Source organism: Lepus europaeus, chromosome 17 (genome assembly GCF_033115175.1).
Source record: "Lepus europaeus isolate LE1 chromosome 17, mLepTim1.pri, whole genome shotgun sequence".
Taxonomy (NCBI): Eukaryota; Metazoa; Chordata; class Mammalia; order Lagomorpha; family Leporidae; genus Lepus; species Lepus europaeus.
Window position 1 is genome coordinate 8,426,760 of NC_084843.1, and position 143,092 is coordinate 8,569,851.

The 143,092-nt window shown below is 51.4% G+C and overlaps 2 protein-coding genes across 7 annotated transcripts in view; both read right to left on the minus strand.

Moving 5' to 3' along the window:
• Window positions 1-9,000: 9,000 nt before the first annotated feature.
• HTRA1 (HtrA serine peptidase 1) lies at window positions 9,001-60,439 on the minus strand. Its single transcript, XM_062215152.1, has 9 exons — window positions 59,938-60,439; window positions 35,362-35,461; window positions 34,122-34,326; window positions 15,533-15,727; window positions 14,561-14,593; window positions 13,712-13,826; window positions 12,599-12,656; window positions 11,151-11,246; window positions 9,001-9,676 (listed from the first exon to the last, which is right to left on the minus strand). Exons 1-9 carry the CDS (start codon window positions 60,422-60,424, stop codon window positions 9,508-9,510), a joined length of 1,458 nt encoding a protein of 485 aa, XP_062071136.1. The 5' UTR covers window positions 60,425-60,439; the 3' UTR covers window positions 9,001-9,507.
• A 32,750-nt stretch (window positions 60,440-93,189) lies between these two features.
• PLEKHA1 (pleckstrin homology domain containing A1) overlaps window positions 93,190-143,092 on the minus strand; it is a 60,672-nt gene continuing 10,769 nt past the window's right edge. For 2 of the 6 annotated variants that reach the window (XM_062214165.1, XM_062214166.1), the window contains exons 2-13: window positions 135,690-135,850; window positions 131,890-131,946; window positions 128,945-128,990; window positions 121,638-121,735; window positions 113,967-114,092; window positions 108,805-108,948; window positions 107,022-107,090; window positions 101,639-101,703; window positions 100,611-100,674; window positions 98,055-98,144; window positions 96,731-96,878; window positions 95,241-95,546 (exon numbers count right to left, since the gene is read on the minus strand). In XM_062214165.1, coding sequence (XP_062070149.1) covers window positions 95,332-95,546; window positions 96,731-96,878; window positions 98,055-98,144; window positions 100,611-100,674; window positions 101,639-101,703; window positions 107,022-107,090; window positions 108,805-108,948; window positions 113,967-114,092; window positions 121,638-121,735; window positions 128,945-128,990; window positions 131,890-131,946; window positions 135,690-135,830 — 1,263 coding nt within the window. In that variant the 5' untranslated portion in view covers window positions 135,831-135,850 and the 3' untranslated portion in view covers window positions 95,241-95,331. Of the gene's footprint in view, window positions 95,547-96,730; window positions 96,879-98,054; window positions 98,145-100,610; window positions 100,675-101,638; window positions 101,704-107,021; window positions 107,091-108,804; window positions 108,949-113,966; window positions 114,093-121,637; window positions 121,736-128,944; window positions 128,991-131,889; window positions 131,947-135,689; window positions 135,851-143,092 lie in introns of those variants that run through there. The other 4 variants (XM_062214168.1, XM_062214170.1, XM_062214167.1 and 1 more) reach the window with 4 other exon arrangements.

The following is a 143,092-nucleotide window of genomic DNA, read 5'->3' on the forward strand; positions in this document are numbered from 1 at the left end:
GAGATGGGGGTTCCATCCCTAGAGGTGCCCCTCAGGCCGGGCAGCCCTCATGGAGGAGATTGGCCTAGATGACTCCCCAGTTTCCCTCTGATCCTGGAGTGGAGCCCCAAGTGCTGACCCATTCACTTCACAGGGCCACGTGAAAAGCTGATGTCCCTGGCCCATGGGACATCAGGGAAGACAGTGGGTACCAGAGGCGCACAACAGCACTCATCCTGGGTCTGGAAACCACTTCTTCTAGTAGGTAGGTTCTGAGAAGGTTCTGTGGCCCATTGCCATCGGAGGTGCCTGCACCCGTGCCCCTGACTTGGGCTCCACAATGACATACGAGGCAGGCACCCGGACTCCCATTCTGCAGGTCAGCACATAGAGCCCATCACTCAGCATGGAGAAAGATGAACCAGGGCGTATTCCTTGGATAGAATACTATGTAGAAGCAAAATGGAATGAGACACATGATATGGAAATGCACACCTATGTACATCAACACGTATGCAAACCAGACCTCAACACACAAGGCTGTGACAAAACAAGGCTGTAGAATAACACGACACCATTTATAAAATTCTTTTTTTTTTTTAATGGATTTTTTTTTTTTTTTTTTTTTTTTTTGGACAGGCAGAGTGGATAGTGAGAGAGAGACAGAGAGAAAGGTCTTCCTTTTTGCCGTTGGTTCACCCTCCAATGGCTGCTGCGGCTGGCGCATCTTGCTGATCCGAAGCCAGGAGCCAGGTGCTTCTCCTGGTCTCCCATGCAGGTGCAGGGCCCAAACACTTGGGCCATCCTCCACTGCCTTCCCAGGCCATAGCAGAGAGCTGGCCTGGAAGAGAGGCAACCGGGATAGAATCCGGCGCCCCGACCGGGACTAGAACCCGGGGTGCCGGCACCGCAAGGAGGAGGATTAGCCTGTTAAGCCACAGCGCCGGCCCATTTATAAAATTCTTAAAGCCTGTGTAAAACAATACCTATTGCCCATGGCTGTATTTGCAACATATAAGCACAGGCCAAATTAATAACCATGGCTGGAGGCAGCAGGAAGATTGGGGCTGAGTGGAGGTGATCAAAGGACATCTCTTTTTTACACATGAAAAAGCAAATAAAGGGGCCAGCACTGTGGCATGATGGATAAAGCCGCCGCCTATAGTGCTGGTATCCCATAAGATCACTGATTCCAGTCCCGGCTGCTCCACATCTGATCCAGCTCTCTGCTATGGCCTGGGAAAGTAGTAGAAGATTGCCCAAGTCCTTGGGCCCCACACCCACTTGGGAGACCCAGAAGGAGCTCCTGGATCCTGGCTCTCCAGATTGGCCCATCTGTTGTGGCCATTGAGAAGTGAACCAGCAGATGAAAGACCTCTACTTCCCCCCCCCCCCCCCCGCCTCTCTGTAACTCTGCTTTTCAAATAAAAGTAAATATTTTAAAAAATAAAGCAAATAGGGGCCGGTGCTGTGGCTTAGCAGGTAAAGCTGCACCTGCAGTGCCAGCATCCCATATGGGCACCGGTTTAAGTCCTGGCTGCTCCACTTCCGATTCAGCTCTCTGCTATGGCCTTGGAAAGCAGTAGAAGATGGCCCAAGTCCTTGGGTCCCTGCAACCACGCAGAAGACTTGGAAGAAGCTCCTGGATCCTGGCTTCGGATCGGTGCAGTTCCGGCTATTGCGGCCATCTGGGGAGTGAACCAGCTGGTGGAAGTCCTCTCTCTCTCTGCCTCTGCCTCTCTCTAACTCTGCCTTTCAAATAAATAAATAAATCTTAAAAAAAAAGTATGAATTGTTGATGCCATTATATGCAAAATACGTATTCTCTAAACTGAGAGAAGCAAAATAAGGCCCCAAGAGACCAAATAGCTCTCCCAACATTGCCTGGGATGTGTGGTGGAATGCAGCAGCGGGTTCCGACCCAAACCTGCTCAGCAGTGGCCTCTACCTCCTGCTGGACTGGACCCTGCATACTTGACTGCCCCTCCCTCTCCCCTGCCTCCCATTTCTCTCCCAAGTCACTGCCCCCGGAGACCCCATCCCCACCCCATAGTCTCCATCTTCAATAACAGGGAGGGCTCGGGATGTCCAGGGCAGATGAACAGCTTGTTCAGCATCCCCATAAGAAGTAAGAGTTTTGCATCAAAGCCCAAGACCACAGCTGGTGATGGAGAGTCAGGGGTGGGAACAGCGGGAGCCAGAGAGGGCTATAAATAATTGTTTTATAGGGCCCAGCAGGAGAGGGAGACAGGGCTGACCTCCTGGGCATGGTTCCCAGGCCGAAGTGCCTCAGTCGCTCAGATGCCTGTTAGTTCCCAGGTTCTGCCGTAGGGAAGGGTCAGGTAGGTCAGGAACCTTGAGAGAGAGGATGTTCTGACCAGCACGTCCCTGCGAACAAACCACACAGCTCATGCCACTGGTGAGAGGACGTCCTACTGATCTTCAAAAGTGCGAGAGGAGCTCAGCGGGAAAGAGAACCACGTGGGAAGACAGAAGCAGTGGGAGAGACCACCACCACCCAAGCGAAGGGTCAAGCGGTGCTCTGGAGAGACGCCCCCTGCCCCGCAGGTCCTCACAACGGTCCCGCATTTCACATCGCAGGGGCCAGAGGCAGCAGGGGCTTCCCACAGAAGAAGCTGGGTGTCTGCAGACATTTCTCCACGGCCACTCAGTTGTCAGTTGTGTCCGACTGCGCGCCCCATGAGGCAGGGCCTGGAGAGTGTGCACAGTGCCTCTGCTCCCACCAAGCTCTAACTGTAGCCGAAGAAACAGGCAACAAGCAAATAAGCAGGTCAGGGAGGTGTGTGTCCAGAAGGGACGGGTGTGGCTGGAGCAGAGAAGGGCGGGGGCCCTGAACCCCCTCCTGGGAGCTGACAGCCGTCCATGGTCAGCTGGGCAGAGGGCGCTGTCCCCTCCTTCCATGTCCCCTGTCGCTTCCTCTAGGTGTGCTTCCCTTTCACCCGCAGCCGCCCTCCCCGGAGTTACCTGAGGTCAGCTCACCCTCTAGTGGACACACCTTGGCCCACAGCACAGCCACAGTTTTTAGTGGGATTTCTGTCTCTCCTAGCCCAGCACATATCTCTAGCGTGCTAGGCCTGCACTGCCACGTGCCCACTGCACTGTGTACTGCAGGCTTCCACAGAGACACAGCTGCAATGGGACACGAGGAGACAGGGAGAGAGGTGTGTCATGAAGGACTGGCTTGTGACGCGATGGAGGCTGAGAAGTCACGTGGTCAGTGGTTTGCAAGCTGGAGGTCCCGGAGAGCTGGAGGGGGGTTCTAGGCCCAGGAGAGCTGGTGGGGTGGTTCCAAGCCTGGGAGAGCTGGTGGGGTGGTTCCGGGCCTGAGAGAGCTGGTGGGGGATTCCAGGCCCACGAGAGCTGGTGAGGGGTTCCAGGCTCAGGAGAGCCAGTAGGGGGTTCCAGGCCTGGGAGAGCTGGTGAACGAAGCTGCTGTCAACAGCCGAGGGCAGGTTCTGATGTGGACCTACATTGTCTGTCCAGCTTTTAAGGGTTTTTATTCTTTGTGGACTTCCAACTCAAGGCCTTGTAAGTAATAGTTACAGATGAGAAATCCCTGCTTGATGAGTGATTGCCCCCTTCTCCACTCAAGCCCAGGGTGGGGACTGCAGTCCAGGGCTGAGAGTGAGCAGAAGGTGGCCAGGACAGGCTCCAGGCTGTGTTTGAGGAGTGGAAGGAGGTCTCACCTTACAGAAGCAGCAAGGGTAGGAAGAGAGGAGACGGAAGGGCAGGCTGGGACTGAGCCAGGAAGGGGAAGGCACTGAGACTCGCTCTGAGGACCTGGGCCCCACTGTCCCCACTCTGCTCCCCGCCTCCAGGCTTCCCACCAAGACACGTCCCCTCCCCGGATGACTCTCTGGTGATCCCAGTCAAGCTACCAAATCACCCCATCCTTAATTTGCTCGTCTGCAAGATGGGATAGTAACCTGCCCATTGAGACAGGGTTAACAGCGTGGTTTCTGCATCACTTTTGCATTTTTTAAGACTAAAAGTGCTGGGGCTGGTGCCGTGGCTCACTTGGTTAATCCTCCGCCTGTAGCACCGGCATCCCATATGGGTGCCGGGTTCTAGTCCCGGTTGCTCCTCTTCCAGTCCAGCTCTCTGCTGTGGCCCAGGAGGGCAGTGGAGGATGGCCCAAGTCCTTGGGACCCTGCAACCGTGTGGGAGACCAAGAGGAAGCTCCTGGCTTCGGATCGGTGCAGCTCCAGCCATATCAGCCATTTAGGGGGTGAACCAACAGAAAGAAGACCTTTCTTTCTGTCTCTCTGTCTCACCATCTAGCTCTGTCGGAAAAAAAAAAAAAAAAGACGAAAAGTGCATTTTTGAGCATTCATTTGCTCTTTGCTGATTCTTGCCAGGGCCCTACCCTGTGGCAATCACTCTCAACAATGCTAAATCAAACAGCTGGCTAAGGCCTGGCTGTGCAGGCCAGCAGGTGGGCACTCCACCCACACTTCCATGGAAGCACCTGAGGGAGCCACAAGGACAGGGGTGAGTCAGCCGAGGACCAGACAGGGTGGGCAGCCCAGGCTGGCTCCCCAGAAGCAGGCCCCATGCCTTGAAAAGCCAGAGGCTTTCTGATGTGTTGCCAGCACACGGGTGTGGCTGGATTGCCAACTCTGGCATCCTGCTTGGCAGCCAGATTCCTTGCTGTGAGCCAGGCCGAGTGACGTCACCCCACCCCTACCTCAGGCATTTCCCGTGGCCGTGAGAGGCAAGAGGAGTCTGCCCACCTGCTGCACGGCCAAGAGGGAGGTGCTCGGCGAGCCACAGAGCGTGCAGGTCCAACACACACAGGCTCGCCTGGGGAACTTCTCAGGGACGCCTCTGCTGGGAAGGCGGCCTTGTGGCCTCAGACCATGCCTGGGAGGACCTGAGAAAGGGAGGGAGGGGCAGAGATGGAGCTCAGAGAGCTGTGCGGGCGCACTCAAGTTGGCCGTTGTAAACCTCAAATCACCATCACCTCCATGGCTTTGCAGAGTAACAGAACCAGCTAATAAATACCGGGACAGCAGAGTGGACGAGGTAAGAGCGGGCTGGTGCCTGGCCCTGCCTCGTGTCATTCCTGGGCACCGTTTCCCCACGTGCTAAACCGAGCGCTGACAGAGCGGAAGTGCCACTCGCCAGACAAGGGGGCGCTCGTGTGCAGCGCCTCCCGCTCCTCAGACCCCAGCCGCCTTTACAGTGGGAAATCGAAGACTTGCCCCTCGTCTCACAGGGAGTGAAAGCCAGAGCTGGGATTTGAACCTGTGATTTTGGGAGGCCTGAATGAGGCTCGCCCGAGCCCAGCCCCAGCCTCCGTGGACACTGGGGCGGTGAATAAGCAGATGGGAGCTCTCTGTCTCTCGGTCTGCTCTCACATAAGCAGCAACAACAAAGGATGACAGAGCCTGTGCCGACTGAGTCTTCCCAGAAGTCACGGAAGGTCTGACTGTGCACGGTGGTGCCAGCCGGCTCCCCCACTGCCTGATCCCCACACACTGTCACCCACGTTGTGGGCTGTGTCCAGCGTGTGGCACGTCTCACCGAGCAGAAGCCGGGACTGTCTCGGCTCTGAGTCCCTGTCTGCTCTGAGTCTTCACCCTGCTCCTCTGCCTCTCCTGAAACAGGGGAGTCGTCTCTGAAGTTCCTGATTAGGAAGGCGGCCCCTTCCTAGAAGGTGTGCGGTTATTGTGGCATCGCACCGGCGCTAATCAGGAAAGATTAACAGCTGAGAAGAGAGGAGCAGTCACCGCCACACCAGAGCACCTGGGAGCCTTTATCTGCAGAATGAGACCCCTGCACCTGCACCCGGAACAGGAGGAACTTTGAGCCCTGCCACTGTCTGCTCCTGGAACCCATTCATTTCTCCTAAGATCATTTACTTTTCAGAAATTATCACTGCTTCCCTCTTCCCCAGCAGGAGAGATTTCAAGCTTCAGCCATCAGTGTCTCGTCTGAGTTTCCTATTTGATGCGGTTGCCATGCACTCAAGCACACTGGCAGATCTGCGCCCTTCTCTTCCCTGCTCTGTCTGTTGCCCGTCCCTCTGAGCAAAGCTGCGGCTCCTGCAGAAGAGTGGAGAGACCCAGAGGAGCCTCTGGACAGGGGGAGGGGGCCGAGCTGCTTCTGGTCTGGCGACAAGAGAACGCGGTGTTTGGGGAGTGGAAGGGGGTCCCACCTTACAGAAGCAGCGAGGGCAGGCTGGGGCTGTTAGGAAGGGGAGGTCCCAGGAAGGCACTGAGACTCACTCTGAGGACCTGGGGCCCACTGTCCCCACTCTGCTCCCCGCCTCCAGGCTTCCCACCAAGACACGTCCCCTCCCCGCTGGTGCCTTCGGGCAAGTTACTTAATTGCTCCTATTCTATCTGCCCATCTGTGAAATGGGACAGTAACAGCAATCCTGAGGGGATGCACGGAGACCTGTGTGCACCTGGGATGCGCTAGGCACACTCTTGCTGCAGTGCTGGTTGGTCCGCCGGAGATGCTGCCTTCTACGTCCTCAGTGTTAACTGTTGCACTGCAGCCCTGCCCTGCAGCCACTCCCACGCACGCAGCCCCTCACTCCCTGCTTCCCCCTTCACTGGCAGCCTGCAGGGCCGACCTGCTAGGGCCCCAGAATGTCTGTCAGCACAGACACCTGCCCTGCCCAGGCCAGGGCAACAGCGAGCAGGTGCACAGGATAGAAGGCTCAGAACTGCAGCCAACAGCCAGTGTCTCAAAATGGGATCTGGTGCCTCTGAGGTTGGGAGTGGCAAAGTCTCCTCCCTCGAGCCAGTCCTGACCTGGCCATGGGAGTCAGGAAGCCAACAGCCAGGGTGAGAACAGGCTCACTTGCTTCTGCCTGCCCTGCACTGGACAAGTCCTAGAGCATGGCTGCTCTCTGGACTCACCCAGAACCATGGCATCATCAGAGTGGCTGGGCCCCAGCTGGACTCTCCTGGCAGACGGTGAGACCTCTGAGCCCCTCTGGTGTGGTCAGATCTCCGGCCTCACTGATAGCCACTGCAGACGGGAAGGCCACTTCCAGAGCAACCTTGAACCTGGACTGCCTCACCCAGCAGGCACACAGCCCTGCACACCAGCTCTGTGGGTTGGCCCTGACTGCCAGGATGGGCCAGGAACCCTTGCTAGCCAAGGCTGGGCCCCAGGTGTTTGCCAGGCATAGACACACACTGTGCAAGTTCTACTGCAGACACCACACCTTCCAGGCGGGAGCATCTTCCCAAATTTCAGATGGGGAAAGGGATTCACAAAAAAGGACCCTCCCTGTACAGGGCTGCCCTGCTCAGACATTCATCTGGGCTTGGAAGGCACCCACAGAGACCCCAGCCGCTCGGGCCCCTCTGCTGCTGCGGTTGGCATCGCCCACAGTTTGACAACAGTGGAAAGCAGAGGACTGGAGGAGAGGCCAGGCTGACCCTTCCAGCAGAGCCCCCCGTGACCTCCAGATGCCCGACAGGCTGAAGAAAGACCGGCTCGAGCTGTGGCTGGTCCTGACCTCAATGCCAACCCAGCACATCGTCCCACCTGTGGCAGCACCTCTGGGGACGTCCCTGAAGCCAAGGCCACTCTGAGTCACCACCTTTAACGGGGAGGGAAGGGAATGCAAAACACTCTGAGAGCCCGAGGTCCCCCTGGCTCCTCCCTGGCTCTACAAGGCCATGGGTGCCAGGCATGCAGGGCTGCCCCAGGGCTGCCGGGGCCCCAAGGTGCTCGGATGCCCATCACCATCACCTGGAGGCCCGGTCCTGGCCCTGATACTAACGCGGGCTTGGCCTCACGGGGTGACTCCACTCTCACTCAGTCCTTTGGCCCTCCCCTGCCTCTGCACTTCCAAACCAGACCTCACCCATCCATGGGCTCTCAGCTGGGAGCACTGGGGCCCCGCCCTGTGCGAGGCCCTCCTCCTTCGGACGTCTGACACTGATGAAGTCTTTGGCCTTTGCTCTTGGCAAACACTGCCTCCTCCCTGCTCTGTACTCCCCCATGGGGACCAAGGCCTTTGCAGACTTCTGAGCCAAAGTGTGTGTGTTTGGTTTCCCCCAAGCTAAAGTTCTGAAGCGGTCTTCTTGGGTGCAGCTCCCCAAACTCTTGGAAGGCCTTCGTGGACATAAAGGTGCCCTCCAGCTGCTTAAGGCTGCACCTGTTCAAGCATATGTCGAGGGGAGCCCTGCACAAGGCTCCGGGTCCGGTTCTTCTGTCAGAACCCAGGCCCATCAAGATTAGCAGTGGCCTTGCATCCTGGACCCCCAGAAGGGGCCAGCCCTTGGGTTGCACCCTGGCCTTGGGAACTGTGCCGCTAACAGAGGGAGACCCAGCTCCTTGACTGAGGCTCAGGGGAAGGCCTGTATCTGTCCTGATCTTGGCACCACGCCTGGCACACAGCAGAGGCTCGGGAAATCCTGCTTGACCACACGATGCAGAAGCTCCAGATGTTAAGTGCAACTGTCTTCAAATCCCACCGCATAAAGCCAGGGTGGCCACCCAGAGCATCCTCGTACTTGTAAACCGCACAGGACGATGCTGAAGTAAGACTGGGAGCTCGGAGCAGGCGTTGTGGCTTAGAGAGCAAAGCTGCTGCTCGGGACGCCCACATCCCATAGCCAAGTACCTGGGACCGAATCCCACCTTTGAGTGCGGTTCAGCTTCCTGCTCATGCACGCCCTGGGAGGTAGCAGCTGATGACTCAAGTACTTGGGTCCCTGCCACCTCTGTGGGAGACCCAGATGGAGCTCCTGGCTCCTGGCTTTGGCCTGGTTTCACCCTGGCTGTTGCAGGCATTTGGAGAGTGAACCAATGGATGGAAGATCTCTCTGCCTTTCAAATAAACAAAAATAAATTTTTAAAAAATCTTTCTAACAGGATATGATTACTCCTTAAAAAAAAAAAAAAAGACTGGGAACCCCACCCTGCATGGACAACACGGTTTAATGAGGACGCCCTTGACATTATAATCATTTCATCGAGAGTGAAACCAGCTGTTCACGGGACAGAAAGGAAGCACGCCCAAAAGCAGTGTATGAAGAAAAGTATTTTAATAGCTCAAACTCAAAGTCATCGTGCTCCCAAAGTCTGAAGAGATCCCTAAAAAAAAGGCCACTTCGGCCGTTTCAGAAGCAGTGTTCGCCCACCGCGCGGTCTCCCTGCGCCCCCTCCTCCGGGCGCTGCCGTGGCAGGAAGCACGCACACGCCCGGGACCTGTCTGCCGCTGCACGTGCTGTGACCACAGCTCGGGGAAGGGAGGAGGCAGAGGCCGCCTGGCTAAGCAGGGACAGCCCAAGCTGGCGAGCGGAAGCACATTGCAACACGGGGGCGGGGGGCAGAGCTGCTGCCTGCGGATCCACAGCATTACACTGGTTTTGCCTGCAAACGATCAAGAGGGATTCTGCTGGCCGGCGAGTCACCACCCAGCAAGCAAAAGGGCAGTCCAACGTCGTGGGCGTCCCGCACCGCCAGCCCAGAGTCCCCATGCACCAGCCACCGGAGGCCCTCCGAGGGAAACGTGAAGTCCAGCTCCTGCTCCGACTACGGATCGATCTCTTCGGGAATGACTGTGATCATAATGTCTTCGTTGCCCCTGCGGACAACCATGTTCAGCGTGCTGTCCTTTTTAATGATGTCACTGACGTCATTGGCGGACACCACCGACTGTCCGTTGATGCTGATGATGACATCATTTTCTTTAAGGCCGCCGCTGCAACACAGAGGAAAGCCCAGTGGTTACGTTTCTGCTCCTCCTGGTCTAGCTCTACACCCACAGAGACACAGCTTGGAACGGAGAAGCCCAGGGCACACAGGGTGGGCGCTGGTGAGCTCAGGGGATGACGACTTAGACCATCTGTGCACTGAGTTTCCTTTAAGGAATTTTTTAGGCCAAATCGTCAATCGTGTCCATTGCAGAAATGCCTGCCAGTACGTGGGTGGCCTTATGGCAGGCTGACCCCAAAGAGGGCAGGAGGTAGCAGGCACCGTGTGCCAGGCACTGTGACCATGGCCAACCTGCCTGCGGTAGGCATCGCATCTCAGAGAACAGCTCCTATGGTGCCGGGCAGAACGCCCCCATCAGGAGACCCCTCCTTTGTCTCTGCCACTGTGACTTCTCTTACATGTCTATATGCAGTCACAGTCCCCAGCGGTCAAGCACAGGGGTCCACAACCTTGTTCTCTAATGGGCCAGACAGGAACTCGTTCAGGCTTTGAAGGCCACATGGTCTCCATGGCAGCTACCGAGGTCTGCCACATTGTAGCACAAAAGCCAGCACTGACATCAAATGGGCATGGCGGCCGTGTTCCAATAAAACAGGTTGCAAAATACTACTTGCATTTTGTAATTTTCCCAACCATTTAAAAATGCATAGGGTAGGTGTCTGGGTACTGCTTAGGATGCCACATCCCACATGCGAGTGCCGGGGTTGGTCTTAGCTCCACTCCCGACTCCACCTTCCTGCGGGTGCACACCCTGGGAGGCAGCAGGTGACGACTCAAGCAGTGGGAGGCCCAGGATGGAGTTTCCATAGCCTGGCTTCAGTCTGGTCCAGCCCCAGCTAGTGTGGGCATCTGGGCAGTGAACTAGGACAGGACAGCTCTGTCCTCCCTCTCTCCCTCTCTCTCTTTCAAACAGATGAGATAAATAAATGCCTTTCAAATGCAAAAGCTATTCTTAGATCATGAGAGGTGCCAAAGCAGAGAACAGGCCACATTCTGCTCCAGGACACAGCGAGGCCTCTGGTCCAGCACTGCTCTCCGCTGCTGTCAACCCTGGCAACAAGCCCTGGGCTACTTCAGCATGCGCTGCTTTGAGGTCACTCACGTTATTTCTCTTTCGGAGTCAACAGGTATGGCCTAAGTGGTCACATGCACCACTGGAGCCCGCTCCCGGGGGAGCTGCGTCCCCAGATCTTGGGGACACTGCTCCCTGCACCTTCTCTCCCCAGCTAGGTTTCCTAGAGACTCATGCCACAGCCACTCTTGCTCTTTGCATTTGGATGACCCTAGCGAAGCGAGGACCTCTGAAGACAGGAAGCCCCTGTGGGAGGGCCTGGCTGGCCGGAAGTGACCGGGTGTCGCCCACCTTCGTCAGGGGTTGATGTGACCATCTGAGCCCATATGAAGAGCACAACGACCCTCCCAGAGCAGCCCACAGGGAGAGGGGAAGGAACGGCACTCACGCCTCGGCGGGGGTGTCCGGGATCACTTCGATGATATAGGCGCCCGACAGCACGTCCGGGAAGTCCCAGTGGCGATCCTTCAGCTCTTTGGCTTTGCTGCTCCGGGAAAAGGTGCCAGTGTTAACACCAAATGACCACAGACCTCCCTCTGCCGGCACTCGGCTCCCACCCAAGTGCCCTTCTCGTCCCCAAGTCTGGCCCAGGACTCCTCCGGGGTCTGACTGCTCTGACATTCCCTATCAGAGTGCAAAATCTGCTGGGTCACTGCAAGGGAAGTGCATTTATCATTAGTCACTGCTATTGCCATCGCTTCTTTGTGAATTGCAGCCACCACGCAAGGAGCCAGTTTGGTATAACACTGGCCTGGCTGGCAGCCCCAGCTCTGCCACTTGCCAGCTGTGTGACCCTGAGAAGAGGCTCCCACTTTCCCAGCCTCTCCTTTTGCTGACCTGCAAAATGGGGCCAGTAATAGTACTGTAGGACAGGGGTCCTTGTGAGGCTCAGATGACCTCATTAAGGAAACGAAATGCGCCAGGCCCCAACCCTGGCCCAGAGTAAGCATGCTGAAAAATGGTGGCGGGTGACATGGCAACCACTCATGATGCCAGCCTGGCTGCACAGCACAGACGCCCACACTGTGTCCTCATCCTGCGGAGGGGGACACGGAGCCACTCAGAGGTCAAGTCATTCCCAAGGCCATTAACCACAAAGCCTCAGGGCTGGGACCCAGGAAGCTGGACCCCAGGGCCGCCAGTCTTTGCCTTGCTTTGTCTCTCCCAATTGCAGAGACAGAAGACAGCGCACATCCTCCCACCTTCTGCAATGCTAAGATGTTAGCAACGTGTTAGTAACGAATTATAATAGCTGACTTAGCCCTGCGTCTGTTAGCATATCCTGCTCCCTGCCAGCTTTGCCCTGGCCCTCTGGGCTGTGCTGGCTGAGTCAGTTACAGGACTCATGCAATCACAATTTTTCACCCAGGTGAAAACCGCAATATGTCAGGAGCAATCACAGTGGCAACTTGCACAGGTTCCGGGAAATCAAGCCCATCCCTTGGTCCCTGGCTTCCCCAGCTGGGCCTGGCCTGCATTCCTGCAGCCACCGCCCACAAGGAGCTGCAGGTGGGGGAGGGCGCTTGGGCACTCCTGGAATGTGGGTCTCAGCAGGCCTGCCTTGAGAGCGGCCAACCCCCTGCTGCCAGCCGCCTGGAGAGGAGGCAGAATCTTCTAGACTGGAGACCCAGCGCAGAGCTTCACAAGTCCCAGCAAACAGGAGGCAAAGCAGCAGGAGGCCAAGACTGACAGCTCCATCTCCCTCCCAGTGTGACTTGACTTGAAGCAGAAACTGAGCTGGCCCAGGGCAGCACGGGAGTTTCCTCCTCTGAGAGGCTTCTCAAGTTCAGGTTCATTTATATGTAAGACACAGACACGCTGACCCCATGTACCCACCTGGATGTGAGTGACATCATTCGGATACCAATATACTTCTTCTTGGTGATGGCTTTCCCTGGGGTGACAACAAAGGACAGAAGATGAGTCCAGGTGTGCCAGGGACACCCGAGCCAGTGGGGAGAAAGAGGGGCTGAGGTGTGGTTTGCTCCTGTCTGGAATCCTCCCTGCTGTGGGTCTCTGGGGAAGTCCTGTTGTGTCACCCCGTGGCCAGGAGCCTAGGCATGACCCCAAGTCCTCACCAGCTCATCCTGACCTATGACCCTTCCCCAGGCTGGCTCAGCCCCTCACACCCATCCAGAACGGGACCCCTTCGCTTCACCTCTGTTGCCTCCACCCGGGTCCAAGCCCCCGGATCTCTTGTCTGGGTGAGGGGCAGAGCCTCTGCACTAGCCCCCCAGCCACCACTGCCCTCTTGCCGGCTCCTCCCAGCCAGCGGCCTCTGAAGACATCAAACGGATCTGGAACCTCCCTGCTCCTAGTGCCACTCAAACGCAACCCAGGTCCCTCCCCAAGGCCCCAGCCATCCAACCACAGGTAACGGCAGGGCCACCGCCCCCATCCCCTGGAGCACCCCTGGGCCATCTGCTCTCCAGTACCACAGGGCCCATGTTCCTCTGCCTGCTGTGGCCCCCACACGCCCTCCTACATGGGCCTCCCCCAGTCACGGACGCTTCTGTTCCTGGGCGCCCTTGTCACTGATGCTACCTGACCCAACTGTCACTGCCAGCCTCCCCCTCCCCAGCAGGGTCACACCTGCGAGGGCCCCGGGGAGCCACCCACTGCCCAGCCCCAGCTGACTCAGAGCAGATGGGTGAGTAGACTACAGAGCGAGTGACGTCCCTGATGGTCAGTCGACTCATTGGCCACCTGGAAGCAAGTCCTGCCTGCTAGGATGGACGACTTCAGTGACATAAAGGAAGAATCCATTCATCAAAGCACAGAAATCCCCTAGGACTGTGCCCGGCACACAGCAGACTGACCCAGGCCCAGGACCACAGCAGCCAAATCCAAACCAGGGACTGTCCTTTCTTCCCTTCCCACCAGTCTCCCTGAGGGAACTGAGCCTCAGGCCTGGGTCCCCGGCACTCCCGGCTGCCTGGTCCCGCTTACCTTTGGCCTGTCGGTCATGGGACTCGGTGAGGAACTTCTTGATCTTGTCAGAAGGGATTGCGAAGGAGATGCCGGCTGTCACCTTCAGAGTGTTGATGCCGATCACCTCGCCGTCCTGCAGATGGATGGACATGTCTTGGAGGATGCAGGCGGGCTCGGGGCAGGTGCACACCCAGAGAGCGGGGAACGTGCTGAGGGGGTCTTTGAGCTGTGCCAGAAGCTCTGAGCTCCTCAGGGGGCTGTCCACCCGCTTCTGCCTCTCCCACCGCGGTGACCTCAGGCTGACAGGGCCCGTCCCTGAGTCCTCACAGGCTCCCGTGACTGCTGAGGGTTGGTCTCTGACACCAAGGGATAGGACCACCTGGGAGGCACAGCCCTCCTGGGGCTCGCAAAACAAGGCCTTACTTCCTCATCTGTAAAGCCCCCCACCCCGAGCTGGAACCTGAGCTCTTCCTGAGCTGCCAGCCCCTGCTCTTGCCAGCCAGGTCTACAGGGAAGGTTCCTGGCCAGCTCCTGTCTGTCCCGAGGAGCAGGTGCGGAGCAGCCACCCTCTGTGACACTGTCGGCCGGAGGGCCTGCTCCTGGGCCAGTCCTGAGGGCCCTGTGGTCCGCTCGCTCGTCTCTAACTCTGAACTCGGCTTGACCTCCGGCCTGATGAGCTCACACCTCAACTCGGGCCTGCCTGGCGCTTTCCTGAAACCAGCCAGGCAGTCTGCAAAGACGTGGCCCATTCACAGAGCGCTCCTTAAATGAAGGAGAGCAAGGGCTTCGGCAAGCTGGGGTGGGGGGGGGGGGAGCACAGCCACGGATAAGAAAGCTTAACTTAACGAAGGTATTGAGCGGCCTTACCAGATTGACCAAGGGGCCTCCCGAGTTTCCGTACTGAAATCAAACAGAAATGGAAAGGTCACGCGTCGGTGTCACGGGGTCCAATTTAAAACCCTGCCTGGCAGCACCTAGGGGACCGGGCACACCTCTTCCCTGGGGATTGCTGCTGGGACAAAGGCCCTTAACAAGCTTTGGAATGTTCTGGATGTGCCATAGTGGGGAGTTTGGGGTTGTGAAGGCCAGAGGCTCACGACAATGGCCCTAAGCATCACCCCCCGCCCCCGCCAGTGTCTTCATCCTGGGGTGAGGACGCAGACCCCTCTGTGGGCTCCTGGCTTTGCCGCTGTGGCTGGGATCCACCCCGCTGGTTTGGGTTCTGTGGTTTGGTGTCAGCTGAAGGAAGCATGGGATCAACACGGATCGGAGACAGGCAGTGTCCACACACGGTGTTCCCTGTGTTTCGGAGGAACACGGAGGCGGGGGAGCCCTGCTTTTCAGAAACTGGGAGAGAGCTGACGTGGGGAGATGAGACTTTACAGAGACTCTGTGTATGCAGTGGGTGGAGCCTCACGAGCCAGACCAACGGGAGCAGGCCTAACACAGAGGCTGCACCGGGGGAGAGGGGCTGCTGTCGCCACAGACCACACAGGCAGTGGTCATGGTGCCTGAAGGGCATACGCCTGTGCAGGCCAGGCGCCCCCCTGCACCAGCAGCTCCCCAGGACCCTGGGCGTCCCCAGCTGGGTCCAAGGGGCCTCCAGATTTATGGCTGGGCCTCCTGCAGCTGCAGCCCCTGCCAAATCCCGGGTCCTCTTTGCAGGAGGGCCCAGAGATTCCTAACGGGGCATGGGGTGGGTGGGTTGGGGTGGGGTGAGGGTTGGTCTCCTCTGCTTTCGGGGTCCAGCGAAACCCCTGTGACCACACCACGAGGCCCTGAGCCTGGCTCTCCTTGGGCAAAGCTCTGCCACAGGCCGCAGCCCGAGGGGCGGCTCACGTTGATGATGGCGTCCGTCTGGATGTAGTCCATGTCGGAGTTGCGCAGCCCCAGCTCTTTGCCGCCGCGCTGCGTGGTGCTGACGATGCCAGTGGTGACTGTGTTTTGAAGGGAAAACGGGCTTCCGATAGCGACCACGAACTCCCCTGGCCGCAGCTCCGAGGAGCGGCCGAGCAGCAAGACAGGCAGCTTCCCCTGCAACCACAAGGCCGGCGTTGGTGGCTGATCGCTTTACCAGGACGGACAGACACATGGACGGACACCGTGCGGGGCCACGCGGAGACCAGGCCTCAAGGGAGTTTAGGACCAACACCCCCTTCCCGGGACAAGGCTGGCTCTTCCTTCCCTGGGGAGCAACTGAACAATGTGGCCACAGGCCAAGGACAACGAGGGGGAGCGGGGAGGCCACGTGGGGGTCTCCCCCATCTTGAAGCCATCAGAGCACACTTGCTGTACAACTGAGGCCGGGAGACCATGTAGACTCAGGGTTTGGGGCCAGGCTGCCCAGGGTGGGCTGAGACAGAGAAGCCCCAGGGAAGGATGGGAGCCCGCACATCCCTAGGGCCGTGCAGCAGAACCCACCCCACGTAAGCGTCCATGCAGGCAGCCCCCGTCCTGGCGTTCTGGGGGGCTCTGAGGGCAGGGAATGGCAATGAGTCTTCCTGGCACACCTGTGCTGAGTGGGCAGCACGCTAGTGTGGAGACCGGGGCAGGGGCCAGCAGGCATCTGGGCCCTGAGACACGGGGGCTGAGGTGTAGGCTGCCTCTCCTCTCCCGAACAGCTCCCACTTTCCCACCTGTGCTCCCCAGTCCGCAGCCCTGGTCCCCAACCTCCTGCCATGGCCAGCACAGTCAGGAGTCGTGAACAACACTCCCAGAGCAACAGCCCCACAGCCAGGCAGTGCTGGCCACAGCGGCCGGGAGCCACAGAACCACACCAGGATCTCCCTCAGTCCGCCGGGGCTGGGGAGGACTCTGAGTTTTTTATTTATCTTTACTTTTTATCAAAGGCAGAAAGACAGACAGAGAGAGATCTCCCATCTGCAGGTTCAGTCCCCAAACGCCTGCTTGGTCAGACTGCAACCAGGAGCCCAGAAGTCAATCCAGGTCTCCCACATGGGTGGCAGGGACCAACCACTCAAGCCATCACCTGCTACCCACAGTGGGCACATCAGCAGGAAGCCAGGACCCCAACCCAAGCACTGGGATAGGGGAAGCAGCACTTTAAAGGCTGCGTCCACACCCATCTCTGGGGAAGGCTGTAGGCCCTGCTCCTTCCCAGCCTCCCCCAGAGCCAGTAACCCCTCCTGAGGTTCACTGAGTCACATGAGCAGCTGCCCTGAGCGAGGAGGACTGGGCCCAGAAAGCACAGAGCTGGCCAGGCCTCGTCCCTCGTGTCTGTCCATGAAAAAGAAAGAGCCAAAGGGGCTGGCGGTGGGTGGAGTGGGTGGAGGCCATTGGCCACGTGAGCGTCCACCTCCTCTGCCAGGCACGGGGCAGACTCTGCTGACGAGCTGGGTGTCACTGTGCCCAGCTCACGGAGGAGGAGACTGAGACCCCACGAGAGTGGGCAACTTGAGACGAGGCAGAGATTTAAATCCGAGACTGCGTCCCCAATCCCAGACTCTCTCATCCTCTACAGAGCACCACGCCCCAAAGATCCCACCAACGTGGCAAGCAAGGATCTGCCTGAGAGAACTGGCGGAGGAAGGAAGGGGGGCTGCAGAACCGGAGACCTAACCTGGCTCCGAGACCACGTGAGAAGACGTGCGTCCCTCAGCCCAGCCCAGCACAGTCCGGAGGCCAGGCCGCCTGCTGCAATCCTGCCCTGAGCTTACAACCGCCTGGGTGCTCAGTTTTCCCATCTGAAAAGTGGGACTAATGCAGCACATCTCAGCCTCTGTGAGAATTGAGGGACTCAAGACCTGAACAGCGTTTGAATACCGCCTGGCGGCTGCAAGCATCAATATAACAACATTGTTACTGTTATCAGTACTCAGGTGTAAGAAAGCCAGTGGGAGCGGAGGGGCTCCCCCCCGCCGGCCTGTCCCCCAGCGAGGACAGGTCAGCCTCACAGTGACCCTTCCCCTCGGGGTGACCCGAGGCCACTGCAGCTCCAGGCTCCTTGAGCTCACTGGCGCCCAACAGCACAGCAGCGAGCTCAGGCCGCCTGTTTACCCTGGGCCCCGGCCAGCAGCCCTGGCCAGCAATGACCTCAGCCGTCACGGCAGGGAGGGAGTCGCGGCCACTGAGGTGCAGCTGCCACTCTGGGGAGCCCCCCGGGACACTACTGTTCCTCGGGGCCCAGGGCCTACAGGGCTGGGCTGGGGGTCGGGTGGGGTGGGCAGGCACAAGGACAGGGTGGCAGAGGCCTGTTGGGCTGGGAAGGCAGTGGCAAGGTGAGAGCTGGTTCAGCCCAGGGCGGTGGGCCTGGCCACAGCAGCTCAGCCACAAGCAGGGAGGCCTGGGAAAGGCTGCCGGGGCCGGCTTCCCCATGAGATCCACATCGGCCCCGAGCTCCCCCCTCCCCGCCCCCCACGGCCACCCACCTCTGCCTCCTAGGAACAGAGCCAGACCCAGGCTCCCGGCCCTCCCAAGGCCCTGCAGGCCGAGACCTAAAGATAACTCACTGTCTCAGCCAAAGTCTGAGCTCAGGCCGAGGCTGCTGGGAAGGAGGCGAAGGCCTTGGGAGAGCTCTGAGGACAGAGGGGAGGAGCGGACCAAGGAAGGGCCGGCGAGCTGCCCGCCCCCTCCCCAGGAAGGCCAGCCTCCGGGGGACACTGTCTGCTGCCACCAGCCGTCCACCCGCTGGGCGGCCACCAGCGATGCAAGCCCAGGGTCCCAGTGAAGACGAACTTCACTCAGACACAGGGGAAGTACAGACACAGGGCGGCCAGCTGGTCACACCTGTCCGGGGGGAGCAGGCAGCACTGATTACCACCTCGGTTAAATGTTTATTCCCTCAGACATGTCCTAGGTCATGCAGGGCAATGGTGAGATAGAACCAGGCAAGACCGTGTTTGGAGGGGTCCTGGGGGGTGGTCTCACGGTGTAAGTGAAAGGAAGGAACTCTGGCCTGCCAGACGACAGAGCGTTTTCATGACAAAATTAGGGTGTATTTTGTCCCCATTGTACAGATGTGAAAACTGAGGCTCTGAGATAAAAGGGACTTCTCAGAGCCAATAAAGCCCCTGGCTACATGAGGGGACAGGTTCCCAGGCTCTCGGACCTGTCCTCCCAGCACAAGTGAATCCAGAATTCTAATTACAGGCAGGACTCTCTGGAAGGGAGCGGTGTGGGACAGACATCAGCCAGGCCAGATAAAGACAAGCCTCCTTGTGGGGACCACTCGGCCACTGCTCCCCACCGGTGCCAGCGGCAGGCGCATCCACCTCGTTCCGGGCCACACGTGGCGCCATCCTCACCTCAGGCCTGTCTGCTCAGCAGCTCCACCTCTGGCGGCCAACACCCCCTGGGTCACCGCACATTTCACTCCATCACTGTCTAGACACACGCGGCTCCGCGGGGGGCCTGGGGCGCCAGATGCAGACACAGCTGGGAGGCACAGCCCCACCCATCTTGACCTGCAGATGTGCGAACAGCCCAGGGCCCACCCGCCCAGCCCAGCCCAGGCCCCTGCACCGTGTCTGTCTGCAGGCTGTCCCCGCCCACCCACATCAAAGCCGGCTCCAGGTGGTGCTGCAGACGCTGTGTCTGGGGTTCCCTTTGAACCCGGCCAGCCGCAGGCCCCACTCCTCACAGCCACTCCACACATGGCCCACCTCGCTGGAGCCTCTCTCATGCCCACTGGTAACAGGGTCAATGTCCACCCGGCCTGCTTGACAAGGCCAACGGGAGACACCCAGCAGGAGTCCTGCCTGCGTCAGTTTCATGCAAGCCAGCAGGCGGGAAAGCCAGGCTCAGGGGCTCATGGGGCAGGAAGGAGGCCTTGGACGACCTCCCCAGGAGGGCCTGCAGCTCATGGCTGGCACAAGTCCTTCCAGGACAAGGGACATTCCTCTGAGAGCCCCTCACACCGCGGTCCTCTCTCGCGCTGCTGGGAGGCCAGCCCTCGTGCCATGCGGGGTTCCACGCAGCCCAGAGAGCAAACACAGGCACCAGGCAGATGGAGAAGCATCGGATGAGGGCGTGGGAAGCCCTGGGCGCCGACTCCACACGGGGCCGTGTCTGGGCACATGACCAAATTCCAGCCCCGGGCAGGACACGAAGGCGATGGCAGAGTGAGTGCTGACAGCTGGGAGAGGCTGGCCCCTGCACGAGGACAGGTGGCTCTGACCACTGCTCTCGCTGGCCACAAACAAACAAGCAGGCCTGCAACACCGTGCTTGTTAATACCGCCCACGGGAACCTGCTCAGCCAATGTCCCAGAGTCTCCTGTGGACCTGGCACAGGGACATAACGATCCTGTCTGATGGCAGAGGGACAGACTGGCCATCAGGACACACAGAGGAAAAAGACCCGACGCGCATCTCCACAGCGTGGGCAGCTCAGAGCAGTCTCTGGTTTTAAACAGATACCAGCACGAACACAATCCAGGCACACCAGTTAGAGGGAGTCACTTCCAGTCCCAGAAAACCCAACTGAGAGCAAAGTCAATCTCCGCCAGCCCGAGAGTAGGAGGGTGCCGGGGTCGGTAACGCCAAAGGCTCAAAGACAGCATCAAGCCTGAGGCTCCTTCCTCCTCTCTGTCCCAGCAACTTCACCCTGCTCTCATGGTGACAGGATGGCCACTGCCACTCCAGACATCTAATCCCCGTGCTAATCCCTGACAGCAGACTGCTTCTTTAGACAGGTGAACATTCCAGAAGCGCAGGCACATCCCTCCTGTGGGTCATCGGCAACACCTTGTGACGCTGTTACCCTCAACCACGCTTTGGCCAGGAGCACGAGGCCCCCAGTGGCTGCCTCAGACCCTCGGGGACCATCTGAGTCAGGGGCACGGCAGGGTTAGGGCAGGGGAGAGGGTGGGAAGGTGGGCGGCCAGTCCAGCCCCCCACAGCCGGGATGAACGGCTCTTGTTAAGGCACTGCTCCTAAGGCCGATGTGCAGCCTCCACAATGGCCGACCCGGGACAGATGGCATGGGCTCCACGCAAGGCAGGCACTGGTGGCTCAGGGCCTGGAACCCAGCCTCCTGACCTCTGCCCCAGCTCTTCTCCTCCGCAGGCCACTGCCCTCGGCCCAACACTCAGGACACGTGGCGTGCAAGTGGCAGAGAGCTGCTCTGAGCCCTGGGTCGCTGCATGGTGCAAGTGACGAGACGTGTGCAAGGCAGAACAGAGCAGTGGCAGAGTCCAAGAAAAGTCAGCCAGGCCCAGTGCAGGAGGCTGGTGCAGCAGCCTCACGGGGAGGGTCTGGCCGTGCTGGTCGACCACCCCCATCTCAGCGGGCGTCTGTCTGACCCTCAGATCCTGCAGCTAGAGAGCAGAGGCAGCAGGAGCCCACCGCACAGCTCCGAGGGCTCTACCTGCGGCATGGCATCTGGAATGAACCACAGACGGACCACTCTGACAGAACTCCCCGCCGTGATGGAACAGCTGGGCCCGGGCTGAGTGCTGTGCCAGCTGAGGACTCCCCTGAGACTTACACCCCAACACCAACCAGGGGGTGCAGGGGCAAGGACTCAGTCCAAACACACATGGGCAAGTGTGCATGAGTGCACCACACAGGTGCACACACAGACACACACAGGCACACGTCCAGATGCATACACACAGTCACAAACCCAGACACGCACAGACACAGACATGTACACAGAGAGCTGCACACATGCACACACAGACACGTACACACACATACACACTGATGTACACAGACACACATTTGCACGGAGCTGTGCACATGCACACACAGACATATACACACAGGCACACGCAGACACACACAGGACACAGACACACACAACGATAAACATATACATGCGCACATACAGATGTGTGCACATGCAAACACACAGAGGCACACACACGTGTACACACAGATGTGCGCACATGCACACACAGAGGTACATACACATGTCTGCACATATGGATGTGCGCGCACACACACATACAGAGGTACATACACATGTGCACACAGAGACATGCATACACAGATGTGCGCACATGCACACACAGAGGTACACACGTGTACACACATGGGTGTGCACATGCACACACAGAGGCACACACGTGTACACACGGATGTGCACACGCACACACAGAGGCACCCACGTGTACACACGGATTGCACACATGCACAGAGGTACACGCAGAGACACACCTGTGTACACACAGACACATGCACCACCTCAGGCTCCGTGGGTGCTGGGGGAACGCCGTCCCAGCAGCAGCACCCCAGCATGGCCTGAGCCCTGCCTGCATCACTCACTCTGTGACTCTGTGACCGTGGGTCACGGGTGCGACTTCTCAGGTCTCAGTTTTCCCACATCTACGACACGGGAGCGAGGCTTGGTGATTCCAACGCTGTCTCTGCTCTGACAACTGGGGGTCTTTCCGGGACACTTAACAATTTCCAGCCAATTCTACTAGCAGAGGGTAGTTCAAGGGAGATCACCACAAGCCCCGATAAACCTCTCTCTGTACCACTCCCTGTAAACTGATGCCGCTGCGCCAGGGGAGGGCCCTTCTGGAACCCCCAGATGAGGCCAGGCCAGCCTTCTACAGCGGGGCACGGATATCAAGGACCACAGATACCCCGGCATCCGCCCAGGGGGTTTGCCCACCAGCCTCGGGTGCCCACTGGCCTGCAACCCCATTCCCGAGGCCCTACAAGAACAGCAATAAATAAACCCATTAAACCACATTGCAGGGAAGACGGGCAGCTGCTTTTCAGCCTAACGAGCCCAGTCAATTGCCTCTTTCCCTCCTTTGAAAAGCACAAAGTGCTCCTGGGTTGCAAAAATATTTTTGTTGCTGAGTCTGCAGAATCCGCCGCCTCCACCATCTGTCCAGCACACTAGCTTCCAGGCACGGGGCCTCGCAGCCGGGCCCACGCTGCTCAAAGTTTGCTTCAAAGGCGAACGCGGCACAACTGGCCGTGGCTCAACTGAGTGATTCAGTGTGCTTTCTGGAAACAGTTACGCGAACATTTTCTCGAACAAATATGCAAAGCAGGAAAGAGCTCATCCCCCTCCCCAGCGGGAGGCAGCACCTGAGCACAGACTGGGCCGTGCAAAGCTGCTGGGGGTGTCACCGGAGAGAGCGCGGGGGGGGGGGGTGCAAAGGTGGTCATCGTGGGCTATGAGCCCAGATGAACCAAAAATATGCTGAGCCGGGCTGCAAGGGGACAGGACTGGCTACTTACAAACTGAAAATGCAGGTCCCTGCACAGGAGTGTGGCCTGGGGGTTAGGATGCCAGGTGGGTATGGTGGTACCTGGTATCGCAGTGACTGGGTTCAAGTCTTAGCTGCATTCCAGCTTCTTGCTGGTGCACCCTGGGAGGCAGTGGACAATGGCTCAAGTGACTGGGTTCCTGCCATCTGTATGGGAGACCTGGATGGAGTTCCTGGCTCCTGGCTCTTGGTTTTGGCCTGGCCCAGCCCTGGCTGTTCTAGGGACTTAGGGAATAAATCTGCGATGGGAGATTTCTCTGTCTCTCTGTCTCTGTCTCTGTCTCTGTCTCTCTGTCTCTCTCTCTCTCTCAAATGAATGAAGGCCCCTTGTTCATAATAGTGATGTTACAGGTACTAGACTATAAGCTTTCTCCTTTCTTCCACATTCTCTCTCAACCTGCCTTGATTCTTTTTATTTGGTAGTTATCGTTGTGGTCCTTGGGACACGAAGGTATTTACTGGGCAACACAACTCGGCACCCCACCAGCCAGCTGCCAGACCCCACACGGTGCCCCAGCTGAGGCTGGGGAAGTCAAGCCAGCACCTCCCCTTTCCAAGGGCCCACCCCAACCCATGGAGCGTGGGTGATCCCAAAGGCTCTGTGCTCTGTGCCAGGATGCAGGGCGGATCTGCATCAGTGCGAGAGGCTTGCCCGGGCCCAGGGGCCCACAGAACACAGCACGGCACCGACAGCCTGAGTCCTGGGTTGCAAGCCGCCATGCTGTGATGCAAGGTGCACACCCAACCCCAATCCATCCTATGCCAGGTCCCTTCCAGGGCTCACTGCAGAGGGACAGGGAGGGGAAGGTCAGGCAGGACCTGGGTCCCCGGGGAACAGGAAGAGGGAAGACTCAGAACCGGTCCTGGGGAGGTGGGAGGCAGGAGGAGGAATACGCCTGAGCCAAGACCCTGAGCACGCTCCCTTGTCTCATCGCCAATCTCCATGTACACACAAGTTCAAAGACAAAATGGGTAGTGACCGCAGAGCACAGGATCCTGTGCACAGAGCCTGACAGTGGGCCGGTCACAAGCCCATGCAGCCAGCCCTGCCAGAGGAGGAGGCTGCGAGTGAGAGGCTCGGGATTCAGACCAGAGAGGGTGGAGGTTATCATTGACGACGAGGTCCAGGGTATGGTGCTGAGAAGGTCAAGAGTGGCTGCAGTGAGTGTAGTGTGTGACCCGGGGACCAAGAAGTCAGAGCACAGAGAGCCTACTGCCCGGGCACCGAGACTGCCAACATTACAGCTCAGAAGAGTGGCGTCGGGCCACCACCATCCTGGTCCCCAACTGGCACATTACTCCAGCTGTGTAGGGATGGGAGAAGAAGAGACAGGGTGGACGGGAGAGTGACAGAGTGGGAGTGTGAAGAGCGGTGGGGAAGATGGAGGGAGGGGGCCAAGGCGGAGGGGGAGGGGCAGAACAGAGGATCATTCGGCAAACACATTAAGGGGGCTTACATGAGCGGGAAGACAGCTTCCTCCTTGCTGTTTCGAATGCCGCCATAATATTTAGTCTCCTTCGAGCTATACCAAGCAATGTTTGCCATCTCAAATATTCCTACTCTTGCTGTTTAAACCACAAAATGTCAACACTGCTATATGGGATCCCAACGGCCAGTGGCTGTATACCTCCAGTAGCACCCAGGGGAGGAAAAACACTGTCTCGGTCAAGTCTAACTCTCGTCCTGTCCACACGGCCGTCCCTTTGATCCGTCCCCTTCACCCACCGACCTCAGGGTTCCGCCACATCTGATGCTCCATAAATATTTATGAAATCGATGAAAGGCTAAGTGAACGGATGAAAGAAAGAACAAACCAGACCTGAAAAGAGCCATCGGGATCTCAAAATTCAATAATAATGGGGGTGGGCTGGCATTTCCGCGTGGGCAGCAGACTCTGACGCGGCCTGGATTCCGGCTGTCCGTGAGGCTACACTGCCTGTCCCTTCCAGCTACTGGAGGTGAGCAAGAGCTGAGGTCCTCCCACCGAGCCTCGTGTCCAGCACATTGCAGCCCCGTAGCGTCCGCTCCATGGGACTGACCAGGCACAGCTTGTGCAGGTTCCATACACAGGGAAGTCGCCCATGACATAGCACTCTCTTCTAATCTGTTTTAAAATGTTTAAAAGGGGGCCAGCGCTGTGGCGTAGCAGGTAAAGCCATTGCCTGCCTGCAGTGCCGGCATCCCATATGGGTGCTGGCTCAAGTCCCAGCTGCTCCACTTCCAATCCAGCTCCCTGCTTGTGCACCCAGGAAAGCAGAGGAGGATGACTCTAATGCTTGAGCCCCTGCACCCACGTGGGAGACCTGGAAGAAGCTCCTGGCTCCTGGCTTCGGATAGGCCCAGCTCCAGTCTTGCAGCCATTTGGGGAGTGAACCAGTGGACGGAAGATTTCTCTTTCTTTCTCTATCTTTCTCTCTCTCTCTGCCTCCGCCTCTGCCTCTCTGTAACTCTGACTTTCAAATGAATAAAATCTTTTTTATAAAAAGATTCCTCTATGTCTTTTTAAAAAATGTTTAAAAGATGCATAACTTCCATGTATGTAAAAATAATTTGAGATTGTGGAGGACCAAGAGCATATGTTAAGTTAATTAGACATATATTCATGACATAAAGCAGGGATATGAGAAATGCCAGTGGTTTCTGTGAGCCGCCTGGTAGACAAAGCAAAGAGGAAAACACGATGAGTCACATGTTCCTGTTCTCAGCATCTGGTGCCTTATTTAACAAAGCAACTTGTCGATTAGCATATGTATTCGAGTAATCAGTCCTCAGCTCACCAGAAGGTCTTACTCCTGCCTCGACACAGGAAGACGTCTGGACGGCTTTAGGAAACCACTGACGGAAACTGTATGGATCCTGCCCCGGACGGGGGCCGGCTAGATCATTAAGAACCTTTGTAGTGGCAGGCTCTGGGGAGCCTGACTGCGTAAGACATTGGAACTTTCCAGGACATGAGCAGGACCCCCGAGAAACCAAAGCCAATAACTAATGTAGACAATACACTAGAAACCAGCTAACCGGCAACAGTGACTTGTATTCTGGAGGGTTCTGAGAAACTCACTGGAAAATAAGAGTTTGCACTTCATCCCAGACCCAGGTCCCCTGCAATTCTTGCCCCGCCCCCTGGTCTCCCTGGCCGGCTCCCTCTGTCCCTCCCAGCTCAGTTAGGGCTCCCCTGCCTGCATCGTCTCCAGGGATCTCCCCAGCTCGCTTCTTCTACTTGCCTCCTTCATGGACTCTCATCACCCTGTGCAACTCCACTGTGCCTGTTTCCTGTTCCAGCTCTAAAGCCCCGAGGCTTTTGCCCACGGTCACTGCATCAGCGGCACGTAACAGAGAGTGTGGCCAAGACAGATGCTCAGGAAACAGTTATAAAATCAGCGAGTGGGGGCTGGTATTGTGGTGTCGCAGCTTACAGCTGTTAGTGATGCTGGCATCCAGTATGAGAGTCTGGCTTGAGCCCAGGCTGCTCCACTTCCAGTCCAGCTCCCTAATGATGTGCCTGGGAAGGCAAAGGAGCATGGTCCAACCACCTGGACCCCTGCCACCCGTGTGGGAGACCTGGATGAAGTTCCAGGCTTCTGGCTTTGGCCGGGCCCAGTCTAGGCCATTGCAGCCATTTGGGGGAGTGAACCAAAAGACAGAAGATCTCTCTCCTTTCTCTCTCTCTCTCTCTCTCTCTCTCTCTCTCTCTCTGTTACTCTGCCTTTTCAATAAATAAATCTTTTTTAAAACAAATAAGAAACAACTGAAAGAATGAACAAACCAGAGCTTACAAGATCCACCGGGCTCTTAAAATTGAATAACAACTTGCAAAACATCTGGGAATCCAGGCAAGCGCCTTTCTGTGGAGATAACAGAGAACTGGGCAAAAAGAAGGCCTCTCTGGGCTTTCTCCTACAAGACCACGGCTTCATCTTCAGCCAAGAAATGCAGTCCCCACCAAGAGAAAGAGCAAACAAAATCGGCCTCTCCTGCTCCCCCAGTCACTTAGCATTCATCTCCCCTGGCCCTTGTGGGCATGGCCACCACCCAGGGCCATTTCCAGATCCTCTAGGACAAGGTGCTAATTTTTGGCACTGGGGTTGCACCACCCCTGGGACTGGCAGCCTTTCCCATGAACGCTGCTAGCTTCCCAGGCCATACGGTCTCCCAACCAACTGTCCAATTCTGCTTTGCATGGGCAAAGTGAATGTGCAGGAATACGTCCAATAAAGCTTTACTAACTAAGCAAGTCGAGGGCCAAATTCGGACAACAGGTTGTAGTTGGCCAAAGCCAAGCTCTAACCTTGTCACCGTCTCTCTAAGCTGCCGATGAGACTGGTTTCTGTTCCCCCCCAAAGAGGACAGGAGACGGTCCCATCAGGGCACCGGCAAATCCGGTCCCAGCAACCTGGGAGCTGCTTTGTCGGACCCAAAACTCATGGTGCGCATCCAATTCCCTGAAAAGAGGGTGCCAAAGAGGGAAAGGCACTACCATATTAAGAGAAAAATATGGCCAAAGAATTTCCTCAACAATCAGCTAAGTTCCTGAACCAGCGCCAGAGAACACCCAGGGCTCCAGCTGGGAGGATGTGAGGAACTGAAGTGTGTTCACACGTCCAAGGGGGCAGCGATCGAGACAGAACAGGGCAGCAGCCAGAGGTCCTGGACGGAGCCTGACACACAGGAGCAAGGCCGCGGCCCCTCCCTGCGGGGTGTGCAGTGCCCGACGCACACTGATCGCTACCCCCTGGAAGCGGTCAAGATCAATAGCGTGAGAGAAGCCTCCAGCGTCAGCCGGGCTCTGCGGCGTCCTTGCAAATGCAACGCGAGCCGTCTGAGCTCTGGAAGAGAAAGAAGAGAGACCACAAGACGCCCAGCACGGACAGCGTGGGGGGGGGGGGGGAGGGGGGGAAGAAGCCAAAATGGAAAAACACAGAAGCAAAATGAGAGGGTGGCTGTGGCGCGCGCTGTGCTGCGGGCTCCCAGTGGCTTGGGGAGGATGAGTGACGGCTCCCCGGGATGTGCGGGCTCTGTGTTATCTGATCTGCTTTTGGACAAGCCCGCCCCACTGAGTCAGCGCCCGCCGTCTGACAACCGGGTTGCCTGAGGAGACCCCGAGTGAGTCACGCCAAGCCCCGGGCCACTCCCCTCCCCAGCCGGCGCCAGGTCCCGGGGGGCTGCCTGGACCCTCCACACACACCGAGAGCTCAGGGCAGGGAGTCAGAGCAGGGCAGGGCTGCAGGGGGCTGGCGTGCGCCCCCTCGTCGAAGCTGCCAGGATGGGACCCCTGGCCAGTGACCCCGACCTGACCCCCACGCTCAGGGGTCTGGCCTTCCCACGCCACAGCAAGCTCAGCACTCACAGGACCCTATGCAAACACAGCAGCCCCCGTTCCCAGCGGCTTCTCCCTGGACCACTTCAAACAGGCCTGTGGGTGCCGAAGCAGGCCAGGGATGGGCGCAGGCCCAGGCGCTGCCTCACAAGCCTGGGCAAGGCTGTCTCCAAATATTTACCTGGCGGTTGGCGTCGGGGGAGAGCACGGCAGGAAACCACACGACCTCGCCAGCTCCCTGGGCCACTGAGGACCACAGGCCGGCCGCGGGCCTGGCACAGCCTCGGGTCCGCTCAAACTCCGGGTGACGGGAGGATGGGGAGACGGAAGGTGGGTCTGCCACCAGCCCTCTGTGTGGGCACCTCCTTATCTGAAAGCTGGGGGCAGCCCAGCACACGAATCCCCAGTGCCGTCCCCCAGGCTACCAGCCAAGCAGCAGGCTCCGGGATTCACACCAGGAGACTGTGGCCAGCACCAACCGCCCGACAAGCCTTCGCCCCCTCAACAGCAGAGATGAACTTGGACCAGCAAACAAACGAGCTGGTTCCAAATGGTGATGGAGATGAGGAGGGCGAAGTCAACAGTGGACTGTGATCAGATCAAGGTCATCCCAGGCTTCTGTGTCCCCAGAGGGACAGGGTAGGGCAGAGGGGACTCGGCATGGGAGCTCCCTCCCGGAGGGGTCAGGGGAGGGTTGGCTAAGGCAGAAGTCAATGGCAGACCTGAGGCAGGGGGTCTGCTCTCTGAGGAGCTGGGGGAAGATGGCCCAGGGAGAGGGGATGGCCAAGGCCCCGAGGTCCCCTGGCTACTGGGAGGCCACAGAGGAGCCGGGTGGCTGACAGCAGGGGAGCGCAGGGGAAGGCGATGAGGTCAGGAGGCAGGACGTCACCCCATCAGGTCCCACCTTCAAGGCGCTGGTCAGGGGCTCAGGTCCCCTTGTAGGAACAGTGGCTCCGAGGGCCTGGGTTCTGGTCCTGGCTCCACTTCTGTTTCCAGTTGCCTGGGAGGCAGCAGGCAATGGCTCAGGCGCTTGCCAGGATGGAGTTCCTGGCTCCTGGCTCCTGGCTTTGGCCTGGCCCAGCCCCAGCTGTTACAGGCATTTGAGAAGAGAACCAGCAGATCACAGATCTCTGCGTCTGTCTCTGTTTCTTTCCTCTACAACTTTTTTTTAAAGAACAGGGACCGGCGCTGTGGCACACATTAATCCTCCACCTGTAGCGCCAGCATCCCCCATGGTCACCAGTTCATGTCCCAGCTGCTCCTCTTCCTATCTAGGTCCCTGCTAATGGCCTGGGAAAGCAGTAGAAGATGGCCCAGTTGCTTGGGCCCCTGCATGGGAGACCTGGAAGAAGCTCCTGGCTCCTGGCTTCAGATCAGCTCAGCTCCAGCTGTTGCGGCCATTTGGGGAGTGAACTAGCGGATGGAAGACCTCTCTCTCTGTCTCTCCTTCTCTCTATCTGTAACTCTACCTCTCGAATAAATAAATAAAAATCTTAAAATAAAAAAAGGAAAGAACAGTGGGACATCTGCAAAGGGTTTTCTGCAGAACAGGGGGCCAGGATCTGAAAGCTTTTTCTCAGTGCCCTCATGAGTGCAGCTGGGACAACAGCTGTTACAAAGCCGCCCCTCCCTCCTGCCCACAACGCCTCCTTAGCGTTTCGGCCCTGTGCTCTGGCCTCAGGACATCCAACAGCTTTCTTTTCACATTTCTCACTCTCTCCCTCCCCCACCTCTCCTGCTTGCGAAAAGGAACCACCTGGACAAAATGCTGCCATTGGAAGGAAGCCACAGCGTCTGCCCACACGGCCAGTGGCTCACGGAAGCCGTTTGTGTCGGAAGCTCCAGGACCCTGCTCTCAAAGCTGCTTTCTGTTAAGATGTTTACGTGCTCACTGCGCCCGCTTCCCTTCTGCAGGCCAGTGCTGGTCCCGCCAAGGGGTCCCCAGGACAGGGGTCCAGGAAAGGATGCCCAGCAGGGTAGGAGGTGATGGGCCTGCAGGGGGCGCCCTCGGTCCTCCAGCTTGGCAGGCCCGGTAGGCCAGGCAAAAAGGGGGCTTCTCGTGAGTCTTCCCCCAGCTTTCTCCAGCCTCAAAACACAGCAGACAAAGTGAGCACACACGTGTCGGCTCAGCAGCTCAAGCCAAAAAAAAAATAAAGTTCTTTGGTCACACGCCCAGAAACATCTCTGGCAACTGCAAGCCCAGCAACTTCAAGTCCCTGGAGGAGACGTGATGGGAGCTCCAAGGATGGGAGGCAAAGCAGACGCCTCGGGCTCAGAAAGTGCCAGAACCAGGCTGCGCAGGGCTCTCTGCAGCTCAGAAGCCAGCTGCTCACCTGCCTGCTCCAGCCAGGCCATGGGTTCACACCCAGGCCCTGTGACCAAGGGTCCTGCCCAAGAAGAGCCCCCCAGGGGGCCAGCGCTGTGGCATAGCAGGTAAAGCCACCACCTGCAGCACCAGTGTCCCATACAAGCACCAGTTTAAGCCCTGGCTGTTCCACTTCGGATCCAGGTCCCTGCTAATCTGCCTGGGAAAGAAGTGGAAGATGGTCCACGTCCTTGGGCCCCTGCACTCACATGGGAGACCTGGAAGAAGTTCCTGGCTCCTGGCTTTGGATCAGCCCAGCTCTGGCTGTTGTAGCCATTTGGGGAGTGAATCAGCAGATGGAAGACACCTCTCTCTCTCTCTCTCTCTCTCTCTCTCTCTCTCTCTCTCTCTCTCCTTCCCTCCCTTCCTCCATCTCCCCCTCCCTCTCTCCTTTCTCCCTCTCTCCCTCCCTTCTTCCCTCTCTGTAACTCTGTCTTTCAAATAAACAAATCTTAAAAAAAGACCCCCTCCCAGAAGGAAATGCTGGCTATTGTACCTGGAGAAAGCAGGGAGGGGACATGGCGTGGACAAGGACAGCGGATGGCCACAGACAGCATCAGGAGTGTTGGCTCAGGAAGGACGATGCCTATCCCTGACATGAACCCTCCAAGTGCTCGGGAGGACCTGGACTGGAGGAGGAACCACAGCTGGTCCCTGGGCCCGGGAGCCACGGCGGCCACACCAGGCCCTGCCGAGGCTGTGCTGGAGACGCCTCTGCCCAGCACATCTGTAACGGTCATCCCTCAAGTCCAGAATGTGCTGGTTCTGTTCTGCCTTCTCTGGGCTTTCCGGATGGTTCCTCTTTCCCTGTCCCTAAGACAAGGAGACAGGAGGCCAGCTCACACCCCAGTCACTGCCTACTGCACAGTCACCAGCCCGCGCGCCGGGGCGTGAACCTGCACTCCCATTTGCTCAGGTGGGTGGCTTCTGCCAAGCCGGACCCTCCCCCGAACAGCCACATCCCAACGAGGGGACAAAAGAGAAAGAGCTGGCAGGGACGTCTGAGCCTCCCGACCTCCACCTCCGTCAGCACAAAAAGCAGCCAGGCTTTTGTGTGGGTGTCGGCAAGTTCGCCTCCTTTCATTTCCCGGTCTGTTTTGAAAAGCCACATCGGTTCCATTTTAAATGTTCCAGCGCTGTTTCTGGAGACCCCGAGACACGTGTCCGACAGCACGCAGCTGGCTGAACTGCCAGACAGCCGGCGGGGACGGCCAGAGCCAGGCCAGAAACCCCTCTGCAAAGCTCATCTGTGCCCTCTCCGGCTTTCCCATCTTGCCTGAACATGCCAGGGATGACACAGGATCTGGTCTCTGTCTTGGCTCCAGAATCTGAGAAGAATATCCCCGGGCCAGAAGCAGCTGCCCAGGCTGCGCCCACACACTCTGACCACGAATGCCTCCTTGGGGCAGTGCACACGGCACAGGCCAGCGCCCTGGCTACACACAGCCCGGCCTGTGCCGGCTGCCTTCCAGGGGCTGGGAGGCCAGGGTGAGGCTCCAAGTCGTGTGTGCAGCCACAGACTGAGCTGCTGCAGCAGCCTCCTTCCGGGGGCCACCCCACATCCTGGACACCTCTCCAGCGGTGTGTTCCTGAGTGGGATGTGCCAGCCTCCCCCAGGGCTATTTAAGGTCAAGCTGTCCCGTCACACAAACAGGCCAGCCTCCAGCCCGCCAGTAATGGCCAGGGGCTCGGTCTTGGGCACTTGCAGGAGAGCAGCCAGGCTGGCTTGGGAGGCTGTGGTATTGAGGTACAGCTACGTGGCCCCAGACAGGCTCCTCAAGTTCTCGGAGTCCGGTTTCCTTCCATAAAACGGGGACGATGCAGCTGTGCGCAGGTTGGGTGGAAGCCGGAGGTGAAGGCAGAGTCTGGCCCAGTTAGCTCGTGGTCAGTCACACGGCTGGAAAGGTGGCTGTGGCTGGCAGCTCCACAGCAGCCTGAGAGAAGCGCCATGCAGCTGCGAGCTTACTCAAGGCTGGCTCCCCACACCTCAGAAAGGAGCCTGGTGCTGTGACCAAACAAAAAACAACCACCAAAGAAGAGCCAGAGTCCAGAATCCCCTGTGAGAACAGCACACAGAGCTGCTTCCAGAGAAGCCCAGAGGGCGCAAACAGCCACCGAGCCGGCAGTGGGGACTGCTCAGCCGGCACCCAGGTGGCCCCCAGGTGAGGAGGCTCCGTCCTGGCCCTCAGCCAACAGTGCTCTCCTAGGCCAGGGCCGGGACTCCAGCCTGCCCTGACTCCCCCTCCCTTCTGAAGTCCAGGGAAACCAGAAAACGCACTCGCTGCACGGCACCAGCCACACCTCCCGCATCAGGGTGTCCACGCATGCGGACGCCCAGCGATCAGTAAGAACGGGGCGTGCCTTCAGGAATACAGATGCGGCGGAGCAAAGAGGCAGACCAACTGACCGCAGGGAGTATACTTAAATGGAAGGCATCTTCAGGTACAGCATTTCCCAAATTGCGTGGCTTTGCCTCCGCGGCCTCCCCACCACCGAAGCGGTGCATCAGACAGACCCTTCAAGTCTGGAGAAGTATCGCAGGGTCGCACCCCCTAGCAGGGAGCCACGTGCGCTGTCACACAGCAAAGGCTCCCAGAAGTTCTAGAAAGAAGAAATCCATTCAAGTTTGCCAAAACTTGTTAAGTCCGGAGCGTTGTTTAAAGCACATCTACTAAACTTCCCAAATCCCCACCTTTGGAGACCTGGCCTGCTTTCTGAGCAGTTGGTTACATGTCAATGGCAGGTCAATCAACAACAACGCTGACGTAGACTGTGAATCCAGATCACGTCCATGGAGCACAAGGAGACACACGTGGCCACAGGGGCCATGGGACCAGCGGTGGGGCGGGAACTCGATTTTCACCGATCACCTTGACAAACTGATTTCTTGACAAACTTATGGCTTTCCTTTACAAACATTTAGACCAATATTTTTAAAAACTCTGATCTGGGGTGGCCGTTTGCCTCGATGGTTAAGATACTGGGTAAGATGTCCGTGATACTGGGTAAGATGTCCGTGACCCGTACTGGAGTGCCTGGGTTTCAGTCCTGGCTCTGTGCCCAATTCCAGCCTCCTGCTAACGGGCACCTTGGGAGGAAGTTCCAGTGCCTGGGTCCCTGCCACCCATGTGGAAACCAGGATTGAGTTCCTGGTTCAGCCTGGCCCAGCCCTGGCTGTGACAGGTGTTTGGCGAATGAACCCTCAAACAGAGGCTATCTCTCTGTCTCTTTCTCTCTGCTGCTCAAATACATAAATATTTTCAAAACCCACACAGATATTTAAAAACTCTGATCTGATAACCAGTTTCTTCCAGCAGCTTCCTGGGCCCCTTCCGCTCCCAGACCAGGAGGTCACTGTCCTTTGCCTCCTTCAGACCGGACCTGCCTGGCTCAGACCAGCTTCTGTTCACTCCCTGAGATTCCCACAAGATCAGAGAGCATCAGGGCCCTTCCACCTCCAGGTCTCGCCAACTTTTTGGCCGGGCAGGACTCCTGAGAGCTGGGCCCTGCGGGTGGGAACAGATTCAGATGGCGGCGCCAGAGTCCACTCACCTGGTGGTCAATTTTGATGAGCGCGATGTCTGCCTTCTCGTCCACGTCCTTGATTTTGGCTTCGTAGGTGGCCCCATTCTTCAGCTCCACCTTGACCCGGTGCTTGTTGGTCACCACGTGGGCATTGGTCACGATCAGCCCGTCTTCCGACACGATAAACCCAGACCCGCTGGCCACGGGCACCTCCCTCTTGGAGAAAGGAAGCCTGCAGCCAGAAGCATACACAGGTGAGCCTGAAGCACCTTGCAACACACACCTCCCCAGCTGGACGAAAGGGCACTGCATCGTGACACGGGTGCAGCAGCTGCCCCGTGCGCACTGGGCTTCGCATCTGAGAAAAGTAAACGTGAGGCCCATTTTCTGTATGCAGCAAAGAATCCACTTAGGAAATGCTCTTAGAGAATCTCATTGGAGCCAGAGGTTCTTAAAACATCTAGAAAGGGGGCCAGTGCTGTGGCGTAGCAGGTAGAGCCACCGCCTTTGGTGCCGGCATCCCATATGGGTGCCAGTTCAAGTCCAGCTGCTCCACTTCCAATCTAGCTCTCTGCTATGGCCCAGGAAAGCAGTAGAAGATGGCCCAAGTCCTTGGGCCCCTGCACCTGTGTGGGAGACCCGGAAGAAGCTCCTGGCTTCGGATCGGCACAGCTCTAGTCATTGCAGCCATCTGGGGAGTGAACCAGTGGATGGAAGACCTCTCTCTCTCTGCCTCTGCCTCTCTGTAACTCTGCCTTTCAAATAAATAAATAAATCTAAAAAAAAAATCTAGAAGGGTCAAGAATGTGGATCTAAACAGTCAAATGCGGAGCCAGCACTGTGTTATAGTGGGCTAAGCCTCCACCTGAATCCCATATGAGCACCGGTTGGTGTCCGGCTGCTCCTCTTACAATCCAGCTCTCTGCTATGGCCTGGGAAAGCAGTGGAGGATGATCCAAGTGCTTGGGCCCCTGCACCTGCACAGGAGACCTGGAAGAGGCTCCTGGCTCCTGGCTTCGGATCAGACCAGCTCCGGCCATTTGGGGAGTGAACCAGCGGATGGAAGACCTTTCTGTCTGTCCCTCGCTCTGCCACTAACTATCTCTCAAATAAATCTTTAAAAATAGGCAAAGATCCTATGAGAGAAACACTTATGCTAAGGTAGGGACACAGACGCTGTAACTAATGCCTGAATAAGGCTGTGCTAATGGCAGTGTTTGCTGGAGCGGCTCAGGAGCACACGGGGGAGAGGGCGGGGCCTCTTTACTTGCGGAACAATTCGATGTGGACCACGGCCGGGGCGATCTTCTCCACCACGTCAGCGATGAAGTTGTATTTGTGGCGCAGGCTGTTGGGGTCTTCCTGCCCTGAGGAAAAGCAGAGACAGGACACTGAACCCGTCTGGGCTTGGTGCTGGTGCAAAGGGAGAAGGGTGGGGGGGCGCAGGGAGCCACTGCATCCCCCACACCCCCACGCGCATGGAAACACAGGTGCACGGACACACCTATGTGCACACACAGCCTTGCTCACACACACACACACACACACCCTCCCACGCACATACACCACCCACATGCGGAAACACGTGCACATGGAAACACACTGCCCTCTCACACACACACACCCTCCCACGATCATGTACACCACCCACGCGTGCACACACACATGCATGAACATACACTTGCACGGACACACACATGCACAGAAACACACACACACACACCTCCCAGGAGCTGGGAGTAAAACCGGGACTGCTCCCTGACACTCCCGGTGACCCGTGCCAGCTGCACACCCATGCGCTATTGCTCAGTTCTCGCCATGGCTGTGTCTCCAGGAACCAACGGCACCCAACGCCACACCCCCTGGCATAGCCCAGGGACACGCCTGCCTCTCCCAAGCTCTCCTTGCTGAGAGAGAAGGGGTGTCCCCGAGCAAAGGGGCCCCGTGCCAGCTCCCAGTGCTCAGCTGCTTTATTGCAAAGCTGGAACCTGATCTCTCTGCACAGGGCGGTTTGGGTGCAGAAAATGATCCACGGCTCCCAGGGAGAGGGATCTGAAGGAAGCACGGCGGCTGCCTGGCATCACTGCAGATCCCTTCGCCTCCACCTTCACGCTGGTTGGTTCTTCACCTTCCCGGCACACAGGACAGTCGGGTAGAGTCCCCCGTTACACTTAACGGCACAAACAACAGGACGATCCAGCAAGCTCCCTCGGCCCCACTTCGGGCACATCCACAACCTTTCCACTCCCCATGGGGCGGCCAGGTAGCTGCGAGTCAGGGCTGCGCCTCCCCAGGATTCCAGTGGGAGACGTCAGCCAGGATGGAAATGCTCCTCCCCGGCACGGAGCCTGGCGAACATCACGCTGACAGCTGTAAACAGGCCCGCTGGGCCTGGGCCCTGCGTCCTGGGGAGGGGGCAGGAGGAGGTTTGATCCCCACAAGGCCAGCAACTCGGGCGAGCGTGGTGTTTGCAGGGGGACAAGTGCTACAGCATTGACCCGCTTCCTCCTGCTGACTTCCCACACCAGAGCTGGGAGAATCTGCCACAACTGGGTGCAAACGAGCACAGGTGTTTCCTGCTAAAACGAGAGGCCGCTGCTTTCCTGCAAAGACTGGAGAAAGGGTCCGTCCACCAAGAAGACACCACGGAGGACCTAGAAGTCCGGGGCCATCCTCCGTCGGCCAGGTGACCTCCATTTCCTGGCCTGGAAAATGGGGCCACAGCCCCAGTGTTCTGCGGCTGAGTCCCTGCCTCTTGCTCTCACCTCGCTCGCTGCAGGAAGACCAGGGCTGGCACCACACGAGCACCGGCCCAGCACTCTCCCAGCTCTGCACACAAGCCAGGGACAAGGAGCATTAGAGCAAGGGTCAGAGCCCCACGAGGAGCCCCGCCAGGCTTGCACAGCCCAGAGGAGAAGGGAAGCCGCCAGCCTCCCTCTGCATCACCTGTGGACCAACGTCCACGGGGAACAGAAACAAACAGAAGGAACAGCAACTACCTGCTCCAACATGGACACAGCGCCAATGCAAAGAGCAAGAAACGTTTGGCCTCTTCCGGGGCCATTTCCCAATGAGGAATCCAAGTGTCTCTCCACCAGCAGGGACTCAGGGCTCAGGGCTCAGGGCTCGAGTCCCATTCCAGGGACAGGCCTACCCATCAAACTAGAGGGAGATCCAACTGCCTCGCGGGCCACGGAAACCCTGGCCGGCCCCTGGCTGGCCCACTGCCTTCCTTGCTGGGGCCAGGCCAGGCAGGGGCTCCCCATGGAGAAGCCCCGGGGCTGGCTCTGCCCCATCTGCTGTCCCGGAATACACAGGGACTGCGTGACACCCAGCACGGCCCCTACTAGCTGTGTGGCCTTACCCTTCCCCCGACCCCAAGTCTTGGCCCTTGTCCATATAATGCAAGGATAACAGCAGCTGTCCATCATGGTTTAGATGGTGATGGTGGGCGTCTCCGTAGGAAAAACACACCGGAGCAAGCCATGGCATCCAGTTTAGAAAGAGAAAAAGCAAAGGACGCTGCCAGGAGGCGGCTCTGAGTACTTCACTTAGTGGTGGCACAGCAGAGGGAAAGGGAGAGGTGGAATTCCCGCAGACCCACTCCCCCTGCCGTGGCCAACCCGTGAGGGTCCTGAGGACTCCCCGCCATGAGCCATCCTGGCCACCCCTGCAGCACATGACGGGGCAAGCCATGTGGCAGCCACTTTCCTGGCCTTAATCTGTTTCTCTGGTTCTCAGCTTATAAGGGTAGCCCACAGCCACCGCAGAGGGGCGGGGGCTGAGGCCGCCTCGGCCGCAGCCAGCGGGGCTCCCGACCCTGCTGAAGCGACTAAGCAGAGGAAGCAAATCTCAGGTCCCCACGGAAGTCAGGGCCTTGCACCCTCCCGGCACGGTGCCTTAGCCTAGAGGTGAGGAGCAGAAGGTGACAAGGAGGGGGAGCCCCCTGCATGGCCAAAGCCTGGCCCTACGAGCTGCTCGGTGCTACCCGGGAAGCTGGCATTCAGTAACTGCCCCCATAACAAGGCAAGACAAGGAAACGGAACAAAGATTGAAGAGGACCGTGTGAGACTGCCTGTATGCGCAGACGTTGTGATGGCGATACACAAAGTCCTAAGGAATCTCCAAAGCAGATTTGCAAGGAGAGAGCTTGCCCCTAGATACCATCAGTGGTATTCTCCTATTGTCAGCAACAAACTATGGGAGTCAAAATTTGAAAATATCTATTGTTATAGCATAACAAAACACTAAACACCCAGGAAAACAGCTTAAAATGTATGTGCAGGACCTGTGCACGGATAGCTACAAAATAGCGCCAAAACAAAGACGGGTGAGATACACGGAGAACATCGGCCTAGTGGACAGAACACTCGCCACTGTTAAGCTATCAATTCTCCCCAAATTAGGATTAAACAGACTCCCAGTGCAAAACCCTAGCAGGAGCTTTTGTAGAAATTGGTGACCTATTTCTAAAATTATTGTGGAAAGCAAAGAATCTAGAATGTGTGTCTGTAATGGTTGAGCCTCACTGTTTTATTCCTGGGATTAGAGATGGGAAAGTCTCATAGCTTAAGTATTCACGTTTTCCTTCTTTCTTCTTATAAACATTTTTTAAAAAGGTTATTTGAAAGGCAGGGAGGGAGGGAGTGAGGAGGGAGAGGGAGAGAGAGAGGAGGAGGGAGAATCTAGAATCTAGAATCTAGAATGTCCAAAGCTATTCTCAAAAAGAAAAGAAAAAAAAAAAACAACTAGGACAGGCATTTGAATGCGTAGGAGTTCAGACCCGGCCTGGGGTGCCCACATCCTGTATCCGAGCGCTTGGCTCCTGTTTTGACTCCACTCCCGATTCCAGTTTCCAGCTAAGGCACAGCCTGGGAAGCACAGTGATGGCTCAAGTGACTCGGCCCCTGCTGCCCATGCACAGACCTGGATTGGGTGCCCTGCTCCTGGCCTCGGCCCCAGCACTGGTTACTGCAGAATGTGAGGAGTAACTCGGTGAATGGGAGACACATCTCCACCACTTCCACTCCCTCCTCCTCTCTCTCTCTCTCCCTCTCCCTCCTCACTCCCTCCCTACCTGCCTTTCAAATAACCTTTTTAAAAAATGTTTATAAGAAGAAAGAAGGAAAACGTGAATACTTAAGCTATGAGACTTTCCCGTCTCTAATCCCAGGAATAAAACAGTGAGGCCCAACCATTACAGACACACAGATCTTTCCACTCACCTGGGACATACTTGTCATTCCTGATTCTAACACAACCAATGGCCCACTAAGGACGGCACCCACTAAGGATGGCACCCACCAAGGACGGCACCCACCAAGGACGGCACCCACTAAGGACGGCACCCACCAAGGACGGCACCCACCAAGGACGGCACCGTTTGCCACAATTTACAAGGTGCCAGGATTCAATCCCAAGACAAATAAAGGGTTCTTCTATCTTTCCTGCTTATAATCCCCTCGTGGAGGACCCACTTCCTGGAGACCACACCCCTGTGCTATCCAGGTGGCTACACAGGTACCACTTCACCACTTCCAACAGCTTCCTCCTGGGAGGTGGAGCAGCCTCAACGTATCCACTACAGATGTGGTTTTTCCAAACAGTATTTCTGGTCTGCAGCTGGCTGAGCTCATGGATGCAGAACCCATGATGCAGAGGGCAGCCGACACTTATCACACTGAACGAAGTCTGCTGCAGTGAAAACCAACATCACAGCGAGGGGATTAAGAGCAAAAGGGAATCTCTGATCTAAAACCAGCACAACATCACACGTGCGCTTTAAACACACCAAAACGTGCTTCCTCCCCCGGCAAGGCACAAATGTCGGGTACAGGTTAGACAGGAGGCAGGAAGAAGACAGAAGCAATCCTTGTGGTCCAAAGCCACAGTTCTCGAAGTCTGCCACGTGGCACACCACGGCGACACAGCACACGCGGGATGCTTCCCATTTTCGAGGGTAGCACATTGACACTCATTATCAGTTGGACACCTGCCAAAGCAGCTCTAGGTACTCCAGTTCCACAGTCAGATCTCACTACATCCCCTTGGATGATTCCATACCTTCGTGAAGTTGGATTCCTGGAGGTTGCTGTGATAAAAAGAACGCATTGCACAAAAATCAGCGTTGACCTGGAAATGGGCATCCGTGGCACCCAACAGGTGCACACACCCCATTGCTAAGTCGTTGAGGTTACCAAATAATGAAATTAAAAATGTCATCTTTCCTTTCAGTGTGCTTTATCTCAAATAGCTACTATGTTATAAGGATACTAACACTTACTAAGTTGTTTGGACCTAAGCACTTGATAAATGGAACTGACTGGAATGCTTCTGGTCAAGGGGGTGCCAGGAAGAACTACGGTGCCACCATGGGCGTCATGAACCGTGAACGCCTGGCAGCCCCTGCCTGCTGCTTCTCGGGATCTGTCCAGTAGCTAATCCTGGATCCCTGCACAGAGGCAGTCATCAGAGCACAGGTCGATTTCCAGAGGAGGTCGGCAGAGCATCAGCTGAGAGCCGGCTGGGGCCCCGGCAGCGCGCTGTCATCACATGCTTTTGGGTCCAGGGCAGAAATGAGGCCATCGCACGGCAGCTGGCAGAGGCCAGGACCCTCCCCACACACACACACAACAGCTGCCACCGGGTCAGGGTGGCTGCAGGCATCACGGGGCCCACGCATGTGCTCTGGAGTCACTTCTGTGTCGAGTGGATGGTATCTACCCAAGTATGGCCATGGTGGCCAGGGGCGTTCCACCTGCTCACCTTGCTGGCTCCCCCAGAGTGGGCAGAGGTTGGCAGAGGTCAGAGAGTAGGTAGGTAGTGGGAAGATAAAAGAGGATAGATTAGGGGCTGGTGCTGTGGTGTAGCGGGTAAAGCTGCCCATCCCATATGGGCGCCAGTTTGAGACCTGGCTGTTCCACTTCCAATCCAGCTCTCTACTATGGCCTGGGAAAGCAGTGGAAGATGGCCCAGGTCCTTGGGCCCCTGCACCCACATGGGAGACCTGGAAGAAGCTCCTGGCTCCTGGCTTCGGATCAGCACAGCTCCGGCTGTTGCAGCCAACTGGGGACTGAACCTGGGGATGGAAGACCTCTCTTTCTCTCTCTGCCTCTCCTTCTCTCTCTGTGTAACTCTGACTTTCAAATAAATAAATATATCTTTAAAAAAAGAGGATAGATTGAATTATTGATAATAACAATAAAGGTAATAGACAACTCTCTTTTCCCCCACAGGATATTTACAAAATCACTATCACATGAAAAGGTGCTCAGAGTCCAGAACCACAGCACATAGGACAAAAAGTATTGGCGGATCGGTCAGATAACCAGAAAAACGTCTTATGTTTCTGGATTTTGTGATGTCAGTGTTGTCTGTCCACCTGTTGAAGATTGTGGTTTGAGGTGGCTTCTTTCGGCAATCTAAAGAATCATCTTATACATAATGTTGTATTCATATTTTGAGCTCATTTCCTTAAAGAAGTTCCCTGAATCATGCAAGTCTCAGATCCCATAAGACATAGACCTGTAGGGGGAAAGGCGTCAGCTGCTGCCTAGGCAGCAGGCGCCACCACTTACCTGCCCCCAGCCAGCAGGTGCCACCCCTTATCTGCCCCCAGCCAGTAAGTGCCACCCCTTACCTGCCCCCAGCCAGCAGGTGCCACCCCTTACCTGCCCCCAGCCAGCAAGTGCCACCCCTTACCTGCCCCCAGCCAGCAGGTGCCACCCCTTACCTGCCCCCAGCCAGCAAGTGCCACCCCTTACCTGCCCCCAGCCAGCAGGTGCCACCCCTTATCTGCCCCCAGCCAGTAAGTGCCACCCCTTACCTGCCCCCAGCCAGCAGGTGCCAGCCCTTACCTGCCCCCAGCCAGCAGGTGCCACCCCTTATCTGCCCCCAGCCAGCAAGTGCCACCCCTTACCTGCCCCCAGCCAGCAGGTGCCACCCCTTACCTGCCCCCAGCCAGCAGGTGCCACCCCTTATCTGCCCCCAGCCAGCAAGTGCCACCCCTTACCTGCCCCCAGCCAGCAGGTGCCACCCCTTACCTGCCCCCAGCCAGCAGGTGCCACCCCTTATCTGCCCCCAGCCAGTAAGTGCCACCCCTTACCTGCCCCCAGCCAGCAGGTGCCACCCCTTACCTGCCCCCAGCCAGCAAGTGCCACCCCTTACCTGCCCCCAGCCAGCAGGTGCCACCCCTTACCTGCCCCCAGCCAGCAGGTGCCACCCCTTACCTGCCCCCAGCCAGCAGGTAGGGCAACAGGCTGCCTCAGCTGGCCCTGGGGACCCACAGGCACCAATACTGCACAGCCAGCCTGGAGGTTCTCTCTAAAGGATCAAGACAGCACCCCTCACCACGTCCTCTCTGGCAGTCCTTGAGACCCCCAGACCAACCCTCTGGCCAGCTCCCGGGGTCAGCCAGGCTATGAAGGTCACGGTGCCTAGGGAATGGCACAGACTTCAGATCCCGATTCTGCCCCTCCCAGCGTGGGGCTGCAGGCAGTGCCTCCCGTTCTGAGCACTCGGTCTCCCTTGTCTGTAACATGGGGGTTTGTGAGATGAAGCCACGGAGCCCTGAATCTCCCACCTGGCCGGGGGAAGCCAGGGTCTCCGGGTCATCACCTCCCAGCTCTGAGCGCGCTTGCGGGGTGGGGGTGGGAGGAGTGGGGGGGTCTCCACGCCCCTCCTGGCTATACTTCACACCTCCTGCTGGCTCTGGCTCTCGCCACTCCTCAGGTTTTCCAGGAACCCCAATTCAGGCAAGTGTGATCTCTGTTCTCAGTGTCTCCCCCTCTCTGATCATGCACTTTGGGGTACGTGAACCGACCGCAGGATCCCCACGTCCTGTCTGAGCTGCAGTGACCTCCATCACACAGCTCTGGCTCCCAGGCCTCCTTGGCGCACACGCCTGCCCCTGCAAACTTCTCCCCAGCCCCCTGCATCCAGGTCTCCCTTCCTGCCTACACCACTTCAGTCTCCCGCCTGCAGCTACCAAATCCCACCCAGCTTCCGCAGCACCAGTAGGAGAAACAACAGCCCCTATTTGTGGAGCACCTCCTGCAGGCCAGGTACAAGGCTAGGCCCAGAGATGTTCTCCCTGGGCGCTCCCGCAAGTCCACAGGGCAGGTCTTGTGCTTGGTGGACAGGGGAGGATCAGAGAAGGGGCCCACAAGCTGGAGCTCCCTGCTCTGCATCTACGCTTCCTCTCCAGGCTCCAGCCCCCCTCGTGGTGGGAACATGCTCCAGGCTTCCAGGCTAAGGGTCCGGCCCGGATGAGAGACTGAGAACCCAAGTGTGCCTTCCAGCAAGAACAATCCCCCTTCCGATCTCGGCAGAGTTGATAAAGCGCAGCTAATTTGGAAAACAGAGCGCAGTGTATTTGAGGGCAAAGACATAAACCCGTCTTTATTCCGGGGAACAGCAAGTTCCCAAAATTCAAATCAGATTGATCAAATCCCTGCATTTTAATGCACTGTCCTACATTCAAGGCACAGCCCAGGGCACGAGGAAACCAAGATCTGTGCCGACTCGGCAAGGCGCGCCACGGCCACAGCAGCACACGAAGACCCGGGGCCCTCCTGCACAGCCTCACCCTGCCTGCCCGGTCACATGCATTTGATTTAAAACCCTGAGTCTAGATTAAGGACGTAAGAGTGTCTCAGGAGCTGCCGGAAGGGCGGCCTTCCCGGGGCGGGACCTGGGAGTCCTGGGCAATCTGCACCGGCTGACAATGCAACCACCCGCTGAGGTGCGAGGCGTCCACCTCGGTGCTCTGCAGAGCTGGACAGAGCACTCACACCCACCCACCCACACACACACCCAGACACACGTACACACCCACACATACACACACACCCAGACACACATACACACACATATACACACACCCAGACACATACACACACCCAGACATACACACCCCCACATACACATACCCAGACACACATACACACACACATACACACACCCAGACACACGTACACACCCACACATACACCCAGACACACGTACACACACACACACCCAAACCCACACACACACATCCACACACACACACACCCATCCACCCACCCACACACACACATACACACACCCACACCCACATACACACCCACACCCACACACCCACACACACCCCAGCAGAGGGGGGCTGTGTGGCTTCGGGAAGGAGCCCCCTGGCTCTCAAATCCCATGTGCTTTTTGATCCAATTTCTCCCACTTTAAATGCCAGCAAAGGTTTCCACGAGCCTACAGGAGCAGAGCCCGGTCCCCACAACTGCCAGGGCTCAGGAAAGGGCAAGGGGTGAAGAAGGAACCTTAGCCAGCAAGGTGTCCAGATTGGGCGAGGAGGGAGACTGGGGCGGGCTCGGGCTGGCCAGGTGGTGCGGGGAGCAGCCCGGCCTCCTCCACAGGCCCAGCTCCCGATGCTTCCGGTTCAGTCTTGCGTTCCCACCTGGGCATGGCTGACAAAAGCTACAGAGGTTCTTTCAAAGGCAGAGGCACAGGACACACTGGGCCAGTGAAGGCCAGTGCAAAGCTGTTCCACTCCCACATCCAGGGCCAGGAAGCCACCTGGGCCACCTGGGGCCGGGAGGAGTCATCACCCAGGCGATTGGCGCTGGCCCTGGCCCCAGGTCAGAGTCTTGCCTGGGGGCCCTGGGGAGTGTCCCCCTGGTCTCCTGCAGATACACAGCCACTGCAGACAGCAGGCAGAACTGGAAATAAAGGAAGCACACACAGGAGGCCCCCAGTGTTCATGGGGGGGGGGCATGAAAAACGGGATTATCTTGAGGAATGGCTCAGCCTACAAACACATCTGGGACACTCTCCTTGGCTGGCGTCGGCACCTTCCCGCAGCCCAGCACCCAGGCAGCGGCCCCCCCCCCAGCTCAGGTCCAGTGTCTGGCGCCCCATCCTCCAAGTGCCATTAGCTCCTGCAGGCCTCAAATCCAGGGGCCCCAGGAACCCGCCACTGTGGAGCACGAACAGGAGGCCTCCCCCCCCCCTCTTTTTCAGGGGGTCCTAGGGCCAAGCCTCCCTTCTGCAGCAAGCCCTCCAGTCCTCAGGTGCACACACAGATGCTGCTCACCGTCTGACTCAATCCAGCCCAATCCAGTAAGGCCCCCCGGGGGACATGACCCTCCAGGTACCTATCTGCAGAGGTCTGCATTGACCCGTTCCACTCACAGCTCACGCCTTCACAGTGAGGCTGGGTCTGCGGCACAGCTGTCTTCCAGGCCCCTCCGGCTTCCCCAGCACAGACCGGCCCCAGCCAAAGCCCCCTACCCACACTTCTGACCGGCTGGGGAGTAGGGGGAAGGAGGGATGGGTGCGCAATTCCGCAGAGAAAAGCCCCACATGCAGACACAGGTCAACGGACACCCACTGCCTGCAACAGGCCAGCCACCAGGGTCACCAGAGAGAGGACCCAGGGCCCTGGGGCCGCGCCTCAGGATGGACAGAGCTGCTCCACCACTCTGGCTGCACACCAGCAGCTGAGGTCCAAGGAGGACACCTGTCCCAGGAGCGGGCAGGTGTGTGTAGACGTCCAGACAGGACCAGGAGGCCCCTGGTTAACTCACCTGACTCGAAGCTAGGAGAGAGGCTGGTTCCCTTCAGAAAGGGCCAGAGGGATGATTTTTCCCTAAGAAAAGCTCCCTCTGTGAGGCTTCCGGCTGAATTTGCAAACGACAAACCCAGAGGAGCACCAGGCCCCAGCAGGGAGAAAGAGAGGCAAAGGCTGCACTTAAAGGGGCCCCAGGAACTCAGCACTTCCTCCTCCCAGAGGGTCAGGAGAGAAATCAACTGAGAAGGGTTCCCAGGGGCTAAGGAGGCTTAAGGCACAAATGGGAGGGGCCTCCTGTGTGCCAGGGGGGGTCGCCTGGGGAAGAGGGAAAAAGTCCACGCAGCCCAGGGTGCAACTCATTTTCTGTCTGAGTGGCTGTGTTCTCCCGCTCCACTCCTCGACATTCCAAGGAAACTTGTTGGCGGCGGCAGCTCCAGCACCGAGCAGAGCCCAGTGCCGGTCTGGGGTGTGGAGGCAGCAGAAACAGAAGCGAGACCTTGCACATTCCAGAAAACCAGACCCCCATTCTAATCGGTGCTGCGGCTGCACATTCCACAGCACGGGGGGCACCGGCAGAGCAGAGGGGCCGTGCGGGAGGCAGCCTTGGGCCCTGCGGAGAAAACGCACAGGACGGACAGAGGCATCGCCGAGCTGTGGCCACCACAGCCAGCGGAGGTCTCAAATCAACCCGAAACCCTGCGTGTTGTCAGAGGCGCTGGCTGCAAACCGACAGAAGAGCTAAATGGCACAGCCTGGGCCTGCAACCTGCCATGGCTAACAGCCCTCAGGCTCACTCCACCGTGAGCGTCCACCGTGAGCAGCCACTGGTTTGTATTTTGAAGGTTAAAAATTGAGCAAAATAAAGCAATGGAATTTAGGAGGGTTTCCTGTGACCTCCTTCTTTCCTTTCGCGAAGAAAAGAGAAAGGGGGTGGAGCCGGGGAGCCTGGCCCCAGTCTCCAGCCCGCACTGGCACTTCCAAGTGCTGGCAGCCCCGCCTTCCGGTACCGTCTCCCAGGCGGCTCCGAGTGGGAAAAGTTCGACCAACGCCAGACCTCAGGCTGCAAATCCGTCGCCCGCCCCAGTCCGTGGCACTCTGAGCAGGAATTGTTCACAGGGGCTGGGCCAAGGCTGCAGCAGGAGATGACCAGGAAAGACACAGGAAGTGAAGAGGAAGATCACTTCTACAAGTCCAGGGCAGCCTCTGTCCCCTGGGTCGCATCGGGACCCAGCTTCCCGGGGACACCCGGCCAGCCCTGCACCGCTAGCCGGGCTCTCAGTCACAGGCTCAGCCCCGTTCTGCAGCTTTACGGGGAAAAGGTGCCTATGGGTTCTCGGGCTCCCTGGCAGACACACACACACTCCCGCTTGCGCACGGGAGGCAGTGTCGCATCCACAGCCTCCTGGGGCCTGTTTCAGGCATCAGTAGCCTCCAGTCGATTCCACCAATTTCTTTTTTTCAGAGGTCTCCTGAATGCCCGAGGCGAGGTGTCTATTATTATCTTCTGGGAAGCAGCTGACCGCTCAGCTCACAAAAACACCATTAACTTTCCTCTTGATAAGCATCTGGCTCCAGTCCTGACCTTCGCAGATTTCTCGGCTGGGACCTCTTCCGGCCTGGACTCCTCTGCTTGTTGTGTCTGGAGCTGCCGGGGAGGGCCCGGCAGAGGCTGTGGGGTGGGGGAAGGGAGGGCCTGGAGCCCCTGAGCAGCCACTCCTCCCCCCACACCTGTCTGCATGCGAACTGCTGTCCTTGAGAAAGCAGAAGAGTAGCTTGTAAAACTGACAGATGCCAGAGAGCAAGCTGGCCCCAGTACAACGCGAAAAGTGGGTCCTGGGACCCAAGACCAGCCTCCCTCCCTTTCTGGGCCCAGGTACCTGGTCGGTAAGGTAAGGGGGAGCCAGACCATTCCATTTCCCAATATCCCTTGCAGCTCCAGAACAGTTCTATGACCCAACAAAGCTGGAAGGCGCTTTTCCTGTGTTTTCCTTTTGGCCCGTAAGTCCCATCCATATAGAATGTGCTTCGGGGGGCCCCCTTGTCCTGAGTCCGGCTTCTTCCAACAGAACCAGCGGTGCAGCTCCGGAGCTCAGAGCGTGAGCGACTCTGCCTGGGCTGGGGACTCCCATGAGGCACAGATGACAGGACCAGAGTCCAGTCTGCCCGTGTCCAGTCAGTGGAGTATTTTTCAGGTATGAAACGCGATGAGGAACGGACACAGCTACGGCGCGGATGACTCCGGAGAACCCTGTGCTTTACGACCGAAGCCAGGCTCTCTGGATGGTTCGCTCACACGAAACGCCCAGAACAGGCGACGCACAGACCAAGTGGACCGCTGGCTGCCTCGGCGGGCAGAGGGCAACTGTGGTGTGTCTGCTAATGTGCCCTGGGTATTTCATGTTGGGGAATCAACTCCATGGCCAAATACAAGCCCCGAATTGTGCACTTAAGGAGGGTGAAGTTTACAGTGTATGAGTTATAGCCCTATACAGCCATTAGAAAGTCTCACATTTCGCCTCACAGTGCCAATGTGCCCACCAGAAAACTGAATGCTACACATGTGGCTCATGCCGTTCTTCTAGCAGGGGCACAAAACACCTGAACAATTGTGCTCTTCACTTCTCAAAAACCTACCTAGGCGCCTTGTGCCCTGGTCAGCGCCGGTGTCCAGAGACTCTGCGCAGCGAGCCCAGCGCCGGCATCCAGGCACTCAGGTTCCCTGTCCTGTCCTGGCTGACCTTGGGCTAGCACGTCCCCTCGCTGGCCTCTCCTCACCCAAAGCACGAGGGTTGGAGCAGACGATCTGACGACCATGCGAGTCCCTCCAGGCCTGTTGGTCTGGGATCGAAACTCACCCCTGGTCCGGGAGAAGCACCTGTTCCCGTGCTCATTCTACTCCAAACATGGCTGGTTTCTTAAAAGTAATCAGCCTGGCTCCTGGCTTCGGATCGGCCCAGCTCTGGCCATTGTGGACATTTGGAGAGTGAACCAGCAGATGGAAGATCTCTGTCTCTTTTCCTCTCTCTCTCTTTATCTATCTATCTATCCATCCATCCATCCATCCATCTCCTCTCTCTGTGTAGCTCTTTCAAATAAATAAATAAATCTCTTTTTTAAAGTGATCAGCCCAAGAATAAATGTTGTTGGAATACTGACACGGAGGCCGACCCGTGGAACAGAATGTCGGGCTTGGGCCCATCCTCTTCAGTGATGTCTGCCAGGGGATTCCTTCCTGACTTTCAGTGACTTAAAGGGTTGAAATGCTACAGCTGATGGCCACAAACATTGCCGCAACCCTCTGGGAAACAATCTGCCATGTATATATGCACCAAAGACTACCAAAAACATCCATATCCTTTTATCTGGGCATTGCACTTCTTAACATCCATCTTAAGAGAACAACCCTAGTTACAGAAATAACCATACACGTGGAAATGTTCGTGTCGGTATTGTCTGCAGGCAGAGCCATGGCCCCAGTGGACATGAGCAGGGGAAGAGTTCAGCAAAGATGGACGATGCCCTGGACAGAGATGAGCAAGCTGCTGGAATAATGGTCAAGGTGACTTTAGGGATGTTTTCCCCTACTTTTTGCTGTGATTAAATTACATTCATAGCGTTAAAGCCTCATACGGGGCTAGGACTGTGGCACAGTATGCTAAGGCTCTGGCTGTGGTGCTGGCATCCCATATGGCACCGGTGCGTGTCCCGGCTGCTCATCTTCTGCTCCAGCTCTCTGCTATGGCCTGGGAAAGCAGTAGAAGATGGCCCAAGTGCTTGGGCCCTTGCACCCATGTGGAAACCTGGAAGAAGCTCCTGGCTTCGGATCGGCCCAGCTCTGGCCATTGTGCCCGTTTGGGGGATGAACCAGTAGATGAAGACCTTTCTGTCTGTCCTTTTCTCTGTAACTCTGCCTTTCAAATAAAAAAAAAAATCTTAAAAAAACAAAACCTCACATAGTACAATGTCATCAAATGTGTAAGTTCATTGTTTATGATGTCTAAACAGTATGAAAAACAAGACTAAAACAGGTCTTTAGGCCAAGAGAGGAAAACCTGGTGTATTCTCCCAAAGGAAACCCAGTCACAGCTTAGAAGACACTGACCGGGGCTGGCGCTGTGGCCTAATGGGTAAAGCCACCTCCTGCAGAGCCACAACCCATACAGGTGCTGGTTTGAGTCCTGGCTGCTCCACTTCCGATCCAGCTCTCTGCTATGGCCTGGGAAAGCAGCAGAAGATGGCCCAAGTCCTTGGGCCCCTGCACCCCTGTGGGAGACCCCAAAGAAGCTCCTGGCTTCCGATCAGCACAGCTCCGGCCATTGCAGCCAGTTGAGAAGTGAGCTAGTGGATGGAAGACCTCTCTCTCTCTCTCTCTCTTTCTCTGCCTCTCTGTAACTCTGTCCTTCAAATAAAAAATTAAAAAAAAAAAAAAAGACACTGACCCATCTTGGCCCTGATGCATCCGTGTAGCCGGCAGCCTGCCCACGGATCACGTTTCCCATCCGCTGAGTGCTGCGGTCACCACCCAAGGGCGTCTACCCGTGCTCACAGCTCTCGAGGGCGGGAGCTGCTCACCGTCCAGATGGTTCTCTACCAAGGAGACATTGCTTTGGGAAAAGAAAAGTTCCCTTCAACAAGATTTGAACAGGGAGACTAGGGGTGAGCACCGACTGCTTCTCCCGCCTCACAGGACAACCTCACGTGTGGCCCCGTCCTCACTCAAACCCCCACTGCCCCAGCAGGAGGGTGAGGCTAAGGGAGGCAGACGGACAGACCCACTGATGTTGTGTGCCTCCCTTTGTGCGCCTGTCTCCCCGTCTGGGAGGAGAAGGGCTACGGGACCAGCGTCGGGACCTCTTCCCTCTGGGATTCTGTCCTCCCGGCAAGTCAGATGGTGGCTGTAGCGGGGCGGTGGCGTCCCCGGCCACGAGATCTGTGACGACAGAGCTGATGTGGTTAGAGATGGGTTCTCAGGGTGACAGCAGCAAGGTGTTCTGCTGGGGATGGAAGAACGCCAGGGTTGCCCACAGAGGGTGTTCCAAGGGAAGCATCACAGAACCCAATCAACAGACAAACGCACGCGGGTCCTTTCCACACTATCTCCAGTCCCTGCCCTCCCCCGTACCCCTGTGCTGTTGTCAGACTTCTCCTCTTGGGTTTCTCCCACTGGGGGCTGAACCCTATTGGGCTACATTTTTCAGAGCCCAAAGTGTCCAACTGGTATGGAAACCTCAGGCTAACATCTATGGTGTCTCAGCTCGGGCCGCATCTCAATCAGAAAACAGTCATGAGGATGTACTGGGAACACAGACCACAGCTCCCAGGAAGCAGCGCATGCCCTCTGTGCTGGGGACACAAAGGCTGGCTGCACATTTGGTAAAACAACGGAGAAACGGGGGTCTGGGACCAATGCCATGGAGACGACAGTGATGAGCTAAGCCTTTGGTCTCCCTGAAACAGAGGGTCAAGTTCAGTCACCTTGGCCGTGTTTCCATGGCACAGGGGGACACACCTGCTACAGTCTGGGTCTGGCTTGAGTGTGCCCCACAAAGTTCATGTCCTGGAGGCCGGGGCCCCAATCTGGTGATATAGGGAGGCGGCATGGAACCTTGAAAACACAGGCCCGGGTGAGAAGTGACTGAGTCACTGGAGATGCCGTCCTCAGGAAGAAGTAAGGTGGTTTTCACGGGACCCTGCCTGGCTATCAGGAGAGGGACAAGAGCAAGCCTGGGGGCCGGTGCTGCGGCGTAGTAGGCGAAGCCTCTGCCTTCAGGCACCGGCATCCCAAATGGGCACCAGTTTGTAACCTGGCTGCTCCTCTTCCGATCCAGCTCCCTGGTAACGTGCCTGGGGAAACAGTGGAAGATGGCACAAGTGCTTGGGCTCCTGCACCCATGTGAGAGACCTAGAAGAAGCTCCTGGCTCCTGACTTTGGATTGGCCCAGCTCCGGCCGTTGCAGCCTTTTGGGGAGTGAGCCAGCGGGTGGAAGATCTCTCTCTGTCTCTCCCTCTCTGTCTGTAACTCTACCTCTTAGATAGATAGATAGATAGATAGGTAGATAGATAGATAGATAGACAGACAGCCAGCACAGCCCCTCCCTCTGCCTCTGGCTCTGTTTCACCGGGTGAGCCCCCCTGGCATGTGCTCTCGGCTTTGTGACACCACCTGGGATGAGCCCTCACCAGAACACAGCCCAGGTGGGCACCCGCCCTTGCACCTCCAGCCCTGTGAGCTAGATGATCCTCTTTCTTTGTAAAATGCCCAGCCTCGGGTATTCCATCACAGCGACAGAAGCTGACACAGTGTCCAGAGGAGACCGGCGGCTGGACACCTAGGAAGCATGCTGCTTTTTCCACCCTTCTGGCTCCGCAGGCCGGCGGCCAGTCTACCAGGAGTTCTGGAAGCGTCTGGAGCCGCCATCCGGAGGCCCTAATCCCTCGCAACTTCTGTGCTTCAGGACCCTCTCGCGCTGGTTAATCCCATCTCACCCTCAGTCTCCTGCTGATGTCTCTCGTGCAGTGTCACTGTTCCTGTCCCCACACTGGGCCCAGAAGAGGTAGGTGCTGATGCAAAACGCGCAAGCGGGCCACCGGTGTCACAGAGCAGACTCGGGCGGCCCCAGCAGCCCCCCGCAGGAACGGATGAACCAGCAGGCAGAACCACAGCTGCCCTGAGCAATCCACCAGCTCTGCCTGGCGTCTACACAGCAGGAGAGCACACGCACGCTTCTCAAGCCCACATGGAACCATCTCCAGCACGGACCACGTGCTAGACTAGAAAACACGCTCTTAGCAAACGTGAAAGAATAGAAGTCACACAAAGTATGTCCTCAGACCACAGTGGAATTGCCCTAGAAATTAGTAACGGAAAAACAGCTGGCAACCCTGCCCCCAAATGTCTGGAAACTAAGCAACACACTCTAAACCACACTTAGAATAGATCGGGAGCAAAACAGACTTGGGTTCTAATCCTGGCTGTCTCCTCCTACAGGGTGGCCTGAGACAAGTTCTCCCCCACCTCCCATCTATTTCCTCGGCCAGGCAGTAGGCGTCACACCCCTACCTCCCTGGGTAGCTGGAAGAGGAGAGGCCAGGTGCACACACAGCTAGCACAGCTCAGGGACACTCTGCTTGGTGGACTTCCGGTCACTGTTCTGTTTGATGGCGCTTCCCTGGAGCACGTGACACACCTGTCTCCTGTGCAGATGTGACTGCCCAACGCGGAACCCTTCCCCTCCCGGATCCAGCTGGCAGCCATGCGCCTGGGCAACCCCAACTGGCAGGACTCGGCGCCCAGCCGTCCCCACCAAGCAGTGCCTGCTTCAGATGCTGACAGCAAAGACAGCTGTTCTTAGTCACGGGCTGGGAGATGACACTGGTGCTGGATGGGCGGGTAAGATCTTGCCCAAGCCCATATGGAAGAGAATTCTGCGGCAAATCTCACCAAATGTTGGGCAAAACATGGCTCTTCACACAGACAGACCTGCCATCTTATTCTTGAGATCTCATTGCACAACAACAACAACAACAACAACAAAAGATGTTCCTGAGGTTTCCCAATGTTGCACAAGGCTCTGAATCATTATGACAGGGGGGGTAATTCAAATTTGGAGATTATCAGAAATTCCGATCACACTATGCCCTCAGTGTGCACAAGGAGACGTGCTTGTCCTGTGGCCACGGCCCAGAGGCTGTCTCGCAATGCTGTGGACAGTTGCTTCTTATGAAATAGGCTTACTCAACAATTTGTCCTAGGAATCTAAAATAGCAGGGTATCCGAGGACTCCCAGGCCACTTTGTGGGTGTCTGAGTTCTTGCTTAAGACAAATCTCCCCACGGGAGAAGTTCCCAAAGGATGGAGACCAAGCCGAGCATCCTTCCCGGGGTGCCAGAACTTCTACAAACTCACAGTTCCCCGGCGTCACAGTCTCCAGGAGCGCTAATGGCATGACAGCTGCAGAACTGCAGGCATTCCACACACACAGCTCTGGGTCCCCGAGCAGCCACACGCGTCTCAGGTGACCCACACGATGACTGAGGGCTTCCAAGGGAGGGTGACGGGCAAGGCGGCTTCTGACCCCCCCCCCCCCCAAAGAACCTCATGGACACAGAAACCGGCAAACACCAAGCCAGCCCACAGCGCCCCCTTCTCTGCGGGGCTCACCCAGCTCATCCCCAGAGACAAGGGCATTCCAGCACCCCTCCTGCTGAGCCAACGCCCTTGTCAAGGCCTTGATGATGATGTTGATGAAGACGACCTTTATGTGAATACTGATAGAATCTTAGAAATGCCCCAGGCATGGAGACAGGCTTGGTCAATGTGCCCTTCCATCCTACCATGTCTCCAGGGGGTACGCGTGCAGAGACCACTATGTCCACGCCTGTTACCTTGCTGAGTAGGAAACAGGCTGACCCACAAAGTCACATCCCAAAGTGCTGCCCTGCCTTCAGACGCCCCGCTCTGCCACCAGGCATCACGGGACTTGAACACAGGGGCCACCAAGTCTTACTCACCCCTGAATCAATTTTGAGTATACAGCAGATGTTCAATAGGTGCCCTGAGCGAACCTCGCAATGGAATTCGTGTTACTGATTCCAGAAGCTGAACTCTGCACCCGTCCAGCACCGCCAGGCCACGGAGGTGCACCGTTCTGGCACATGCCCCCACCCCCACCATGCTGTGGAGCCAGACACCTGTCCCTGAGCAGGCCTGAACCACAGCAGCTTCCCCGCCATTCTCGGAGCCTTGTGGAGAGGCACTCAGAACGGCACGCGTCTCAGAATCTCTGTCCTTTGTCTTCCTTTGTTGCTTAATGGTAGAGCAGGTGGAAAAGAAAAGGGGTAGCTCATCCCAGAGGGCCGGACGCAGCCAGGCACGGGGACGGCCCCCAGCTCAGCTCTCAGGACTGGGCCTGTCACTCCCCAGGTCTCCTGGAGTCTCACGGCAGCCAGCACAATGCCAAAGCACAAGGCGGCCGGGATCAAGAGGGGCAACAGCCATTCAACGCCAGCCTTGGCTTTCACCTTCCATAATTGAAGCAAAAGAAGTAACTCAGAGAAACCAGCCGAGCCTGTAAAACAAACAAGAGGTGCAAGGCTGGTTTTCTCACAAGAATCACAGTGCATTCTGGCCAGAAAGGGCCTCGGAGAGCACCCGGGCCAGTGCCCTCACCCCTGGGGCCCCACGGGGTCAAGGAAGCCAGTCCCCTGGGCAGGTGACAGCCCCCGAGAGCCAGAGCCAGGTGTCAGGCCTCCAGCCCTCCACCCCCACCGGCCTCCCAGGGAGCTCTCCCCGCCTGCCAAGCGTGATCTCTTCTTCAAATTAAGCCTGGCCCGAGCTATTTATTCAAGAGAAATATAAGCTCATGGAAAGTCTGGGTTCTGAATCCAAGACGGGAAAGTCATCCAGGATCCCAGCACGCCCATCAGACGCTGAGTGCAGCCCCGCAGCACGGAGGCCGCCGGGCCTGCCCATGGCTGGTTCACCGTCCCCACCGTGATCCCTGGCTGAATGCGGTTATTTTAAGCTCCCATGCAAGCTATTTACGGCTCTCCTGGATGCAGTGAAGTAACCCGGACGCTTGGCTCTTCATCCTGTTAACTTACTAATTTTACCAAACCTTAGTGTCTGAACTGCTTAGCAAGACCAGCGGAGCAATAAAAGAAGTTGGCCGATCAGAACGAGTGAGGCCTCCCACACGGCTCCAAAGACCTTCGCGTTTCAAATGACTCAAGGCTGGAGACTCGGAGACTCGGTCCTCAAACACATTTCTGGAGCCACAAAGGATGTCATTTGAACTGTGGGTGGTGGGAAGGATCTTGAACACATGCTGAATGTTTTTTTAAAGATTTATTTATTTATTTGAAAGGCAGAGTTACAGAGAGGCAGAGAGAGAGAGAGAGAGAGAGAGAGAGAGAGAGAGAGAGAGAGGTCTTCCATCCACTAGTTCAGTCTCCAAATGGCTGCAACAGCCAGAGCTGGGCCAATCTGAAGCCAAGAGCCTGGAACTTCCTCCAGGTCTCTCATGCAGGTGGAGGGGCCCAGGCACTTGGGCCATCTTCCCCTGCCCTCCCAGGCCATAGCAGAGAGCTGGACTGGAGGTGGAGCCGCTGGAATTTGAACCAGCGCCCATACGGGATGCCGGCACTGCAGGTGCTTTACCCACTACACCACAGCTCCGGCCCCCCTGCTGAATTTTGACAGGCAAGTTCAGCACAGGTGGTTGCTGCATTTTCTCCCACTGGGTGACATACAAGCTCCCTGGGGACACAGACCGTCTTAGTCCCACCTCCAGGGGCACCTGCCACAGTCAGGCACTCAGTTCACAGCCATGGAAGCAAAGTGCATGTCACAGACTACCCAGGGCTCCAGGAAGTGAAGCAACCCTCACACCCGCGGCTCACCAGCAGGCACCTGTGGCCGCAGCCTTGCAGGCCTGGGGAGAGAGCAAGCAGGCCGTCCTGAATACTTCCCACAGGGAGAGCCTCCCGCCTTGTCTCAGCTGCTGTTCCGGGCTGGGGGCGCTTCCCCACCAACGTGTGGACAGGAGGAGAAAGGGCCGAGGCTTCGTCCTTTGGGCAATCTTTTTCAGACGCCGTTCCTGGCTTCCTGTCCATTTTTAGCACTGCAGCACCCTGGCTGATTTCTTGGGACGCCTGGGCATTGGGAAGGGCCCTTCTCCCTCCAAGGGCAGTCTGGGCTCTGGGGCTGTGGTCTGGGAGCACTGTCATTAAGCCCCGTGTGCATGGTTTGCTTTTCTTATCAAGAGCTGCACGGACAGCAGTGACGACAACCTTGTTCTCAGTGTCCTGAGCCCACTGCGTGAGAGCTGGGCTCTGTCCTGGGTTTCCCACGAGGGCCACGGCCACCTGGAGCACTGGTTCAGGAGTTAGCTGTGCTGAGCCGGGGTTGCTCACCGTCTCCCTTGCTGTGTCAACAGCTCAGCATGGTGGCTCTGAACCACCAGGTGCACGGGTGTGAGCCCTGAGTGATTGGCTGCCTTGTGGCTTTGTGCCAGGTGCACCCCAGGGAGATACACCTGCCCCACAGGACTGCTGGGAGGATGCAATGAATTAGATGTGCCTGCCATAGAATAAACAAAGCAGGCTGACTTTATCTGCTGTTAATCACAATTCTCTTTTTGTTGTTTGTTTGCTTTTTTGTAATCTCCAGATCAGCAGAGTGGGAATGGCAGATCTTTGTTCTCAGGTCTAATTGAGTAGTTTTCCATCCCCAGCGTTGATGGCAACGCGGGCTTCTGAAGTGGAGGATTTGCCTTCACTTCTGGAAGTCTTTGCTGAACACCTGCTTTTTTTTTTCCGAGCAGTGACACGTTGCTCCATCCAAAGAGCCACAGTGGCTTCAGAGAACATCCCTCTCTTCCCCCTCCCCGCCCGGGACCCCTGGTCTGGAGGCATTCCTACCGCTTCCCCGGCACAACCTGCTCCAAACTCTCACAATCTTTGTGGCTTTTTAAAAATTAGTTTGGGGTTTTTAGATTCTTATTTATTTAGTTGATAGACACAGACCATCCATTGGTTCACTCTCTACCTGCCCCTCAATGGCCCCAGGGCCAAAGGCAGGAGCCCAGAGCGCCATCCAGGTCTCTCACAGCGGTGGCAGGGACCCAGCCACTTGAGCCATCCACCCCTGCCTCCCCGGCTCAGCATCAGCAGGAAGCTGGAGTCAGGAGCCCAAGCCAGACACTTGAACGTGGGAGGCAGGCATCTTAACACCGGTCTTAAAACACACCACACACCCAGCCCACAAACCCTCACCGTCTTTGAAATCACGAAGCCCGGCCCTGCCTTGGGAGCGCTATCCCCTCATCTTTGCACAGCTGGCCCCAACTTCATGCTTCTACTCAAACGTCAGTCACCTCTGGAAAAGGCCTCCCATGGCCAGCCCAGCCCAAACAGCTCTTCTGCCAAACTGTCAGCCGGAGCAGGCAGCCAACCCCGCACACGAGCACCCAGCACCGCCGCAGAGAGCCGCAGCAGAGCGGGGACCGGGGGAGCCGTCCGGCTCCCAGGCTTCTGTCCTTGGAGACACCTCCGGGGCGGAACCTTAGGAGCGAGAGGGGCACAGCCAAGCAACGCCTCTCATCAAGGAAAGAGAGGATGGCGGCGTACAGCCTCCCCTCATCACTCATTCGCTGATCGATCCACTGACCCAACCACGTCTCTATCAGGGGCCTCCTGAGCGCCAGGGAGACAGACAAACACACAAACCAGACACCCTGCAGACTCACTTAATATCTGCAAAAGCAGGGAAAAGTGAGAACGCTGCCACACTCCCCTCCTCGGCAAGGCACCTGCGCCCAGCCTGCTGTGGCTGTCCCCTGCCTGCTGTGGCTGTCCCCTGCCTGCTGTGGCTGTCCCCTGCCTGTGGCTGTCTCCTGCAGGGGACTGCTGTGGGCCTGATGGCCAGTGGAGACCTGTTTCTCTCCACTCCGTGACTCAACTCAGCTGAGTATCAAGGACTTTGCCAAATGCAAAGCTCATTAAGCGACTCGCAGGATGCCAGTGACTCAGGACCCGGCGCAGGAGGCTGCAAACAGTAACAGCTGGCTTGTTTTCGACAAATCTGTGCAGTTTTAATGTCGTCACCTCACACCCGGATTGTGGCAGTGGCCTCAACTCCAAGTCCCCACCCTGGCGCACGCTGTACTCCGATGCCAGGTGCGTCCCCTACCGGGCGTTCTCTGTCATGTCCCTGCTCCATCTAGGACACGGTCCCTCCTCGTCGGCCACTAGCCTGGCTCTTCCCTGCTGCCCTCCCCAAATGTCCCCTCACCACCTCCCAAACCAGTCTCAGGCCTCATCATGCTCTTTCCAGCCTTCTGGAAAATTCCCTTCCTGTGCCCGACCCCTATCCCACAGCCTGGAGTTAAGCCCTGGGCTGCTGGGTTCCCACCGTGAATGAGGCCAGACACTCGCTCCTCCTCTCTCGCAAGGCTATGGAAGCCACCTGAGGTCACGGGGCGGGGGGGTGGGGGCATCTGGCACCCTGGAGGGGCGCTCACCAGGGGTGCATTTCTGTCATGGCCACTCCCAGGTCCTCCAGAAGGCTCCTCTCCCAGAATGCTCTCCACCCTGCCAGGCTGAGTGCCGAGGGCTGCACTGCTGGAACCCCAACCTACACTCCCTCTAGCCCATTCTGGCACCTTCTACCGCACACGAGCCAACCTGTGCCAGTCATGCTGCACCGTGTTCCTGCAAAGAAACATCTAGACCAGCTGCCCTGTCCCGCGCTCTCCTGTGTCTCTCTCCACACACTGTCTACCCCGACCAGGTGGCATTGGGTCCAGGCAGCAGCTGGCGGCCAAGAGCACGGCCAAGCCCAGCAGGCTGGCCCCCACACTGCTGCCTGGCCCCGACACTGCTGCCTGGCCCCCACACTGCTGGCCCCATCTCGGCTGACCTCCCTGCTGCTGCTCCCGGCCTCAAAGGCCAGAGGCATCGTCTCTCCATCTCTGCGGGAAGTCCGCGGGGGAGAGAGAGTGCGACATCTCTGTGCCCATCTCCTCCCCACCTCCACCCCCCTGCCCCACAAGGATGCCTCTGGCAGAAGCAGCATGGACGCCCCACGGACGAAGAGAGCAGCTCGGTTCCTCAGCCCTAACGTGAACCCGGCCTCCTCCGCCGACGTCAGGACCCAAAGCCCGGATAAGCTTATTCCAAAACAGCCGCTTTCATTTTGGTCGGATTGGCTCTGTGCTAGGGGAGCAGACAGGCAGCGCCGGGCCCTGCCCCCGGGGGGAGCAGCTGGGGGAACCGCGGCCGACGCGCAACTCTGCTCCTGTCCAGAGACCTGAGAAAGTTTTCCCGAGAGGATCTGCGATCAAAGTTCTGCGGGTTCCCTTCCAAGGGGGAGGAGATCGGAGACGGAGAGGGAAGGGGCAGCAACAGAAGTTCTCCCGGCCCCAAGGGCGCTCGCACGGGCATCCTCCCCGGTCCTCAGCTCCGCCCTGTATGCCCCCATGCCCGACAGGACCTAAGGGCCGGCCGCGGGCGGGACGCTCCATCCTTCCCGGCTCCGGGCTGCGGGGCACGGCGGAGGCGTCTCCTACCCCGGCCCCGGGCGCAGCGCTCAGTTCCGAGTGAGCCCGCCGCTCGCTGCCACCCCACGGGCCCGCCCGCCTGTCCCGGCGACGGCCGAGCGCCCTGCACACTCCGCCACACCTTGTGCCCCTCGGCTGGCCCTCCCGCCCCGCGGGGCCGGGCCGGGCCGGCCCGGGAGAGTGGGGAGCCGCCCGGGAGCGCCGCGCGAGGCGGACGCAGTACCTTGGCCACAGGCGCCGCGCTGCAGAACGATGACCGGCGGCTGCTGCAGCCTCTCGGAGCGGCGGCTGGCGGCACGCAGCTGGCACAGGTTGGCGTAGGTGTTGGCGTCGCTGCCGCACACCGGCTCGTTGCTGGCACACACGCAGACGCCGGCCTGCGAGCGCCGCCGCACCGTGGCCGAGGCGGGCACCCCGAAGGACACCACGCACTGCAGCCCCTCGCCGCACGGGCCCTCCTGCAGGCCGCACGCGGCGCCCTCGGGCGCGCCGCACACCTCACAGCAGCCGCACGCGTCGCGGACCCGGCCGCCTTCGCAGTTGGTGGGCGGCGGGGCGCAGCGCGCCGGCTCGCAGCGCTCGGGACACCCGGCGACGGGGCTGGTGGCGGCAGGCGCCGAGCGGCCGGCCCGGGGCGGCTGCGCCCAGGCGGGCGCCGCCAGCAGCAGCAGCAGGAGCGGGAGGAGGCGCGCGGCGCGGGAGGACTGCATGGCGGCTCCGACGGCGGCGAGCTGGGCGCGGGCCGGACAGCAGCGCCGGGGAGAGCTCCGGCGCGCTTTGGGGGCAGCGGGTGCGAGTGCGCGCGGCCGCGCGGCCCAGCCCATTGGCCTCGCGGCGGTGACGAGCCGCCTTGGGGACGGGCACGGCGCCCGGGAGGGGGGCCGGCCGGATGGGGGCAGGAGGGCGGGCGGCTGGAGCGAGGCCCGCCCGCGGCGGGGGCAGGGCGGGCGCGCCCGGGCGCCGTGGGGCTCGCGGGCGGGGCTGGCGCGGGGCGCGGGGCCGCCCCCTCGCGGGCCTCAGTTTCCAGTCTGCGCGCCCCGCGAATTCGCCTTCCGCCGGTTCCCTCGCCGCGCTGGGCGACCTGGAAACGAGCCGGGCGGGCTGCACTGGGGGCCCCACGGAGACCCCGCCGCCAGCGCCCGGGGAAGTTCCCGCAGATCGCGGCTCTGGGCACCCGCCCGGCAGTGCGGGGTGTGCAGGCCTGGGGCGGGAGGGGCCGCTGCCGGGACCCCGGGCAGCCGCCGCACCGCTGGCTGCGGTCACGCGCGGGCGCTGACCCCAGTGCCTAGCGTGCGGGGCTGTGAGCGCGGGCCCCCGGGCAGCCGCACGGGCCCGGGATCAGGTGGGCAAAGCTAGGAGCGCGAGTGTCCGACTCTTGTTCGGAGCCTCCCTCCGGAGCCTGGAGAGGCGCGTTTGCCGGTGCGAATGTTTCACCGCGCGCGTGATAAGGTGAAGCACTTTTGCTCCTAAGTGGGAGCGCCCGCCCTGGCTCTCCCGCCCGAGTCTCGGGTGTGTCCTTTGGGACAGGGGCGACCCCTGAGGTGTGTCCCCCGTGCGTGGGCTGCCGGCAGGGCCGACATGGAGCGAACGGGCACAGCTTGGGTGTGAGGACCCGGGGCGCAGGTGTGCGGCCCCGGGGGTGCGGGGACTTCTCTCGCCCATCTGTCTTTTTGGGTTGCTCCCTGGGCACACGTTCCTTTTACAAAGAAAATAGCTCGAGAAGTAAAACCAAAATACTAAGCGCCTCCCGAGTGTGAACTGTCCAAGAGAGGTTCCTAAGGCTAACGCCATAGAGACACGAGGCCCGGGCATGGGGAGATGCCGGAGACCCCAGCCCGGCTCCCTGGACCCCACAGCTGCATGTCACAAAACCAGACCCTGACCCCCGTGGGGAGGAAGGCGGGGCCACAATGGAGACAGGTACCTCTGCGGTGTGAAGCCCAGAGTTTCCAAGCCGCTGTGATTAGCAAAGGGGGGGTGAGTGGTGCTAAAGAGCAAAGTCCACCACCAAATTGCAACCTCCTGGAGACACATGCCACAGGAGCAGCGGTGAAACTTGGGTTTGTCGAAAGCCCTCATTCCACAGCTAAGAAAACCCAGGGCCAGAAATGGTCAAGCCACAAGTGTGGCGGAGCGGGGACACCTTCCACTGTCTCTGTGCCCGCAAGCCCCGTCCATCAGCCGGGTGGTCAGACTGCAGACTGAACCAGCTGCCTAGAAACCGCCCCACTCTGACTGCTGGCGGCGGAGGGTGGCCCGCACGCTGTGCCCTAACAGAGAATGAGTCCCCGGGCGGGGGGCAGGAGCCCACTGCATCCCCATCAGCCCCTCTGGCCACTCCCAGATCCACGCACACACTTCACTCCCTGGTGCTAACTTGCCCCCTGCAGAACAGAAGCTTCCTGCTGAGCTATGCCTGGCTCCTGCTCTGGCTTCTGCCTGAACCCCCTTTCCCTCCTGTGTGGCCCAGCAGGACCTGGTGAGGGGGCAGCAGCCCTGTCGTCTGAGCGTCTGAGAGGCGTGGGTTCAAATCCCGCTGTGGCTTTTCCGTGACACTGGGTTGGTTGTTGAAGAGCCTGTGGAGTTTTGGCAGGAAAACAGCAGCAGCTTGGCCAGCTCCCTGGAGGCCGATCACCGGGCCCGGGTGCTGTCTGCTCAGTGCTTGTCCCAGCCCCGTCTAGCGCACTCCTCTGCGCCCTCGCAGCCTTGCTCAGTGCTGCTTCGTCAGCCTCCCCGGTCAGCCAGCCCTTCCATCACTGCCCTGGTCCCCTCACCTCCTGCACAGTGCAGCCCGGGGAAGCACCTGCTGAGAGCTATGTTGGGGGCCGCATCAGAGGTCAGGGGAGGGAGGGCTGGAGGGCCAGGTGGTCCCCGAGGGGCAGGATTCGTAACACAGAGCTTTCAGAAAGTCGCCCCTGGCGGAGGCACTGTCCCGACTTCTGCCTGTGCTCCCTGCTTCACTCACAACACAGCTCACGGGAAGCACAGGCAACTCGAGAGGAGCCCCGGGCACAGCCATCGAAGCGAGAGAAACGGAAGTCCTGGAGGAAGGACCCTGGGAGCCCTGAACCCTGCACCCAGGCCGTGGTGGGTGCGTGCTGTGGGTGTGCCTGCCTGTGAAAGGAAGTGGGACCATCAGGTGCAGCCTGGCGTCGTGGGCCCGGCACCGGTCTTGCCCTTGTCCTGACACCTCGGTATCGGCCAGAAAAGCCGTGGAGCGCCAAGGTCTGCCCTTTCTCTTCTAGGTTCTTCCCCAGCTATTGTCGTGGATGAAGACATTCTTCAGAGATGCCTTCTTTGGATACATCATGAAAACTCATTTCCCACTCACCAGGTCCTGGAACAGTTTCTAGGGGGAGGATTTTTCCAGAGAAAAGAGGGGAGGTTTTGCGGCCGAACAGACTCGTTCCCTGCTGCCCTTTAACTCAGAGAGGCCCTGATGTTCAGCGTTTCAGCTTTGGTTCTGAACAGTCGGGTCTATTCAGGAGCAATGAACAATGAAACGCCGTGGCTGCCAAAGCCTACGCCAGGAAACGCGGCTTCTGAGTCCCAGCAGAGCAGCCATGTCTGGCTGCCGGGAGGACGGGGCCCCACTTGGGCCTCTCTCCTCCCAAACGTGCAAAGGACCAGAAGGCCTGGGGGCTCGCGTTGCCTTTCCTTATCTGCAGGACCCAGCCTCTCAGGAGCCGCACTCCGAATCTTGACTCTTCCTGTAATCTTAGCCCTCCCCACTCAGTGTCTGGGGAGCTCCCAGCCCCAGGGAGGTAAAGTCCAGGCCCCTGAACATGAAGTCCTCCATGTTCTCACCCAGGCACAGGAGCCAGCTCATCTGCCTGTCCTGGAAGGCCCACACTCCCAGCCACCTGTTCTCCCCTAGAAATGAAACCGCAGCCAGTGCCCTGCACCCCTGCACGATGACTTCCCAGCCGCTCTGTGCTCCCTTCCTCGGTGCCAAGCGCCCCCCCCCCATCAGAAGGTCATGACCTCTGTCACTAGGTGCACCTAGTCATGCTTTCCTGGTGACAGCCACATGTCGATCCAGCTGGTTTAGTTCAGAAGAAAGTTCTGGAGCATCTGCCACAAGCTTGACCCTAGGGCTGCAATGTTGAATGACTGAGTGTCCCGGCCCCCAAGGAGCTCAAAGTCTAGAATGTTCTGCCATGATGGAAATGTTATGTATCTGTGCTGTGCCAAGGGTACCGGCTAACGACAGTGAGTACTGAGCGCTGGGAATGTCACAAGTGCAAACCAGGGCCTGAGTTTTTATTTTTATTTAATTTTAATTGATTTAACTAGCTGTATGAGTTCACCCCGTGAGCCACATGAAACTAGTGCCTATCTTGCTGGACAGAGAGAGGGATAGGAAAGCAAGGGCGGGCTGCTGGGAGGGCATTCCGTGAGGGCAAGGAATCAGGGCACAGAAAGGGACTTGAGGGAGGAGAGAATCTATCCAAGTGGGCAGAGCGGGACAAGCACGTGGCGGACTGGACAGCAGGAGTCCACCCAGCTGGGGGAACGCCAAGCTTGGAAGGGGTCTCAGGCGCAGGAGAGGTGGCCAGAGGGGAGGGGAGCCTGGATCCGGTTGTGGCTGGTTCTGGCCAACCTCCTGAGGCATTGGGCTGGACACTGGAGCTGATGAGAAGCTCCGACTGGTTTGACAGAAGTTTTTGGCAGAATGGCCTTGCTGCAGCAGGGACGATGTACTGAAGGGAGAATGTATTCTGTCTTTTTTTTTTTTTTTTTTTTACAGGCAGAGTAGATAGTGAGAGAGAGAGACAGAGAGAAAGGTCTTCCTTTTTGCCGTTGGTTCACCCTCCAATGGCCGCTGCGGCCGGCACATCTCGCTGATCCGAAGCCAGGAGCCAGGTGCTTCTCCTGGTCTCCCATGTGGGTGCAGGGCCCAAACACTTGGGCCATCCTCCACTGCCTTCCCGAGCCATAGCAGAGAGCTGGCCTGGAAGAGGGGCAACCGGGATAGAGTCCGGCGCCCCAACCGGGACTAGAACCCGGTGTGCCAGCGCCGGTATTCTGTCTTTTTAAATGCAGCTGTGTGATGACATTTTAGGTCGAGGAGCACTTTGAAACTGAAGATACGGTGAAAAGATTCTGTTAGCTTTGAACAATTCATGCACTGCAGGATGATCTCTTCAGTGCAAATCTTTTGTGCCAGAATGGTCAAAGGTGAGGATGTTTAAAATGTTTCTGAGAGGCAATGTGGCATAGCAGGTAAAGCCACTATCTGCCATATGGGCGCTGGTTCAAGTCCCGGCTGCTCCACTTCTGATCCAGCCCCCTGCTAATGTGCCTGGGAAAGCAGCGGAAGATGGCCCAAGTACTTGGGTCCCTGCACCCATGTGGGAGACCAGGATGAAGCTCCTGCCTCCTGGCTTCGGCTTGGCCCCGTGCTAGCTGTTGCAGCCATTTGGGCAGTGAACCTGTGGATGGAACATTCTCTCCTCTCTCTTCCTCCCCTCGTATCTGTAACTCTTTAAAAATAAATACTTTTTTTAAAAAATAAAATATTTCTGGGAATTTCTGAAGCTCTTTAGGACTAGCATTTCTGACTTCAAATCATTGAACAGCTTATCTCTTGATGAAGGGGTTTCTCCAAACCTATCCTAGGCTTGCCTCCTGCTCTACATTTACTGTGAAACCTTTAAATTCGTGTATTTTTAAGATCTATAGTTCAGCTTTTTCATTAATTTAGAATAACCTTTCCCTTAAGTCAATTGTGTAAGACCAACAATCCATGTTTGCATTAATTGGCTCCTTCCAATGTATTTACTTTAGAAAATTAATTCTTCACTCTCGGTAATGAAATATCAGACAGACACAGTTCCAGCGGAGCCCCCAGGGAGCTACCACAGTGTAATGAATGACAGCTTGTCAATTTTCCGTTACTCAGGAGCACACAAAGCAAGGTCCCATTTAGGACATGCTGCCTTTTGGGCAAAATTGTTTGATTTTGAGTCAAAGAAATTATGAGCCAGCGTTCTAAGCCAACTTGACGTAGGAGCCCCAGATTCTTGCCCTACAAACGTGCGTCGCTATTTCTCACACAGTCCAGTTATTTCCTGCTGACTAAGGAACGGGAACAAGGAGTGAAGCAAAGCTCAGAGGGTACAGGAAGGAGGCCACAGACTGAAGACTCCTGAAAGCGAGACCAGAGGTCACCACGCCCAGCCAAGTGTCCACTCCGCTGGCTTCTGGGGACCTCTGGTCTCTGCCCACGCAGTCCCACCCTCTTACCATGGCATCTTCCAATTTTTGGCTGACACGCAGTGGATGCATTGGAGACACTGAGAGTCCTGACTCCCCAGCTGTCGAGAACTTGGCCCTTGAATTGAGCCAGAGGAGGGCTGACTTGACCTGGAGCCCTGACTGGGCCAGGGTCTTCAGACCTGGGTGTGCATCAACCTCCACCCCGCAGGTTCTGACTTGGTAAGTGTGGGGTGAGCAGCAGGATTGCATTTCCTACAAGTTTAAGCTGCTGCGGGTCCAGAGACCACACTTTGGGCAGCACTGCAGCAAACTGAACCCTCTGTGGCCCTGTCCTGTCCCTCACTGCCTCCCACTGGCTCTCTGTTCACAGACACATCTCTAGTTTTCTGGATTTATTCATTTATTTGAAAGGCAGCGCAACAGAGAGAGAGAGAGAGAGAGAGAGAGAGAGAGAGAGATCCCATCCGCTGCTTCACTCCCCACATGGCTGCAGTAGCTGAGTTGTAGCCAGGTGGAAGTAGGAGCCAGGAACTCCATGCGTGTCCCCCACATGGGGCGGGGGCCCGGGCACTTGGGCCATCTTCCACTGCTTTTCCAGGCCACAGCAGGGGCTGGATCAGGACTCCAATCTGGGGTGCAGCCATGGCACGCAGCACCCCACTCTGCCACAATGCTGGCCCCAGGCTCTCTACTTGGCATTGTGGGGCAGAAGCACCAGCCAGCCTGAGAGGGGTCCCCCAGACAGACCCAGAGCTAAGCCTTGATGAGCAGAGGGAGTCGGGGCCAGGTGGAGGAGGGCGGAGCAGGGACAGCCGCTGCCCCCAGTGGGGACCCTGAGCTTCACCTGGGGCGGGTGCTTCAGTCGGGAGAGGGATGCGTCAGAGAGACCCCAGGACCAGGCAGGACCGCTGTGAGGGAGCTCAGAGGCAAGTTCTACAGATGGCTGCTAAATGAGGGGCTGGCAGAGGGAGCTGGGGGTGCGCTTCAGCGATGGGGGAGCGCTGTGTGCCACAGAGACGCAGCAGCAGCACCCCCACCCCCCCACCCCACCCCTCCGCCCCATGCCATGGCACAGCACCTGCTCTCCCAGGGTGGAAACCCACTTCCCACCAGAAAGGGAGGAGAGGGCGAGCTGTGTAGTTTGGATCGCATCTCAGCTAGGCTGAGGGAAGCTCCGGGGTGTGACTGAGAACCCCTCGGGTCTCCCCGTTGAGCCCCCCACCCCCACCCAGCCCTCCCCGGGGACTCCCAGGAGCGGCAGGGCTGAGATCAGGGTCAGGTCACCCCCGCTGGCTGCCGCTAGGTGAGCAGGTGCGGAAGCCACCGGGTGACTGGCGGGACGTCCAGAGAGGCTGAATTCGACGGCTCTGGGATTTTCCTTTGTCTGCCCCGCCGCCCTGCTTCGCCGGCCTCTCTGCGGCCGCGTGGGGCCGCCCCACTGCCCTCCCGCCACGGGCTCGGGAGCCCAGGCAGAGCCGCCGCACCGCAGTCTCGCAGCACAAGCCGGGGGCGGCACGGAGGGAGCCCCCTCCCCCCCTTCCACCGGATGCCGGGTTCCTGATACGACTTTGAGCTGTCTGCGCTCCGGGCAGGGGCGACGGCGTGCCACCAGCTGATGAGTCACGCAGGGGTACTTTTCCACTGGGCCTGCTGCCACACTCCCTCTGCACCCCCCGCCAGAGCCTTGGAGACGTGGGTCTCTACCGCTGGCCTCTGCTGCCTGTGGGCGGTTTCTGGGTACTCACTCCGAGCCCGCTGCCTGGCATCCGGCTACGAAATTAACTCTTCCTTTAAAAAGAGTCACCGCCACTTGCAGACTTCGGCCCACAAGCCGCACCCGCCTTCCTTCCAGGAAGACCTGCAGCTCGCGGGGAGGGGAGGGAGAAACACCCAGAAGCTCCAACCTGCAGGAAGACCACGCCCAGCCACTGTGGCCCCTCCAGGGCAGTGGAGAAAATCCCGGCTACTGGCTGCACTTGCCGGGTCCCGGGATCTGAAAGGCAGTCAGGCCGCCCGGTTATGCCCGCGCTGGACCGGTCCTGCCGCTGGCAAGCTGTGCCCACTGCTGCCCCTGTCTGCTCAGGAGAGCGACACTTAGACTCCCACCTGTCGGAGGGAGGGAAGCCCCTGGCGAGCCAGGCTGGGTCTGGGGTGGGGGGTGACAAAATGCATCTTGTTCTGGTTTTCTGTGCTATCCATGAACCCTGGAGGAGCCGGGCAGCTGGGAGAAGGGAGCAATCCCAGGCCTTTCTCGGCTGTAGCCATGCAAGCTCCTCCGGCCCGGATCTGCCCTCCTCTGAGCCCAGCCTCTGGGCAGCTGCCCATTTGTCCCACGACTGGATCGGCCACACTGCTGAGTGGGAGCCACGTGCATACTGAAAGAGCACGCGGAGCTGTTCCAAACCTGCATGTTCTTATAAAAATTCGTGTTCTTATAAATCTTTATTGCATTTCCCCCCTTTTTTTGTACAGAGATAGGGAGATTCTTTTGTAAGGTTTATTTATTTGAAAGTCAGAGTTACAGAGAAGGGGAGACAGAGAGAGAGGGGAGAGAGAGAGGAGAGAGAGAGAGATCTTCCATCCGCTGGTTCCCTCCCTGAATGGCCACATTGGCCCGAGGCTGGGCCAGGCTGAAGCCAGGAGCCAGGAACTTCCAGGGCCATATCTGCTACTCTCTCAGGCCATTAGCTTGGAGCTGGGTTGGAACTGAAGCAGCGGAGACGTGAATGGTGGCCATATGGGATGCCAGCATCGCAGGCGGCAGCTTAGCCCAGGACGCCACAATGCTGGACCCTAAATGTTCATTTTAAAGTGAGGATGTTGGGGTAAGCATTTGGCATAGTGGTTGTTACTCCTGGGGACACCTGCTCCCCATTTCTGAGCTCCTAGACTCAGTTCTGGCTTTGCTTCCCATCCAGTTTCCTGCCAGCGTGCACCCCGAGAGGCAGCAGGTGACGACTGAAGTAGCTGGGTCCCTCCCAGCCACATGGGAGGCACTGGTTGAGCTCCTGGCTCCCAGCTTCAGCCTGGCCCAGCCCTAGTTGGTGCAGGCATTTGAGGAGTGAATCATCAGATGGAAGATTTGTGTGTGTGTGTGTGCCTTTCAGATAAATAAAAAATAAATGTTAATAAAGTGAGGATGTATTTCCACACCTCCTAACCCCCGTGTAAGGTTTGTTTGTTCTCTTCCTATTTTCCCTATTCCACTTTCCCCCTCCCTGTACTTCTGTTTCCTGCCACAAACTCTACAGAGAAGCAGGGCCTCCCAGGAGCCCTTGAAACCGGTGCTTCGTTGCCCCAACACATCTTGACAAGCATAAGGACAGCTTGGCAATGGCTCTCAGGTCAATGGCAGAGAGAGGAGCCCAAACCAGACTCACCAGTGCCCTGGTCAGCAAGGGAACTGCTATAATTCAGTAGGGTTAGGAGGCCCACTCCAGAAACGGGTGGATCAACTGGTACTCAGAGCAGGGGAATGAATTTTGGTTCCATACACACATCAGACAAACACATTAACTCAAACTGGGTCATGGCCCCAGCTTTGAAAAGGAATCCCAGTACGAGGTGCAGGGAAAAGAGTCCCCACAGGAAGGTGCCTCTGTGACCTTGCAGTGGACAAGACACAGACACAAAAACCAGCAACCACTAACATCGCGAGAAAAGTCTGCCAACGTGACCTAATCAAAATGAGGACTCCACGTTCACCAAAAAAAAAAAAAAAAAACACCACTAACTGAAAGATATTGTGTTTAGCCCAGAATCTATGTTCAGAATATATGAGTCAAAGATAAAAAAGGCACACAAGCCACTGAGGAAACAAGCCGGCCAAGAGCTTCATAAGACACTGATGACGTCAGGAAAACACGGATGGCGACAGCCAGGAGACCCGCCCACAAGAAGGGCTAAAATTAGAGACTTTCCTGGTGGCAGGCAGAGTCTGAGGTGGCCGCCCAGATTTCTGGCCCCTGCTGTCCACGGCCCATGTAATCCCCTCCCCATAGGTGTGGGCAGGACCACAGCCCAGGAGGGAGGATGTGCAGGTGTGCTTCAGGTCCCCACTCAGAGTGCCTTAGGGTCCATGCAAAGCGGGGGCCTGGCCAGCCCGACCTCACCAGGCGAACACTCTCAGAGCTCAGCCTGCCCCGAGTTTCAAGAGATTTCCCTGCCGGCTCTGAAGATGCAAACAGTCCTGCATTTCGCAGATGTTCGTTTGGCCAACGATCACGTGAACTCTATTAGCAGGGCACTCCAAGCTCCCGCAGCCTTTGGTCCCCCGCACCACTTGTCCACAAATATCTATGCCAGGTGGGGGGTGGGGACAGGAGCGAGACGCTCGGCTCGCTCGGCTCCCGGGGAACAGCACCTTGCCTGCAGGGCTGCCCCACTCCTGTCCCAGAGCCGGCACATGTTACGTTTTATTTATTTATTTATTTATTTGGGAGGCAGAGAGAGAGCACGCACGCCCATCCATCAATTCACTCCCCAAATGCCCACAAGGGTCAGAGCCAGGCCAGGCTGGAGGCAGGAGCTGGATACGCAGTCCAGGCCCCCCCATGAGCGGCAGGGACCCTGTCACTTGATCCATCACTGCCACCCTCCAAGGTCTGTGTGGACAGGAGCCAGAGCTAGGTAGAGAATCCAGGCACTCCAGTGCGGGACATAGGTTTCCTCCCTCCCTCCCTCCCTCCCTCCCTCTTTCTTTCTTTCAAGATTTTATTTATTTATTTGACAGGTAAAGATAGATGAGAGAGAGGCCGGCGCCACGGCTCAATAGGCTAATCCTCCACCTGCGGCGCCAGCACACCAGGTTCTAGTCCCGGTCGGGGCGCTGGATTCTGTCCCAGTTGCCCCTCTTCCAGTCCAGCTCTCTGCTCTGGCCCGGGAAGGCAGTGGAGGATGGCCCAAGTGCTTGGGCCCTGCACCTGCATGGGAGACCAAGAGAAGCACCTGGCTCCTGGCTTCGGATCAGCATGGTGTGCCATTGGAAGGTGAACCAACGGCAAAAGGAAGACCTTTCTCTGTGTCTCTCTCTCACTGTCTACTCTGCCTGTCAAAAAAAAGATAGATGAGAGAGAGAGAGAGAGAGAGGTCTTCTATCCTCTGCTTCACTCCCCAAATGGCCACAATGGCCACAGCTGGGCTGATCCAAAGCCAGGAACCAGGAGCTTCTTCTGGGTCTCCCACTTGGGTGCAAGGGCCCAAGTACTTGGGCCATCTTCCACTTCATTCCCAAGCCATAACAGAGAGCTGGATTGGAAAAGGAGCAACTGGGACAGGAACCAGCGTCCATATGGGATGCTGGCACCACAGGCGGAAGCTTAGCCTACTACTCCACAGTGCCAACCCTGGGACATAGGTTTATAAACCATCAGTCTGAAGCCCTGCCCCTCGGCATATTTTAGATTAATTTATTCCAACACGCTCCTTGAAGCTAAGATCCAAAACCCATGGCCCCTACATCCAACAAAAAGGCTGGTGCAATACCCTGCACTTTCATTGCCCATTTCTACTAACACAGGGATGTTGTATGCAGCTGTCAAGTCAAAGGCAGGATTTAGGAATGCAAATTTCCTGATAGCCCCATCAGAATATAGACCATGTAGTACCCACGTGGGGCAGACTGCATTGTTTATTACATCAGATAAACCACACAGTGGGGGCCGGCACTGTGGCATGGCAGGGAAAGCCTCTACAAGCAGTGCCAGAATCCCATATGGGCGCTGGGTAGAGTCCAGGCTGCTCCTCTTCCAATCCAGCTCTCTGCTATGGCCTGGGAAAGCAGCAGAAGATGGCCCAAGTCCTTGGGCCCCTGCACCCATGTGGGAGACCCAGAAGAAGCTCCTGGCTCCTGGCCTTGGATCAGCTCAGCTCTGGACGTAGGGCCAGTTGGGGAGTGAATCAGCAGATGGAATACCTCTCTCTCTCTCTCTATAACTCTGCCTTTCAAATAAAATAAATATTAAAAAAAACATATGCAATGAGACGTTTGGTTTTTACTTAATAAGCTGCCCATGTCATATGAAACTGAATAACCTCCTACCTCCTTGAAGGCCAGCACCACCTTTTTCCTGGCCAATGCAGTGTGAGCTTCAGTGCCCGGTGTCATTTCTGGGCAGTCTTAGGAGGGATTGCACTTGGCTAGCACGTCTTCTCCCTCTGCCATGACCACGACACATTTTCCAGATAGAAGCTGCTCATTTTTTTTGGATCCCAGGATGAAAATGACAAAAGCAGAGCCCCCGCCAACACACAGTAGACACTTAGTGGATCAGAAGACTCTCCCTCTCAGCCTCACCAGCATTTGCTATTTTTTAAAAAAAATTGGAATGGTAATCATCCTTTGTGGCGTGAGGTGATACCCCATTGTGGTTTTCACTTGTGTTTCCCTGATGGCTAGTGATCCTGAGCATTTTCCCATGCGTCTGTTGGCCATTTGGGTTTCTTCTCTTGAAAAACGTCTGCTCGTTTCCTTTGCCCATGTCTTAGCTGGAGTGTTTGTTATGTTGTTGCTGAGTTTCTCGAGCTCTTTATAGATTCTGGATGTTAATCCTGTGTCGAATGCACAGTTTGCAAATATTTTCTCCCTTTCTGTTGGTTGTCTTTGCATTTTGTTAATTGTTTCCGTTGCTGTGCAGAAGCTTCTTAGCCTGATGCAATGCCGCTTGTCTATTTTTGCTTGTATTGCCTGTGCTTCTGGGGTCTTTTCCAAGGAGTCTTTGCTTAGACCAATGACTGGCAGCATTTCCCCTATGTTTTCCTTCTTGCATTAGAGGTGATGTGTTTGGGGGGGGGGGGTGCTTCCCAAATATCCCAGAGGCCAGCAAAATGTCTTGTCTGTAAAAAGCTCTTGAAAAACGCTGACTGAATTTAATTAAGCACAGTATTTTTTCCGCTGGAGGGGAAAAAAAAATAAAGACTGCGTGAGCACAGCCAAAGGCATTCGTGCGATTGTCAGTGCCAGCTCTAGCCAAAGGCATTCTGTGCGATCGTCAGTGCCAGCTCTACCTTTGGGCTTAAGGACAAGAAGCAACTGTGAGCCAAACTGTATTGTGTCAGCGAAAATTCCAGAACAATGAGGGCTCCTTCCAAGCTGGTCCTGGAGCTCCTTTGCAAAAGCAGTGTGAAACCCAGTTTCAGCGTGTGTGTGCTCACGCCTCCTCTTGGGGGCGCTCCTGTTTTGCTAACCAGGAGAACGACACAAGGCTGCGGCCAAGTTGGAGGTAACAAGTAGGGAGCAGGCACCACCTTCAGAGGTGAGCAGCTGGGCCAGGGCTCAGAGGCTCGGGGGCAGGGCAGGGCCGTGGCGAGCAGACGTTCCAGGGCCCTGAGGCCTTGCCGAATAGAGAAGAGACAGCAGGAAGGCAGCCGTGGAAGCAGAGATGGAAGACATTTTCCCAGAAATCAGAAGTTGCCAATATTGGCACAGGGAAAAGGCTGAAGCCATTGTTGTTGGAGAAATGTGTGTTAAGAAAAAAAAAAAAAAAGCAAAAATCACCCATGGAAAAAATTCTCAAGGCTGAGTGGTTTCGTGGTTGAATTCTTTGAAAGGTAAATGAGTGGGGGGAAGGGCGGATCCCAGTCCAGCAACCTGTCAGAGAGAGCGTCCCCTCTCCCCTGCAAAGAACACCCACACATAGGACTCATTTATGGGGGAGGGGGCGGCACCACTAACGATGCTATGGAGAAATGCACCTGATAGTGTGTTAAAGAATGGAACTGAATGCGACTTCTATTGATACAATTTACATGTGTTTCAGAATTTGCTAAAGAATACCTAATAAAATTTCAGATCCATTCCTGAGGGCACTTTTTTGTAAACAAAAATAAATAAATAATTAAAGATCTTCATTAACATGATAGAGACCACCTGAGCTTCAAAGCCAGCGTGATACCAAAGGAACCACAGGAGGCAGCCCCGTTAACACCAGGACTGAAGTTAGGTTGTCTAACACTGGATGTTCTGGCCAATTCAGTGAGGAGAAACACACCAAAAATACAATCAGGACGAAGGAGGAGGCAAAAGCGCCCTGTATTATAGATGATAATATTGTTTTACTAAAAACACAGAGAATCATTCTTTAAAAAATAATTCAGGGGCCAGTGCTGTGGCGCGGCAGGTTAAAGCCCTGGCCTGAAGCGCTGGCATCCCATATGGGCACCAGTTCTAGTCCTGGCTGCTCCTATTCCAATCCAGCTCTCTACTATGGCCTGGGAAAGCAGCAGAAGATGGCCCAAGTCCTTGGACCCCTGCACCAGTGTGGGAGACCCAGAAGAAGCTCCTGGCTCCTGGCTTCGGATAGGCACAGCTCCAGCCATTGCAGCCAATTAGGGAGAGAACCAGCGGATGGAGGACCTCTCTTTCCCTGTCTCTACCTCTCTCCGTGGCTCTTTCAAATAAATAAAATAAAAAAAATCAGCATGGTGGCTCACTTAAAATTTTCATTTAGGGAGAGGCTGTTAGCCTTGCTGTTAAGATGTCCGTTAGGAAGCTCCAATCCCACGTCGGAGCTCCTGGATGCCATACCTGGCTTCGGCTCCTGCGCCCGACTTCCTGCGCCTGCAGACCTGGGAGGCCGTCATGGCTGGCAGTGGCTGGGTTCCTGCCACCCCCATGGGAGGCCTGCATGGAGTTGCCACCCCCAGGCTTCAGCTCCAGCCAGCCTCTGGGCTGTTCCAGGCATTTCAGGAGGTGTCATTTGGTCCTGCCCAAGTCCCCTGTCCACCTGTGCCTCTCCCAGAGATTTCACAAGGCTTAAATTAGGTTATGCAAAATTCGCTTCCCTCTGGACAAGCAATAAGCATTTCAAAGTTACAGCAAAAGGAAGCCATTCAAAAGAACCAAAAATGTAAATAGGGAAATTGAGTGCAAAAAATATATAAATGTAAAAACAAAGGTGTTTTTAAAAATAAATGTAAGTAAAGCTATCTGGGAATTTACTTCACAAAAAATACAAGAATTTATGAATTATACGGTTACTAGAAGAGTTAAATAAAGATTTGATAAGTGGAAAGACACACTATAATACTCCTCGATGAGGAGATACATCTAGCTGGAATTTTCCATTTCATCTGGTGTAGATGCACGGGTTTCACCAGCGAACGGGCTCAGCCATTAAATCCCCAGCCCTCACCTTAAAGCCTCCTGGGTTATTTCTGAAACTCCCCAAGGGCCTCTGCCAGCTAGGGGCAGACCCTCCGGGGGGACGCTGACCCTGCAGTTTGTAGGGAGGTGCTCCACTCTGTAGGACCCCAATAAAATCAGGTTCACTCACCAGACGCACAGGCAGCCAGTTGCTGACATCTGCACAGCGGGGAAAAGTTGGTGTTTATCTCGTGATGCGCAGAGCTAGGCGGGCAGGCAGCCACGGCGCAGCCCCGACTCCTCCCGGAAGTGCAGACGGTGAACCCTGCAGACTCCATGCATAATCAGCTCCTTGGGCCACGGCCTTCCGTGGCCTGCTCAGCTCAGACAGCACAGCGGCGAGGCTCTCTGCCACTGCTGGGGACGGCAAGGTGGGCTCTGGGCTGCCCGGGGTCTGCAGCTCGGTGGCTCTTACTGTGTTTGATTTGGGCCTGGCATTCAGATGTTATCTCAAGAGGTGACCGTGGGACTGGCCTAACCCATAGCCCTGCCCCTAGTTCACTGAGTTATCTTCTAAGGAGCTCTCTTGCAGTCATGAACACGGAGACAGAAGAACGGAAAGCTAAGGGCGGGAGACCGGGGCCCGGTGAGGCCTACATCAGAGACACTAGGCCTAGAGCCTCCGGTTCACCGCCTCTGCCCCAGGTGCCAGGTCCCTCTTCTCCCACTTCCCCAGTTTGTAAAAGACTTGTAGCAGTGGTGTGCAGGTCAGTTTCCAATAACCAGTTCTTTAGGGAAGAAACAGGTTGATTGGAATTCTGATATGAGGGCACAGGGTTTACAAATGTGGATGCACAGCACCCTTCAATCCAGTCCATGCACGGTGTTTGCAACCTAAAACTGCTTTTTATATTGTGGAGTGATTGAAAAAAGTCAGGAGCATAGACAAAGACCCAAAGGCTGGAGAGCGCAGCCCTGGCAGGGGAAGGGAGGGACGCCCACGCAGAGCAGGCCAGCTGGACACTGAGTCGTGGACAGCAAGAGTTGATGAAACAGAGGGAGGCCAGGAGGGTCAAGCCAGGAAGAAGGCACACATCCATCGAATGGATCATCCTTGGTTCTCAGGGTAAAGATGGAAAAATTACCTGAAGAACGTTCCATCTTCTATAAAAACAGGACGTCGGTGTCCACGTTACTGTCACTTGTGTCACAACCCATGTGACAAGCGTTTCTGAACACTCAATGCCCAGAAGGCTCTCTTGCTCAGGGATAGCTCTGCACCACAAACAAGAGGCGATTAGAGAACTGATGTTTCTGTGTAGCAAGCGCCTTTGCTGATTACTGATAAAATTCTGCCTCCGTAGAAGACTGCGCTGTGTTCCCACCCAGGTCTCAAGGTTATTTGGTCAGAGCAGGTTCACGTCCTCTCGGTGGGGCCTCTCCTCTGAGCTACAGAACACAGGCAATGATGTGTGTCACTGCCACGTCAGCTCTCCTAAGGAAGCCACGTCACCAGGGCCATCCTAGGAGGACTGGGGACAAGTTGATTCATTGCCTAAAACCATGCCTTCAGGCAGAGGGATCCCAAACTTTGGTGGCATCAGAGTCACCTGGAGGGCTTATTAAACACAGAGATGCCTGCCCGGCTCGCAGAGATTCTGACTCAACAGAAGGCATGGGACCAGCTTGCACTCCCGCAGGTTCTCAGTCGAGGAACCTCTGCCTCAGGGGATCAGGGTTTGGTTTCTTCCATCACGGGTTTAGATGAGTGTGAGGGGTGATTGTGAGCTCCCTGAGACTAAATGCAAGATCAAGCGTGCATGAACGTGGAAGGGGCCTGCGCCCAGAGCTGGAACCCCAGCACCCACACAGGACTTCACGCAGAATGGCCATGAGCATGGAGGGGCCTGCGCCCAGAGCTGGAACCCCAGTGCCCACACAGGACTTCACGCAGAATGGCCAGGACCGTGGAGGGGCCTGCGCCCAGAGCTGGAACCCCAGCACCCACACAGGACTTCACGCAGAATGGCCACGAGCGTGGAGGGGCCTGCGCCCAGAGCTGGAACCCCAGTGCCCACACAGGACTTCACGCAGAATGGCCATGAGCATGGAGGGGCCTGCGCCCAGAGCTGGAACCCCAGCGCCCACACAGGACTTCACGCAGAATGGCCATGAGCATGGAGGGGCCTGCGCCCAGAGCTGGAACCCCAGCGCCCACACAGGACTTCACGCAGAATGGCCAGGACTTGTTAGAGTTTGCTTCCTGACTTCTCCTTTCAACTCATCTGACCAACAAGGAGCTCCATCTGAGTAGTTTCCATTTTCTAATCTCTTCCACGCTGTAAAGTCATTGGTTTTTAAAAGAGACTGCAGTGGAGAAAGAATCACCATTTCATCAGCCCAGCGAGTAAAAGCTTAAACTGAATCCCAGTTTCGATGGACTGAATTGAAGATTGGCGAGGGAAAGGAGAGAGGATTCAGGATGCCCTTTTGGGGTCATCAGGGTTTGTGCTGCAGGAAAGATGAGAAAGCAATTTCAACACTTGCTCAGGGAATAAGGTGAGCGTCCGTGAGAACCGGGGGGGCGGTGGTATCAGGTGAGTGTGAGAACCGGGGGCGGTGGGATCAGCTGAGTGTGAGAACCAGGGGGCAGTGGGATCAGGTGAGCGTGAGAACTGGGGGCGGTGGGATCAGGTGAGTATGAGAACCGGGGGCGGTGGGATCAGGTGAGTGTGAGAACCGGGGGGCGGTGGGATCAGGTGAGTGTGAGAACCGGGGGCAGTGGGATCAGGTGAGTGTGAGAACCGGGGGGTGGTGGGATCAGATGAGTGTGAGAACCGGGGGGCGGTGGGATCAGCTGAGTGTCTGTGAGAACCGGGGGCGGTGGGATCAGGTGAGTGTGAGAACTGGGGGCGGTGGGATCAGGTGAGTGTGAGAACCGGGGGCAGTGGGATCAGATGAGTGTGAGAACCGGGGGGCAGTGGGATCAGGTGAGTGTGAGAACTGGGGGGGGCAGTAGGATCAGGAGAGTGTGAGAACTGGGGGGGGGCAGTAGGATCAGGAGAGTGTCTGTGAGAACTGGGGCCATGGGATCAGGAGAGAGTCCGTGAGAACCGGGGCGGTGGGTTAATAGGAGACAATGATTGGGAAAGCGGTGTTCCAGGTAGAGCAGCGGCAGACTGGTGGGAAAACCAGGAAACAGGGACGGATGGGCTGAGGGGCGGTGTAGGGCACACACGGGGACGAGAACGCTGTCGGAGGCACCCTCCTCCTCTCAAGAGAGCACCAGGCCTGGAGGGAAACCCAGAACCCCTGAAGGCATGGGTAACCACAATTCTAATGAGCTGCCTGAAGCTACTGAGAACAAAACCTACCAGTGTTTCTCTGACACCACCAAGCCTACAAAGACCTGATTCACACACAGCAATATCCCATATTTATTGTGGAGACAGACCAATATACCATATTTATGCAAAACAACTCAAATGCCGTAATAATAGCAACCAGAACCAAGCAGTGGACTCTGAAAACAATCCTCCTGACCAAAGGGATCTGTTCAGAAATGTAATGAAAGTTATTTTTCACCAAGTTACTCTAAAGAGGGAAAAAATTATTTCCGTACATATGGAAGATATTTGACAAAATCCAACCACCATTTTTCAGTTATAATGAAACTCAAGAAGCTGGTGCTGTGGCGTAGTAGGCTAGGCCTCTGCCTGTGGCACCAGCAACCCATCCCGGCTGCTGCACTTCCGATCCAGCTCTCTGCTGTGGCCTGGGAAAGCAGTGGAGGATGGCCCAAGTGCTTGGGCCCTGAACCTGCATGGGAGACCCGGAGGAAGCTCCTGGCTCCAGGCTTTGGATCAGCTCAGCTCTGGCTGTTGTGGCCGTTTGGGGAGTGAACCAGTGGATGGAAGACTCTCTCTCTCTGCCTCTCTGTAACTCTGTCTTTCAAATAAATACATAAATCTTTTTTAAAAATTAATAAAGTGTGAATAGTTGGCTACTTCTCTAAGCTGCCAGCTTCGTGCTGAACGGGGAGCCACTGCGGAGTCAGAGCGGCGATGGCGACAGTGATCAGCGCCCTGCCGTGGAGCTCTGTGCCGTCCCGGACAGCTTAAATTTCCCCAGCCCATTACTGCTCAATTCTGGACCATCTCACTCCGTTCGCCCTGCCTTCCTTGTCTCACTCACAGCTGAGAATTCCGTCCCCCAACTCACTGAGGCCATGGCAAGCAGACTCAGCGACTCACGCCCACGGCACACGATGCAGGCGATGCCTTCCTGCCCCGGGCAAGCACCTGCACCCTGGCCTGAAGTCCAGCTTCCACCCCATCCCCTTCAAGGACCTGTTCCCGCCCTCTCCCTTCTCCTGCCTCCTCAATCTTTCTTCATCTTCTTCTTCCTCCTTCTCCTCCTCCTCCTTCTTCCCCATGGGGTCACTCTGCCAATAAACTATTTCTTAAATCCTTAAAAATATAAAAATGAGAGCATTCAGCTTTTGCTGTCGGCCGCCAGCCTGTTTCTCTGTTCCCCTTGCAGCAACACGCGTCAAAATAGTTCGATTTGCTCCTACCACTCACCCACAACCGCACCTGTCCAGAGCACCTGTGACGTGCACGTGACCGACACAACAGGCATTTCCATCTGCCGTCTGCTCAGCCTGACACTCCTGACCGCCGCCTCCTTCTCGATTCATTTCCTGTACTTGGCTTCCAAGATACCACAGTGTTTCCATGCCTTGTTCTTAAACAGCACACGACGTCTTAATTCCACTTTTCCACTGTTTTTTTTTTTTAATTGGAGAGAGGGAGAGAGAGAGAGAGAGAGACAGACAGAGAGAGCGAGAGAGCAAGAGAGAGACAGAGAGAGAGAGAGCGAGAGAGCACTCCCATTGCTGGTTCACACCCCCTAAATGCATGAGCTGAGCCAGAAACTCAATCCAGGTCTCGCGTGTGAGTGGCAGGAATCCAGTTCCACGAGCTGCTGCCCCTGCCCCTTGGTTTCTTTCTTTTCTTTTTCTTTTCTTTCTTTTTTTTTTTTTTTTTTTTTGACAGGCAGAGTTAGACAGTGAGAGACAGAGAGAAAGACCCTCCTTCCGTTGGTTCACCCTCCAAATGGCCGCTATGGCCAGCGCGCTACAGCCGGCACTGTGCCAATCCGGAGCCAGGATCCATGTGCTTCTCCTGGGCTCCCAGGCGGGTGCAGGGCCCAAGCACTTGGGCCATCCTCCACTGTACTCCCGGGCCACAGCAGAGAGCTGGACTGGAGGAGGAGCAACTGGGACAGAATCTGGCGCCCTGACCGGGACTAGAACCCGGTGTGTTGGCGCCGCAGGCGGAGGATTAGCCTAGTGAGCTGTGGCGCCGGCGCCCCTTGGTTTCTACATTAGTGGCAGGCTGGAGTCCGGAGAGGAGCCTGGAGGCAAACCCAGGCACCCTGAACCAGGCCCCAGATGTCCTGACTGCCGTCCCAACCCCATCGTGCCTTCCTGTTCCCCAGCACCAGCCCCTCTTCCAGCACCCTGAACACGGCGTGCCCCACCACACATTCCTGGGGCATATGCTGGCATCCCCAGTCTCCAATGGTGATCTCATGCAGTCCCCTGCCTTTAAAATCCTGTCTGCGTGCTGAGGTGTCCCCAGCTTTTATTTCCAAGAATGACTTGTCTCCATTCCGCATCTGGATATCCAGCCGCCTGTCTGACATTTCTACTTGGACACCTAACAGATGCCTCGAACCTGACCCATCCAATGGCGCACTCGGACCTGCCCCACCTGCACCTGGCCCATGGCTCTATTCTTCCAGTCTTTCGGGCCAAAAACGTTGCCCAGTACCCTCTCCTAAGATATTTCCATTTCCAAAGCGCAGACAGGCACAGGGAGAGCGCGCGGGAAGGGTAGTGTGGGTGGTGACATAACCCAGACCGTGAGCGCGGGGCATGGGGAAGTCATCAAGAGGCAGACAAGCAAAGCTGGGAAAACCGGGTAGAGACGCCCCCGGGGCAGGGCTGCGCCCCCCGTGCAGGCAGCCAAGGCAGACGGAGAGGAGAGACTTCGTCCCCGGGCAAGCCCCTCCCACTCCCACAAAAGAAAGCAAGTGAACGGGTACACGGCCACGGCTGGGAAGGGGAGCGGGGCAGTGAGCCTCGAAGAGCCCGCGTGGGCTCTCACGGGCTCATCTGTCTGTCCAATTCCAATTCGCCTTCGCAGGACAGTTGCGCCCACAGCTGTCGTTCAGAGGTGACGCTTCAGGCTCCGGGCCCTTCCAGCTGCCTCCCCACGCCTCACTCCCCCACGCCTCACTCACCTCACTGTCACCCACACCTCACTGTCACCCACACCTCACTCGTCCACACCTCACTGTCACCCACACCTCACTCGTCCACACCTCACTGTCACCCACACCTCACTGTCACCCACACCTCACTTGTCCACACCTCACTCACTCACCCTGTCACTCACCCTCGCCGTCACCCACACCTCACCCACCTCACTGTCACTCACCCTCGCTGTCACCCACACCTCACCCACCTCACTGTCACTCACCCACACCTCACTCATCCACACCTCACTCACTCACCCTGTCACCTCACTGTCACCCTCACCTCACCCACCTCACTGTCACCTACACCTCACTCACCTCACTGTCACCCACACCTCACTCACCTCACTGTCACACTGTCACTCACCCTCACCTCACTGTCACCCACACCTCACTCACCTGTCACACTGTCACTCACCCTCACCTCACTGTCACCCACACCTCACTCACCTGTCACACTGTCACTCACCCTCACCTCACTGTCACTCACCTACACTGTCACTCACCTCACTCATCCACACCTCACTCACTCACCCTGTCACCTCACTGTCACTCACCCTCACCTCACCCACTTCACTGTCACCTACACCTCACCCTCACCTCACTCACCCATAGTCACTCAACTCACTCACCCTGTCACTCCCCTACACCTTACTCACCTCACTGTCACTCATCCACACTGTCACTCACCCTCACTGTCACCCACACTGTCACTCACAGTCAACTTACCCACGCTGTCACTCACCCACGCTGTCACTCACCCTCACTGTCACCCACACTGTCACTCACAGTCAACTCACCCTCACTGTCACTCACCCACGCTGTCACTCACCCTCACTGTCACTCACCCTCACTGTCACTCACCCATGCTGTCACTCACCCTCACTGTCATTCACCCACGCTGTCACTCACCCATGCTGTCACTCACCCACGCTGTCACTCACCCTCGCTGTCACTCACCCACGCTGTCACTCACCCTCGCTGTCACTCACCCACGCTGTCACTCACCCACGCTGTCACTCACCCTCGCTGTCACTCACCCACGCTGTCACTCACCCTCGCTGTCACTCACCCACGCTGTCACTCACCCACGCTGTCACTCACCCACGCTGTCACTCACCCTCGCTGTCATTCACCCACGCTGTCACTCATCCACGCTGTCACTCACCCACGCTGTCACTCACCCACGCTGTCACTCACCCACGCTGCCACTCACCCTCGCTGTCACTCACCCTCGCTGCCACTCACCCTCGCTGTCACTCACCCACGCTGTCACTCACCCTCGCTGTCACTCACCCACGCTGTCACTCACCCACGCTGTCACCCTCACTGTCACCCACACTGTCACTCACAGTCAACTCACCCTCGCTGTCACTCACCCACGCTGTCACTCACCCTCACTGTCACTCACCCTCACTGTCACTCACCCACGCTGTCACTCACCCTCACTGTCACTCACCCTCACTGTCACTCACCCACGCTGTCACTCACCCTCACTGTCATTCACCCACGCTGTCACTCACCCACGCTGTCACTCACCCACGCTGTCACTCACCCTCGCTGTCACTCACCCACGCTGTCACTCACCCTCGCTGTCACTCACCCACGCTGTCACTCACCCACGCTGTCACTCACCCTCGCTGTCACTCACCCACGCTGTCACTCACCCTCGCTGTCACTCACCCACGCTGTCACTCACCCACGCTGTCACTCACCCTCGCTGTCACTCACCCACGCTGTCACTCACCCTCGCTGTCACTCACCCTCGCTGTCACTCACCCTCGCTGTCACTCACCCACGCTGTCACTCACCCTCGCTGCCACTCACCCTCGCTGTCACTCACCCACGCTGTCACTCACCCTCGCTGTCACTCACCCACGCTGTCACTCACCCTCGCTGTCACTCACCCTTGCTGTCACTCATCCATGCCTCACTCTCCTCCCTGGCAGCAGGACCCACTCAGCCTTCTGCAGAGCCAGGGGCTGAGCTGCAAACCCACCACCTGGTCGGGAGACAGTGACACCTCGGTGCTGTCCTGGGTGCGGAGACTGCAAAGGCACCAGCCCCGCCCGGATCTTCCAGCAACCCTGGAAGTAGCACCATCAATGGCAGCTGCCTGTGCTGAGGACCTACAAGAAGTCAAAAGGGAGTGACACGGGGAGGGCTGTGCAGTTTCAGGAGATGCCTGGGGGTGGGCTTTCTGCTTCCACGTCTGGGTAGAAGTTTCTAGAGGGACTGGCTGGTGCTTGGCCAAGGAGAGGCAGGTGAGGGGTGATGAGGATACCTGGGGGGTCACCCTGGGCTGTGGAGGCTGATGGGGTACCCAGAGCACAGAGTGACGTGGGACTGGAGCCCCTGTTCTGGGGCGAGGTTGGTGATCAGGGGAACAAGTAGAAAGACCTATTTCGGGCCGGTACGGTGGTGTAGCGGGTAAGGCCACCGCCTGCAGTATCAGCATCCCATATGGGTGGTGGTTTGAGTCTCAGCTGCTCCACTTCCGATCCAGCTCTCTGCTGTGGCCTGGGAAAGCAGTGGAAGATGCCCCGAGTCCTTGGGCCCCTGCACCTGCATGTCTCTCTTCCTCTCTCTCTCTGTAACTCTGACTTTCAAGTAAATAAATAAACCTTTTTTAAAAAAAAGACGCCTCTCTGGAGGCGAAGTAGAAAGTGTAGGCAGGAGGATGGCAGCTCTGGGGCTGTGGGATCCAGGACTAAGGGTGTGCTGGGAGAGGTCCGCGTGACCTTCCCAGGAAGAGCAAACCGTGGGAGGCCTGGGCTCCTCCACAGGTGCCACTGCCTCATCTCTGAGAGGCCCCTGGCTGAGCCCGGGCTGGGGGTGCTCGGGTTATCACGGCCAGGGCAGGAGAGGGCCGTGCTGGGGTCTCAGGCAGGGCAGGGAGGGGCTGCAGGACCCTGAGCACCTTGAGTTCTTCCTCCTTCATCCCCAGGCTGCACTCCAGATGGCAGAAGTGGAGAGGACTGGGGTGGGGGGAGGGTGCCACCTGCCACTCAGAGGCATAGAAGCGAGGTCCTAGGGGAGAGTGCACCCTGCTCGTGGGCAGACCCTTGTCAGCTGGCTGCCGTGTGACCTTGAGTCCTTGGAGACTCCTGGCTGCATTGAGGGAGACACGAGTTCTGGAAGGCGTATGGACTCCTGCCATGCAGGCACACCTGGCCCTGACACCACCTGCAGCCCGTCTAGCACAGACAGAGCTTCCTGTGGGGCTGCGCCCTCTGGCCGCCCTCCATCTACACCCGAGATGGCCCAGGGAGCTGGGGGTGGGGACATTGAGGGGTCCCTGCTGTCACTTCAATGTGGGTCACATGCCCCGGGGTGACAGTGACAAGTGCCCGTGTGCTTCAGAGGTGGTGCGGCCAGTACCAGCCGCAGCGGGGGCCCACGCACATGTTGGGCACACATGTGTGCAGCTGTCATGCAGGAAATAATGTGTTTCCCAGCGACAGGCAGCTTCGCCTCCTGGGAAGACAGAGCTGGAGCCATGCGCCTGGACTAAAGCTGTAGGGGGTTCCTTGGCCTCTGTGGAGCCAGAGGCAGGTCCAGAGGTCCAGGCGCTGGAAGGGCTGAGCTGCCAGGGCTACAGCGACCCCTGTATCCCCCGGGGGTGGGCAGCCTGGGGCCCAGTACAGCCGGGAGCTGCGGGCCTGTGGCAGCTCCTGTCCCACACACGCCGTTCCTGTCCTTATGTCAGCACGAGCCGAGCGTGACCAGCGTGAGGACCAGCGGCCAGTGCTGGGGGAGGCGCCAGGGTTTGTCTTGAAAGGGGTGGGGGTGCAGGATAATGGTCTCCCTGAACCCAATCCCATATTCTGAGAACGAGAAGTGATGCCGTCCCCCTGGGCCGGCCTCCAAACCCCATGAGCCTCCGAGTACCCTGTTCCACACGGTAGGGACGGGTCGTGCTGAGGTGCCCATGCAGCCGGGCCCCCTGCACACAGTGCCGGTGCCATGCCTACCTCTCAGGGCCTTCTCTGCTGGGGAGCCACTGAGCAGCCCCACGGGAGCCCATGGCCAGGTCTGGGCATTGCACCTTCCTGACCTGCAGCCAGACACCCTCCCGGGTGCCCTGAGGGCCTGCACCTGTGACAGCTCCTCCCCTCCCTGTTCTGGCCCTGGCTGGCCTTCCCCAGGGTGGCCATGGAAGAGTATGGGGCTCCAGAGGCTGCCGTGGGCGTGGTGCCTGGACTCTCACAACCAATGAGAATCCATGCCGACATCTTGAGGGTCCACCCCTCCCCTGTGTTTACCTTGGCTCTCGCCCCTGCGCTGCCGGAGAGCAGTCCCAGAGGATCTGTCCAGGGTCACTGAGAACGGGGGCTGCGCTCCTGCGGAGCTCCTGACACCAGCGGCAGCCGTGGGGCACAGGGGCCGCCCTTCCCTCTTCCCAGGGCCTCCAGCGGGTGAGGTCATCCCAAGGTGTTTGGGGCTGTTGAGGAGGGAGTTTTGCAGCAAAAGGATGAGCCAGGGAGCGGCCCTGCTGCTGGTGGGTTCTGGACAAGGAAGACACTCTCTGGGCCCTGGTGCAGCTGAAGACCCCCGCGCATGCAATACACAAGGCAGATGGCCATGTGCCCGGGTGACTGTGCCTTCACCCTGGCCCCGGGGTGGTAGGGGAGTGGGGGTCCCCATACCGAGTCACGCCCCTCATCTCCTCAGCCACAGGCCCTGCCGACTTTCCATGCCGCTGTCTGTGCTGGACCCCACACGCCCATGGCGCCTTCGATGTCCCTGCTGGCCCCTTTGCCTCAGACCAGACCAGAACATGCAGACGTCAGCAGCCCCATTCTGGGCCCCAGCCTGACTTCCCACCCTAGGAATGGCCATGCTGCCCCCCAGTCTCATTCCAGTCATCCGGGACCAGGCAAGCCTGGGCTCGTCACAGTGCCCCACTGACTCCCAGCATCCTCCACTGCCTCTCTGTTCGGACTGGCTGGCTCCAGCTGGCCCCTGCTAGAACCCTCCTCTTCTGCCACTGCCCTCCCCCACTCAGGGACCAAGCCACAGCCTGGGCTTTCCTTGAGTTTTGGTGCCAGCGGCACTGTCGGGCGTTTGGTTGGGCGAGAGGAGCCAGCAGGTGGTCACCAAACTTCAAGATGATTTCAGGGGGATGGTGCCCCAAGGAGCGAGGACACGGAAGGGACAGAGGAGCCCTCGGGAATCGGAGCGTGGGCGGCGGAGAGGGATGTCCCAGCTGCCAGTTTCTCTGCACCTAGCAGGGACCTCTGCCAAGGCGCTCAGAGCAGGTTTCCTGGCCAGGCCCCGGGGCCCCGAGCACTCTCAGCCCTCCCCGTAGAGGGCGTGTGCATCGGGACCTCTGCTGAGAAGTGGCTCTCCCGGGGCTCCGTGGAGCGGGGGAAGCTTCAACAGGGCGACCACAGGCCCAGGAAGCTCCTACCCCCAACAGCAGGCTCCCCTAGCTGATCCTCACCCCAGCAGGCTCCCAAGGGTCCCTACTGGGCAGCTGGGCAGGCCCACAGTGGAGGCCATGTCTCGGGCAGCAGGAAGGAGGTGGGGATGCTGGGAAAGCTAGTGAAACCCAGAGCCCCAAGTGGGGAGGAAGGACTTTCCCAAGGCCCTGGTGTGGCCACACCCATCCGAGCGAGTGGGGCTGTTTCTGCCTCACTCCTGGAGGGCAGCCCAGAACTGAGCCCTCAGCTCCTGGGTGGCCCTCAAGGGCACAGAGCAGCTTCGGGGGGTCCCCAAGGCATGGCTTGTGCTGGCCAGGCCCTGTCACTCCTCCCTCCTGGCCTGCAGGACCATGAACAGCCCCACCTCCCGGGGGATGAGTCCACTCAAGACCAGCTCAGGCCCTGGAGAGATGCAGCCTCTGGGGGTCTGCCCCTGTGTTGGGGGCACCCGCCCCACGCACCCATCCCCCAGTGGGTCCTGCTCAGGCCTGGATGGACCAGGTATTCCCACACCTGCTGTCCTCACAGCTCTGCTCCCCCCGGCCCTGAGGACACGGGACGTCTAGATCCTCGAGGGTGAACATGTGCCACTGTGATGTCCTCCTCGGCCCTCAGGACCATGACGGGGCCAGCGTCCCGGGAGTCCACCACTTAGCCTCAGGGAGCAGGCCTGGTGAGGCAGGGCCAGCTGGGCGGGAACTGAGAGTGCCCCTGTGGCCCCCCCAATCCCAAACCATCACAGACCACAGTGAGGAGAGGGCGGGGCCCTGCCCCGGAAGGCCACCCCTTGTCAGCACCCTTGTGGGCTTGGCTTGAGCCCCAGGGCTGGCAGGAGTGACGTCCAGCACCTGCCCATACCGAGGCTGGCACAGCCTGGGTGCTGCCCCTTCCAGCCTGCTGTCTACCCTGATGCTTCCTGAAGAGGCCCTGGGACCACCTCCAGGAAGTCCTCCAGGACACACTGAAGCAGGCGTGGGTCCTGGTCAAGGACACAGTGCTCAATTTCAGGTCTCCCAGATGGTTCCAAGTGCCTCCTGCCTGCCCCTCCCCAAGGTGGGCTCCCACCTCCCCACTGCCCAGTTCTCCCTCAGGGGTGAGTGCCCAGCACTGGCAGCCCTGCCCCAAGGCCTTCCCCCTCCTCCATCACCACCTGTTCTGCTCTAAGAAGCTTCAGAAAACTGTTCTGGGCTGGGTCTCAGGACCAGTTCCTGGGCAGCCCTGGCAGCAAGGAGGCGGGCGGGCGGGCGGGTGGGGAATATCCCACCACAAACTCAGCCACGCCTGCCCTGTGACTTTAGACCCTGGTTGGGAGGTCAGGCCAGGGTCTTCGGTTGTCCTGGACCCCAGAGGGTGGAGGCTGGGCCCTCTGCGAACGTCACAGCTCTGAGTGTAGTCATGGGCCAGCACTCACTGCACCCAAGAGCCAGGACAGAGAGGACCACCCTACAGGTCACACGGTCTCCGTAGAAGAGCAAACCAAGTCTGCTGTCCTTTCAGCAAGCCAGTGGGACGTTCCAGCAGGTCCCTAGGCCTGGCCTGTGTCTCCCAGGTGCCCATTCATCTCCAGAAGCCTCAGAGGCCCAAGATGATTGGTCAGCCTGAGCAGCCCCGGTGTTAGCTTCCCAACAGACTGATCTAGAATGTTCTATCCCTGGCCTGCTTGCAGGAGGAACAGGAAGACGGAGAGTGGAGTGACGAGGAAGGCTCCACGGAGCCCTGAGGCTCAGGTCTGGCCCGCCTCTCCCTAACCCAGCACCCCTGCAGGGAAGGCAAGGCCTCTGGTGATGGGCTTCCCTGGCCAGACCCGGCATGTCCCTCGGAGCCGACTGTGTCTCCTCAAAGGGCCACGGGAGAAGCCATGTTTTGTGAGCCCCCTGGGGGCTCCCAGCCAAAACCTGGCTCACATTCCATTCCTCATTCCACGGGCGACCATTTGGGAAGGGATCAAGGGGCCTCCCCAGGGCCTGCATTCCCCAGACCTGACTCAGTCTCCGGGTCCTGCCTGCCACTTCCTGAACCTCTACACTTTGTGGGGTGGCAGGGCCTGTGCTGACAGGCGGCCTCGGAATCCGTGGACTGCCAGGCCTCAGAGGCAGGCAGGCAGCAGGGCCCCAGGTCTCTCTCTGCCTTTCAAGTAAATAAAAACTTAAAAAAAAAACAAAAACAAACAAACAAACAAACAACCCTAGTTAAGTCACTGCTTGCAACACCAGCACCCTGTATCAGTGATTGGTTCAAGTCCCAGCTGCTCCACTTCGGATCCAGCTTCCTGCAAATGCACCTGGAAAACAGCAGAGATGGCCCACGTCCTCAGGCCCTGCCACCCACGTGGGAGACCCTGAGGAAGCTCCTGGCTCCTGGCTCCCGCCTGGCCTAGCTCCAGCTATCATGGCCATTTGGGCAGTGACCAGTGGGTGTAACATTTATCTATCTATCCTTCTCTCTCTCTGTCACTATGTCTTTCAAATACATAAAATAAATCTTAAAAAAAATGTTTAAATGCTGGTTGTAATATTGCCTTAGTTTTTTCAAGATGTTATCATTGAAAAAAACTGAGTATACAGAGTTCCAGTATTTAGTACAACTACATGTGCATTTATAATTATCCCAAAACAAAAGCATAATTTGAGAATCATTTGTAAATATTTTGTATAAAATATAATTTTGAAATTATTACATATTTTACGACTCTAAATTTGTACTTTAAATTTAGTAATGAGGTGACCAAAAGGTGGCGCTGTTACCACATGAATATTCCACTGTAAGGCAGCACTCACTTTTAAATATACCATAACTATTAGAATTTCATCAATCAAAATTGTAAATACTAACTTCAACTAACCAATATTTTCAACACAAATTTTAAATAATGTTTGAAAAGCATACGATTTTCACAATTCATTCAAGAACAGTGTATTACAAATAAACCATCTTGGAGTCTCACACCGTAAGGTAACTGATGGAAATAGAAACCTAAGTGAGCGTCTCTCTATGTTCTCTATGGAGTATTATTTAGACCCTCCAAACACAAGTAAGGTCTGGTATTAGCCGGTTATACCAGATTTGGTATTTAGCAGTTAGATATTTCCATTTCTTTTTTTTATTCATCAGTTTTTTGTTTGTTTGTTTGTTTGTTTTTGGACAGGCAGAGTGGATAGTGAGAGAGAGAGACAGAGAGAAAGGTCTTCCTTTTGCCGTTGGTTCACCCTCCAATGGCCGCCGCGGTAGCGCACTGCGGCCGGCGCACCGCGCTGATCCGATGGCAGGAGCCAGGTGTTTATCCTGGTCTCCCATGGGGTGCAGGGCCCAAGCACTTGGGCCATCCTCCACTGCACTCCCTGGCCACAGCAGAGAGCTGGCCTGGAAGAGGGGCAACCGGGACAGGATCGGTGCCCCGACCGGGACTAGAACCCGGTGTGCCGGCGCCGCAAGGCGGAGGATTAGCCTAGTGAGCCGCGGCGCCGGCCGATATTTCCATTTCTGATACAAATAATTCCTGCCTCACTAATGTGGTTAACAGAACCTCTGATCAAAGCATAGGCACCACTTATAGAAAATTCTTGACCTACAGCCAGAACTAAAAGGGAAGCTGAGGGACAGGCACTGGCATCCCATATGGGCGCCGGTTCTAGTCCCAGCTGCTCCTCTTCCAATCCAGCTCTCTGCTATGGCCTGGGGAAGCAGTGGAGGATGACCCAAGTGCTTGGACCCCTGCACCCATGTAGGAGACCTGGAAGATGCTTCTGGCTTTGGCCTGGTCAACCCCGGGCTGTTATGGCCATTTGGGGAGTGGACCAGTGGATGGAAGATCTATCTCTTCCTCTCTAACTCTGCCTTCCACATAAAATAAATCTTAAAAAGACAGAGATAACTTTTAGCCAATCTCATCATTTTACAAAATGTAGAAAGTGAAGTTCAAAATAAAACTTGGTCATAGTCCCAAAGCCACACACGGCAGGCAGCGGACACTGAATGCAGCCCCAGGACTCAGTTTCACACACCAGTGACAGAAACAGGCAGAAGGGAGCTTTTCATGCGAAAGGCGGCATTTATGTTCTCTGCATTGGTAAGTCAGTCTTTTCAAAAATAGGTAAAATGTGCCCATGAGTAAGTTTTAAGTAAAAATAATACAGCCATAAAACACGGCTACCTATCCGCAGGTAGCTACAGCAGAGCAGTGGCAGACACACACGTGGCAGGAGGGAGGACCCAGGGTGCAACGTGTCACTTCCAGGGAGACTCCCAGCCAATGTTCCAGAAATTTTTACCCAGGCTGAAGCCGGCTCTGGTGGCTGATGTGAACAAGGAAATACAGGTTATATAGGCAACAGCACTTTTTTGTTGTTGTTGACAGAATTAGACAGTGAGAGAGACAGAGAGAAAGGTCTTCCTTCCGTTGGTTCATCCCCAAATGGCCGCCACGGCCGGCGTGCTGCACTGATCCGAAGCCAGGAGCCAGGTGCTTCTCCTGGTCTCCCATGGTGGTGCAGGGCCCAAGCACTTGGGCCATCCTCCACTGCCCTCCCGGGCCACAGCAGAGAGCTGGATGGAAGAGGGGCAACCGGGACAGAACCTGGCACCCATATGGGATGCCGGTGCCGCAGGCGGAGGATTAACCAAGTGAGCCTCGGCGCCAGCCCCGCAACAGCACTTCTGATGAGAAAAATCTTTCAGAAAAATAAACCGCCAGGGCGTGGTGAAAAAATTAACACCCCCTTGTTACATCCAGATAAGGTCCTGGAGACCGCTGGAGCGCCTCCCCAACACCACCACTGCAGACGGCGCCCGTTCCAAGGGGTTTTGAAACAGGTATGAGCATCACACAGAAAGCATCCTTGGAGCAATAAAAACCATGTGAAACCTCACAAGGGAACCAAACTCAACACGCGTGCTGGCGCATCGAAGAAGCAGTGACGAGAACACACATGCTGAGTGCTGCACGGCAGCTCTGGAGGTGGGCTCTCAACGCCACCTGATGCCCAAGGTGAAGACAGCACATCACAGAAAAGCGGTCTCAGGAGAAGAAACTGAGAAAGAGTAGAGCAATGACCACGTGTAGGAGAGGGAGGCACCCCCAGACGGACAGCCGGAAGCACCCCAGTGTACTCAGCTGGGCTAGTCTCCTCAAGCCCAGAGCAGAGATCCAGACAATGCCCTCAACAACAGTGAGAAGGCAACAGCAGCGGCTCTGTGGCTCATCAGTCCCATGGGTCAATGCAGACCCTCCTGCTGCCTGGGGTCTCCAGTTCCCTCAGCACGCACTGCCTGCAGGAGCTTGGCCTCCCTGATCCCAACGCCGCCACTCAGCTTTGGTGTTCCAGCCTGCTCCGAGTGGGTCAGGAGCAGGCGAGACACCCGCGCTCGCTCATTCCTGGCTGCTTTTGAGGACAGGGTGTAATGAGGGTTTGAGAGCAGTCTAGAGCCAGGGAGCAAAGGGAGACACCTCAAGTTACTGAAGTTTTCTTTGTAGAAAGAATTTCTAAAAGAATGATTTCTATTTCCAAGTAGCTAGGGCAGTCCACTTCTGTCGACAGTATCAAGGTCATTCACTGTGCGGGAACGCCCTGTCTGCGTCCATTCAAGAAGTACTTGAGCTTCACCTGGCTGAGCACTGGGCTGAGCTCTGCCACGCAGCGCCACCCGCACACAGAGCATGTGCGGAGGGAAGGTGAGCAAGAAGCACACGGGACATCGAGCGGTCCACGAGTACACTTCAATGGCCCAGCTGGAGATCAAAACGTCCCCTGTTAGGCCACCGTCAGTCTAACCAACAGCCAAACCCGGTCAGCAGTCCAGGTAACTCACACGAAGATCTGGAACCAACATGCTTAATTCTGCTTTTGACAAAAAGATCCTAATAAAGCAAACTAGCAAGTTTCTTCTTCCCCAGAAGATCATCTTTTCTTACACAATTTTCAAACAAAACTAGCCTTAAGGATTCACAAATGTGGGGGCCGGCACTATGGCAGAGTGAGTGAAGCCGCTGCCTGCAGTGCCAGCATCCCATGTGGGCACCGGTTCTAGTTGCGGCTGCTCCACTTTCGATCCAGCTCTCTGCTATGGCCTGGGAAAGTAGTGGAAGATGGTCCAAGCCCTTGGGCCCCTGCAGCCATGTGGGAGACCAGGAAGAGTCTCCTGGGTCCAGATCGGCGCAGTTCTGGCCTTTGCGGCCAACTGGGGAGTGAACCATCGCATGGAAAACCTCTCTCTCTCTTTGCCTCTCTGTAACTCTTTCAAATAAATAAATAAATCATTAAAAAAAAAAAGAATTCACAGATGTGAAGTTTCTTATTCTTTCAAAGGTTACCAAATAATTTACTCTGTTTTTAAAGTCATTTAACTACACTACCTATCCTAGCTTTATTTACTTGTTCACACATCAGCTGAACCAAAAGAAATGAGGAGGCAGAATGAATTCTGAGCAGTTTATTCTCAAGTCATTACAGTGTTGAACAGTTTAACATAAAGATGACAGACGCAACGTTAACCACGGGGAGGCACACCCCCCATTCTGGAAGGAGACATGTTATATACACAGAAAAAAACTGCAGCAAATATTAAAGTATTCAAAGTGATTTTTTTTGACATTTCAGATGTGAAATATTTACAAGAAAAGTGTAAGTTTTAAAATAATTAAATAATTTTCATAGACTTATAAAAGAATTGAGATAAATATTAGGAGACCCTGACAATCACAAGAACACTTTCTATTCTATTGCATACAGGTATTTTTATAAAAAGGCCCAAAATAGAGTTCATATTTTGCTACCATGAAATATATCAAATTACCAATACCAAAATATGCTAAAATGAACATGCAGTGTGGAAGCTGTACCAAAGAGAACAGTATCAGGCCTTGAATAGTACAGTGTCTGCAAAGTTTCTTCCGTGTGTTCATGAAAAAGGAGCTTTCAAAGAAGCCAATATAATGTACGTATCAACAGAAAAGTGGTGACTACTTAAAATCTGTTCATTCTATCATTTTCAAATGTAGCCACATAAGAGAAAAAATCAAAATATAACTTTAAAAATATTAGCTTATGAATAAAAAAGTTGAGTGGTGCCTTCTTACGCATTTGGATTATTAAACTGAAACCATGCACTTCTAGTACAATATATCTTAATCTCTGAACCCCACTAATGCAAGAGGAAACCTCTCTCTCTCTGTGACAAGTCATCTTAGAAAATGAAAAGGAGAAACTGATATGTATGAATTCAAGACAAAACAGTACAGTCAAAAGGCAAAAATATAAAAATAGCAGCATGTGTAATTCAAGACTGTTTTCTTAAAGCAAATGTTTGACTGAACCAAACACAGTATTTGCTCAAACTGGTCTACAATTCAACACCTGAAACTAGGGATTTTTAGGAGAGGTGCTTAGATTTATGATATCCTCATGACTAAATGTATACTCAAATTTGCTTTTTACAACATACATATTGCACAGGTAGTAAAATACCAGCTTTCTGGTATCTCTAACATAAAATGCAACCTTATTTAACACATTAAACTATACTAATGGAAATTAACTTTACCGCAATGTGTAGAATCAATTATGTAGGACTATTAAGCATATTAATCTCAAAACATTCCTAAACAAGTTGAAAAAACACAGGCACTTGAATATAGGTTATCAGAGACAAAAAGTAGAGGCCACAATAATTCCTGACTAAGGGCAGTCATGTCTTTACGTAGAAACTTGAGGTCTTTTACTGATCCAAATATAGAAATAAGAACTATTTACAGAACTTTGATAAGAAAATCAGATCTCCCCCAAATTTTCTACCAAATAATTTTCACTGAAAAAAAGCACTGGCTGCCGCCAAGCTGACAAAGCTTTTTCAAACAAACGTCCACGCTATAGTTGCTTGAATTCTAGTGTTCCCTCTTTTTCTAACCCCGTGTCACTCATAACCTTCACCAACGGTCTGATAAATTCCTCTACACAAAACTCACCAATCACCTGAGACCCACGGCATCAAAACGGTTGTAATTTCAAAACAGCCGACACTGCAGAACGAATCAGCACCACAGCGTCATGATCCGGGCATCGTCAGTTGACAGCATTAACCAATAAGAATTTGCAAATATTGACCTTTAATGGGAAGTCATAGTAGCATTTTTTAAAATGACTCAAATAAAATTAATAAGCATTTTTAACGTTTTAAGTCGTTAAACATTAAATTCAAGATCACTATGAAAACAAGACTATCACAAACACGTTTTTACCAACCACATGAGAACATACAAAGCTTCAGATAGCTGATACTGGAACACATAGGTTTTCTTTCTTTGTCAAAGAAATTGTTTCATTTGGCCACTCGCTAGATTCTTGGTTCACCAGCTTATAGAGCACACCGCAGAGGCAGTGTAACACATGCACCCTCTGTCATCTTTGGCTAGACGCCTCAGGGAAGGAAGCTGAGGGGTGGAGGAGGCGGGCCGGCTCCAGTGCTCGCGCCTCACACATCACTGACCGGGAGGCTCGCGTCCTCCAGGTCCACTGGGTCACAATCTCTCTCCTGAGGGCTGTTTTTACTTTGAGGTTTTAGCAGGGCCCGCTCAGTTACTTTGGAAGCTGGTTCTCTTGAAGAGACAGTCTGGACCTTGAAGTTCCCTGACTTGACCTTGGCAAGAGATTCGTAAAATCCTCGCTTCTCCATGGCAAAGCTTGAGACCAGAGAGTTGCTGCGAGAGGCTGTGGAATGTGAGGTGGCGGCGGCTGCCCCGGCAGGGCGGAGCGCGTGCTTGGCTTCTGAAGCACAGGCGGGATGCTCCTGCAAAGAGGAGTGGCGGTCAGACACGGTCACCGGGAGCCCAAGGGCAGTCACTTGATGTGAGACTGAACTCTCTGAAAAACACCCAGACACACACACACGCACACGCAGCAGAAGCATGAGCCATGCAGCACAAACGTGCGAGTTCTTTCCCAAAGCAATGCGTTTAGGGGTGAGTTTAAAGCAACGACAGCCAACAACCATGTCCACTAAGAAACCAGTTCCGTCACCAAAGCCAAATTGGCAGCCTATGACACGTGGAAGACTCAGCCAGGCTGAGCTGGGATACGGTGTTCCAACTGCAACACAGTGAATGGCTTTCAACAAGGGGCCTGCGAGCGCTATGGTTTTATTCAGAGTGTGACATAAATCAACACTGGGAACTACCCCACGTATTCTGAGATTTAAAAAGTGCAAAATACAAAAATCAAAGGCCATAGATTTCTTTAATAAGCAGGAATTAATATTTTCAAATGTTATTTTGTCTAGCTGTCTTGACAAAACTTGGGTTTCACTTCCTTGAATTTTATGGCAACCAATAATATCATAGATCAATTTTTATTTAATTTCATTTATTTAGTTCTGAATATGTCATATACTCATGTGGCTTAATATTTTAAAGCTAATGAAGGGTAGATATTTAATTTGTTTATAAACTGTGGTGAAGTAATTATCAGCTGTATTAATTTTAATGTGCATCTAACTAGATCAAATCTGAAGATATCCTTAAATATGACCATTCTAAATGCTTTGCTATGTAGTTCCTAGTTTACTGCGTATATTCATGAGAACAGTGGCTCTGAAAACAAAGTGCTACAAATTATCAAAATACTATCATATGGCTAAATTTTAACAGGTTTAAAATGCCATGCAACTTACAGTAATGCACAGCTTATCTAATGCATATGCATGCATGAGTTTGCATATACAATTAAACAAAGGAACATTTCAAGCATTGTAATAGTAAAAAGCTGGAAATACATAAAATATAGAAATCAAAACTCCTGCAGCAACTCAGTATATTAATTTTTAGAAGCTAGCTTAATGTCTCTATTAGTAAAGTTGTATTTTTTAATTATCTTTTTTTAATACGCATATCCAACCTGATGACTAGTGAAATAGTTTATGTTAGTGTTGACAAAATCAGTTATGATAACTGCAAAAGGCAGTTTGGTTAACTCAACTTTCTAGGATCAGCTGTAAGTAGTGAGTGAGTCCGGGCCCTCTACTAGGAAGGCACGTTTGCGTGAGGCCCACATACGTGCTGCATTCACCAGCTCTTGATGTATACCTCTGTATACAAGGGTTCGACAGCCTTCTGGCCTGCCGCATCTGGAACACAGTGCAAAGCTAAGATTAGAGTTAACCTATACTGGGGAGAGGAGGAAAGAGAAAGGTCTGCTGACAGTCACAGCTAGATAGTCCAATGTGCCCCCACCACAAAGCACAAAACACAAACGCCCTTCTCCAACTTTCCCTCTTGCCAACAGACACTGTTTTTGCAGAGAGTCTCATACTTGACTGCTAAAAAAGTCACATAGACACAGGCAGTTACAAAATTATCATCTATGAAAGTGACTTCTTAGGTATTCCTGACTAAAGAAAGGAGAAAATGGATTTCTATTTACAGGTCTATAGGTATCACTACCAGGAAACTATTAAATGACAGTATTACCACAACACTGATACCAGGAAAAATATTAGAAATGCAGAATATCTAGCATTCATAACGAATCTGGACGTAAGAGGCTATCACATCACCTACCAGACTTTCTGTGCATGACATTTTAAGTCATTTTACAATTTTTCATTTCTGAGAATTTATAGTTTCAGATTAGAAACCAGTGCCCAAAGTATTACAAAGCCAAATCTAATTCCTATGATGTACTTGAGCATGATAAATAAATTTTTTTCTTACTACTTAGCTGTTTCAATTTTACTATCAAACCATCACAGAGAAGGCAGTTTTCAGAAGCAGGCTTTCAAATGAGAACACAATGGAAATGCTGACCCGGAGCACAACACTGCCAAGGCTCCAGCTTGCTCAGTGATCTTATGGCACTATTAAGTGAAAATACCCCTAACTGAAACTACAGGAATTAAAGAGGAAATTGAAAAGTTCACGAAACTGTGTAATGCTACAACTGAAAAGCACCTTACATGATTAGGCCACAGACCATACTAAGTATCTGACAGAGTATAGCAACTCTAGATCTGCCAATAAGTAAGAATTCCTAAAACAAAGCAAGGAAATGTTTATTCTTCAGTTGCCCTGTTTGTGCATTTAACACAATACAGTGCACAGAAAGTTATATATACATAACACTACAAGGAAGCATTAAATTAGAAATGCATTATTTTTTTGCAAGTCCAATTGGTATGAACGTCAACATGCAAATAAATCTCAAAAAAAGAAAGAAATCGGAAGGATTGGGGAAGAGGAAGGGAAACAACTTGACAGGGTGGGAAGACCCAAGGGAGGATTGCTCCAGAGAGCAGGAAACATACAGCAGCTGCCGATCTGCCGGGCCCCCGCTGGGCCACAATGGCGCCAGAGACTGCCTTAATCCAGCTGTGCATCTCCTCGGGGCTGTCGGCCTGAAGGGAAAAGGGACTCATTCACTCCATTTGTCTTCAACATCACATCCATGTCTACAAATCCAATGTATTTATCTTGGTAACTTAGAATGTCAGCAACAAAATCATTCTAAAGCGATGATTTCCAAAGTATTTTAGAAATTACCTTGAAAATTTTTTAAATTTTATTTGAAAGGTAGAGAGTGACAGAGACAGATGGAGATCTTTCATTTGCTGGTTCACTCCCCAAATACCTGCAACACCCAAGGCTGGGCCAGGCTGAAGCCAACAGGCTCAGATGTGGGTGGGGACCCAAGTACTTCCCCTGGTGTGCGCTAGCAGGAAGCTGGATCAGAAGCAGTGGCAGGACTTGAACTAGGCACTCCAATATGGAATACGGAGGTTTCAAATGGCAATTTAATCACTGCACCAAATGCCTGTCCCTAGAAATCACTTTTGAAAACCAAGTCTTGCTGGGTAAGTTACTGTAATGCGACGTAAGTTAGGCACTTAAATCAGAAACAACAAAAATGTCAATGAAAACTTCCCGAGAGAAAACAAGGAGAGGAAGAAGTCAAAACAAGGTCCTTCTTATTCCTTATTCCCTCTATCAACTGCCAGCTATCTTAATCTGCCAACAATATTTATACAATTGTGTAATTAAAAATTGTTTTACATCATTTTACATACTCTTTCTAGAAATCATTCCTATCAGTACACTCAATTCCTAAAGAAGCATTAGTAGTCACGGTCCAAAGTATCATACTCCTTGACTGGGCCACGCTTCCAAAGCGAATTTAAAACCCTACTACGGGACAGGTGATTGGCACAGTGGTTAAGATGCCTCCCGGACACCTGAGTCCAAGTGCTCTTGGGTTCAAGTCCTGAGCCCACTTCAGGTTCCAGCCTCCAGCTAACAGGTCCTGGGAAGCAGCAGTCACGGTTCAAGTTCCTGAGTCCCTGCCACCCACATGGAGACCTGGACTGAGTTCAGGGCTTCAGCCTGACCTGCTGAAGGCATCTGGGGGTGAAGCAGCACGTGAAGATCTCTGCCTGTCCTCCTGTCCAAACCTCACTATGAAATTAATCTCATTAAACAAGGCCCAGATGGGTAAGAGATGCTACCCCTGACTGCTAGAGTCTACAATTCTAGAATCTCTTATTTATACAAGTAAATCTGGGATCTACTTCTAAATAGAAGTCTAAGCAAATTCTAGTCTCTAAAAGTTTAAACATTTTAAAGACACAAAGTAATATTTTTGAATCAGTAATACAAACAAAGGCTTTTCAAAAGGAAAGACTCAAAGGCAAAAGTAGAATATACTTTTATTCATTGCTAATAGGGGCACAATTCTAGAAATCAATTTGATAAAGTGAAAGGGTTCACACTCTCTTAATCTGGAAATTTATCTTAAAGAAATAAGAAATTTGGGTGAATTTATGTTCCTCACCACATTATTTAACACATAAAATGTATAAAAACAATGTAAATGAGTGTTTAATAATACAACAATAAACCGTTCACTTGTGGAATATCTATACAATGTAATATAGGGCAGCTCTAACTAACGACGTGGGAGGAAAACAGCACAATGCATGACACAAACAGGATAGAACAACACAACACCCTCTGTATGACTCCACACTTGTTACGACTTAATAAATGACAACAAAACAAGAATGGCTGCCTGAATTAGGGAGTGTGATTTTTATAAACCATCACTTTCTTAATCTCTCTTTGAATTTTCTAAATTTTCTGCAATTAGCAGGTATAACTTAAAAAACAAAACCAAAGTGTTTTTGTTTTTATTGTCCTTATTTTCTTTGAGAGGCAGAGAGAGAGAATGCTCCCATCCACCGGTTCACTGCTCAAATGCCAGAGCTGGGAACTCACTCCAGGTCTCCCGCGTCGGCAGCCAGAAGCCAGTTAACTGAGCCATCACTGCTGCCTCCTGGGGCCTGCACTCGCAGGAATGTGGAGCCCAGTGTCCAACCCAGGCTCCTACGTGGATTCAGCCATCATCTGCAAGGCCAAATACCCGCCCTCCAGACGTTCTTTTAAAAAACTTTATACTTGAATAATTCAATAGAGTAAGCAAAATTTTAAACTCAAATACAGAATGCTTACTATTAGTCAGATTTATTGCCTAGTTCTGTTATAGGTATCTGTGCCCCCTTTCACACCAATAAAAAATTAAAAATCCAAAGTAGGTGCAACAATCCAATTTGAAGGTACACAATTTAAACATGAGTTAAAACACTTCCCTGACTTTATTTCACTAATTCATGACAAAGAACTCCCCTACTTGCTGGACAAATAACTTACTAATAATTCTCAACTCCATTTCTACAATATCCTTTTATTACATTGGTAAGTTACAGTTGTCAGATTTCCTTAACCTTAAAGGCAACAAGCTTATGTGTGCTTATTTCACCTCTGAAAGTATCGGTTTAGCAGGATCTATAATTTCCAAATAAGTATCTTACCTGTACATAGAAAGTTCTTGATGTTGTTACAATTTCAAAGAGGTTGTCCCTCATCATTATGTCACTGTTAGGAAAAAAAATTATCCAGTTAGACATAAATAACAGTTAGTTGACAGTTTTTCTTTCTTTTGTTTATTTGCTACACAAATGTGCCAATAAAAAATAATAGATAAGACACTAATTTAACAAAATCAAATTACCTTTCCCATTTACTTTGTTTATACTAAATTTTTTTGTGCATTATAGCTTTACAAATGGTTCATAAATTTTTTTTTTTTTTGGACAGGCAGAGTGGATAGTGAGAGAGAGAGACAGAGAGAAGGGTCTTCCTTTTTGCCGTTGGTTCACCCTCCAATGGCCGCTGCGGCCGGCGCATTGTGCTGATCCGAAGCCAGGAGCCAGGTGTTTCTCCTGGTCTCCCATGCGGGTGCAGGGCCCAAGCACTTGGGCCATCCTCCACTGCCTTCCCAGGCCATAGCAGAGAGCTGGCCTGGAAGAGGGGCAACCGGCATAGAATCCGGCGCCCCAACCAGGACTAGAACCGGTGTGCCGGCGCCGCAAGGCGAAGGATTAGCCTGTCAAGCCACGGCGCCAGCCATCATAAAATAATTTTAAAGCTCAAAGTTTTTAACTGTGAAATTAGTTTCCTTAAAGAAACAGTGGCACAGCTCAAGCATTTTCTTGTAGCTCTATTCTGTAGCATCTTTGAAACACTAAAATAAATAACACATTTATCAAATCTGGTGGTGTAAGTTGTTCACATTAAATTTTTTCCATGCCATTAATAAGCTGTTTATAAATTTTTAGTTTTAAAATGAAGGAACAAGAAGATTCTGTTTCCTACTTTTCAAGTAAGTTCAAGTGACAGAATATCTCAGGGGTTTTGAAATGTCTAGCATATTCCAACTACAAAAAAGTTTAATACTAGAACCAGTACAGAAAAATACAATTTGAGAGCAGATTAATGAAACCACAGCAGTACTCTCTACTAGTAAGCTGTGCCAGGCAAAGTCGTAGCTGCTCCTTACCTTTGCTTACATTCCTGGACTTTATGAACCTCTTTAAGTGGTATTACACGGAGAGGTTCCTTTTCCTGGCAACAAACAAACAAACAGGACATTTATTCTTAAAATCCTTGTAAGGACTAACTGTCTTATTTGGAGATCAATGTGGAATTTACGATTCCTTCTTGAAGTACATCTAAGACATTAGTTTACCTTCTTAAACTACCCAGCATCAGAACAGCTCAAATACTCCAACCTAAATCCACTGTTGTCTGACACAGTTTCTGGACTTAGAGACAGTGTAGCTTACGAAAAGCCATTAACCATCACACTCTCTGCAATGAACACTTGTGTACCCAGCATACTACTTCCTCTTCTAGGATGTCACAAGGCATCAGAGCAGCGACTTCTAATGTTATTAACGTCTAATGTTATTTTAGAAATATTACTCTTAGATTAACACATAATTTTAACTTCTAATGTTATGTTACAAATGTACTCTTAGATTAACACATTATTTTAACGCTCAACTGAACTTTTACTAAGTGCCAGCACATCTGCTACTTCTCTGTATGATTATGTTTTACTTCACAAGAGAGAGAGACATCCCATTTGTTGAGTCACTCCCAAATGCTTACAAGGCTGGGGAGCCAAAGCTGGGAGCCTGGAACTCAATCCAGGTCTCCCATGTGGATGCCAGAAATCCAACCACTTGAGCTATCATCACCACTGTCTCTCAGGCTCTGCATTAGCTGGAAGGTGGATTCAGAAACTGGCACCGGGTATAGAACCCAGAACTCCATCTGCATGTCCCATTTGGGTGGCAGGGACCCAAGCACTTGAGCCATCATCTGCTGCCTCCCAGGCTCATTAGCAGGAAGCTGGGTTGGAAGCAGAGTAGCCAGGACTCAAACTGATACTCTGATACAGGATGCAGGCATCCCAAGTGGCAGCTTAAACTGCTGATACAAGGCTGGTCCCTCAATGCAGTTTTAATTTGCATTTCTCTAATAATGAATGATGTTGAATATCTTATCTTTTTTAAGAGTCCATTTTCATTTCCTTTAACATGAATTGTCTATTAATGTCTTTTGTTCATTTTCCTGCTAGATATTTTCCCCTCAATTTTCTCTCATCTTTTTTAAACTTTCAAACAATCACAATTTTACACAAAGGTTGAAAAAATAGCGTTAAGAACTGATTTTCCTGAACCACTGCAGAGCGAGTCGCTGACCTGCACCACACTCCCTATGAATACATATATGAGCACATATTTCCTAAAGAATATGCTCTTACACAGTCACAGTTCAACCATCAGAATCAGGAAACGCCTTAAAATGCCTTTCATTGCAGCGAAGGGACTGAGATCAGAGTCACGACTACTTCTGCATATCACACATTTCTTTTTCGCCCTTCGGTTTGGAACAGTTCCTCATTCTTTCTTTGACTTTCATAATGAAGACTACAAGGCAGTTATTTTGCATATTGCCCCTCACTTCTTGAGTGCGTCTAATGCTTCCTTGCAGACTGTGTATCTTAGGCTGGACTGTCACTGATAAGATGCTGTGCTCTCTCACGCTATCCTGCCAGCTGGTAGCTGATTTCTTTGGTTTTGTTTTTTTTTTCCAAGACAGTGAGAGAGAGAGAGAGGCAGAGAGAGAGCTATAGACAGTGAGAGAGAGAAAAAGAGAGAGAGAGAGAGAGAGAGAGAGAAAGGTCTTCCTTCCATTGGTTCGCTCCCCTAATGGCTGCTACGGCCGGTGCTGCACCAATCCAAAGCCAGGAGCCGGTGCTTCCTCCCGGTCTCCCATGCAGGTGCAGGGACCCAAGCACTCAGGCCATCCTCCACTGCCCTCCCGGGCCACAGCAGAGAGCTGGACTGGAAGAGGAGCAAGCGGGACTAGAACCTGGGGTGCCGGTGCCGCAGGCAGAGGATTAGCCAAGTGAGCCATGGCACCAGCCTAGATTTCTTTGTTGTTTTTTAAAAAGATTTATTTATTTGAAAGTCAGAGCCACACAGAGAGAAAGAGAGGCAGGGAGAGAAAGAGAGGTCTTCCTTCCGCTGGTTCACTCCCCAGCTGGCCACAATGGCTGGAGCCACGCCGATCCAAAGCCAGCAGCCAGGAGCTTCTTCTGGGTCTCCCACATGGGTGCAAGGGCCCAAGAACTTGGGCCATCTTCCACTGCTTTCCCAGGCCACAGCAGAGAGCTGGATCGGAAGTGGAACAGCCAGGACTCGAACTGGCGCCCATATGGGATGCTGGTACTGCAGGCCACAGCTTAACCTGCTATACCACAGTGCCAGCCCCAGCTAATTTCAATTTATCTCATCACTGATGTTCATTTTAGTTATCTGACCACCTAGTTAAACTGGTATCTGCCAGCTTCTTCACTATAAGTAACCCTTCTCCTTGTTAACTTAGTATCTATTTTGTAGGCAGTTACTTTAAAACTATATAATATGAGTTCCTCATCATACACAGATACATACTGCGCCATCCCATCAGGTTCCTGGATTCCTATTTTACTCCTTGGTGACATCATTATTTTGGTGCCCTCATACACCCAAGTGTGGTGAATGGGAATGTTTTCAAAGTGGCTTTGGTGGGGACTGGCGTTATGGTGTGGCAGCTTACTGGTTTGAGTCCTGGCTACTCCACTTCCAATCCCACTCCCTGCAAATGTGCCTAGGAAAAGACAGCCCAAGTCCTTGGGCCCCTGCACTTATGTGGGAGACCCAACAGAAGTTCTCAGCTCCTGGCTTCAGACCACCCAGCTCCAGCCGTTGTAGCCACTTGGGGAGTTAACCAGCCGATGGAAGGTAGGGGTGTGTGTGTGTGTGTGTGTGTATGTGCACACGTGTGCATGTGTGTCTCCTCTCACCTCTCTAAACTCTGCTTTTCAAATAAATATATTTTTTTCAGGCTAGGAAATTTGGATTTATTTTTAAAGCATGGGGATGGAGAGCTGGGAATTACAGGATTTTTTCCCCCCAGAAACCTTTTTTTTTTTTTTTTTTTTTTTTGACAGGCAGAGTTATAGATGGTGACAGAGAGACAGAGAGGAAGGTCTTCCTTCTGTTGGTTCACTCCCCAAACGGCCTCTATGGCCGGTGTTGTGCTGATCCGAAGCCAGGAGCCAGTGCTTCCTCCTGGCCTCCCATTCGGGTGCAGGGCCCAAGCACTTGGGCCATCCTCTACTGCCCTCCCAGGATACAGCAGAGAGCTGGACTGGAAGAGGAGCAACTGGGACTAAAACCCAGCGCCCATATGGGATGCCGGCGCCTCAGGCAGAGGATTAACCAAGTGAGCCATGACGCCGGCCCCCGGAAACCTTTTATTTAAGGAATACAAACTTCATGCATTTCATAAATACAACTTTAGGAACATAGTGATTCTTCCCACTATACCCACGCTCCCACCCACACACTCACCCTTCTTTCTCCTCCCTCTCCTATTCCCATTCTAACTTTTTACTAAGATCTATTTTCAATTAACTTTATACACATACAATTAACTCTATACTAAGTCAAGCATTCAAAAAGAATGGCCAAAGTGGTGAATTTCAAACGGTTTTTGGGGTGTTTTTTCATGTCCCCTTCTCTCTGTGAGCACTTCCATGCTTTCTGTCACAAGACAGTCCTGCTCATTCTTACATTTATTTCTCATTCTAGATCTGGAATTCGCCATTTCTCCACATAGCCCAGGTCTCTTTCAGTGGAAAATGGTGATTTTTTTCCTCAGGGGAAAGAGCTAGGGAGAATATTATATATACAAACACATGCCTATATTATATATTTATTCCTACATCTACCTGTGTTGTTTAAAGTTACATCAATACCAGAGCATTTCAAAATCTAGTAGAAAAAATGGAATTAGAAGTATGAGCTTGGTAATAGGAGCTTGGAGTAGGTTAAACCTCCGTCTGTAGTGCCGGCATCCCATATGGGCTCCAGTTCATGTCCCAGCTGTTCCACTTCTGATCCAGCTCTCTGCTAATGGCCTGGAAAAGCAGTGGAAGATGGCCCAAATGCTTGGACACCTGCACTTACGTGGGAGACCCGGAAGAAGGTCCTGGCTCCTGGCTTCGAATCAGCCCAGCTCCAGCTGTTGCAGTCATCTGGGGAGTGACCCAGCAGATAGAAGACCTCTCTGTCTCTGTCTCTCTCTCTGTAAATCAGCCTCTCAAATAAATTAATACAATCTTAAAAACGTCCTTTTGCTTATCTGTCACCCCTTTGACAACAAAAAATTTGGCTTTCACTATTCTTAATATTTCCCTTGTTTTATCAGTAAGTACATATGGAACCACTTTTTCATTTCTGCCACCACCCTCTTCCCCTGTGAACACATTCCTCTCCCAAACTCCTTACTGGGCTAACACCCTAAGAAGACCACATCCTCATCCTGCACAGGCACTGATGGCCCACACCAGGTAACTCAGGTTCTCTCCTCCTCCTCCCCTCAGAAACTTCCCGGAAGAACTGACCCCTGAAGTGACTCTCAAACTATCCCCTTCCTATTCTTGGTGCCCCACTCTCCAATACAATAGCCACTAGTGATGTGTAACTCCATAAACTTAAATTAGTGGAAATCATTTTTTGGTTTTAAAATGAAATAGTTCCTCAGTCGTCCTAGCTGTATTTTCAATGCTCAGTTGCCACATGTAGCCAGAGGCTCTGGATCACACAAATAGAGAACATTTCCATCTGTGTACAAAGTTCTATCAGTCAATGCTATTCTGGTGCCTTCAAAGGTCCCATACAATATGGAGAGGTACAGAACTGCATCCACGCTATCCTACAATCTACTACAAGGCTCCTGTCACCCAACAGTACTTCATATAAGGATGCTGCTCAGTCTCCGCACCTTCAGAAAGGACAAAAACACCTTATGTGGGCAATTTAAGAGTATCTGAGTCAGAAGAGAAAATGTCAAGAGGCAAGGAAGAGGCAGAAACACAAAGGGCTTTTTTTTTTTTTTTTTTTTTTTTTGACAGGCAGAGTGGACAGTGAGAGAGAGAGACAGAGAGAAAGGTCTTCCTTTGCTGTTGGTTCACCCTCCAATGGCCACGCTGCGGCCAGCGCCACGCTGATCCGAAGGCAGGAGCCAGGTGCTTCTCCTGGTCTCAAGGGCTAACTTTTGACCTTTAGAGACTGAATTCTGTGCACCTGCTCCTCCAATGATGCCTCGTGGAGAGGCATTCTACAGATGAGGCGGCTGTGATACTTCCAGATTTCTCAAGGTGGAACGCTTCTTTGAAGATACGGTCTTTTTACTTAAGAAAAACACTATTAACCAAAACCATGACAAGATCAACTGAACTAGAGGTACAAATGAGAATTACTCTAGCAGCACGAAAACAACGTAACACAATTCAAACATTTTCAAACATAACAGTGACATACCAGTTCAGATTTGAAGTAGCCTATTGTGTTTTCATCCAACTGAAAATATCTTCTCTTCCAGTTTTTCATCTACCAGAAATGAACAGACATAAGACTTCTGTTTCAAAGGATGTCCAATGTCAATCACCACTTAATTATTCTGATATGAACCCACAATCAGAAATGCCAAGCACTGCAAACCCTGCACACTACCCTCCCCACTTGGTGCGGAGATAAATGAAACTTTGTCTCCCTCTGGCTACCCAGGCCCTGAACTCCTAACTCAACTTTTGGACATTGGTTTTCAGCTTTTAGTGTATGATTTTATCATATGATTTCACATTTTTAATGCTCTGCAAGTTAAAAAAAAAACACTTCCCCTTCCTTCCCAACCCCCTCCACCCTCACTAAGTAAAGAGTAAGCACAGGAAATGTTATTAAACCACATCAAGTTTCTCCATCTGTAAAATGCATGAATCCTTCCACAAGTACTTTATTCATAGTAATAAAGCAAAAAATATTAAAGTGAATCTGTTTTGCACAAATACTTTTTTCATAGAAATACAGATTTTTGTGGAAGCACTAAAATATCTCCAAGTGATTGATTTTTTTGGATTTAAGAGCAAAAAAGAAAGGATTCTTTCCTTAAAAGCCCCCAATGAACACACAACTGGGTGTGAGGGCCCAGAACGGCCTCACTGCCTGCATCTCTCTGGCATCTCTCTGGGCCAAAGGTCAGACAGGCAGATCTGAGGGAACTGGAGTCACCAGGAAGTAGTGAGAAGGCAGCAGAACTGCCGGCAGAGTGTCAAGTATTTCTTTTCTTAAATTCTAGTAAGTACTTGGCGCCTGCAGAAACTCCCCGTTGTGGAGCTGATTTGTGGGCAATAAATAGTTCTAGGTACCAAGTGCAGTGTGAACGGCTACATCTCTCTTATTTACATTTTTCAAAAAAAAAAAAAAAAGACCCCTGGGTAGGCTTTTTTTTTTTTTTGACAGGCAGAGTGGACAGTGAGAGAGAGAGAGACAGAGAGAAAGGTCTTCCTTTTGCCGGTGGTTCACCCTCCAATGGCCGCCGCGGCTGGCGCGCTGCGGCCAGCGCATCGCGCTGATCCGATGGCAGGAGCCAGGTGCTTCTCCTGGTCTCCCATGGGGTGCAGGGCCCAAGCACTTGGGCCATCCTCCACTGCACTCCCTGGCCACAGCAGAGAGCTGGCCCGGAAGAGGGGCAACCGGGATAGAATCTGGCACCCCGACCGGGACTAGAACCTGGTGTGCCGGCGCCGCAAGGCGGAGGATTAGCCTGTTGAGCCGCGGCGCCGGCCAATGGGTAGGCTTTATAAAACAATTTTCCTTAAAAAAGAAAACAAGAGAGGGTAAGCAGCCCAAGGTCACAGAGCTTTCGGCTGAGGTGAGCCCAATGCCATATCAATTAAGGACTTTTTTCACACCTCACTCCTCCCAGCCCTGGACCTGCCATCTCTCCACTAGAGCTCTTTCCCTCTCAGGGGGTCAGAAAATCAATAGGAAAAGTTTCTGGAATAAATGTAAACTCTTAAGAAAGTCCATTCACCTGACAGTCAGTGGTACTTGGCATTAATTTACTCAGTTCCCAGCAGACCACAGAAACAAAGGGCACTGGGCTGTAACCCTAGAATAATGTCTATTCTACCAGAGGCCCTTCCCAGCATACTGGTCTCTCACTCTGGGTCTTTGACAAAATGAAACAATTTGTACGTTAATTTGAGAGTCTGCTAGTGCATTCTCAGTTTTCATTGTTTCACATATTCTATAAGCTACTCACCACTGCTCCTTGTTTTACACAATATCCAGCTTTGATAACTGCACTATCTGGAGGTGGCTTAGGAGTAAAGTAAGGAAGATGGCTTTGTGACCGTTTCAAATTATTTCTCTCAACACTTTCACCACATTCGTTTACTTCTTCTTTCTAAAATGAAACAAAATAAATTCTTTTCTTGCTTGTTTAGCTTCAAATTATACTTTCATTTCATGTTGTTCTCCTAGAAAAAAAATCTTAGGATCTTAGTGCAGCTAGTAACACAGACTTTGAGTGCAAATTTTTCCAATTAATATGATATACTTACTCATAATTTTCCCATCACTGATTAAAACACATATTTCTACTTCTCTTATTCCATAAAAGTCCAGCTTTTTTGCTTTTTGGGGGTGAAGGGAACTTTCATTTTGCAGTGACTGTACAGATTCACAGGAAGTTGCCCCCTCGATGCATGTAAGGGGTATTGTATAACCTTCAACCAGTCTCCCCCCAAAACTCCAAAAGAACCAAACAAGAATACATTCCCAATACCCAGAAACTAACAGTGGCACATCCCATAGCCCTTATTCAGATTTCCCCTGTGTTACATCACATGCACTCATCTTCGTGTTTACACAGTTCAACGCAGTTTTATTCCGTGTACAGATAAAGCTGTGTTGCCACCGCCACAACTAAGACATGGCAAGGCCCCTGCACTACTCCTTTAGAGATCCCACCCCTAAGTCTCTGGCAACACTACTTTGTTCCCCATATCTATAATTTTGACATTTTGAGAACATAAGTGAAGGCATCCAGAGGGTAATCTTTTGAGATTGGCTGTTTTTCACTCATGATAATTCTCTGGAGATTCATCCAGGTTATTCTTTCTGTCAACAGTTCACTCATCTTTACTACCATATTCCATGGTATGGATGTTCTACAGATTGTTTAACCACTTACCTGTTAAAGACATTTAAACTGTTTTCAACCTTTGGTTATTAGGAATAAAGCTACTATGAACACTCACGTACAGATTTGTATGTGGACATATTTCTCCTCTCTGGGATAGATGCCTAGGAGCAGCAAATGCTGGGTCATACAGTAATTACAAATCATTTTTAGTAAAAAGAAAAAATCTGCAAAGCTGCTTTTTCAGAGGGATATATTTAATATTGTACACCTCCACCAGCAATATATGAGAGCACTGGCTTCTTCTGATCCTTGTTAGCATTTATGCTGTCAATAATTTCTATTATTTAACATTGGGATGGCTTGTGCAACAATATCTACTATGGTCTTGATTTGCCTCTCCCTACTGGCTAAGACAGTGAACATCTTTTCATGTTCAATCTGTATATTTTTCATCTTTTGGTGAAATATCTGTTTCATTATTTGTTCAAGGATTTGCTCAGATTGCTAACTGTGTTTTTACTGTGGATTTTGGAATGTTTTGATTTTTTTAGATTTATTTATTTATTTATTTGTAAGTCAGAGTTACAGAGAAAAAAGGAGAGACAGAGAGCGCGCTTCCATCTGCTGGTTCACTCCCCAGGTGGCCACAATGGCCAACACTGGGTCAGGCCAAAGCCAGGAGAGCAAACGCTTGGCCTATCCTCTATGGCTTCTCTCAGGCCTTCAACAGGGAGCTGGATCAGAAGTGGAACAGCAGGGACTTGAATCGGTGCCCAGGTGAGATGTTGGCACTGCGAGCAGCAGCTTCACCTGCCACGCCACAGCACCAGCCCCAGGAGTTCTCTGGATGTTCTATACACAGTCATTTGTTGGAAATGAGGTTTGCAAATATTTTCTCTCTTTAACTTTTCTTTCATCCTCTTTACAGAGTCTTTCACAGGACAAAATTCTTGATTTTGATCAGGTCAATTTATCAGTCTTTCCTTTTGTGGACTATGCTTTTGATGTCAAGTCTAAAATACTCTGCCTAGTCCCGGATCCTGAAGATGTTTCCTATGTTCTTTTCCAAAAATGTTGTAGTTTTATTGCTGACTCCAGTGTTTTATTTTTTAATTCTGTTTTAAAAACTACCCAGGTCGGCATGATCTTCAAAGCACTGGTTTCCCACTATTTATAATATCTTATAATCCAGAATCCCACAAATAAGTCAAAGGTGTGTTTTCTTTCTTTCTTTTTTAAGAATTATTTATTCTATTTGAAAGTCAGAGTTACATAGAGAGAGAAGGAGAGGTGGGGCGGGGGGGGGGGGGGTCCTTCCATCCACTGGTTCACTCCTCCATTGGCCACAACGGCAAGAGCTGTGCCAATCTGAATGCAGGAGCCAGGAGCTTCTTCTGGGTCTCCCACACAGATGCAGGGGCCCAAGGACTTGGACTATCTTCTACTGCTTTCCCAGGCCATGGCAGAGAGCTGGATTGGAAGTGAAGCAGCCAGGACTCCGAACTGGCGCCCATATGGGATGCTGGCACAGCAGGTGGCAGCTTTACCCACTATGCCACAGCGCCGGCCCCTCAAAGGTGTATTTTCAAGAACTCCTTCATTTTAAGGTAAAGACTAAGTCCTAACAGTCATATATTTATTGAGGAATTTTTAACCTGTTCTAAATTAAGATGGGTCAACATTAATTATGTTATTAATAGTGTAATACTTAACTCCCAATACTTAACTCATTACATATACAATATTTACTGAATACATTAATTAAGCAAATAATTTAACATTTTCTTGATATTATGCTGTTTAAATGCTTTTATCAGTAAATACTATTTTATGATTTTTTAAAACTATATTACAAAATAATAAAGCAATAAACTTCTTTAGGACTTTTTTTAAAAATAACACCTCCCACAGAATCCTAGAATACACTGAAAAATCTCTATCAAAATTAAAATGTAACAGGGGCTGGCAATGTGGTGTAGTGGGTTAAGCTGCTACCTGCGATGCCAGCATCCCATATGGGCGCCAGTTCATGTCCCAGCTGCTCCACTTCCAATCCAGTTCCCTGTTGATGGTCTGGGAAGCAATAAAAGATGGCCCAAGTACTTGGGCCCCTGCCAACTTCACGGGAGACCTGTTAGAAGCTTTGGCTACTGGTTTTGGGCTGTCCCAGCCCTGGCCATTGTGGCCATTTAGGGAGTGAACCAATGGATGGAAAACCTCTTTCTATCTCTCCCTCTCTCTTTATAACGCTGCCTTTCAAATAAATAGTCTTTTAAAAAATTAAAATGCAACAAAATCTTAGTTCTATACAAAATTAAAAGGCCATAGGTACAAATTACTACAATATTTTGGCAAAACTATAAACAATTAGACGTGCCCCAATATCAACACAAGTCATAACACTGGTAAAAGAAGCCTAGCAGTCAAGCTACACATTAGCCAGAAGTTTTTCAGGTGAAAATCATTACTTTTGGATAAAGTAAACATACACAATCCTACTTTATTTTTTATACAACATTGGTGAAAAATACTAAGTTCCCTGTACAGTAGGGAATTTTGCTCAGAAATGTACCATTCGCAGAACAAAAAGAAAAGTATTTAGTAATTCATCAGTTAATGATGTAAGACTTCTTTCCCTTAATCCCCTTCTCCTTACAAAAGACCTAAAAAAATGCTGTGTATGAGACAATTTGATTTAAAGGGTTTATAAAGCCTTTAAGTTCAAAAGGCATACAGGTCATGAAAATGCCCAGCAGTGGCAATATCAATTAATTGTTATTTAAGAATTTTTGGTTTGTCAATAGTAATAATGTAATTTGCACTACAAACTCATTCCCTCAATAGCAATACAAGAAACCTAAACTCATAGAAAAGTTTTAATCTCATCAAAAATTGTTTATGCATTTTTATTTTTCATAATGTTCAAATGAGATTCCACTTAGCATATTCATACTTCTGACATATAATTAATTCAAAATTCTCATAATCTGTTTAGCTCATTTAGGCCAGGCTTTAGAAAGAACGAGTTCAAAAAATTGCACATATTTGTAAACTCTGCCTCAGCAATTTTGTTTCTAGAAATTTAGCCTTTAAAAAGTATCAGGGGCAGCAGGCATTTGACACAGCACTTAAGCCCCGACTTGGAATGCCCACACACATGGAGTGCTTAGATTCCAGTCTCACCTCCAGTCCCCAAGCCAGTTTCCTGTTACACCCTGAGAAGCCACAGGTGATAGCTAAAGTCTTGGGTTCCTGCCAACCATATGGGAGACTCGTACTGGGTTCCTAGCTTCTGGCTTCAGCCTGGCCCAGCTCCAGCTTTTATAGGCATTTGGGAAGTAAACCAGAGAATGGGAGATCTGTCTCTCTGCCTTCCAAATAAAATAAATACAAATTTAAAAAATTAAAAAGAGCATCAATGTCTATAAAGTGTAAGCTACAAAAATGTTTATCAGAGAACTGTCTATAAAAGAAAAAGGAAAAAGAATTCTATGTGTCCACAGAGGATTTGTAAATTACAGTAAACCCATTGCAGGACCACTATGCAATCATCAAAAATTACGTAGAGTAACTTCTGATGACTTGGAAAATGTTCATGATGTGAGTGGAAACCACTGTTTGCCATCTAATATAGAATTCCTATCTCTGTTCCTGGAGTAGGGTTGAGGGTGGATGAGTAACAGAAGAAAAGGCTCAGAGAAAACATTAAAAGTATTACTTGTAGCCAGCACCGTGGCTTAACAGGCTAATCCTCCACCTTTCAGCGCCGGCACACCAGGTTCTAGTCCCAGTCGGGGCGCCGGATTCTATCCCAGTTGCCCCTCTTCCAGGCCAGCTTTCTGCTATGGCCTGGGAAGGCAGTGGAGGATGGCCCAAGTGCTTGGGCCCTGCACCCGCATGGGAGACCAGGAGAAGCACCTGGCTCCTGGCTTCGGATCAGCGAGATGCGCCGGCCACAGCAGCCATTGGAGGATGAACCAATGGCAAAAAGGAAAATCTTTCTCTCTGTCTCTCTCTCTCACTATCCACTCTGCCTGATAAAAACTAAGAAAAAAATTAAATTAAATTAAATTAAAAATAAAAAGTATTACTTGTTATTTATCAGGGACATCTTTTTTTTTAATAAACATTTACTTTTTGCACTAAGAAACAAAATTAATTTTTAATAGTAATTTAGCATTGTGCTAATTAAGTAAAGTTGAACTGTTTTAACTGTGTGATAATACAGAATCAACATATAATAAGATCCTTGTACAACGTAAGAATTAATTTATCACCTGAGTTGGAGTAATGATGGGAACACCACCAACAATATCTGTTCTGTAAGACACTTGCTTCTTCCCACATTCACCTTGGCGACTTGAGTTATCAGAACCAGGCTGTGAGTCTGACTGCTTGGGTACCTGGAACAGTAAGTAAATTGAATCATTCTGTGGCTAGCGTTATTACACATACAACACTCATTGACCATCAAATTTCCAATTAATTGTCCACTTTTATATAAACATATACTATTTACAGAGTATGTGTGTATGTGTATAATCCTTCAAGTTTTCACATTAGTTTCTCCATCACAGTAATAACTTTTTAACACTGTTTATACTTACTGAGTGCTTACTCACACAGGTACTATTTCATATTACTTTCTCTTACCTATGCATGGAGGCAGTGCCACATTTGAGGTAAGGACACACAACACGGGCTTCAATCCTAATGATCCTACATTCTAGCCAGGTTTGTGTAACTCTCTTCCAGACCTAACCACTATTCTCTAGTCCCTATTTATTAGCATTCTTAACACTGGGTTACAAGTTTGTTTTTTTTTTCCTTGCTGTTTTCTTCTCTTTGCACCATTCTAACCCATCATCCTTCCATCCAAGAACAGGGACTGTGGCATATTCATCTATCTACCTTCAAGACAGAATCCACTGCCAAACACAGGAAGCAGTCAATAAATGTTGACAGAATCAGCAGAAAAAAAAAATCCTTAATAAAAAAATGTTAAAAATAACAAAAATATTAACACACAACATAAACATTTTTAGAGTTTAAAGGAACTCCAATACTCACTGCTTCAATGATAAATCATTAAGCATAAACAAATAATGATTGTGATAACAGGACAGTCTCACTTAACACTTCACTGAAGTGGAATCAAATAAACAGAATACCATGAACATTTAATACATCTTTTACCTTTTCTTATGTGGTTTAAAATCAGAGAATAACATACTCAGCTTATTTTTGTCTATAGACTGTTAACCATGTAGTCTGCACTTGAATTATAAATTTAAGGCTGTGAATAAGATGTATCAAAATACACTCAGCATCAATTTTGATTTTACATATGATTTAGTCTCTCCAGTGACCTGAAGGGCATTTGGGGATCTTGTGGTACTTTCAGAAACTTTAAGACAAATATTACTGACAATCACAAAAGCAGTGATAGAAATATATGGGAGCTGATGCTGTGGTGCAGTGGGTTAACGCCTTGGCCTGAAGCACCAGCATCCCATATGGGCGCCGGTTCGAGACTCAGCTGCTCCACTTCCCATCCAGCTCTCTGCTATGGCTTGGGAAAGCAGAAGACGGCCCAAGTCCTTGGGCCCCTGCACCAGAATGGGAGACCTGGAAGAAGCTCCTGGCTCCTGGCTTTGGATCGGCGCAGCTCCTGCCGTTGCGGCCAATTGAGGAGTGAACCAGCGGATGGAAGACCTCTCTCTCTCTGCCTCTCCTCTCTCTGTTTAATTCTGACTTTCAAATAAATAAATAAATCTTAAAAAAAAAAGTATATTTAATTTAATTTAAATAATTTTCCTGTCATATGGCTAATTTCTGTTAACAGGACACTGGTCTATCTACAGATACCATCCAAATCAGTGAAAGACCCTAACCATGTATTACTGAGTGTGATTCCAGAACAGTGCGGTTTCTCAAGTTTAGTGACAGGGCATCAATTATCCAGGAACATTATTAAAAACTTCAGATTCCCAGGTTCTATACCTAGAAATTTTGATTCAATAAATTTACTGTAAAGCCAAAAAACAAGAAACACACTTGAAGTAATGTTTCATAAACCACACTTTGAGAAACACTGCTACAGACCCTGTGCTCTCTTTACACAATGCTGTTCCTACCAGGTTTGCCGCACAGCAGGTACACCACACAGACAAGGATTCTCAAAGGTTTTTTTTTAAAATACTGAGCACACACGGGCTATGTGTGTATGAGAGAACTCTGAGGTCCCAATCCACATAAGCAGCATTTGTGGACAGTAATAACTTGTCTCCCAGGGGACCGCTAAATCTTCCCACCCCCACCCCCCCAGAAGCTTCCCCCGAGGCCCGGTGCTCATCCATACCACAAGCCAGTCACCTGCAGAAACAGAAGAGAAAGTGAGAAATGGGAAGAAAGGGAAGAGAACTGAGTCCTGAGTAGCTCTTAAATCTTCTAAGAGGCTGCACATTCTGGGGTGATTTCTAAAGGCAATATAATTAATGACAGCCTGGACAATGCACTGAGGAAAGCCTGGAGATGTTGATCAACTGCATCATGTATTTCTGTTACTCTGACAGACAAAAATGTGGCTCAGTTATCTCACTAAGGACAGATAACAACATTACAGGAATATGAAACCAGAGGGAAATTATACACTCACCTATATTAGATAAAATGTGCTGCTAAGAGGTGATCACAACGAAAGTCATAATTGAGAGTTCAGCCATACATGGTAATTTCCTAAGAAAAACTTTTAATATTACCTAAAAATATGCTGAAACTCATACTGTGGTTCATGTCCCAGTTGCTCCACTCCCAATCCAGCTCCCTGTTACCACTCCTGGGAAGGCAGTGGAAAATGCCTAAATTCCTTGGATCCCTGCCATCCATGTGGGAGACTGAGATGAAGCTCCTAGCTCCTAGTTTTAGCCTAGCCCAGCCTGGCTGTTGCAATCATTTGAGGAGTGAACCAGCAGATGGAAGTTCTCTGTCTTTCCCTCCCTAACTCTGCTTTTCAATAAAATAAATTTTAAGAAAAAACGGGGAGGGTGTGTGTGGGAGGCTGAGCTGTGGTGCACCTGCAACACAGGCATCCTATATGGGTGCCGGTGTGAGTCCTGGCTGCTCTACTTGCTATCCAGCTCCCTGCTTATGTGCCTGGGAAAGTAGCAGAATGTAGCCCAAGTGCTTGGTCCCCTGCAACCCTGTGGGAAACCCAGTAGAAGCTCCTGGCTACTGGCTTTGGAGCCACTGGGGTCATCGGGGGAGTGAACCAATGGATGGAAGCCCTCTCTCTCTGTCTCTGCCTCTAACTCTGCCTCTCAAATAAATTTTTTAAAAATCTGAAAAAAAAAAAAAAAAAACCTAAAATGTTCAGATATAAACTCCTGGAGTTTCTATGTTCTGAGGGCTCTACCCTGCTCTGACCGAAGAGCCTGACCTGCTGACTGAATAACGTCAGTGTGAAATGGAAGGCCCAACTTCTGGGCACACAGACCATTACGACAAAACCAAAGCCCTATATTCAGCTCACTCTTCTACCTGTTCCAGATGTCACTTAACAACAACAAAAAAGGTCAAACTTCTGGAGTTTTGGCTACAATGTGGAGAGTAATTTTTACATTAAAATATAACAGTGATTTTTTAAAATTAAAATCTATGGTGGAAACATACACATATTTTTTAAAAAAAATATAAATTTCTGTTTCGGAATAAGCCCTGGAGCCAGCGCTGTGGCTCAGCAGGTTAAAGCCCTGGCCTGAAGTGCTGGCATCATGTATGGGCACCAGTTCGAGTCCCGGCTGCTCCTCTTCCAATCCAGCTCTCTGCTGTGGCTTGGGAAAGCAGTAGAAGATGGAAGATGGAAGATGGCTCAAGTCCTTGGGCCCCTGCACCCATGTGGGAGACCCAGAAGAAGCTCCCGGCTTCGGGTCAGCACAGCTCCAGCTCTTGCAGCCATCTGGGGAGTGAACCAGTGGATGGAAGTCCTCTCTCCCTCTCTCTCTCTGCCTCTCCTTCTCTCTCTGAGTAACTCTTTCAAATAAATAAATAAATATTTTTAAAAAAGGAATAAGCCCTAATCACTTTGGATATTACTTAATATCAAGAAGCACCTAGAGACCACCATATATATATTTATGTTGTCATTAATCTAAATGAAAATTTTAAAGTATACTTTGAAATCTGATTTTCCAACCTCCAGTTATTAATATTCCCTGGAGGGTTGATTCCTCTACCATTGTGTCTGTTCTTTTATAAAATAATGGGAAAAGAATTTTAAATGGCAGCCATTGAAACCACATTCACACAGACTTAAAGAAAAGTAAGGAAAGCCCCAGATGATGGTACTGGAGGAGACCACATTAAGATGGGAAGGAAAGAGGGGCCAGCCTTGTGGCGTAGCAGGTAAGCTGCCAACCCTGGCAGCCCATATCCAAGTGCCAGTTTGAATCCCACTCCTCTGCTTCTGATCTAGCTTCCTGCTAAAATGCCTTGGAAAGCAACAGTCCATAGTTAGACTCCTACTCCCTGCTTCAGCCTGGCCCAGCCCTGGCTGTTGAAGGCATCTGGGAGTGAGCTAACAGATGGAAAAAATCTCTCTCTCCCCCCTTCTCCCTCTCTGACATTCTGCCTTTCAAACAAAGAAATAAACAAATCTTTAAAAAACATAAAAGTAGGAAGAAACTATAATAAGAAAGTAGTTAAGTAATTCTAATTCCCTTATCCGCTACCCTCTAACCACCTCTACTTTGAAATTCAAATTCTAATTTTGGCTCCCCAAATGTCTATTTGTGTATCACCTAGTACTCAGCATGATTAAGTCACATACCTGACCAAAATATTGTTTGGAGTGATTCCATAGGAAGTAAATTGCACATATATTAGTTTGTAAACTAAATTTTCCAAGAATCCACATGTAAATCATCAGCAGCTTTCACAGGAAGATGTGACAAACTAGAGATTCCACATTTAAACACATTTAAATGTGTTAAATGCCTATGAAATAACTGGTAAGCTTTTTTTTTTTTAAAGATTTATTTATTTATTTGAAAGAGTTAGAGAGAGAGAGAAGGAGAGGCAGAGAGAGAGAGGTCTTCCATCTGCTGGCTCACTCCCCAACTGGCTGCAACAGCCGGAGCTGTGCCATTCCGAAGCCAGGAGCCAGGAGCTTCTTCCAGGTCTCCCACGCCGGTGCAGGGGCCCAAGGACTTGGGCCATCTTCCACTGCTTTCCCAGGCCATAGCAGAGAGCTGGATGGGCATGGAGCAGCTAGGACTCGAACCGGTGCCCATATGGGATGCCGGCACTGCAGACAGCGGCTTTACCTGCGATGCCACAGTGCCAGTCCCAAGATTTTTTTTTTTAAAGAATCTAATGAGGGGCTGGCACTGTGGGGTAATAGGTTAAGCCAACACCTGCAACGCCAGCAACCCATACGGGTAACTGGGTTCCAGTCCCAGTTGTTCCACTTCTGATCCAGCTCCCTGTTAATGTGCCTGAGAAAGCAGCAGATGATGACCCAAGTGCTTTGGCCCCTGCACCCATGTGAGAGACCCAGATAAAGCTTCAGGCTCCTTGCTTCAGCCTGGCCCAGCCCTGGCCATTACAGCCATTTGGGGAGTGAATCAGCAGATAAAAGACCTCTTTCTCTTTCTCCCTCTCCCTCTAACTCCACCTTTCAAATGGATAAAATAAACCTTAAAAAATATATATATATATAATTAACAAAACGTATCTTATTAAGGAATGAGAACTTTTGTCATTGTTATGAGTTAAATGTGATCTAAAGTTAATTTTTAATAACTATAATTAATCCTATATTCACTTTAATGTAGGCATAATCCCTTTACTCGCTGGTTCCATCTTACATATATTTGTATTTTCTAAATATGACTCACAAAAACATGAAAATCATTTACCAACAGATTTACCTTAAAACCATAAAGATTTCGACATGTAAAATAAGGCTGCAAAAACCACAAAGACTATTTGAGTCCACACATTTTAAGACATTACTCAGTCCCTAAATTTGTTTCTCCTTCATGCTAAAAAGCTTACTAGTGTTATTTAAGATTGTTTCTTATCATTAATAAATCACACACAGCCATACAAAAATCCCAAAAATGATAAAAAAGCTTGAGGCCATTTACCACTTTTTCTCTTAAAGCACAAAGAAACTAGTGCTGCTCATTACTACGAACTGTGAAAGAGAAACACACTCTGTAAAGTTACTAGATAGTGTCTTTCTAAAGACATTTTCAAAGGAGGGGATATTTATTAAGAGGTAAACCCTTTTAAGAATACATACTTCTGAGTCAATTAAAAACACTGCTTTTCTGAAACTGTACAAACCTAAAGTCACTTCTGCTTCATGCACAGATCAGATGCAGTGTGTGGGCGTTTTCCGTCATGTGGTAACAAGCTGCTCTGGTGCAGGCCCAAAAATCTGACTTAACTCTGAGAACAGCTTTGGTTCTATTAACTCTTTATTGTGCTGTGCTGTAATCAACGGAAGGAAGACCTTTCTCTCTGTCTCTCTCTCTCACTACCTAACTCTGTCAAAAAAAAAAAAAGTAACTACCATATGCTGACTTTCGAGGGCGCCTGTTCTTTGACAGCAGGTCCATTAGGGTCCAGAAGTGACAGCACCTCAGAAAAGATACACTTCAACTGACACAAAGCTCAGCCAGAACTCCTCCCAGCTTCTCTCTAGGCAGTGCACCCTACGTGTGTATGGGAAACAGGAGGCCAGAACAGAAACCATCCACTTGCTCATCATCAGTAGTAAACTCGCAGACAAGATTGTTCCATGCTTTAGGAACAAAACAGCAGGGAGAGGGCTCTTTGCTCAGGAAGCTCTAATGCCTGCAAGTCAGAGCTCAGGCTTCAGAGCCCCAAAGACCAGACTGGGCTCCCAGCCTGGTCACTCAGCAGCTACAAGACCTGTAAAAGGCACTCAACCGCTGTAAGAGTCTTTTCCAGATAATTTAGGTAAAACCTTCAGGCCTCACATGGTATTAACAATCAGTGAATACTGATGTCCATCAGAAAACAAAACAAAAGAAAAGCCTAGGCTGGAAGCAAGAAGCTGTAGCCCTGGAAAGGAAGGAATTCAAAGAAAAGCAGCAGGTGAGGGAAGAAGTTTAGAGCCAAAGACAAACCCCCAAAGGCCACACGAGAGGAGCTTCTTTCTGACACAGGCCTTCAGATTCAATTCCCAGCCTGTCACAGTCCCCTGGCCTGTTCCTATCTCCAACACCTGCCCTGTCTGTCCCAACCATGGCTTAGAAGATCACAGGGTCTATTCTTTACCCGGTTTGAGAAGGAAAAAAATATGACCTCATGGCAGAACTCCACATAGTATGTGCATTTTCTCTAGAAACACTATTGTAGAGGCAGGCGTCTGATGCAATAGCGAAGCTGCCACTTGGAACCCACCCATCTTGTATGAGAGTACCTGGGTTTAAGTCCCACCTCCACTCCCAACTCCAGTTTCCTGCTAATGCACACCCTGGGAGGCAGGGGTTATAGTTCAAAGGATAGTACATGCAGATATTGAGTTCCTGGCCCATGGCTTCAGCCTGGCTCAGACTCAAGCTATTGCAGGCCTCTGGGAAGTGAACCAGCAGATGGGAGATCTGGCTCTCTTTCTAATAAATAAAAAAATAAATAAAATCTAAAAAAAGAGACATTATTATAAGCAGTAGATAAAATCTACAGTAATATTCATCCTTATTAGGTTCATAATAGGTTGAAAAGGTATTCATGAGCTGATTAAAGGGCCCAAAGTCACCACATACAAAGAAATGTGTTCACATTCTGAATACTTGCTTAGGTAAAGCTGGAGTGTGTAGCCTGTTGGCAAACCGAAGAGAGTCAATAGGTATACTTTTAAAACTGTAAAGATTAATGCTAAACATTGAAAATTTTCCAAAAAAAAGAGCACTTACTGTAATCTTTATAGCTTTGTTCAACACATTTACCCATTCTACTAGATCCTGCTGATCATTGGCTTGTAGGAAGTATTTCCTCATTCCTGCATTCATAACTGTCCAGAGAAAAAATAAACACACAAAGATTGCACTTGTTACTTCTAAATTTGTATCTACGGCAGCTGAAAAACCTTGCTAGTTTCAACATTCAGACACTCTTGGATTTGACAAAATATGGGTGGATAAAATATAACTTTTACCATCCAATAACATATAGAAAATTGTTATCTTTTATGGCCATATTTTTCATTAAATGAATAGACCACATTACATTTCATTAATCCCCAAATTACGGACACTCAGGCAATTTCTAATTTTTGAAACTGGATACAGTATCATATACATGTGTTCTTCCATACAGGGCGAGAGCATTGCTATGTACTAAATTTCTTGACACAGACTTGGTTAAGGCCAAGGGAATTCACATCTAAAATTTTTACAAGTATAAGCATACTGTCTTCTCAAAAAGTTGAACCTATTTATATTTTGACCAGTAATGTAGGCTTAGTCCTCTTTCCTCTACTACCCCTTGCTAGTACTAGTTATCATCATAAGCTGTAATAGTTTTATGGCTCTTCGTTTCAGCCCGATGGATCTCTGACATCGAGGTTAGGAGTCTGCAAATGATATTTCCTAACTTCCTTGCCAACAGGGATCACAGATCACGGACCACATTCTGCCAATGGAAGGTACTGACGGATGGCTGGAAGGTGGGAGTGGGAAGGAGGAGAGAAAATCCTTGCTGATTCTGCTCTTGATCTCCCCCTAGCAGCAGCACACAGCTGGCTACAGTTCCAGGGCCCCTATGCTCCTTACATTAGCCTTGCAGAGTTCCTTAGATTCCCATCCCTAGTGCCGGGGGCTTCTCCTCCACAGCCCTGAGTTATGGTGGTACTACCTCTTCCCCTCTGCTCTTTAGCCCTAGGAGTGGTAGCTGCTTCATGCAGTTGCTAATTTCTGGGTTCTTTCAAGATTTTCTTTGTGCTCCTTTAGCCATTGAACATTTGGGCCCCTGTAGCCATGTGGGAAACCCAGAAGCAGCTCCTGGCTCTTAGCTTGGGCCTGGCTCAGCCCCAGTCATTGCAGCTACCTCTGCGTCTCTCTCTGTCTCTCTCTCCCTCCCTCCCGCTTCCTCTCCCTCTGTAACTCAAATAAATAAATCTTTTTTAAAAACATGAATTTCTTTGATTATTGAGATAAATTAGGCTTGTATGTTTATCTCTGTGAGCTTTGCTTATCTTCTTACATTTCTTCTAAAGTTTACTTTTTATTACCTTATCTAGGCATTTACATTAATCCTGTTTTATTACAAGTACTTTTTTTTTGTCTGTCACTTGTCTTTTCACTTTGCTCAGAATATTTGATCAAACAAGTATTCTATCAATCTTTTTCCTTTAAGGACTCTAGATTGCACATATTTAGGGAAATCTTTTTAGGTCAAGATAAAAAAAGAAAACATCTTTCTTTCTGTAGCCTTTATGGATTTTCTTTATATGTAAAATGTTAATGTATTTGGAACCTTATGGAAATTCAATTTTTAAAAAGATTTATTTATTTGAAAGCCAGTTAGAGAGATGGAGGGAGAGACAGAGGGAGACAGAGATCTTCCATCGCTGGTTCACTCCCCCGATGTCCACAATGGCCAGCAGTGGGCCAGGCCAAAGCCAGAAGCCAGCAGTTTCATCCAAGTCTCCCACATGGGTGGCAGGGACCCAAGTACTTGGGCTATCTTCCACTGTTTTTTCCCAGGCCATCAGCAGGGAGCTAGATCAGAAGTGGAGCAGCCAGGATATAAACCAGCACTCATATGGGATGTCAGCATTGCAAGCAATGGCTTTACCCACTATGCCACAATACTGGCCCCTTCAATTTAATTTTACATACACCTACAGGGACAATCTACTTGTATAAAACATATTTGTATGTATAGTTATCTACAAAATACTACAATCAACTCTAGAATGAAAGCTATTTAAAATATAATTATACATATTTATTTTAAAAACAAGTATTCCAAGAGCTAAGGCATTGGAATAGCTATGCTGTTAAAACTGTTAAATAAGAATAACATCCAAAAGTTTCCAGCAAATTTTAAATAACTTGCTAGCACCCTTCTGAATATAACTAAGGAGGAAATGAAAGCCCTCAAGGAAAAAAACTCATTTCTCAAGCACACAAGATTTTGAAATTGGGGCTAAGATCAAGGTACCCTAAACCAGAGCTTCCTTTAACTGAGATGAGGGTCTCAGAAAGCAAGTCAAAGCATAGCTTATGAAATGCTACAAAACAACCAGCCTGGGGACCAAAGAAACTTAACACACTGTAAATCGGTTCTTTTGTATCTTCCTGGATACTGGGGAAATTATAAATACCACAAATGAATATTAAGGTTAAGTTAGTAACTATGAGGTTATTATATATGTAGTAAATAACTTTTATTTTTCATTTCTAGTAAACAGAGGGCATCCTTTCATAACCTTTTTCTAGCTTCAGCTTCGGCTGAGCTCTCTTCATAATGGCTTCATCCCCTCAACATTGTTTTGAGCATTTGCTCACAATATCTGAAGAGTATGAACAACTAAGCACATACTAGTAAACTATACCCAGCACAAAGTAAATGTTTAACATCTATTTTAAAATAATATTTAAGAACTTCTTTTAAGGGAGAGGAGACAAATCTACTCCAAGAAAGGCTTTAAGCATACTCTATACTGTGAACGAAAGCTCAAACACTTTAAGAACTTAAGAGGGCGAGCCGGAGCTGTGGCATAGCAGGTAAAGCTGCCACCTGCAGTGCTGGCATCCCATATGGGCACCGGTTTGAGTCCCGGCTGCTCCACTTCTGATCCAGCTCTCTGCTATGGCATGGGAAAACAGGATGGTCCAAGTGCTTGGGCCCCTGCACCTGCGTGAGAGACCCGGAGGAGGCTCCTGGCTCCTGGTACAGCTCTGGTTGCATCGGCCAATTGGGGAGCAAATCAGCAAATGGAAGACCCGCCCCCGTCTCGCTGCCTCTCCTTCTCTCTCTGTGTACCTCTAACTTTCAAATAATAAATAAATATTGAAAAAAAGAACTTAAGAGGGGCATAGTGATGAGGCAAAGAAAATGTCAGACCCTAAAATCAGTCAGCTCTCACTAGCTCATGCACATACAAGCAACAGCTTTATATATATATAATATAAATATGTATAATATATATAATTTATATATAATATACAAATTATATATATAATTTATATATATAATATATATAAATATATAAAATATATATATAAAATTTAAACTCTGTGAGCATCTTCCTCATCATGAAATGGTAATGCCACAGACCCCTTCCTTGAAGGGTAGAAATGAAGGATGTAAAGAAATTAGCAAGTGCTTGAGCCAGGAAAGACTTTCTTCTCCACTGCCATCAGCTGGAGACTGGCAAGAAGGAAGTACTGTGGAAAATCTAAAGCAAGCTGCTAAAAAGTGGCAAGGTAGTAATAGCGGGGAAAAGGAGACAGAGGAAGGAGGAATAAAAATTTAAGCAATGATAATAATAATGATAAGCCACACCTTTAAGTTGCCATGGTTTTAAAGCAAGGGTTTTTCATTGTAATGAATGCACGCCCAGAGTTTTGTGTCCTCTCTTTCTTATGTCCATTCCTAACTTTCACTTGCGGACTTCTTTATTTCGGATGGCTACCATCATAGCGAATAGATCAAGTGGATAAAACTTGAAGCACACTCACCTAACTGTAAACAAAATTCATCTTTTAACCTATAATCAGCAGGTTAGGGTTCAAATGGTAAAGAACCAAGTGGTTACAGATATTTAATCACATTTGTTTGCCAATTTTCTCCTCACTTTCTCTATACTTTCCCTTAATAAGGTATCTAGTTTTCTTATTTCTCTCGTATTATTATCTTTGCCTTTGTTCTATTTTTAGATTTTTCATTGCATTTTCACATCGTCTCATATCCCTTTACCTATTCGATAGGTAAGAAACGGGGCTGGCGCTGTGGCATAGCAAGTAAAGCCGCCCCCTTCAGTGCCGGCATCCCATATGGGCACCGGTTCGAGTCCCAGCTCCTCCACTTCCCATCCAGCTCTTTGCTATGGCCTGGGAAAGCAGTGGAAGATGGCCCAAGTCCTTGGGCCCCTGCACTGACGTGGGAGACCTGGAAGAAGCTCCTGGCTCCTGGCTTCGGAATGGCGCAGCTCCAGCTGTTGCGGCCAGTTGGGGAGTGAACCAGGAAGACCTCTTTCTCTGACTCTGCCTCTCCTTTTTTCTCTGTGTAATTGACTTTCAAGTAAATAAATAAATCTTAAAAAAAAAAAAAAAATCCTAAGTAACCCTGGGCTGTATCTTCATATTTTAATCAAGGTATTAAAATGACTAATTGGAGGCTCTCCTGGGTTGCTGTGGGGCAGATCTCACAGTACGGGAAGCTCTTATGTGAGAAATGCCCAGCTGTCAGCACCAAGGGGGCTTTTCTTTAGGGTATTGTGTTCTGGGACCAGTTGCAGGAAAGGGCTGAATTCAATGTGAGGATGTCCATTTAATCTTCCTATTTTCAGTTTCGTGCCTTATTTCTTCCCTTCTCTGGGACCAGCATCTCCAAGTATGCAGCCTCACTGCTTCTATTTCTGGAAACACCACACATCCCATTTCCTGCAGGGATACGGGAAAGGTGGTGCCTAAGCCAGATGGGGGTAGGAACTAGAGACTGTTTCTCACACAGACATTGCAGGGCCCCGTTCACAGGCTCTCCTCACTATTGCTGCCCCAGAAAATGGATCTCCCAAACCTAACTAAGCCTATCCAAGTGGGATGGGGGCAGAACACGGAGACGGTCACTTTTCCCTGGCCACTCCACTCTGCTCAGTTCCACCACTCCTCCACCCTCTTTCCTCCCATTTTCATACACAGAAGTTACACATGTTTGCCACCTTCACAAAGATGGTTTGAGTGCTTCCTGTTCTGTTTTGGGGCAAGCTGAGAGGAGATATGTCACATTTTAAATGGAAGGTGTAGTTTCATCTTAGAAGTCAATGCCCCTTTCGCTAAAGGCGAGCCTTCTGTGAATCTTCACTTCTGCTAGCAGCAGATGACTAATAAACTATTCACAGACCAATAAATGACCAAGCTTAATCTTTGATTTCAACTAAAACCACCTACTCTAAATAGTTATAAATGTCAAATCTATTATGTATATAATTAATTCTTCAAAGTGTAAGCTTGAGGTCGTGTAGAAAACAGTATTATAGATGACAGAATAAAACATGAATTTAGGATTTGCAAAGGTTCTGAAAGTGAAAAGATATATTACGCTTTCTAAACATGGTAAAGAGGATATGAGGTGGACTTGATACACAAACAGTCCTAACAGGGATGTAATATAAGATAATATTTACATAAAGTGAAAGCATGTTGGTAATTATGGAATACCATTATATAATGAGTCAAATCATTTGTTCTAGCTTAAACTAATTACCACATTTAACTTATTCCAGTCCTTTTTGGATTTATTCATAGGCTAGACCTAGGGCTAGAATAGAGATTAAAATTCATGCTATGGTGAGCATTAATAATTAGGTCATCTGCTTGAGATGCTCATGGCAGGAGAAGTAGGAGGCAATTTCTAAGTCAAATAATAATATAATGGCCACAAGGAAGAAATTTATGGAAAATGGTAGGCAGGCAGATCCCATGGGGTCAAAACCACATTCATAGACTTAATCCTTCTGTGTAAATGCTTAGTTGTGGTAGTTAGAATGCAATTCAAGATGTGCTAAAGATATACTAAATTATTAGGGTTAGAATTAGGTTGATTATTATCAGGTCAAAACCAAAGCTGATTGACTGGAAGTCAACTGTACTGATTTGTCAAAAGTACGTGAAATACATGCATTTTAAACACAATCAAAAAGAAAAAACTAAACACCAAGTTCTCTCACTGATTTGCTGCTAATGACCTTTCACTCCCTTTCCTTCCTTTCTCCCATACTACCTCCCCAATTCAAGTCCTTAGTAGTCTAGGAGTTCAGAAGCCGCGTACCCAATCTGTCTAAAGACTCTACTACCCACCCAAACCAACCCCTTTCACCGACGTCTCTTTCCAGAGGATCTCTACTTTCTTTCCTCCCATTTTCAAAAGAATAAAATACTCTGTCAATACCCTGAACTCTAACTTTCACTTTTTTACTCTCTAGCCTCCCCGTGCTCCCTCCAGTGTCATCGAGTGGTGCACTCCACACATGGCACACTCTTCCCCACGTGACTCCGGCCATGTGCTCCTCTCACCTTTTCCCCCAGTGGTAAGGATTTGGGAGTCTATCTGTCCTCTAACTAAAGTGCCTCTGCACCCACAACGGCTCCGCTACTTCTGAGCTCTTCCATAGAACGTGAAATTCTGAGTCTAGGAAGCAGCAGTTGAGACACCAATGGGACACCTCCACAGCCTACCAGAGTGCCTGGTTTGAGTCTGGCTTCACTTTTAATCCAGCTTCCTGTTAATGCCCACCATATGAAGGTATCATATGATGGCAACAAGTACTTGGGTCCCTGCCACCCACATGGGAGACCTGGATTGAGTTCCTGGCTCTTGGCCTTGATCTGGCCCAGTCCTGGCTATTATAAACATTTTGAGGAATGAGCTAGCTAATGGAAAATCCTTCTCTCTGCCTGTAAAATAAAATGAAAATAAATAAACATTTTAAAAGAAGAATAACTGGATGTGACTCCTTGGGCTTCTCTAAGGTTGCACTCCCCTTTATCCATCAGTGGTGTGAGTGCACCTGTAATTTTCTGAAGCCCTTAAAGGCAGCGATGCTCATTCATTTCATGATCCAGAGGCACCCACAGCAGGCACCTACTAAACATTTGCCAAACAAGTTAACCCAATACCTTCAACTGCTCCTGCCCCCAAACTGTAAATTTCTCACTATCCACAAGCTGAGGCCAAATCCTTTTCATTACTTATAGATTTCACATGAAATAATATAAGGTAAAAAGTTAAAAATTAACTAAAATCTTGCTGGAGGTTACCAGCATATGTGCTGCAGTAACAGTTACATATGGGTCAAGGGAGAAGGCTGGAACCAGTATGGGTAGAGGGAATAAAGTTTTATATCCTTGTGTGAGTAACAGTTACGAGAGTTTATCTTAATATAATTCATTAAGTCATAAGTTTATTTTGTGCAATTTTCTGTGACTGTTTTCTAATATGATTTAAGTGTATCAATCTAATTGTAAAGGGGTAATAGAAACTGGCAACTTACCAAAACAGAACTCAGCCTTTGGCCTTAGCTTAGTTGCATCGCTAACCTAAGAAGAAAAAGAGAGATGAGTTACTCCTTCCTATGCTACTATAATCAATCTCAAATACTGTACAAACTCCCACATTTAGTTTCCTAATAATCACACATGTAGCACATGTGTGTGATTATTACCTTCAAAGGTAACTGATAAAGAATAGCAGATTAAATACAGGATCTATGTCTCAATTTTTCGAAACTTAAGAAAAACAATACTTCCGTGCTTTCCTTAAGCAAACTTGTTCTTTCTTCAAAAGAAGTTGTGAAGAGGATGAAAGTAAGCCTTAGGCTTTATGGCACATATTAAGAACTTTTAGTTTAACACAACCCCCAAGGCCCTCAATGAATACAGAAACTATAAATCCTCTCAAATTGCCTACTTCTCAGTTAACTGTGAACTGCAAGTGAAAATGGTGGTGGGCAAAGAGAAGACTGTGTATAAAATTCAAAATCAAGAAGGCATAGGCTATGAAGGAAATCAAAATGGTATCTAATCTCCTCTTGAAAAGGAAATACCTTGGGATAATGAGGCCACTTTATTAAATACAACACATAGATCATCCTAGAAGGACAAGCAACTAGCCAACTTGGTTGTTGCTATCCCTTTAATTAAAGTAGTTCTCGAAAGCCCATTCACACTATTGTCATGTTGTTGTCCAGTGACAGAACTCACAACTAAAGCATCTGCTGTGTACCTTCACAAGGAATTCTATATCTGGGGTTCCTGAATGATCTCAGCTACAAATTCACAACTGAGTCACACTGAAGTTTGCTTCAGGAATAAATTCTGAGAAAAAAAACTTGATATATCTAAAATAGAATTCAAACTGCAATTCAAACTCCAGTGAGCTGTAGGAGAGACAAAAGCTAACAGAACTACACAGAAGAATGAATTGTTATGATTTATTTATTTATTTCAGGGCCAGCGCCGTGGCGCAGTAGGTTAATCCTCCATCTGCAGTGCCAGCCTCCCATATGGGTGCCGGTTCTAGTCCTGGCTGCTCCACTTCCAAGCCAGCTCTCTGCTATGGCCTGGGAAAGTAATAAAAGACGGCCCAAGTGCTTGGGCCCCTGCACCTGCGTGGGAGACTAGAAAGAAGCTCCTGGCTCCTGGCTTCGGATTGGCGCAGCTCCAGCCATCTGGGGAGTGAACCAGAGAAAGGAAGACCTTTCTGTCTCTTCCTCTCACTGTCTTGTAACTCTACCTCTCACATAAATAAATAAAATCTTAAAAAAAGAGATTTATTTATTTATTTGAAAGTCAGAGTTACACAGAGAGAGAAAAAGAGAGATCGATCTTCCATCCACTGGTTCACTCCCCAAATGACCTCAATGGCTGGGGCTGGGCCAGGCCAAAGCCAGGAATCAGGAGTTTCTTCTGGATCTTGGGAGCAGGGTCCCAAGCACTTGGGCCATCCTCTGCTGCTTTCTCAGCCAGGAATCCATATGGTATGCCAGCAGCAGGCGGCAGCTTTACCTGCTACACCAGAGTGCGGGCCCCATAATTACATTTTAAAAGGAGAGTAATGGAGCAGGGGAAAGGAGCTGGCTGACCAGTCATCCTGCCTGTTTCACTAAGTTAACACGCTTTCTTTCAAGAAAGAACTCTCAACTTCAAAAAGACCAACAACTGAACAGATACAGGCAGATGGGTAATCTATCAATTGCTTATTCCAATAAAATAGGCCATCCCACATCACTGTGTTCAAAGTTCTACTTGTTCTATGGGCAATCAAGCAAAATGGGAGTCCAAAGTTTATTTTACAATGGAATTATGTGCTTCCTAATAATACTCTCTAGAGAACTGAAGCTGAAAGCTATCTAAAGCATTTTTTAAATGTCTTAATTTATAAAAACTTTTGAGGTGCATACTTAAACAATATCTATCTTTTGTAAACTTACGAAATTTGACTTTTAACAGAAAATATTTTCTTTTAAATATGCAATCTTCACTGTTCAGAGACTAATTTTTGGGAAGGACTCAACAATAATCACTATTATAATACTAATAACAAAGTATTTTATGCATAAAAGAGCGTATCATCTTCTACACAGAGGTACATGTGCAGTAGATTCTATTGAAGTAATCTACTTTTGCCAATCAACCCCAAGATATACACAGTCATGTACACATATAAGTAACATTGCATTATTTTCTGCATTGCATACTTAAAGTTATCACAAATTTTTATAGCTTTTATGTAAAATATAACAAAACCCACAAGCTAGCAGCTTGGTGTCTCAGTTTCCAAAGCACTAATAAAACAAGGCAAAAAGCTACCTGATCAATATAAAATTTTGGAAAATAAAAGAAAAATAGCATTGCAAAAATGTCAGAAAAAAATGGTGGAAACAAAGTAAAAAGAGGGAAAAATCATCCTTTCAACATGAAGATGGTTCACATTTCCCTCAAAATAAAACAAAGAAACAAAATGCCAAAGGCAATGGGATTCAGAAGTTGGAAAAAGTCTAAATGAACATAATACGGACTTAGAAAAGTCCTCTCCAGAATTTCTCAAGACAAAATCTAATCCTTCACTGATGTATCCCTTTTCTGCTATTCACACATCTAATTATAAAAGAAAATGCTCATTTGTCATATACTTTATAGAAAACTAGAAGTGAGGCATTTGAAAGTTCCCAACACAAAGAAATGACAAATGGTCAAGGAAAGGAAAATGTGAATTAGCTTGATTTGATCACTACACATTGCAATTAAGAATTCTCACACTGCACCCCATAAATATGTACAATTATCATGGACCAACTTTCACACACATCTTATCAGTATAAAGAACTTCCTATGCATAATAATCAGATGCTGTTTTCACGATAGGAACCTGAACTCCCTCTCCTTTTCAAAGAGATTTCAATTCATACACGAATATAAAACAATGTAAAAAGACTACCTTTGAAATGTAGGTAAGTTTAATGGCTCCAACACATGATGATCCAGAAGGTAGGTTCTGGAAAGAAATTATTAATAAACAATTACTATCCAATATTATAAATTTATTTCATTATATAGTAGTCTATAGATACTAAAAAATTTAAGAAATTATGTTTTTAAATGTCACATTTTACAAATCAACTTTTTTCAGTTCAAGCATTTACTAGCTCTGAAACTGTCAATAACTTGGATAACAAAACTGAACTGTACTCCATTAAAATACATTCTATAACTAAAATGTTACTTTTATTATTGTAGATAAACTAATATTCATTTTCTTGAGCTTAAAAAGCTATAAACCAGATCAGATTTTGTTCCTGAAAGCAATACTTTACTGAGTATTTCTATATAAATGGCTGAAGGATAAAGAATATTCAGAATTCCCAGTTTTTATGGACTAGTATGACTGCTGTCGGTTCCACTGGAAAAACTATGTCTCAAAATTTGTTACTTGACAATGAACAAGAAATAATTCATTAATATGACATTGAAGACAAAAATAAAAAGCCATTTATTATTTATGCATTCCTGAACTCATTATGTCAAATACTTTTCTAAGTCTCTTCAAATTCACTTCCTAGTACATCTGCTTAATTATTTAATTCTCCATCACTACCAGTCTCCTCAACAAAACACAAAAAGCCCCAAAGTGATCCCTAGTAATGCACTGGAATGGATTTTAAACTAATAGAGGCAAAGAAGGTAGTACACTAAGAGGAAGAAGTAGCTCCTCAAGAGCAAGTGAATCAAACTATTTTTTTTTATTCACAGGGTTATGATCAATATAACTACATTTCTGCACCCTAACATAAGCAGTTAGATGGAGTCACATGAAACTGTCACTTTTCAGTAATGCAAAAGTTGTATATTGAACATTTCAAATTATTCAACCTAATCTTAGCAATACATATTACTAAAGTTTTAATAAATAGGTACTATCTTGACTTTAACAGATCAGTAGCTGTACCAGAAAGCACATGTGAAGACATAGAAAAGTTCAGGAACTCAAATAACAAATGTTTTACTACTTTTTTTAATCTGAAATGTCTTACACTCAAAAGTGACATAAAGTTGGTATTAACAGCTAATACACCAGTTGGCAGAATCAAGACTATAAAAGATTCTTATAAACTGGAAAATGAAGATAAAAGCAGTAAGGAAAAAACAGGTTTAAAAATTTGCCCTATATCTAGAAAAACCAACGTACTAATTATAGTAGACAGGTCTGGCTTTAAAAAAGTTCATGTAAAAAAGACCACAAACTTCAGCAGTACCCTCTCTGCTGTGGCCTAAGGAAACGACTCTCCAAACAAGCCATACGCTCTCTGGATGTCTGTGCCACACTATACACTGAGCACTGGAATACCGGCTTCCACATCTCTAGGCCATACTTCCTAGTCAATTTCAAATGATACTATTTCCATGAAAACGTCAACTCCCACTGCTAGCTATAATTACTCTCTTCTAATATATTCTAAGTCTATAATTTCATTCAGTGTAACAAGTATATTCTACTTTTTACATTTAGTTCTCTTAAGTGGGAAGTACTGATAATAGGAGGAATTATGAGAACAATCCTTTATATATGAAAATAGAAAAATAGCCAAATAAGGAGTTTTAACTAAAATTCAGGAGAAACCATATATAAGTGAACAGTATGTGAAGAGGGAGAACAAAAGCAGAATAGTGCAATGGCTCCTGAGAACAGGAACTGGAACCTAGTATGTGGTAACTAAGGGAATCAGGAAGAACTACCTTGGGAAACCAGAGTTTGTGAGGTGACTGTGCTCAAATAAAGACAGTCGTTAAAAAGAGGAATATGATTTTTTAATTTATTTATTTTTGAAAGGCAGTGTGACAGAGAGAGAAGGAGAGGCAGAGACAAAGATATCTTCCATCCACTTGTTTACTTCCCAAGTGCCCACAAAAGCCAGGGCTGGGCCAGGCCAATGCCCAGAACCTGGAACTTCAACCAAGTCTCCAAATAATGAGGCCATAACCCATTGCTTCCCCAGGCACGTTAGTCAGGAGCTAAAGCAGAAGCAGAAAAGCCAGCACTCAGATAGCAGATGTAGGCATCACACGTGGTAGCTTAACTTGCTGTGCCACAATGCTGGACCCTATTTATTTATTTTTAAAAGTAAACATGAATTTTGATTTCTGCAGACCTGTTGTTTCTCTCACTGACTCTGGACAAATAAACACAGGTAATAATCATGTAGTGGCACAGCTAGGTGGTTACCACCCAGGAAAGTTGGTTACACCCAGAGACAAGGCAGTAGAACAGGCTCTCAACGAGCTCCACAAGGGCAGCAAGAGTAGACAATTCCTACAAGACAAGTCCCATACAAATTATCCTCCAAAAGTTGAAAGGTTATCTGTGAATAATGGACTGGACATATTTTATAGAGAATCAGAGGCAAAAGTAGGATTCATGGGTAGAAAACATAAGGAACTAGATTTTGGCTCACAGAAAAAAATTACAACTGAAGTTGCCCCAAATACAAGAAATACTTCTTAGTAATGTGTATTTCAAATAAGAACCAAAATAAAGCCCAGGGATAGATGAGTTTCTTACATGAAGTGGGAGATGAATTAATACTAAGGTTTCTTATAATTCCAATTCCATTTAAACATATATATATATATATAGCATACATGATCTTATCTAACCTAGTGAAGAATACTGGACTAGTTATCAGAGGATCTACTTCCTGCTCTGTGAGACATAATGGAACCTCCTACAAGTCCATGCTCTTACATCGCTCACCTGCACAAACACATCAGACAGAAGTCTGTTCGTGCTTTACATACACATCTCCATGTTAAACCTTTTTTTAAACAATTTTTATTTGAAATAAAGAGTTTCACAAGTAGATAAAGTTTAAAAATACTTGACATGTGATCTCTAATCTTAGGGCCATCAAAAATCATAAAACTAGGATTCTGGCTTTTAATTTATGACATTTATTCCAGTGATTTGCAAGGCAAAAAAAAAAAAAAAAGCAAGAGCACTCAGTTCATGGATGTCCTCACAAAGACACTCAAGTCTAACAAGATGAAAAACCTACATACTCACATGTGCAAAAGTATCAAGTAGCTCATCAAAACCTAACAGTCTGTATCCTAAATATAATATCAAATCCAAATGAGTTAAGAACTTTCTATCAGAGATAGCATTTCCCTCTCAACAAAGGAAAAATACACATCCAGACATGAGTTTATCGAAACGCAGTTTCACCCTCCAAAATTCAAAGACACTGGGATTGGGAAGCAGGGCAGGGAGAATACAGCCAGAGGAAGTGAATCTAAATATACAGTACATGGTTTAAGAAGACAATCCTGGCCGACGCCGTGGCTCAACAGGCTAATCCTCCGCCTTGCGGTGCCGGCACACCGGGTTCTAGTCCCGGTCGGGGCGCCGGATTCTGTCCCAGTTGTCCCTCTTCCAGGCCAGCTCTCTGCTATGGCCCGGGAGTGCAGTGGAGGATGGCCCAAGTGCTTGGGCCCTGCACCCCATGGGAGACCAGGAGAAGCACCTGGCTCCTGGCTTCGGATCAGCGCGGTGCACCGGCCGCAGCGTGCCGGCCGCGGTGGCCATTGGAGGGTGAACCAACGGCAAAGGAAGACCTTTCTCTCTGTCTCTCTCACTGTCCACTCTGCAAAAAGACAATCCTAAAACTTGTATAGTATGTCAAACACTTTAACAAATAAAACTCTCATATGCTCTTAAAAGGTAATCCTTCAGAGTTTACAAACCTGTGGATTATCCATGTACCATACAAAACTATCTTCTCTGGTATCCAGTATGAAGTACCTTCGAAGAAATTTCCCACTGTTTTCATTTTCTTCAATGTCGAGAAAACCACAGATGCGATTCTGACGATCTGCATAAGGCATCTCTGGGCTTGAACATTACACTGTAAAATAAAAACATCACTAGTAAGCTCCCTACGAAGAAGCACAGTGCTCCTCAGTGAACCTTAAGATCAAGTTTGCACTATGGTAAGAGTGTGTTCCTCTTCCCAACATTAGGTAGAGCGAATTAACATGAATTCACACCAATTCGAAGAATAAGCGAGAATCACTTTTGAAATTAGGTTTATAATGAGTGGTTACTAAAGGTAACTACTCACTGAGACAGGGACAAAGGGGAGCTACTCACCTCAGGTGAACAATTTACTTTCTCCCTAACATAAACCCAGTCAGATTAGATATCCAAATTTCAATTTCCTCACTTACCAATCAAGGTAATCTTTCAGACTGCTTCGGAATAACCCACAAAATAACAACTAATGATTACTGATCACTTCCTGTATGCTAGTTTCTGTGGAAGCTCTTCTCTATGCAAAATCTCATTTAATCTTCACAACAACCCTATGAGAAGGCATCACTGCCCCCACTTCCCAGGTGAGGAATTTAGCACTGAAGTGACTCACCAAGATTACAGAACTAGCAAGGAAAGAATGAAAACATGAACACAGATTCAAGAGTTCAAATCCTAAGGTCTACACCATCCTGTCTCTCTAAAACCCTTTGAACTATTAAAACTGAAGTAAACAGAATAAATTAAGCTAACATAATGGAAAGAGATATTATGCACCTTCTGAGAGAAGACACATCATCTATGAAGTGAACATATAAAAACACTTTTATCTAAATCTGATCAAGTTACTAGATTTCCCCTACATCCAACTACCAATTTAGAGCTAACACAGAACACAGAGGCCAATATTAAACTACACCACAGGACTCAGTCAGCAAAGTCAGGCTGTGGGAAATAAAAGAACAACCCAGTTTCTCCAGCCAACAAATTAGTATAGAAGAAAAAAATACCAACTTACATGGTATTGCCATGATAGACATAGACCAAGTGAAGAGAATTGAAAGCCCAGAAATAAATCCATATATTCATGGACAACTGATTTTCAATAGGGTATTAACACCATTCAATGGGGGAAAGGAATGAAGTACTAATAGATGTTATAATCTGAACAAGCCTCAAAAATATGCCAAGTGGAAAAAGCCAGTAACAAGTCAAACACTATATGACCCTATTTATATGAAAGACGTAGAATAGATAAATCCAGAAAAACAGAAATTAAGACTGGTGTTTGCCAGGAGAGGGTGAAATAGGGAATGACTACTTAGTAGATATGGATGAGGAAACGTGGTTGCACAACATCGTGAATATATTAAATGCCACCAAATTCTATATATTAGAATGGCTAATAATGGCTAATCAGCTAATTTCACTTCAATTTAAACAAAATTAACCTAAGGGATACTTTACTGTTACTTACTATGCAGTTTCTACAGTGACAATATTTATCTCAGTTCTTAGTTTCTTAGTTTGAAACAGCAGACCAGATAAATTATCTACTTGAAAAGACTCGGTCTTGGAATGGTCACTCTGGGGGAAGTCAGCTGCCCCACAGGAAAGAAGTCTAACTACCTGGAGACTGCCATGTTCTATAAATGCAGCCAGTCCCATGGAGAAGCAGTGCGGAGAGGGGTGATCAGCCCACATCCACCTACCTATCCCAGCCATCTCAGCAGAGTGAGTGAACAGATTATCTCAACCACGAAGCCCAAGCCAGTCTTCAGATGGCTCTGGCCCTGCTGCTGCCAGACTACAACTGCACAAGAGATCCCGGAAGGGCACTACCTAGATAGGCTCTACCCAGATGGGCCCAGCCAATTCAGTAAATAGTAAGCAAAGCAATAGTAAGTAAATAAATTGCTGCCACACACACACACACACATACACTTTGAAACACATACTACATAAATACAATACCAAGTATCTCTCATCTGAAATGATTGGAAACAGAAGTATTTCAACTTTTGGAGTTTTTCCTATTTTGGAATATCTGCATAGGCTTTACTGGCTGAGCATCCTAATCCAAAATTCTGAAATCTGATATTTTTAATTCACACTTTTGACCAAAGAAACATATCTGAGCTCAAAAAGTTTCTGATTTCAGAGTATTTCAGATTTTGAAATTTTGGGGTTAAGAATACTGAAACTGGGGCCTGTACTGTGGCACAATGGGTTAAAGACCTGGCCTGCAGTGCAGCCATCCCATATGGGCACTGGTTTGAGTCCCAGCTGCTCCACTTCCAATCCAGTTCCCTGCTAATGCACCTGAGAAAGCATTAGGGGATGGCCCAAGCTCATGGGCCCCTGCACCCAGAGGAGGCTCCTGGCTCCTTCACCAGGATCACCCAGCTTCAGCTGCTGCTGCCACTTGGAGAGTGAACCAGTGGATGGAAGACCTCTCTGTAACTCTTTCAAATAAATAAAATAAATCTTAACAACAACAACAAAATACTCAAACTATATAAAGTACTCATGGAATTTTATAAACATTATTTTTTGGTTTAATACTAGAGATATTACCACTGGATAGCTATTCAAAAATTAAAACATTTTTAAGTAAATCACAGATGAAAGAAATCAAGAGAGAAATTAGAAAGCAGGGTTAACTGATAACTTTTAAAAAGTCAAAATCTGGAGCCAGAGTTGTGGCAGTTAGTTAAGCTGTCATCTGAGACACTAACATCCCTACGACAGCTGGTTCAAGTCTTGGCTGCTCCACTTCTGATCCAATCTGGCTTCTTGCTGATACGCCTGGGAAAGCAATGGAAGATAGCCCAAGTACCTGGGCCCCTGCCACCCACATGGGAGACCTAGCTAGAGTTCTAGGTTCCTGCCTTTGGCCTGGCCCAGCCCTGGTCATTGCAGCCATTTGGGGAGTAAACCAGTAGGTGGAAGATCGATCTATCTATCTCCTTCTCCCCTCCGCCTTTCTCTGCAACTGTACCTTTCAAATAAATAAATTTTTTAAAAGTCAAAATCTGTGGATGCAGCCAAGGAAATTTTTATAAGGAAATTTATAGCTCTGAAATGCTCTTATTAGCAAGACAGGTCTAAAGTCAATGACATAAATCTCCTTAAAAAACTAGAAAAAGGTGACTTGTGTTGCACTCTAGTGGGTAAAGCCGTTGCCTGCGCCACTGGCATCCCATATGGGCACCAATTCCTGTCCTGGTGCTCCATTTCCCATTCGGCTCCCTGCTAATGTGCCTGAGAAAGCAACAGAAGATGGCCCAAGTACTTGGATTCCTGGACCTACACAGGAGGCCAGGAAGAAGCTCCTGGCTCCTGGCCTCGGATCAGCCCAGCTGCATCTGTCTGTTGTGGCCACCTGGGGAGAGAACCAGCAGAAGATCAATCTCTCTCCTTCCTCTTTCTCTGCAACTCTGCCTTTCAAGTAAATAAACCTTGGGGGGAAAAAAAAAGCTAGAAAAAAAAAAGTAAACCTAAAGTAGGAATAAATATTAGAAAATAATTTAATGAAATAGAAAACAAATAAAGTTAGCCAAAGTCAAAAGCTACATCAAAAAGATCAACAAAATTGATATATCTATAGCTATGTGGACAATATAAAAGAAAGAAGACAAATTATCAATACTAGGAATTACAAAAAGGATATCACTGCACACCCTACAGTGGATGATGATAATAATACAGGGCTTATTAGCATTGTGGCATAGCAGGTTAAGACTCTGTCTGACGCTGGCATCCCATACAGGCGCCTATTCAAGTTTGGGCTGCTCCACTTTTGATCCAACTCCCTGCTAATGTGCCAGTGAAAGAAGTGGAAGACTGGCCCAAGTATTTGGTCCTCTGCCACCACATGAGAACCCCAAATGAAGCTCCTGGCTTCAGCCTGGCCCAGTGCTGGCTGTTACAGCGATCTGGGGAGTGAACCAGCGGATGAAGATTGATCTCTCTCTCTCTCTAGCTCTGAGTTTCAAAATAGATAAGAATAGGAGCCGGCACTGTGGCGTACCAGGTAAAGCCGCCACCTACAGTACCGGCATCCCATATGGGCGCCAGCTCAAGTTCTGGCCGTTCCACTTCCAATCCAGCTCTCTGCTATGGCCTGGGAAAGCAGAAGATGGCCCATGTCCTTGGGCCCCTGCACCCACTGGGAGACCCGGAAAAAGCTCCTAGCTCCTAGCTTTGTATTGGAGCAGCTTGGACCGTTTTGGCCATCTGGGGAGTGAACCAGCAGATGGAAGAATTCTCTCTCTGCCTCTCCTTTCTCTGTGTGTATCTGACTTTCAAATAAATAAATAAATCTTTAAAAAAAAAAAAAGTAAGAATAATATAGGGGCAGGTGCTGTGGTGTAGTGGGCTAAGCCTCCACCTGCAGTGTCGGCATCCCATATGGGCACTGGTTCTAATCCTGGCTGCTTCTCTTCTGATCAAGCTCTCTGCTGTGGCCTCGGAGAGTAGTAGAAGATGGCTCAAGTGCTTGGGCCCCTGCACCCACATGGGAGACCTGGAAGAAGCTCCTGGCTCCTGGTTTCAAATCAGCCCAGCTCCAGCCATTGCTGCCATCTGTGGAGTAAACCAGCCAATGGAAGATCTTTCTCTGTCTCTCCCTCTTTCTGTCTATAACTCTGCCTCTCAAGTAAATAAATAAAATCTTTAAAACTCCTTAAAAATATGTATCCTTAAAAAAGTATAATATAAAAAACTACGTAGCCGGCGCTGCAGCTCACTAGGCTAATCCTCCACCTGCGGCGCCGGCACCCCGGGTTCTAGTCCCAGTTGGGGCGTCAGATTCTGTCCCGGTTGCTCCTCTTCTAGTCCAGCTCTCTGCTGTGGCCCAGGAAGGCAGTGGAGGATGGCCCAGGTCCTTGGGCCCTGCACCCACATGGGAGACCAGGAAGAAGCACCTGGCTTCTGGCTTCGGATTGGTGTAGTGTGCCGGCCGCAGCGGCCACTTGGGGGGTGAACCAACAGAAAAAGGAAGACCTTTCTCTCTGTCTCTCTCTCTCTCACTGTCTAACTCTGCCTATCAAAAATAAACAAACAAACAAAAAAAAAAACCTATGCAAACAAATTTGACAACAGAGAGGAAAGGGACAAATTCTTTGAAAAAACTCACATGATAAGAAAATCTGAATTGCCCTGTACTAAAGCAGTGGAATTCATCACTAAAACCTTACCAAAATGAAAAGTGCAATCCAAAAATTTCATATGTAAACTGTATTCATCACTTAAGGAAAAGAAATAATAAACCCTCTGAGGAAATAAGAGAGCAGTTTCTAACATGTTTAATGAGACAAACATTACCCAAACACCAAAGTCTACCAAAAGTATTACCAAAAAAAAAAAAGAAAATACAATACCCCTCATAAACAAAGAAAGAAAAGTTCCTAACAGAATGTTATCAAATCAAATCCACCGTATATCACTGATTAATAATTATCCCAACGGGGCTGGCATTGTGAATACTGGGTTAAGCCACCACCTGCAACACTGGCATTCTATATGGGTACCAGTGCATGTCCTGGCTGCTCTACTTTCTTTCTTCTTTTTTTAAAAAAATATTTATTTATTTTATTTGAAAGGCAGAGTTACTGGGAGAGGGAGAGGGAAAGGGAGAGGGAGAGAGGGAGAGGGGGAGAGGGGGGGAGAGGGGGAGAGGGGGGAGAGAGAGAGAGAGAGAGAGAGAGGTCTTCCATCCACTTGTTCACTCCCTAGGTGGCTGCAATGGTCAGAGCCATGCAGATCTGAAGCCAGGAGCTTCTTCTGGGTCTCCCATGTGGGTACAAGGCCCCAAGGACTTGAGCCATCTTCTACTGCTTTCCCAGGCTGTAGCAGAAAGCTAAATTTGAAGTGGAGCAGCCAGGACTTGAACCAGTGCCCATATGGGATGCCAGCACTGTAGGCAGTGGCTTTACCCGCTATGCCACAGCGCCAGCCCCTGCTCCACTTCCAATCCAGCTCCCTGCTAATGTGCCTAGGAAAGCAGCAGATGACACAAGAAAATAGAGGAGAAAGTCTTTACGACCATGTGGGTACATGGAAATTTCTTAGGTAAGACACAAAAAGCCTGAATCATGTAATGATTGATATGTATCAACTTAATCAAAATGAAAAACTTGTCTTCTTCAAAAGACACCATTAAGAAACAAAAAGACAAGTCACACAATGGGAGAAAATATTGAATACACATGTATCTACCAAAAGCCTGAAATCCAAGAATAGCAGGTAATTATTGCAATTCGATAATAATTCAAACAGCCAAACGGGAAAATGGGTAAAAAACTTGAACAGGTAAATTGACAAAGAAGATATGAAAATAGTGAAAAGCACACACAAAAAAGATGCTCATCATCATTAGTCAGGAAAGTATTGCAAATAAAAAAACACGAGTAGAACAGTTAAAATCAACAAAATCACCTAGTAATACTAAATGCTGTCGGGGATGTGAAACAAATGACTTTTTACACATTGCTGGTAGGAAGCTAAAATGGTATACCAACTTTGGAAAATAAAAACAATTTGGGCAGTGTCTAATAAAGTTAAACATACCCTTACAATACAACCCAGAAATCCCATTCCTACGTATTTATTCAAATGAATTGAAGGCTTAATCTCACACAAAATTCTGCATGCAGATTTTTACAGAGGCATATTCACAACTGACAAGAAAAAACCAATCCCAATGTCCTTCAACTGCTGAATGAGTAAACAAACTGTGATACAATCAATACAATGGACTACTACTGGGCAACACAAAGGAATGAAATATTCATATACACAACAACATAGAAAATATCTCATATGTATTTTGCAAAGTGAAAGGAGCCAGACCAAAAAGGATACAGAGAACAGACCAGCAAATGGAGGAAGGAATGGACATAATTCTAGAGGTAAAAGAGCTGTAATGTACCTTGATTATGGTGGGATAAACCTGTCCTACAATTTATTCCATTCCTGGTGTTTATCCAAGAAAAATGGAAATACACATGCACAAAAAGACTAACTGATTAATGTTTACAGTAACTTTATTTCTAAACCCCAAACTATAAACAATCCAAATCTCCATCAACAAGTGAACAGATGAATTAAATGTGGTGTATCTACCCACTGGATTATATATATCACATCTCTACAGTAAAAGGAATTACTAACACATGCAACCATATGAATGAATCTCAAAATCATACTAAGTGAAAAAAAAAAAGACAAACATCAAAGGCCATTTACTGAATGATTCCATGTCTATAAAGTTATAAAAACTGCAAACCAGTTTATAGGAACAGAATGCAGATCAGTGGCTGCACAAGGCTGC

Coding starts and splice junctions, on each gene's coding strand:
- HTRA1 (XM_062215152.1), bottom strand. CDS start 60,424: ATGCAGTCCTCCCGCGCCGCGCGCCTCCTCCCGCTCCTGCTGCTGCTG. Junction 15,728..34,121: donor TCATCAAAATTGACCACCAG/GTGAGTGGACTC, acceptor TTGTGGTTGCAG/GGGAAGCTGCCTGTCTTGCT. Junction 13,827..14,560: donor GAGGCCCCTTGGTCAATCTG/GTAAGGCCGCTC, acceptor ATCCATCTGCAG/GACGGCGAGGTGATCGGCAT.